The sequence below is a fragment of the Spea bombifrons genome, chromosome 6 (assembly GCF_027358695.1).
Source record: "Spea bombifrons isolate aSpeBom1 chromosome 6, aSpeBom1.2.pri, whole genome shotgun sequence".
Lineage (NCBI taxonomy): Eukaryota > Metazoa > Chordata > Amphibia > Anura > Pelobatidae > Spea > Spea bombifrons.
This window is the reverse complement of record NC_071092.1, coordinates 13,804,805-13,948,983: the sequence shown is the minus strand read 5'-3', so window position 1 is coordinate 13,948,983 and position 144,179 is coordinate 13,804,805. Positions and strand designations below refer to the sequence as shown.

At 38.9% G+C, this 144,179-nt stretch overlaps 4 protein-coding genes across 4 annotated transcripts; 2 read left to right on the top strand and 2 right to left on the bottom strand.

Moving 5' to 3' along the window:
- Positions 1-24,089: 24,089 nt before the first annotated feature.
- On the top strand, positions 24,090-34,046 carry PDC (phosducin). The gene is made up of 4 exons (XM_053469739.1): positions 24,090-24,213; positions 30,739-30,819; positions 31,246-31,406; positions 33,396-34,046. Exons 2-4 carry the CDS (start codon positions 30,753-30,755, stop codon positions 33,915-33,917), a joined length of 750 nt encoding a protein of 249 aa, XP_053325714.1. The 5' UTR covers positions 24,090-24,213; positions 30,739-30,752; the 3' UTR covers positions 33,918-34,046.
- An 8,406-nt stretch (positions 34,047-42,452) lies between these two features.
- Positions 42,453-60,346, bottom strand: ODR4 (odr-4 GPCR localization factor homolog). The gene is made up of 14 exons (XM_053469738.1): positions 60,220-60,346; positions 59,580-59,703; positions 57,781-57,918; positions 56,617-56,712; positions 55,695-55,801; positions 54,158-54,194; positions 53,906-54,046; positions 50,041-50,136; positions 49,066-49,122; positions 48,035-48,163; positions 47,122-47,206; positions 46,227-46,424; positions 43,458-43,559; positions 42,453-42,917 (listed from the first exon to the last, which is right to left on the bottom strand). Exons 2-14 carry the CDS (start codon positions 59,676-59,678, stop codon positions 42,850-42,852), a joined length of 1,353 nt encoding a protein of 450 aa, XP_053325713.1. The 5' UTR covers positions 59,679-59,703; positions 60,220-60,346; the 3' UTR covers positions 42,453-42,849.
- A 252-nt stretch (positions 60,347-60,598) lies between these two features.
- TPR (translocated promoter region, nuclear basket protein) lies at positions 60,599-91,469 on the top strand. The gene is made up of 51 exons (XM_053469737.1): positions 60,599-60,878; positions 65,856-65,960; positions 66,095-66,168; positions 66,293-66,389; positions 66,498-66,601; positions 67,249-67,413; positions 68,795-68,887; positions 69,903-69,983; positions 70,284-70,371; positions 70,461-70,601; positions 70,703-70,794; positions 71,305-71,502; positions 71,579-71,686; positions 71,964-72,187; positions 72,317-72,477; positions 72,976-73,103; positions 73,210-73,358; positions 73,511-73,673; positions 73,870-74,004; positions 74,285-74,425; positions 74,611-74,779; positions 74,883-75,046; positions 75,372-75,524; positions 76,334-76,450; positions 76,530-76,733; positions 78,128-78,303; positions 79,025-79,172; positions 79,411-79,548; positions 79,765-79,896; positions 80,486-80,616; positions 80,848-81,058; positions 81,716-81,859; positions 82,197-82,395; positions 82,543-82,745; positions 83,158-83,213; positions 83,324-83,532; positions 83,666-83,923; positions 84,420-84,556; positions 84,883-84,954; positions 85,213-85,404; positions 85,495-85,617; positions 86,645-86,735; positions 86,917-87,095; positions 87,319-87,387; positions 87,499-87,590; positions 87,668-87,774; positions 87,887-87,982; positions 89,509-89,665; positions 90,102-90,217; positions 90,696-90,794; positions 91,298-91,469. The coding sequence occupies exons 1-51, from the start codon at positions 60,728-60,730 to the stop codon at positions 91,351-91,353; spliced, it is 6,996 nt and encodes a 2,331-aa protein (XP_053325712.1). The 5' UTR covers positions 60,599-60,727; the 3' UTR covers positions 91,354-91,469.
- Positions 91,465-138,118, bottom strand: PRG4 (proteoglycan 4). Its single transcript, XM_053469689.1, has 31 exons — positions 138,047-138,118; positions 137,688-137,779; positions 136,111-136,193; positions 129,545-129,667; positions 127,157-127,273; positions 126,583-126,708; positions 124,898-125,008; positions 123,624-123,716; positions 120,199-120,342; positions 119,765-119,917; positions 119,311-119,427; positions 118,008-118,112; positions 116,659-116,766; positions 115,930-116,031; positions 112,068-112,166; positions 111,817-111,933; positions 111,197-111,304; positions 110,530-110,634; positions 110,182-110,268; positions 109,402-109,491; positions 108,933-109,049; positions 108,176-108,274; positions 107,297-107,428; positions 106,220-106,798; positions 98,200-99,381; positions 97,508-97,588; positions 96,318-96,454; positions 95,804-95,960; positions 94,539-94,730; positions 92,794-92,919; positions 91,465-91,594 (listed from the first exon to the last, which is right to left on the bottom strand). Exons 1-31 carry the CDS (start codon positions 138,116-138,118, stop codon positions 91,494-91,496), a joined length of 5,055 nt encoding a protein of 1,684 aa, XP_053325664.1. The 3' UTR covers positions 91,465-91,493.
- Between the last annotated feature and the right edge of the window lie 6,061 nt (positions 138,119-144,179).

Here is a 144,179-nt window from a genome sequence, read left to right as displayed (position 1 = left end):
GAAACAGGTTCACTATAAGCGCATGAGTCACTGTTTTGTTTTTTGGTATATCTTTGAAGGTGTTACAAGGGGTTACATAGGTTCACATTGCAGCTGGCGAATGGGTTTAGCGCTGTGTTGTTTTCTTTCTCTTTGTTTATATATATATATATATATATATATATATATACTATGAATTTTATTTTTCGTCATCCTGTTGAAGTAGAAAGTCAGTCAAGGTCCAAGGTGAAATGTGTGCAATAATGTTTAATCGGTGCCACGAAAAATCCAATCATCAATATCCTTAGTCAAACATACTATAGTAATTATCAACATTTAGGAATGTATAAAAAAGTACATTTTAGATGACTCAGACTTTGTGTCACAGTTGCTTTTCAAATATTGCTAAAGAAAATGAAAAAGTATCTAGTTTTCCATTTCCCCTTCCCCACCTTATACCAACAAATATATGTATCACATGCAAAGGTATTTCTAACCGCCCTTCCCAGGGAGTTTATATAGCAATCTTGTTGTGACATTACATTTACTTCACAGTTAAAGTAAATTTGACTATGCTCATATTGGTAGAATCCTTTTATAATACAAAAAGTATTTGAGAGTAATTAAAATTACCCAACATTTGAATTCCAGACAGCTGATTGTATCCAAGTGCCAGGGGCGATTGTGAACACTATATGAGATAATTTATGATTGCAGGAAGCTAGCCTTTTACTTTTGGCTTGATAGATATATAAAATGCATACAAAATATAAAGTCTTATGCTTTGACTGAAATTAATTTCCATTGTTCAGAAGAGATTGGCACTATGTTAGCCAATAGAAATACAGGAAATAAGTAAAGGTCTTCATATGGACCAGTTTAATTTTTGTGAATCTGGGAATATCGTTTTACATCTTTTTAGCTGGTTTTGCAAATCTTTTTATCCCTGCTGTGACTATGATATTGGCAGTCCTCAATTGTTGTGGGAGACCCTCCCACAACTGTATTCAGAAGTGAAGGCGACCCTGATCTGGAGGGCATTTGGGAATACAGAGAGGCTACATTCACTCTCGCTATCCAGCTGGCACTTCTCCCACTGGCAGGAATGTTCATCGGGAGAGGCAGAAGTTTACGGCTGAACGCTGCCCTTGTATGGGAAATTGGTCTAGGGGACCAATTAGGACTGGATGTAATGACAACCTGTCTAGGGTCCCCTCCTGTGTTAGTCTCCTTGCGAAGGGGGATAAATGTCATGGTAACCCCCTGAGGCTGAGGGCGCAAGGGGGTAGGTTTCAGTTTGGCAGGGGGGGGGCATGATGGATGGGGAGACTTCTTGTCTGCCTGCCCTTTACCCTCTTATGTCTAAGTGATCCTGTGCTCAGTGGGGAGGCGGGCAGGGTGACCAGTAAACCGAGTCTGGCCTGCCCTGACCAGACTTCCATGGACTAGCCGGCTATGGGGGCCCTATATGGCTGGAAACGCTCCATGCACCTGATTGGGAACTGCGGCGATGCCCACCGACATTTCGAACCTAATTTCTATGGATGTCAGTTGTCCCACCACGTCGTTTTTTTGGGGTTATACTGTGCTTGTCGTGGGCCACAGTCAGAGGAAACCTGGTTTTAATACCCATCTTTAGAACCAGGGTTTACCCAACCAGCGGCTCTGGAACTCTGGTCTGGCTTTCGTGCAGACTATTCCCGGGGAAATTTCCAGCGTGGTCACCCAGGGTCCCGGCGAAGGATCAAGTTGCCTTTTGGAACATAACATCCTCAGACCCTGAGCTCTCCATCCGTACCCTGGGATGGATGCCACTCCATCAGGATCACCCAGAAATAGTGACTCTTTGTCAGGTGGGCTTTGCTAGCCATAGAAATGTATGGAGGTGCCGGGCTGTCTGGTAGTTGATGGGATTATACTCATATTGTAATTATGTTTGTGTGTATAAATATCTGTGCTGTTCCCAATAAACCTAGTTATGTTCTCACCTCACCATTGGTCGTGTCTGATGTTTCGGGTGAGCTGCTATAGTACCTCAATGTTCTTTTTCAGAAAACTACATGTGCTGAATGCGCTAACCTAAGGCTAGCTACAGTGCAAATGCAGCTCCAGTGTAGTATCATCATCCTTCTCTCTACAATGCTGGTTCTGTCTGGCGCTGAAGGGGTTAATCATCGGTGTCTCGGCAGACGAAAACACAGCTTGGCAGGTGTACCCAATAAAGGTACAGATCTTCCCGTCAGACACATCCAATCACAAGTCTGAGATCCCTCCCTATATTAGAAAAAAAGAACATTAAGGCGCGGGGCAGTCTACAGGGCAGGCACTGGCAGACAGATACATAGTCTAGCCTGGACTATGCAATAACTATTTAAACTCTTGTCTACCTAGTGGCCACCATTCCCTCTCAGGAGCACCCCTATCCAATTACTTGGGATAGCTGAGCCTCGTTACCTAAGGTTAGCACTGCCTTTTATATGGGCCTTTGCATTTGTTTGGCTTGGGTCCCTGTTAGTCTGCTAGCAGCGACAGATCCCTTGCTTTGCCCTGCAGTGTGTTTGGGCCCTGATTGTGTTAAAATAGTCGTTTAAAACAGCAGGCTGTCTACCTAAAGCCTGACTAATTTTATTGCTCTGGTGAAAGGAAAATCCCTGTAACCATTAATGTTGCGTCTGTTAAGGACAGAAGACTCAGAAATTCGATTAAGATTGAAGTTCCTGAGATAGAGAAGGAAGAAAAAGGAGCAAAGTATATTGTCGAGGCGGTGCTAATTAAAACATTAAACTGAATCTTAAAGACATCTACTGCAAGACCAAGTGAAATGTACATATGTGGTAACACTACTGAACATCGGTGCATGTCATAACATATACAAGAGCCTCAGAGTTAAGAAAGATGACCCGACTCGATTGGATGGACTACGCTTCACGTTGCTGTATGGCGGTGAGAAAATCCCTTACTGTTCACATGTATAACCCATACATGTCTGATGAAGCTATCATAGCCTGATTATATCGCTATTGTAATAAAGTATCTAGCCCACAGAAGGTACAGAATGAGATGGGGATTTGGAACGGTAAGAGGAGGGGTCGGTGGAATAGTGCATCCCCCCCAGAGTTTCCCCATCAGTAGCAACAGGGGATACTGTTTCTACCCAGGGATGCCATTCCTGTACAGGAGGTGCGGGGGCTATGGGCACACTCAGATGACCTGCACAGCCGACCCTAGGCCCCTATGCAGGAACTGTGGAGAATGATATACATGGTCTAATGGCCAGGTCAGCGCCCACATAGATTTTATGTTGTCCTCTGCTGGTTTTTATCTCCAGGACATGTTTTTAGAAGATAATATAGTCTCAGACCATAAGCTTTTAAAAACTAGACTTTTTACTTCCTAATGAATCTAAAACTAGGAATGGTCTGTGGAAACTCAATTTGTTGTTGCTAGAGGACGAACAAATCCGGAATAACTTTAAGGTCTCATATGGGCGATGGCGGCGCCAGAGAGACCCAAGTCAGAATTTTTTGGACTGGTGGGAAACCACCAAGTCCAAGATTAAGAATTTTTTTATTTTTTATTGTTGCTGGCAAGAGGAAGAAAAAAGAGAGCAAACAGAGTTTTTAAAGATCTTAATGTACGTCTGCAAACTCTTTTTAAGTTGAAAGAGGCTGGTGTAATCAATACTGATGAACTGATTTTTAATTTAAAGAAGGAGATTAAAAAGATTTTAGATTTTAAAGGTAAAGGTAAAAATTATTTTGAATGCCCAGGTAAAGGAATTGGAAGAAGGGGAGAAGTGCACTCGAATCTTTTTTAAATAAATATTTCAAAAGAGAGACCTAATTTTAGAGATGGAAGGCCAGTCCTCCATTGCAGGCATTTCAAAAGTGTCACTAGAATTTTACCAAAACCTTTTTAATGAGAAAGTTATTGATCGGTCCTTTTTAAAAGATACTCTGGGGGCCATAACTAATGTTTTAGGAGCTGATGATCAAGCAGGTTTAGGCAGAAAGCTGTCATTAACCAAATTGCATGTTGCAATTAATAGATTTTTTGCTGGTCAGTCTTCAGGAGCAGATGGAACAATTCTGCCATTTAGAATACCATTTCACAACATAATATCGAGAGATGAAAGTGATTGTGAAACTAAACAGAAGGTCAGTTCTTGTTATCTGAAATACTACTAAAGAAAAAAAAATCAGCGGAAAAGTTTAATAAAAATAAATAAAATAATTATTTATTTTATTTTTTACAAGTATTTTTAACTCATTTTGCCCAATGGTGGAAGCATACATAATTTAAAAGACATGATTAACACTAGACTTGGGCACCAGGGGGCCCTTCGTGTTCGTGTTCGTGCTCGTCTTCGGCAAAAAAAAAATCTTCGTAGCAACTCTATTGGTCGCCAGCAGGGCACCCCCTGCTGTCAACCAATAGAGTCGCTCGTACAGACTCCTGGTGCCGTAACTTGGCCGGGAGAGACCGCTAGTCTCTCTGCTCTATCAGTTTGTGTCTTCGTCTACATTTTACCGCCGCTGTCTTCTCTTCTTCATGTCTTCGGAACGAACACGAAAACGAACTCTTCGTGTTTGTTTTCATGTTTGCCCGAAGATGAACGCATAAGTCTAATTAACACAAATACCGTATTGGCTCGAATATAGGCCGCACTTTTTTCCCCCACTTTAAGTTTTTAAAGTGGGGGTGCGGCCTATATTCGGGCTCTAGCGCCCGACGCCCGGGACATGCAGTCCCGGGCGCCGGGCAGGCAGCGGGGTTAAGATACAGATCCCCCGCAGCGGTGCAGGGGACCTGCATCCTTCTCCCCGATACGCTCAGACAGCCTCCCCTGCCAGCACTTCCCACGGGGGGGGGTGCCGGTACGGGAGGTTATCTAAGCGTTTTACCTCTGCCCACCCCCGACTTACCGGAGCAGACTCCCGGGTGTCTTGCGGGGCCGGCGGGAGACATTTACGCAATACGCGCATGCAACTTCCGGTACCGGTACCGGAAGTTGCATACGCGTATTGCGTAGATGTCCCTCGCCGGCCCCGCAAGACACCCGGGAGTCTGCTCCGGTAAGTCGAGGAGGGGAGGGCAGAGGAGGACAGCGGCAGCGTATCTCGGGGAGGGAGGACAGCGGCAGCGTATCTCGGGGAGGGAGGACAGCGGCAGCGTATCGCGGGGAGGGAGGACAGCGGCAGCGTATCGCGGGGAGGGAGGACAGCGGCAGCGTATCGCGGGGAGGGAGGACAGCGGCAGCGTATCGCGGGGAGGGAGGACAGCGGCAGCGTATCGTGGGGAGGGAGGACAGCGGCAGAGGATCTCGGGGAGGGAGGACAGCGGCGGCGGATCTCGGGGAGGGAGGACAGCGGCAGCTTATCTCGGGGAGGGAGGACAGCGGCAGCGTATCGCGGGGAGGGAGGACAGTGGCAGCATATCTCGGGGCGGGGACAGAGTGGCAGCATGTTTTTTTTGGTGCTTTTTTAAAGAAAAAAAACTTTTTCTTTAAAAAAGCACCAAACTTTTAGGGTGCGGCCTATATACGGGGGCGGCCTATATCCGAGCCAATACGGTAAATTCTCATTTAAATAGCATATCATATTGTGGTATTTCTTTAGTGGCATTGCGAGTCAGTATATTATAATATGGCATGAGGAGGGGGGTAGTGACTTAAAAAGTTGCACTTCATCCTAGGAGTGCCCTTTTCCATTCAATTTAGTTTATAGATGTTTTTTTTACAATAATATATAGAAAACAACATATTTGCATACATTTGAACTTAACTGATTTAGCTATTGATGTTGTATTGCATTCAAGTCAGAAGTAAACAAAATTAAGGACAGGTGGGGTGATTCCACAAAGGATTAGTTTTTGTATGCATGAATTCACGTTTAATGATACTAAACGCTGCATATGTAATTGCAGAGAGCTGTATCTAAATGTATGGTTGTTATATATTTGCAAAACACATTCTACACCACAGCACAAACCACAGAAGAAAAATACATATGAATCCACTGCACCATGAATGAAACTTACTCAGACTTCCTAAAGGAATATCGTGATTAATAATGTTGACGCATTTTATAAGACGCTCAATGAAAAATGTTGGTGTCCCTCACTAGGTACAACTCATTGCTTTTTACCACAAATGTCATACTTTGCACAGCTAAGATTAGCCAATGTGTCTAGTGTCCTCAGAAGCTGTTAAATTAAAGAACAAACTTCAGAAATAGGACAGATAAAAAAAACAATCACTGTTACTGGCAGTGGGACTTTGTGCATGTTAAGACAAGGGGTTCTACGTCAGTCTGGAGTCTCTGCACAGGGTCAATTAGACTCACAGGACCCTACAAATCTGCTGTCTGAAGCTATCTTTGCCATGTCTTCTACATGGGTCTGAGGGTATAGCAGGTCACAGTGCAGTAACCTGGGGCACCAAAGTATTGTGCAGATTATAAATCAGACTGCAGGTGTCAAACCCAGCCAAGCTGGGATCAGAGACCAGATGCCAAATAATGACAGGTGCCAATGTTTGAGATGGGTGTATCCAAAGGTTTGTCAGTAGGTTTGCCAAGAATTAATCCAGGATAGGTCACCCCTAGTACAAATTTGCATCCAGACTCCTGGTGGCCACATGGACAACAGCAAACTGAAAGGTCCAGGGTTTAACTTCTGCCAGTTCATGACATTCATGATTTTGTTAAGTTTGTGCCAGTTCAACAACCTATTAATTATCATTATTATTATAGGAGAAGGATAACAGAGGCAACAGATGAGGGATATCACTGTCTTTAGCCACACACTCTAATGCAACATACCTAAGCACATACAGGATATCAGGGACTTCCCACATATCTTTTAAATGACAGCTAACCATCATTGTGTCAAGCACATTTCACAGTCATGACGGGACAACAGTCCTAGATTTAAAATCAGTGCAATCATCAAGTAAAACACAGGCATGATTAACCAAAGGGCACATGGAGCAATGGCGGCCCCTGAGTACCCATCCTGTGATAGCTGCTCCACTGTTGTCATGCACCATGCTGCATGTGACCTCGGGATTAAGCCAGAGCTGGCTCTACAGTAGGTATGGTCAACATTATTGCCACCCTTAAATTAAAGGGAGAAGTCTATGTTACATTTTGTTATTAAAATGTATTATTTGCGTTAACGAAAGATGTCATAAACTTTCACTTAAACCAGAACATAATTCATGGGCAACCATACCTTTTAGCATAATAATGATTGATAATTTATTTAAACCACAATTACAGTGTTGTTCTTTGTCAAGCAGTGTTATTGCTTGAAGCTAGTGTAGATGTTTATTTAGAAGTGAGACCTGCCACTTCAACCAGCAATTTGACAATAGGGAAGATATGTAAGAAGAAATGGTATTATGTTTCTTTTTAGGATATAATGTTAATCTATACGCATATTCCATAGATGTATCCATTGTATAGAACTGCAACACATACAATTTTGAAGAAACAAAAAAGTATCTGATTTTAAGCTTTCCATTTTTATTCTGAAGATCTCATATACATACTGTCGTTTCTGATGTTATGGATTTTTATGTACACATTTAGGTGAAATTAACAGCATATCTTGCATAAGCTACTGCACAAAAGAAGTTCTTACATCCGTAATAAAAAATCTTTATTTTCAGATGGGAAATGAAGGTAAGGATAGATTTTACTTGATTAGTGGTCATTACATGATGCAATAACTGTTTAAAAGTTGTGAAAGAAGAAATGATGTCACATTTTGAAATATCTGTGGCATGTAATTTTTTACCTCATTTAGGAAGTGGTAGAAATTTTGAAATATGTTTCAAGTAAAATAACATCAAAATCTGAAATAGATGCCCATTTTATCAATTTGTATTTAATTCTTCAGATTCAGGGTTAGTTTAGACTACAGGACCAGAACAATTTTCATGTTTTTACTATGTTTTTATAACACTATGAAGTGTTATAGAGAGGTGGGAAAGTGTTTAAAGAAATCTTGAGGGGATAGATATTACTTTTTATATATATATTTTTTACATTTTTTAAATGACCCCATGGTTTCTATATGCACAGGAGAACCCCTGGTGACTTCAGTGGTGACATCACTGCAGGAAATTCCTGACTTTTAGTTCAAGCATTTAAATCTCCTTTGTAACAATCCCCAGTAAGAGTGCCGTCACTTTCAATATGACAGATTGTGGCCAGAAATTTGGCCCCAAGGCAAACCAGGATTTAGTAAAAAAAAAACATGAGGTAGAGGATATGTCATTGGTCCTCAAGTACTAGTTTTTTTAGACAAATCCCATGCGTCCATAGTCTTCAATTTTTTTCTTATGGTTCTGTGTTATTTGTTGAGCATACTGTCTTTAATAACCTGCAATATTTGTCTTAAAATGCACTCTGGGCTGGTATGTCCATAAAGCCAAACATTGTAGTTCCACAGGACACCAGATGTTTTAATGAAGGGGATTTTCAAGAACCAGAATTACTATCAAGAGCCAATGCCTGTTATTAAGTGCCCATGTTTGGCGCAAAACATATTAGACAGTCTTTGTTCTTGGAGCCCTGTCCCATTGTTGTACCTTGTATAATGGATCAAAAGTTGAGCATTTTTATACATCTGTCACTATATAGAGGTTGGAAGACTGATGCTATTTACCTCAGCATGCCCCGATAAACCCTAGAGTTGCCCTTTAAGCCACTTTAATATCAGAAGTCCAAAGGTTTTCCTTGGCAACTTTATATTAAGTTAGTGACACAGAGCTGCCTTTTCAGGCTATGACTTAGCTCTTGTAAAGAAAGTCGTTTCCAAAACAAATATGTGTTGTGTGGGGCAGAAAGAATAAAGATTTGTCATGCTGAGCTTACTAACCAAAACCTGTAATTTTGATTAAAAAACTCCCCTTCTATATAACTAAATACAATACTTTGCAACTAATGCACTGGAAACATTGATTGTTCACCCTCAAGAAAAGATGTTTAATATTTTTAAACACTGTTTATCATTAGGAAGTGATTTCTATATTATAACTTAAAAATGTTCAAGATATTAGAAAACTGTATTTATCTGTTATATGTATAATGCATACAATGCTGCCATCTTGTGGTGATGTTAACACAACGTAGTTTCTTCCTTTGGTAACACACAGAAGATCGGGGGCATCGTCCGCTATCAAGTGAGGTTTGAGCAGATTATGTTTGGGTTGTGAATTTTTGTTTTGGCAGACTATGGATCCTAAGTTAAAATAAAAAAAATCACAAATTGCAATAAAACATATGACATTTATAGCACATAATTTCATTAAACATTTGTGCTTCCTTATTGAAAACTACAATATATATGTATTGCACATGCACAGACGACGTGGCAGTACTTCCTGAAAGCAGCAGCAGTCACTGGGAAAGTAGACAAAAGGGATTTCTAAGCCTTAATGGTCACATGATACGTGATATGATTTCTAAAATCTCCAAAATTAAGCCCTATTTATGTAGCAACAACACTGCTCATTTCTGTTCTGATATATTAATACTTAACATTAACTATGAATAGTTAAATATCAAGCATTTTAACTTACTGTGCCAACATTTTTAATGTTCATTTGATAAAGGAATCAAATTTATTAAGAAAATGATTGTATCATGTAAGAAAAAAATCCTATTTGACTTCCAAAGGGAAAGGCAAAGAAATAAACTGCACAATCTAAGCACACAGACTTCCCTTTTTTTAATTTCCCTTTCCTTCTTCTTTTGCAAGTACTAATATGCTGCTGCCAATCTAAACACCTAGTATTACACTTCCAAACCGAATTTTTCCTTAAAATACACATTATTAAACATGTTTTTTTTCCATTAGAATGACGTATACACCCAACAATACTTTCTTGAGCATTCATGAGAATTACAGTTAATGACGCAGTACTATTATATATGGAGATACAGATTATGAATCAACAAGAGAATTAATCTGGGAAGGGTTCCCAATTGCTCAGACATGGAAAAATAATATAAAACCATTCAGTCTTAGGTTACAGACCAAAGTTTCAGAGACTATGCAACTGAAAAATATTTCCGCTTTTTTATTTCAATTTTAGCAAAGAAACTATTTTTCCTACGAACGCAAATATTTGAAATGCTGCAGCTCCCACATAGCTGCATGATAAGTACCGTATACAATGATAAAATAAATTGGCAAAAAATGGTAAAATATTACCTACAACTAGGTTTTTTATTAATATTATTATTTATTTAAATACTGATAATGTGTGTTCATTGGTCTAAAATAATAATTTGCTGGACTTAAATGAAAATACACAACACAGCACAAAATCCAACATGGAGCCTCCACTTCCTACTTCCATTTGAGCAAGATTGAGCATCTGCTGATTGAATTAGTGATCAGTATATAGTTTTTAAATCTAGGAATTCATCATATACCTAAATATTTGGTCAATGATTTTAATTTTTTATGTCACATTAGTGGTAGGACCTTGCCAAAAAAATTGTGAAGATCAGTTGTAGTAAGGAGACTTTTTATACAGATGGAATAATTGAGAGAAATGCTACCATAGCCCAGTGCAAGAAGACTGCATGTATTGATGTCCTGCCATTTTGGACAGGGATGGGCACTTGTAGAGACTGTGAGAACTCAGGCTTATGGTTTGGAGTTCTCACCCCTCTCCTTTCATGGGTGGAGGCAGTCGTAATTGTCAATGGTGTTTGTGAGGGCAGTGATACACTTTTGGAGTAGGGGTCAACAACTCTACAAGGCATACATGGGGTGTTGGGACAAGTTGGGAGCTTCTGATAACGAATGGACTGTATCACGCACTTGCACACCTGGGTCTAGAAAAAGTGAGAGCCAGCCATGTAAAGGAACACTGCAGGCATACAGTAGGAGTATGGCAGGAATTCTGACACCCTTGATAGAGACACTTTGGGTGGGCAACAGAATTAGAGCGGTCCAGAAAGTTAGAAATTTAAGGATCTTCTTGGAAATCAAATGAAAAACCAGCAGCAGAAAGATAGGACTGGCAAATCACAGGTATAACAAGACAAGAAGCAGTAGACAGAGAAGTATAGTCAGGTCAAAATAATGAGGTCAAAGAGGGGTCCGTTAGCTAGCATAGACAAAGTACCAGAATGCAGAGTCAGATAATCAAGCCTGAGTTCAGCTAAAGTTCAGACAATGTCTTAATAATCCTGTCAAAAGAAAGAAGACACTAAACGTAAGCACTCTTGAGAGCTGTCAAGCCATGTTCCAGAATGGGTACTTCATTTTAATGATTCAACTCACTATTTCAATTCACCAAAACAACATCAATTACTAATAAATTATACAGGTAAACCCCATCACCTCAGAGACCTGTGAAAGGATAAACCTGTCTAACTAGAACTTTGGCCACCACAAGAAAACAGACCCAGAGATATTGAACTTTACTCATCTATTATTTCCTATTGGAGGAAGGAAATCTTCTATAGCTTAGGCTTTGACCTGAGTTTTATAAAGTACAAAAAATAGAAGAACAAGCACACTATGTCATCTTGATAGCGTGCCCCTCTGTGGGCTGTGCTTGACCTGTCAAATATGTTATCAGTCAAATTATAACTAACCTATAAATCCACTTGACAACCCTGGACTGATTATAACTGAACTTTGACCAGTCCAACTGAGTATCAAGTATTGCCTTAAAAATAAATTAAATTCCTTTCAAAACATGTTTTACACATATAAGTATCAGCTATCCAAAATTAAACTTTCCAGACATAGTTGGTATTCCATATAGTTTTAATAAATCAGGTCCTGGTTCTGAATCCTAATACAGATCTGCAACAGGTGTACTATAATTCACTTTCTCATAGAAAGTGTTAGCAGTCTGTTTGGGTCTAGACATGTAATAATGTGTATTGCAGCAATCACAATGAGTCAACTGTAAAATCCATTCTGCTATGCTGTGAGCTGCACATAGCAGCTCATTCATTCTACACGCAGTGATGTCATCATATTTTGCACTGGTTCACGTAGGAGATTTTTTTCCCTTCTGCTTCCAGTAACTCCTGATGTTTTTAGCTCTATGAATAACACTGTGGGTGGGCTGTGATAATTCCTAGGGCAAAGGTTTTCAGGTCTATCCTCTGCTCTTACCACAGTGCGTGCTTTGGGATATCCTCATAAAAAAATAAAACAGTCACTGTTTCAGGCACTCTGACAGACTGAATATCAATGTTACATCAGCCACCTTTGCTCACATGTGGCTAATAGTTGTGAGGGAACCAGGTGATGATTAATCGTTGCTGTTAACTGTTATAATATAGACAACCAAGTGTATTGTGTCATTTCATGAAAAATACTCATGTACTATGGGTTCCCATTGTTTTGAAAACACTAGTACTTAATACTAAATATTATTTTTAAATGTGTTAACCCCATGCCTGGTGCTACCATAGAAATAGCTGCTTTGCATTCTCAAAAAGGCACTACTCCTAAATCCAGTGTCCCTACTAAGGTCAGTGTGGTTGGGTATGCTGCCGAGAGCCCTATTATGTGCTACATGTTTCTGGGGCTCATGTACTTATCATTCAATCTCCTGTTTACCATTATTAAAGTTAGCCTAAGTCTCTGGTAGTCAAGCAGTGGTGCTAGATGATGTGTGTCCTTATTAACATAAGGTCCAAGAACATGTAGATGCAAGCAATCTCATGTAACAATGGAGTAGAGGAACACATGCAGTTCAGTTGTCACTGAATTATCAGCATGTGATAGCTGAGTGTACCCCTTTTCATCAGTTTCATACCCATTGTCACTGGTGGGGCGGTATTGGACACTGGAGTTCTATAACTGTAAAATAAGTGTAAGATCATCTAACAAGAGTAAGAACATTTCATTCCTCCCCTCTCCCCACCCACAATAGCTCTCATTTTGAAGACAAAAATGCACAACATGGACCGTTAACTCGCAAGGAGCTAAAGGTCAGTGTGAGCGACTCTATTGGTCGCCTGCAGGGGCCTCCTCTGGCATCAACCAATTGGACCTTTAACTCCTGTTCCCTCCCCAGGTCGAGTGTCGGCTTCAGGAGTTAAAGGTCTGTACGAGCGACTCTATTGGTCACTGGCAGGGAGCTCCTTCATTGGTTGATGCCAGAGGATCTCCCTGCCGATGACCAATAGAGTCGCTCGCACGGACCTTTAACTCCTGAAACCTCAGAAGGCCGAGTTTCGCCTTCAAGAGCAATAGGTCTGTTTGAGCGACTCTATTGGCCGCCGGCAGGGAGCTCCTTCAATGGTTGATGCCAGTGGAGCTCCCTGCCGGCAACCAATAGAGTTGCTCGCACGGACCTTTAACTCCTGGAGCGGGAGAGGCAGAGTTTCTCCGTCAGGAGTTAAAGGTCTGTATGAGCGGCTCTATTGGTCGCATGCAGAGAGCTCCTTCATTGGTTTATACCAGAGGAGCTCCCTGCCGATGACCAATAGAGTCGCTCGCATGGACCTTCAACTCCTGGAACCTCCCCAGGCCGAGTTTCGCCATCAGGAGTTAAAGGTCCATAAAAGCGACTCTATTGGTAATTCGTATGGAGCTTTAACTCCCGGAGCAGGAGAAGTGGAGTTTCACCATCAGGAGTTAAAGGTCTGTACGAGTGACTCTGTTGGTCATCTGCAGGGAGCTCCTTCATTGGTTGATGCCAGAGGAGCTCCCTGCCGGCGACCAATAGAGTTGCTCGTACGGACCATTAACTCCTGGAACCTCCAAAGGACAAGTTAGGAGTTAAAGTTCTGTACGAGCGACTCTATTGGTCGCTCATACGGACCTTTAATTCCTGGAGCGGAGAGACCAGTGGTCTCCCCAGGCCGAGTTTCGGCGCCAGGATTGAAAAAGTCCGTACGAGTGACTCTATTGGTCACCGGCAGCAGGCTTGTCTGTCATCAACCAGTGAAATGAAGCTGCATTTCAATGGTTGATGCCAGAAGAGCTCCCTGCTGGCGACCAATAGAGTTGCTTGTATGGACCTTTAACTCCTAGAGCAGGAGAGGCGGAGTGTTGCCTTAAGGAGTTAAAGGTCTGTACGAGTGACTCTATTGGTTGCCGGCAGGGAGCTCCTTCATTGGTTGATACCAGAGGAGCTCCCTGCCGGCGACCAATAGAGTTGCTCATACGGACCTTTAAAATCCTGGCGCCAAAGCTGCTGCTTACCTTGTTGACCGCGTATTAATCCCCTCAAAATAAAAAAGAAGAAAAAAAAACGAACACAAAGAATGTACACGAATATTCGCACGAACCGAACACAGGAACTAGCAAATATTCGTGGAATGCGATAATTTTTTTCCCCACAAAGACGAATAGGAAGACGAACATGAAGAGTTGGCTATCACCCAAGTCTATTAATATGTAATAGTTGTGTGGAGCTATGTTTTTCCTTCGTACAGCAAATAAACATTTTTGGGGAAGATGTTGTGTGCACATTTTGTGCACAGATGATGTGCACATCTTGTGTTTGTGTTCCTGGTGGAGTATTTGGAGAGCAGGGAGGACCGATGCTCCAACTTTTGTATTGTACAGACTGGATGCCCAAGTTAGGTTTGCAGGATCCAGTCCGGGACTTTGATGAAGCCTGAATCAGGCACAGGTATTGGGTATTAAAACTCCCTGCAGCCAGACAATCAGATAGACTGTTGTGGGTAGAGGAAGTTTACCTGTGCTCTCAGTTCAAGGAAAAGCCCTGAACAAGATCCCCAAGCCAAGTGTGGCTAACCAGCCAGGACCTGTGTGTACTGTCTGGGGGGAGGTTTCAAGAGCATGGCAAAGCTGGGTCTGGCCCTAGAGGATCATGATTAAGTTCCCAAAAAGTGACATTTATGGCCCTCGACAAACAGCATTTGTCACAGTATGTATGTGTTAGTCACCAGAATCAGGAATCTGCACTCACTCCCCACAGGAACTCAGGTGCTTAGCTGTGCCGGGAAGGGCCAACTCCCCAGTAAATCAAAATAGCAAAAGGCTCCAGGCACTCAAGGGTTCCATCAGACAGATTTATTTGAAGGAAACGGACAACAACGTTTCGACCTCACAATGAGGTCTTTATCAAGTTGGTAAAGACCTCATTGTGAGGTTGAAACGTTGTTGTCCGTTTCCTTCAAATAAATCTGTCTGATGGAACCCTTGAGTGCCTGGAGCCTTTTTCTAGTATGTATGTGTTAGCATGAGTATGTATATATGTGTGTGTTAGCATAAGGTTATGTGCAGATCTGTTAAAGGATATGTTTTAGCATAAGTATGTATGTGTAAGTGTGTGTTAGAGGGAGCATGTGTTAACATGAGTATGTATGCGTTGATGTTTGTTAGCATGTGTGTATGTGTAAGTGTATATGTGTTAGCATGAGTGTGTGTGTGAGTATCTCTGTAAGTCAAATTGTTATGTTACATACTACTTGTTTTGTCCTGTCCACCCATTGTACAGCGCTACGGAATTTGATGGCGCTATATAAAACAATAAATAATAATAATAAACGGACTATGATTTGTTTATGATGTGATGGACAGAGGAGTCAGAGTTTTCAGGCATGTCTGCAATGAAGTTCAAGCAGAAAACATCTGGGTTTGCTCTAATGTGCCAAGGCAGTGTGGGTGGGAGCAGGCTGAGCCATCATTAAATGCGCTGTTTCGCCTACTCATCTGAATTTAACACTTTTGTAACTAAATTCAGCATTAGAAACATTCCTAATTTCCTAGTACTGTTAAATGTGCAAATTGTATGTAAGTAAACCTTCACAGGACAGACAAAAAGTATTTGTTAGATTTATTTGCGTTACACACTAAAGCTTGCACTTTAAGTTATAGCATTTTGGGTCCTACAACACCGTTAAATAAAAGTGAAATAGATCACTGACCAGAAATTTTGTTTCGTAGCATCCTCAAAAAGACAAGGTAACCTGATAAAGGTGAAGTGGTCACAGAGCTCAAATGAATCAGGGAAACATTTTTTTCTATTGATAAACGATTATAAAATCCCAGAGGGTATCAGTTTGGGTGTCAATTAAAATATGTATTATTAAAAGTAATTTAAATATTCCTGAGAATCAAACTAGATGTTGTCTTGTGTGGCAGATAGATGAACCAAGAAATTGTGCGGACATTCAAAATGTTATTCACGTATGGCTGATTTTTCTTACGTGCCAGTATTTGTATTTTAGGATGGTAGCCTCACCTTTTTTTAAGTGATGGAGAACGTTTTGCAATTGCATTTCCCGAATGCTGTTTAAGTAGCATGGCTTATTATCTTCCTCCATTCATCTTGTTCAGTACATGTCAACTATTGCTTAAAATAATTAATTACACACATTCAATGATAATTAAAAATCTGGCTCGCTTCCGTTATTCTTGAGCAATGTTTCATAAATTAAAGATCAGATTAGTTTTTTGTTTTCTATTGTGGGAAATGATTGCATGGCACATGATTAATTCCTTCTGTACAGCACTTCGTGACAGGAAGCCCTGTGGTCTGACTGTATGTCTATAATTTTATTTTTGTGTTGCATATATGTTGATGTTTTCATGCAAATTTCACTCACAATTATGAGAAATCCTACAAAAAGGATTTTCCCTTAAAAGATAGAATTGTTAGATCGTATTTCCAGCTCACATTTTACATCACCTTTAAACTAAAGCACGTTGAACACGTTCCTGACCGGTAGCGTAATGTTAAAAAAATATTTTCTTTAACTAGCTACAGATGTGAAGAAATTCACTTTCCTGTCTGATGCAAACTAAGTCCTACAGGAAACGAATAATACTACAGCGAATCTGTGGAGTAAAGTGGCTCAAATAAAGTTGGATATCACACAGAAATTAATATGGTATGGCTCATAAATTGGTCAAGATGCAATGAATGCTAGGAGGTAAATACAAATGTTATCTGATGTAAACAAACTGAAACATGGATTTTGTTTATCTCAGTTTTATATGGAGTATTAAGTACACTCTCTCCTTTGTGCCCTGAACACACACTTAAACACCCACTTTACCACACTCAGGCTAACACACACATACACATACTCACTCACACACTAACAAACACCCACTCATGCTGATAAGCCCTGCGTAAATTGTTGGCGCTATATATAAAAAAAGATAATAATAGTAATAATAGTAATATACACACTACCTCGCACACTTAAACATACACTCTCATTCTAACATGCATACATATACTTACTCACTCACTCCCTTACTTACTCACTCATTTTCCTCACACCGCTGTAGCTTTCTTTTAGTGGCCCCTCTGTGTTCTCACCTCCATGGGTGGCCCCATCCAGATCACACTAGTCCTATGTGAAGAGGTTAAGACCGTCCTGGGTGGCAAATGCACCTCAGGTCAACTATGCGGGAACTGGGAAGAAGGTAAATGCACCCCACTGTACAAAAGTAGAAAAGTGGGGAAGTTTGCATTAGGCTCCATGGCAGACCTAACAACACCAGTAATCTATATACATGTTGCCTACTATATACATGTTGCCTACACCATTTTGACTGGGGATGTATAGGATACTAGACTGCCCCTTTAAATTACAGTAGAACTTGTCATATACATATTCAAGGGTGATTTTATATATATATATATATATATATATATATATATATATATATATATATATATATATATATATATATATATGTGTGTGTGTGTGTGTGTGTTTATTACTTGCATAATTGCTGTTAGAAACATGTTGCTGGGTATTGTAGATGATTGTAGCACAGTGATTCTGCATAATTTTGCTTTTGTGGAAAAGTTTCAAAAAAGTTAAGTCATGTGCGTGTGGTTAACGTTCAAATTGTGTAACAGGAAACTTTGGATTCCCAATTGCTGAGGGCATTGCAAGGTTAAGGTTTTTTTTTTATTTACATGTGATAGGTTGCTTGAAATCACATAGTCAACACTGGAAATTTTGATTTGGTGCAAAAAACATAACAGATTTATTATATATGATATATAAATGTATTTGACTATGTTTATAGCAAGAAGTGGTGATACAATGGTTGCCAACAATTGTGAAAAAAAGTGTGTAAAAACTGTATAGCAAAGGATAGACTAGTGCACTGTTTTAAATGGTACCTTTGGAATCCATAAAGTAATACCGGATTCTCTTTGTAATTATGCTGAAAGAAATGTTGGGGGACAGGTATAGTAAGTTGTGCTTTGCTAAACTGCTTTCTTTTAGTGGTTGGGAATTGACACAGCTATTGTATGACAAAAGGCCTGGTTGAATCAATCAATCAGCTTTTGCAGGCCCTTTAAAGTAGACGGGGCTTAGACGTTGTCGAGCTCTTGTGCCCACACCCCACACCCATTTTACATACCTATCTGAGTCACACTATTTGCCTTCCAAATAGCTATAATTATTTTTATAATGACATTAAATTGTTCCTTAATGATAAAAGAATATCATATTTTTATTAAAATCACAGAAACCAAAAGTCACTTGTCCCACAGTGCCACCTTTGCCCCAAAAAGTTGTGAGTGTCACTTTGACCCACAAACAGCTTGTTTGTGCCCCAAGTCTGCCTGCTCTATTTTTGCCCCAAATAGTCATTTTTACCCCACCCAAATCCGGCCTGTGCCATTTTTATCCCACTGCATTCCTGCTTACCTTGGGTGGTAAAAGAGAGGCTGCTTGGACAGCGTGCTAGTACCATAGCAATAGGTCAGCGGGCCAGCTGGACCACTGAGAAATCTCTTGGTTGGCCAGTCCGGCAGATGCTTAAAGGGAGGGGTCCGCAGCGATGGTCAAATGCCCCAAATGTAAAGCACTAAGGGTGGAAGGGAATTGGGCTATAAAACCCCATCCACGTGTAGCATGGTGTAGTTAATTAATTAACACGGGAGCTGTTCCCCACCTGCCCTCCCCTTTTCATTTTGTGTTTCCCCATTGGCCTTGCCTCCTTTCCGTCTCTTTGTGTTTTTCCCTGCAGGGTATGTTTTCTTTAGTGATGGTGTCCCCTGGAGGAGTTTGAAGTCTCTGGCGGAAGGGGTAGTGTTGCCACTATCTTTGTTTAAAATGGGAACCCTCAGTTGGTTGTTTGTACACAGATGTACAGAAGATTGGATAGCATTTTATACAGTGGTTTATTCAAGAGTCTTAAAGAAATCATTGTATTTGAATAAAGTTATGATGTGACATTTGCTAAATAAATGCCTTTGCCTTTACTAAATCCAATCCTGCTTGTGTCTTGAGTATTATTTCAGGTATGGACAGTGCAAGGGTCAAGTTAAGAACAGTTAAGGTCAGCTGCCAGGTCCCTTTTTTCTAATTATTTGGCCTTGACAATGATTATTAGGTTAAACATTTAAAGCAAAACAAGTGGCACCATCTTGTGGTAGTGGACAGCAACTGCCTTCCCACTGCAATGTACTCTTTTCGCACCACTCTCCTACACACTGCAGGCATGTTGCTGCCGCATCCCCTCTGCCTTCTCCTATTATGCTCCATGGACCTGTCCCAGTCCCTCTGGTATATATTCCTGATTGTTAATATAGCAATGAGAGTAAGGCGTTCAGCCAGTACATTGTGTGGATCCCCATGGATCAGCTCTCCTGTCTCTTTGCATTTTTTTGCTTTTTTTGTTTTGTGTTTGTCTTGTTTTTGAATTGTGCTTTATTTTTGTGTATATTTTTTGTGCCAGTATGATTACATAAACTTTAATTTTATATTAATTAATATTTAATATTTATATTAATTTTATATTAATTTTTGCTTATTTTGCTGTCTTATTGGAGTCAACTTGAGAGTGTTGCACTTAATATAATTAGTTGATTTTTTGCTTTAGCTGAGTACTGCTCAAATAGATGAGCTAGATAGCCTGAGAAGGGGGGGAGAGGGGGTAGATAGTGTGAGAAGGGGGTTAGAGGGGGTAGATTGTTGTGTAAAAATAATGTTTTTGGGTGGTGGGGGGCCTTAACAGATTCTCGCACCGGGGCCCTGAGGCTTCTAGTTACGCCCCTGGAGAGAATTAATGAATTAGTGTGTGGATGAATTGTGTGAGATAATAAATCAATTAATGTATGTATGAATTTTGTGAATGAGTGAGATAATTAATGAATTAATATGTGGATGAATTGCGTGAATGAATGTGAGTATGAATTAATGTGTGGTTAAATTGTCTGAATGAGTGAAAGGACTAATGAATTAATGTGTGGATGAATTGTGTGAATGAATGAGAGAATGAATGAATTACTGTGTGGATGAATTGCTTGAATGAATTGTGATGATACATTAATGAATATGTGTAAATGATTTGTGTGAATGAAAGAGTGAATTAGGGAGTGACTGAATAAGTGTTTTGTGTGTATCATAGGTGTATAAGTGATTTGGGGAAAGGCAAAGATGGCACAAACAGGGTGTTTGAGCTCTGGGGATCAAGATAGCACAGGTAGGGTGTTTATGGGACAAAGTTGTCTTACACTGGGCTGTTTGGGGACAAAGTTGTCTTACACTGGGCTGTTTGGGGACAAAGATGGCTCAGGCGGGGCTGTAATTTGTGTGTGTAATCTGAGTGCTGGTCAAGTTCTATGTGGATATCAGGACTGGCCTTTGGGGTGTGCAACCTGTGATCTATACCTGTAATTAACTTTTTTTTATCTATACCTGAGTTTATATGTGATTTCCAGTTGAGCTATACCTGCAAAGACGGGTTTGTGTGTTATTCTGTTGATCTATATACATTACTTACGTATACCTACAAATATAGGGTTTGTTTGTCTTATTCAGGTGATCTATACACAAGTTCTGTTTACATGTGTTGAGCTATACCTGAACTACAGGTAGGAAGAAAAAGAGAGGTGTGGCTTAGTGAATGAGGGGACAAAAGGACTCTGGGGATGATTATGGGGGAGAGGACCTCTCAAAGTCACGGTAGAGTCAGAAGGAATGAAGACTACACTGACTTTCATAGCCTTACCCTAATCTGCAGTCAGTGTGGCAAACATTTTTTTTATGTGGGAGCAGAGGGAGTGATTGCATGCTAGGGAGTGGACGGGGTGCCAAGGAAATAATTGCCTAGGGTCAAATTATTTCAATATTTAAAGAAAAAATGTTTGTTATAAAGCTGTTTTTTCCTAAATTTTTTATGTATTTAACGTACATTATTGTTACCAGTGTTTCCAGTTATATATTATTGCACTTGCACATAAATAATCTCTAATTAAAACTTGCTGTTTGTAACAAGATTTTTTCCTTCTTTTTGTCAAGGGGAAACACCAGAGAAGTAGTTCGCACAGGGCACCTGAACGCCTAAAGCCAGCCCTGATCAATTTAAGCAAGTGTGATTATTCATGCACCTGGGTTCCACTACTGTGATCATGAGTGCATTTCTACTTCTTCTGACAGTGACCATGGCTACACACACTCACAAACTTGATCACTGCACTGTCCTCTGTAAATAGGAACAGTTTTATGATATCATACTGGAGAGTATGTTTGCACATGTGTGTCCTCAAAATGACCAAATATTGCAACCTTGTCCGTAGACAAAAACAGTCTTGTAAAAAAGAAAGTACAACCTCTTTGAATTCTATGGTTTTTCATATCAGGATATAATGTCACAACTTATCTGTCCGCCAGGGAATCTGCTTCTCGCTGCTACCACTCCTGCTTGCTTGACTGGGAGACAAGACAGCGAGTCTGAGTCCTGCTATGGGGGCGTGGCTTGTAGTGGCGCAGGATTTAAAAGTCGGGACGGCCTGTTCTCAGATACCCTAGTGTGGTCCTTGTGTTTGGATGTTCCTGCTGAGCTCTTCTATTTTTTGGTTACCAGTGTACCGACTCTGGCTTGCTGTGAATTCCTTCCAAGTGGTTTGAACACAGTTAGTACGACAACCTTCTCCGTGTTCAGATCTGGCTTCTACAACTACCTCCTAGGTGTACTGAATTTGGCCTGCCTTTGACACAAAATAACAATCATCTGTTTCTTAGTAGGTCTAAAAATTAGCTAAATACAACCTCAAATGAACACATGATACATTTTATTACACTGTGTTATGATTTATTCAACAAAAAAGTCAAAATGGAGAAGCCATGTGTGAAAAACTAAGTACATCCTTACTGCTTCCATAGGAATTAAGATGCTAAGTTTTAGCAGTTTGCTGGTCTGGAGCATTAAGGTGTGCGTTAACACAATGCCAAGAAGGAAAGACATCAGCAATGATCTTAGATAACCAATTGTTGCTGCCCTTCATTCTGGGAAGGGTTATAAGGCCATTTCCAAAGTCCATCATTCTACAGTGAGAAAGATTATTCAAAAGTGGAAAACATGAGTGGACGTCCCAGCAAATTCACCCCAAGATCAGACCGTGCAATGCTCAGAGAAATTGCAAAAACCCCAATGGTTACATCTGAGACTTTACAGACCTCAGTTAGCATGTTAAATGTGAAAGATCATGACAGAAAAAGACTGAACAAGTATGGCTTGTTTGGAAGGGTTGCCAGGAGAAAGCCTGCTGCCATGGCAGCAGGACTTGGGTTTGCAAAGTTGCATCTACACAAACCACAAGACTTCTGGAACAATGTTCTTTGGACAGACGAGACGAAAGTTTGGCCATAATACACAGCGCTACGTTTGGCGAAAACCGCACACACCACATCAGCACAAAAAACACATAACAACTGTCAAGCCCGGTACTGGAGGGGTGATGATTTGGGGTTGTTTTGCAGCCACAAGACCTGGGAACCTTGCATTCATTTAGAGGACCATGAACTTCTCTGTATACCAAAGTATTCTAGAATCAGAATCAAATGTAAAGCCATCTGTCTGACAGCTAAAGCTTGGGTGAAATTGTGTCATGCAACAGGACAATGATCCCAAGCACTCCATCAAATCTACAACAAAATGGTTGAAAAGAAAAGAATCATGGTGTTGCATTAGCCCAGTCAAAGTCCAGACTGCAACTCAATTGAAATTATGTGACAAGACCTTAAACATAACCAAATGCCATTATTTGACTTATTATGTCCTGATATGTAAAACCATGGAATTCAAAGAGGATACACTTTCTTTTTCATACAGCTGTATACTACACCCAGCACTCACATCCACTTCCCCTTATTCAGACAAGTCCCTTTCTATTTTTTTTATTTTGTAAGTCCCTTTCCCTTTTTGATCATTGGACAGTAATACAGTATGTCCTTCTCTTCCTTCCTCATCAAGCAGAGATACAATTTGTAAACAAAATGACATAATATTTTCAATTGGGATTGTAATACAATAGCTACATTGCAGCCACTTTGTAAAAGTCCAAGCAAAATGCAATATCCTTAAAAGCAATTTTGTGCTAGGGATCAGATTTGGGAGCATGAGCGGATCTGCAGCTATGTCATATGTAAGCTTTCTGAATTTGAGATCACCTCATTCTATATTCTGTTCCTAAATTCATGACTTTAAAGGATTACTTATTAATGCTATTTGAGATCCTATAAATAGAATTCTTCTTTAAGTCTCTACATGCATCATAGTAAAAGGAAAGAAAACTCTTAATTGTTTTTATCTTTTCATGGACAGCAAAACATTGACTAATATAGACCAATATGATCTTTACTATTAAGATACCTGCTAACCAAACAATACTTCTACCCCATTACAGTGCACTTTATGTGGGAAGCATAAACTGCCTGCCACTTAATTCCCCTTGTGCATGCAGTTAATTGGAGACCGTCCCTGACTGATAAAACATAAGTCATGATGTCAAGATTGCCATGGCAACAATAGGTGGCTAGTACACAATTCTGGACTGGCGATAACCTTGCGGCTACAAACACTTGATGATGTAAGTGCAGCCGATGGCTGATGCGGCAGATGTATGGGGTACTGTCGACCAGGGCCCACTGGGCATTTGCTAATTTTGAAAAATATAATTCAAATATGTAGTTTTACCCAGAACAAATTTCAGATTTTTAGGTCTCATTTACCTTTTTACTTATGTTGTATTTTTGTGTTACAAACCTACTGAGTTTCTTTTTTCTACCACTACTAATGAACAACACTTTTCAATCCCTGATGGTAATCCTATTACATACACAGAGCTATTTCTGCAAGTGTCATCATTATCCAGAGAGCTAAACCCCTTTCTCAATCTGTCCACTTGCCCTCGAGTGCAGTTCTGTAACTGGTTAATCTTCCTTTGCCCAATACCCTCAAGGACATTGGTCATCATTGTGTACGGCTGTCGAACACCACAAAAAGGTAAAGAAATTTAAAACTTTTTTTTTTTATATAAGATACTGTTTAGGATATATATGATATGTATATGATATAGCTTTTTGTCCCTATGTTATAAAAAATAGTCATTCATTATTGATGGATATCTATTCCTGGTTCACTACAAAACAGAAGATGAATTCATGAAAACACAAATGTTTATTAATATACACTAAAAAATTAATATACAGTAATAACTGAAAATAAAAAGATGAACATTTTACAGTTACAATTTGGATGGATTAGTGCTGTAGAGATTTATGTTAGCACAACACCCTATAAAGCTGACATTGGCTGTTTTGTTTCTGTAATATAAGGATACATTAAATATATATATATATATATATAATATATATTTCACATACAGGTACATTAGGTTAGGATTTTGTTTTAATAATACAGTTCTGGAATCTGTCTTGATCTAGGATTTAGTGTTAGTTCATCCATAATGAGATAATAATCAATATTCTGTGACTTGCATTCTTCTTTGGCGTAGTGTGCAAAAATAAATAATAGGATATCCTTCCATTTCTGACATTATGAGCTGAATGTCTACATAGTACTTTGTAGGTGATTTTCAACTGATTTGTAGGTGAATAAGGATTGAATAATAAAAGAAGCTTTATGGCTGCAGCTTTTATTTATGTACAGTGAGCCATGAAGCGAAAAGTCCATAAATGGTTGAATTATTCTGTAGTACAAGCAATACAATCATAAAGAGCAAAAACTGTGAATTTCATGTAGAAGTGTCAAAAGAACAGAATGTAGATATAAAACTAATTCCAAAGCTTTAGAATATCCAACACAAAAAAAAAAATTGGGAGAAAATGAGATTAGTATAAATGACTTCATGGTGCATGGACCATGTAACACATTAAATCGTATTTATCTTATAATAAGCAATTATTAGTTAGATTAAAATGATATGATGGCCTGTACAAATCATTTTTCAATGTTCCAAAAGTTATTAATATCATTATTTCTATTATATCTTATTTATAAGAACTTAAGAACTGTTGAGTAGATTGTGGAATTCTGAAAACAGGGATGACCAGTTGCTACATTGGATTGTAAAATAGGTAGTAGGCAGTGGCATAGCAATCATGGTCGTAGTGGTATCACTTGGAAAAGAGAGACTTAATAAGGGAATTAGAGAGGGAGTGAGTATGTATGCATGCATGTATGTAACAGTGAATTTTCATTTGTTAGCATGAGTGTGTATACTGTATGTGTGTTAGATGGAGTCTATGTGAAAGTGTGTGTTATTATGAGTGTCTGTGTTAGCAGGAATATGTATGTGTGTTAGTATGAGTGTGTATATGTAAGTCTATGTTTGTTAGCATGAGTCTGTATGTGTACATTTTAGTGTATTAGAATGAATACAAAAGTGAGTACACCTCTCACATTTTTGTAAATATTTTATTATATATTTTCATGTGACAAAACTGAAGAAATGACACTCTGCTACAATGTAAAGTAGTGAGTGTACAGCCTGTATAACAGTGTAAATTTGCTGTCCTCTCAAAATAACTCAACACACAGCCATTGTCTAAACCTTGGCATCAAACATGAGTACACCCCAAAGTGGAAATGTCCAAATTGGGCCCAATTAGCCATTTTCTGTCCCCGGGGTCATGTGACTTGTTAGTATTACAAGGTCTCAGGTGTGAATGGGGAGCAGGTGTGTTAAATTTGGTGTTATTGCTCTCACACTCTTTCATACTGGTCACTGGAAGTTCAACATGGCACCTCATGGCAAAGAACTCTCTGAGGATCTGAAAAAAAGAATTGTTGCTCTACATAAAGATGGCCTAGGCTATAAGAAGATTACCAAGACCCTGAAACTGAGCTGCAGTACGGTGGGCAAGACCATACAGAGGTTTCACAGGACGTGTTCCACTCACAACAGGCCTCGCCATGGTCGACCAAAGAAGTTGAGTGCACGTGCTCAGCGTCATATCCAGAGGTTGTCTTTGGGAAATAGACGTATGAGTGCTGCTAGCATTGCTGCAGAGGTTGAAGGGGTGGGGGGTCAGCCTGTCAGTGCTCAGACCATACGTCACACACTGCATCAAATTGGTCTGCATGGCTGACCAGAAGGAAGCCTCTTCTAAAGATGATGCGCAAGAAAGCCCGCAGTTTACTGAAGACAAGTAGACTTGGATTACTGGAACCATGTCCTGTGGTCAGATGAGACCAAGATAAACTTATTTGGTTCAGATGGTGTCAAGCGTGTGTGGCGGCAGCCTGGTGAGGAGTACAAAGACAAGTGTGTCTTGCCTACAGTCAAGGTGGTAGGAGTGTGATGGTCTGGGCCTGCATGAGTGCTGCCGGCACTGGGGAGCTACAGGTCATTGAGGGAACCATGAATGCCAACATGAACTGTGACATACTGAAGCAGAGCATGATCCCCTCCCCTGCAATGCTATGTTTCCATACATTATTTATGTATACCTGAAAATACGGGGTTTTTATCTTTTATTCAGTTTCACGTGCTGTTTCCATGTGTTGTTTATTTGATCTATACCTGAACTACAGGGAGTAAGTAAAAGAGGGGTGTGGTTTAGTGAATGAGGGGCCAAGGCACTCTGGGGATGATTACGGGGGAGAGGACCTCTCAATGTCACGGTGCAGTCAGAAGGAGGGAAGACTACACTTACTCTCACAGTCTTCCCCTGATCTGCAGTCAGTGTGGCAATTTTTTTTTTTTTGGTGTGGTAGTGGAGGTAGTGATTGCATGCTAGGGAGTGTGGAGCGGGGCCCAAGAAAGTGCTTGGTTAGGGTACAATTTTTTTCAATATAAAATATATTGGAAGCAGGGTCTAATATTTATATACATATTGGCAGCAGGGGAAATATTTGTATATATATAGGCAGCAGGGGCTAATATTAATATATATCGGCAGCAGGGGCTAATATTTATATATATATATATATATATATATATATATATATGTTGGCAGCAGTGGCTAATATTTATATATATATTGGCAGCAGGGCCTAATATTAAAGAATGAAAAATAACTGCCAGTTCAGCTGTTATTTTTAAATCATATCTCAATTAAAGAGATAAGTAGCGCTTTATAATTGCCCCCCCCTACTTTGGTCCCTGTCCCCCCATGTGCCCCCCATAGTATGGAGATGCTGCAATGTACAGAATATAAATTAATTTTTTATTAATCTTTTTTGGTGTAATACAAGTGAATACCCTTGGGAGAATGCCAATACAGAGTATGGACAACTCCTTACAATTTGGAGTAAGGAACTACAGCTATGGGGCTGAAAAGTTAGATATATTAATAAACATTCACTTAAACCCAGCTATTATACCAGTGACAAAGGATACATCATTAAATAGCTACCAGCACAACTGGCAAGGCATATACCAAGGACTGATTCATGTCTGAGTCTTTACATCAGGAAAATTGTGCAGACTAGATGGGCTAGATGGTTATTATATGCTGTCAAATTCCATGTTTCTTTGCCACACATTTGGAAGGCACCTTTTATTTAGATATAAGTGGAAAATTACATAAAATGGTATTGTTCATCTAAAGTTACACAATACAACATTTTCTGCATTATTGCCATCTTTTCAATAGGAATCCATAGAACACATAACGGATCAACGGTCTTACTTTCATGACAGCTCCTTTAATTATCTTTTTTATTTAACAAAGCCAGTGCTTCCCATTTTTTTTCTATGAGATATTAGTTATATGTTTTTTTTTGTTGGTGGATCATACCTGTGTTTCATTTGGCTTTCAGTTTTGTCATCAAGCTCCTTTAATTATCTTTTTTATTTAACAAAGCCAGTGCTTCCGATTTTTTCTTCTATGAGATATTAGTTATATGTTTTTTTTGTTGGTGGATCATACTTGTGTTTCATTTGGCTTTCAGTTTTGTCATCAAGACTTTTACTACTATTTGTGTATTATAGATTACCAACACACTTCACACACAGCCATCAACTCATCTATCCTTTTGAGGGAGCAGAGCTAGCCATGCGAGGGGCTATAAGGATAGTTATATGCAAAGGTATGGCTAGCCCCAGATAGCATTAAATGCATTGAGAGAAAGAGAGGAGTGACCCAGAGACTCAAGGAAGCATCACTTCACACAGAGACTCCTGGTCAGTAGGAGACAAGAAATGAAAGGTTCTAATAAATACATTGAATGAACGTGAAAGGATAAATAAAAGGCTAAATGTAAGGTGACACTCATATCATATCATATGCCTTAAAGTGCCTATAAAGGCTAATGTGTCCCTTTTCAAAGTGGTAATGGTTTATAACTATAATGGAATTCTTTGACATTTTTGAACACCTGAAAAACGAATTACTAAAATAGTAACTAAAAATAAAGTTCTCAATTTCCTCTTTATAAATCACAAAGGGACTGGAGTATCCACTGGCAAAAACATGTATACATGAGCATTGATCTTCAAACAGACCTGAATTTGGTGGTGTGTGATCAAAAACAAGGGGTACTGATCCGCAGAATCTGCTATACTGATATATGGACAATTATTGGCAGATGACCTGCTTGTCCATAATTGTCCACTTGCTACAATCTAATTAAAATGCCTTTCCTTTGTCCTTGGCAGAGGAGAAACATTGGGTCCTGCTCAAGTAGTGCAGCAGGATAGCAGATCTGGCAACTTCTTGGGTCACAAGTAAGCCCACTGAAGTTGGCTTTAAAGACATTCAGGTCACATTAGATTTATAAGATGGGTGGTCCACATAGTTTTAGCACAGTTCATTTTATTACTGAACCTTTCTGTGAACTGTAACATGAACCATTTTAAAGCCTTGACTGTTTAAGACGATTCATAGTTTTCCTTGGGTGGTTATGGTAACTGTCGAAAATAAAGGCGTTCAGATAAATACCCATAAGTGAGTTCCCTCCAGCAATAGATTTTTAGAGTTAGATTTTTCATCTAACCTTTATAAGAGGATTCAAATATAACTCCAAAACTACGTACAGGGTGTTCTAGACAGTAAAGCATCACATAAAAATTATACATATATACATGTATATGAGCTCAAAGTATTTTAAAAGACATTTTTCTGTAATATAACCCATCTACTTTTCAACACTGTAGAAAACTAAATCAGAAAAGTTCCCCACAGAACTGAGATTCAGATTGAATTTTCTTTATTCTCCAATCCCCATACATTATTTCAAACTTTGTTTTCAGCCTTTGAGCCATACTTTTCCACTCATCATCATTCCCTTATTAGTAGGAATACAGTATATAATTTAAATAACCTTAAAAAGCATAGAATGTGTTTAGTATAATTAAATATAATATATATTTATTATATAATATATATAATTAAATGCACCCTTAATTGTCCCTTACATGCATTAAGGGACAGTCTACTACAAAACCCCATCTTCCACTTATGTGCAATTTCACCCCTTACAAATTGAGCTCCTGTTTCACAAGGCAGAACTGATTCACGTCTCCTGACTATGTAGTAATTCTCTCAAATCGGATATAACGAGTAATCCAATAACCTCTTTTCAACTGCAGTTATTTGTGGCAAACATGGCAGTCCTGTTCATCATCTCAGACTGACTTGTTTATCTTAATCCAATGATATTAACTTCTTACCTCTTGGCTATATATATATCACATGCATATCACCCGACCACTCATATATTTAACACTAATTAGAGATATAGCTATGTTGTCCAGCTACCTAATATATTATGAATTGGCTTTTAACCAAGATGCCAGGATAAAGCCCTACAAGGTCCTGACAGAAGATTACATGGAAACATCTGGCAAAGCATAATGGTTCCTTGGCCCACTTAGTACAAATTAAATGTATGTTTATGTATTTCTCACAAATAGATAACTGAGAATTTATTACCTTTAAAGTGATGCCAGAAAAACTTGTTAGCAAGCTTGTCCAAAAACTGGAATGTCAAAACATCTGTCAGCAGCATTAAAGTAGACATGTAATACTTTCCTTGGTATGCTTTTTATTTGAAGTTTTATGCAGAGTAGATTGACTAATTTATCTTTAACAATCATTTTGTGCTAAAAAAAAAAAAGTTTGCCTGTGTATAGGATTAGGGTCAGGTAACCCAACATGAAGGCCATGCACCACATTCCTACAGCACCATTTTGTCAGAAGCTGTGGAAATCCAGTGACTGAGTCTTAACCAATTGACATCCCTATGGATGGAGCCTATCAATACTATCAGCAGGAGCCTGCATCACTGACAGATCTGCTGTAACGGAGCTTGCCACAAGCTTGTTTTGTTTCAATTGTCTTTTCAAAAGATTTACTTATAAGAGTTACTTTTCTAGTAGTAGTAGTATAAGAAAGGAGTGTTTTTTCTCATCTTTGGTTTCTGCCTTTTTCATCTTGTGGTATCCGCCATACCTGTGTTTTTTCTGCTCGTTGCCAGTGGAGAGATGGCCCAGTGGACAAAGTGCTTTACTGCCATTAAAATATTGTTTTATTTTTATAAAGTTTATATTTTACTCAACAGACCCTGGTCAAACCATGGAAGACATTGACACTCATAGTGTCGAAGAAGAAACTGATTTTGAAGGATCTGCTATGAACACAGGTAACTAAAAAATTCTAATAAGGGGAAAAGAAACATCATAAAATCTTTATTCTCAAGATGTAATATTGTTAGCGTTCTGGTCCTCAATTTAGTACCAATAATTACATTCTGTCACAAATGGTATAAAATCTCTGTCTATGTCCTATTCCATGATGATGGCAACTAGCGAAGAGTTCCCTTCTATATAATTTGCAAAATTACCCATTAGTGGCCACTTATGTGCCCTTCCATTATAATAGTGCTGAATTTACTTGTGATCTCAGGTGGTTGTCAACAAACGTGGAAAGTTCCACACAGGCACCTATTTATTATGTTTTTATAAAAGCAAGCTGAATCTTGAAAAGATTGGATATACTGTATGTATATGAATTATTCTTCATTTGTTTTACATTATTTTATTTATTTATTTTGCTTTGGGAACTCCAGGACCAAAGGGAGTTATAAATGACTGGAGAAAGTTTAAACTAGTGAGCGAAGACCAAGAAGCAATCCCTCCAAATAAAAAAGAAATCCTCAGGCAAATGTCCTCTCCCTACAAATCACAGAGCAAAGAAGAAAAAGACGCAAGAGAAAGATTTACTCGCAAGGTAAGAAACCAAATGCAATAATGCACAAAATGTGAATTAAGTATCCACAACATTTGATTTCTTTCTGTGGTGGCTGCTCCACTTTGATCCTGAAATACTCTTTATAAAAATGCTTCAGTATGTGAGGGATAGCATTTGGGAATTTAGGCTAGTAATGGGCTATTAAAATAAAGTTTAAGGTTCGTCTGAAGGTCTTTATTGGGATTGCTGGGTGAGTACACAGAGGTGAAGATATAAGAAGAATAAAAGAAGAGGTGCAGATGTTTGTGTTGTGGGTGTAGAGTATGGGGTCAACTTGGGTAAAGCATTCAGAATAGTAAATATCCGATGATGCCATGAGTTTTATCTTTTGTTATTCAGATGAATGATTACATAGGCATTAATCACCATGCTCCATAACAGTTATGTAAATATTTGTCCTCCTTTACATGTGATTTTTGACAAAATATTACTGTCTCTAACTATATGATTATGGTTGACTTAAATGGACTTCAACATCAAAAAAGGAAATGCGATGTGTCTATTTTATTTGTTTTTTTATTTAGTTATTTTACTAAAATATTTTATTTTATTGACATGCCTGTGTATTGTACTGTGTAGTAAGGGAGTGTTATAACTCACCTTTGGGCAGCTCAGGCGGAGCTCAAAAGGTGATTTTCATACCCTCAAACTTATTGAGCTAGTAATCAACGGTGGGCACTGTTAGGGCCAAAACCGAGAAGAGAAAAGAGGCAATAGCCAGGACGCTAGATTAGTAAGAAGCAGAACAGAACCAACAACCCGCTCCCTCCATAATGAGAATCAGGAGATAACAAGATACCATTAAGGAAATGAAATTCCTACCACAGAGGAAATGTTATTTTAAACATATACTCATATACTTGACATCAAAAGGTGAACACATAAATTTTGTAATACACATTATTTTTTTATATTCAGTAAATTAAATCTTATTATTGTGGTAGTATGTCTTTGAGCTTTTCTTCTATTGAGACTACTTAGTATTGTCTAGCTTTTCTCTGCTTACCTTATAAATGCCATATTCATACCTGGGAACTTCCCATAGTAGACTACCAGGAACCAGAGCCGTACTACTACATCCTCCAACAGAGCACCAGGATATGATGTCTTAAAGGCATAGGCCAGAATACCTCGCTGAGGCTAGCCAGGTGTAGGGAAAAGGCTAGCTCCAGATAACCTTTAGTGGCTGGGGAGTAGGTGGGAAATGACCTGGGGAAGCAGGTCTTCACCTGGATATTCTCCATGAGTCCCTGGGTATGGCCATATTTTGGGGTATTATAAATCATGTGGCATTTAGTTATTCTCTTATTATCCCATGAAAGTACAACGTTAATTATTGTTTGATGATATCCTTGGCTACACAGGGTCTATACATCAACAACACTGTATTTATAGGTATTGCACCATTGTACAGTATTTTATTTATCGCTATCTGGGATAAAACTGGGTCCTTATCAAAGGCGTTTAGTATTGTGAGCTGGTTTGAGAAGTATTGTGGAGAACACAGAAACTATACAAATCACTACAATTGTAACCAAACATTTAGCTCAAGAGGAAAATGTTTTATAAGTGTACTTTTGCTGTTATGACATTACCCTAAAACATGATACGTACTGCCACAAGAATAATATTTTACCTCATGGTTATTTCATGAATAAAAGATGGGTCCAACGAAATTAAAGCCCTTTCTCTTCTCAATGCATGTGTTTGTTTTCAGTTTTCCTTATGCAATGCATAAAATAATCTACAGTATTTTGTTAATGCATAAATTTAATTGTGAACAGGAAGTATAAAAATAAACAATAACAGTATACATCACTTTAAGCTGTTTTTATCTCATGGGTTCCTCAAAAAGGACTGAGTAGATGGGTCAAATTAGTCTTATCTGCTGTGAAAAGTAGAACTGTGACTACAAGAGTAAATATACTTTTGCTACAATATTTAGAAGTCTTTGTGGTTCTTTTACAGATGAGCATGCAAGAATATGAATTAATTCACGACAAGGAGGATGAAAATTGTTTGCAAAAATATCGTAAACAGTGTATGCAGAACATGCACCAGAGGTTGAGCTTTGGTCCAAAGTATGGGTATCTTTGTGAACTTAAGAGTGGGGATGAGTTTCTGGAAGCTATAGAGAAGGAGCAGAAGAGTACTACGGTTATTGTTCATATCTATGCTGACGATATTAAGGGCTGCGAGGCACTAAATAATTGTCTAACCTGTCTGGCTTTAGAGTATCCAACCGTTAAGTTCTGTAAAATAAAATCAGCTGATACAGGGGCTGGGGAGAGATTTTCCAAAGATGTCCTCCCAACTGTGCTTGTGTACAAGGCAGGTGAACTCCTCAGCAATTTCATTAGTATTACTGAAAATTTAAATGATGAATTTTTTGCTGGGGATGTGGAATCTTATCTGAACGAATATGGGCTTTTACCCGAAAGGGATGCCCAGGGCTTAGCAAGCGGCAATGGAGAAGGCGATATTGAATAGTTTCAACAACCACTTACGCAACGTTCTAAAGGCCAGTCTGTATTAAAAGGCAACGCCACAGAAAAGAGACAATGGAAACTGTTGGGTACATTTTAATGGTTATGTTAACCAAAGAAAACCTATTTTTATTATTGTGTTTTAACGCAACTGCTTTCTGAGTAGTGTCAGGAATTAAAAGAATCAGTACATAGTTCTTATATCAAAGTGGTAATTGAAATATTTTGTAGACAGTGAGTTTAGTATTTGCTTTTACAATTTCTTTTTTATTATTAATATTTTGAAAATATATAATCTACAGAGTTTACTTGCTGATGAAAAAAACATGTTTTATGCGCTAGGAGATTACATTACTCAAAACTGCGGAAGTCATTGTGTCCCAGGGTATGAAATACAAGCTAAGAACCCTCTTTTTTGCATTAAAATCTATTCATGTCAAATAACGGCATTATAGTGAAAATCTAAAGAATTCCCATTAAAAGAATAATTCTATATTGGTGATCTTTAAAAACATTCTACATAAATCTCTCAGCAGAGAATGTACCATAGTACCAAAAACTTTTTAATTATACCATTTAACAAAATGTAATATTTAAATCATATAGTTTGTCTTTACTTCAAAATCTTTTATTTTTTAGCTACTGTAAAACCTTTTCATTTTTGTAATATGTGCTTAGGTTCTGATATACTATAACTGTATAATTTAATCATGTGTTATAGAAAGTTTAAACCAAACAAATGATTCGAGCAAAAAATAAACCTGTGTTCCAATGGGATCTTGTGCTAACTAATCCAAGTTTAAGGTTAAAAGGCTAATTGATCATTAGAAAACCCTTTTGCAGTTATGTTTCCAAAGCGAGAAATTAAAACAGATAAGTGACCCCAAACTTTAGGCATTACTGTTCATAATTTCCATTCCAGTGACTCCATGTAACAACATCCTACTTTAGAGATATTATTGGTGACATATACATTCACAATAACCAACTGTTTAGGGACCTCGTGAAGGAAATGGATTGAGGGAAAGGATCTTTGCATGCCATTGGGTAAGAAGGCCGTTTCTACAACATTGGTTACAGTGGGTGGTGTTGGTGTCAATCAACTGTCTGGGCAGGATTATATTGAGCCCCTGTCTGCTTTTTATTTGGTCTGGCTTGATCCTCTGTTAAGCACCTGCAAAATGGGAGATAGGACAACAGCCTCAAAATGTTATCAGTCATTTTCAACATCATGGGCTGTGTATATAGATCCCCACATCAACATTGGCCAGTTCTGTTCTGTAAGTCTCAGAGAATTCAACATCAGCTGCAAAGTTTCAAGTTGTCTCAAGGACTGCCTCTCCTTCCGGCAACCTTAGCAGCATGGTTTAAAAGTCATATAGCCTGTCACAGATACTTTTATTGCATATTATCAATCGTTTGTTCATCAAATAAAAGATACTTTATCCTTTTTGGCGTTCTCTTTTTATCATTTGTGATTTTCCATTTGCAGATTATATGTAAAATATAAAGGTCTTCATTTAATCATCACTCAAGTAGGGATTTAAATGTCTGTGTATATAGTTACTTCCTGAAAATCACTTTACTTTATTAAACATTTAGTGTTATTTTGTCTGGCCTTAGCTTTCTACCTTTCTATGATATAAAACATCAGGAGGAAAAACCTACTTGGCCGACCACAATGAACTATTTTGGATTTTAAAAAAATAATGCATTTTATTATAAAGAGCCAACTTGCCCTTTGGAGAAACTCAGACAATTTTTCATAATATATAATTAAAGCTGGAAAATCTATTTTCTCACACTCATCTACGGTGTTTACTGGATAACCCACAATTATAATCAAATGGCTTTCTATTTTCAGGTTACATGTACTTAAAAAGGTCTTTATTTACTCATCACTTTAGAATGGGGTAAGCTTTACATTTTTAAAGATTAAAAAAACTGCATTTATAGATATAGCTTCTGTCTGCGTGTCTTGTACCACTGAATCATACAATTTTTCATAATTAATAGCTAACTTGGCATTTCCTAATATATAGTTATGCTGTAGAGAATGTCTCATCTCATCACAACTGACCTACAATTGAGAAAAAAAACTTTGAGTGTGTTAAGTATAAATATTCCATTTACATCTAGCTTTCTCTTACTGCAGAGCATTCCATATCCCAGCACCAATTTAAAAACATCATGTTTATGTTAATAACATTCACACCAATGGACAATTGTTATAACATACTATAAATCAGACTTAAAATACAGGGAACATAAGGAAAAATACTCTCCCATTGTCCAATCCTATTCAAAATTAAGATGAAAAACAGGTGTGTTCATATTCTTCGTGTGAATGGGATCTTGTAACCTTTCTTTCCATGGGATTATTATCTACCTTGGCATTACATTATTTATTTTTGTACTGCTATCACAGTGCAAAGATTTGAAAAAAAACCCACTCTACTCCCTCTCTATTTTACCCTGTTCTTTTTTCACTGAATGTTTTTGGGATTTTGATATAAAATGCTAATAGTTTCTTCAGAAATTCATCTTGCATTTATATGTGCTAATGTTTAGGTTTTTCTTTAATAGCAAATGCTTGATAATTTTATTGTGTAAAGAAATTAATATTTCCATAATTAAAAATTATCCGTGATCAACATCTCTCTATTCAACATACCTACCGTATTTCCCCATGTATAAGATGCACCTTAATTTGGGGGCCCGAAATTTTAAGAAGTATATATTACATTAAGTTATTGTACTGACTGCCTGGGCATGATATGAGTGTGATTGATGTTAGCTGCTAGCAATTGTTAGCAATCACACTCCTATCATGCTCAGGCAGCCAGTACATGCACATCACTTTCAGCCTCCCTGTGCCCCATACACACGCATCCATGCTATCACACACACACATATATTCATTCATTTGAAACAGAAACAGGAACTGAGCAGAGTCATGTGATGCGATGTACATTCACGTGACTCCACTGGGTTTCTATGTCGCCTCGACGGATCAAGAGACGCTGCTGAGCAACACAGAGGCAAGCAGCAGGTCCCCTTTCCAGTAAAAAAAAAAAATTAAAAAAAGTCTACCACCACTGTATAAGACGCACCCAGTTTTTAGACCCTGGGGAAATACGTTACTTCTCTCATCACCTTATCTAATTCATCTTTATCAAAACATGTTTCTATACATTGTGTCAGGCCCCATTCAGGCGGCGGAGCTGCTTCTCTCTAGTTTCCCCTGTCTCACTACAGTTCCCCCTTTGCTGTAATCCATTCCTAGATTTCCTTGTGCTCTGCTGTTTACTTCTGATACTTTGTTTCAGTTCCGCTCTTAGCTTCAGCTTCTGTTTCCTGTTTAAGGTGTGCCCCACCCGTTTTTTTATGTTTGTCTCAGTCAGCAGTCTAAATGTATGTCCTTCTCTGTTCTGTGTTTAGATTAAATGTTTAGTTTCAGTTTTTTAGTGATTCAGTAGGCAGGGTTTAGCACCAGGACCCACTGAATATTGGTGTATTTTGGCGTAGTGGTGGGCTAAGCATACTATGGCCATATGATGTGATTAAATCTCCAATTGTTCCGTGGATTTCCGCAGAACAAGCAGATACTGTTAAAAGAAAATGTATAAAAAAGTGTTTTGATGAAGATGAATTGGATTAGGTGATAAGAGAAGTAGGTATGTTGAATATTGAGATGTTGATTGCAGATAATTGTGCAAAGTCAACCGTTAATTGCACAACATAATTCACAAGCATTTACTATTAATAATTATTAATAATGGCTATATAACATTGACATATATTATTGCAAGATGAATTTCTGAAGAAACTATTACCAAGTAGACCTCAAGTTCTACATACCCCAAGTAGACCCCAAGTTATACATACTGGCTCCAAGTTTGGTGAGGAAAGAGCAGGGGAAAAATCGTATATGGTGTTTTTTCCACTGTAATAGCTGTACAAAGAAAAAAATACCGTATTGGCCCAAATATAGGCCGCACTTCTTTTCCCCATTTTAAGTCTTTAAAGTGGTGGTGCCGCCTATATTCAGTGTTTAGCGCAGGGATGCACAATTCATATCGCGGGTGTTTTTTTTTTTTTTCATTTAGCCCTTCTGCGGGCAAGCAGCAAGTTTATGAGGCAGATCCCCTGCAGAGCTGCCGGGGACCTGCATTCTTCTCTCTGGCAGCTGGTGAAGATCTGCGCGATGCGCATAGACAACCTCCGCGGTCGGCTCTTCCGCCGATGCTTCTATGGTGGAGCACCGGTGTGACATAACCTTCCGGTGCTCCACCATAGAAGCCCCGGCGGAAATGCCGGCAGCAGAGGTTTGCACGCATCGCTGCAGCCAGTGATAAGTCTGCCCCGCTAGACACCAAGGAGTCTGAGGGTGCATTGGTAGGTCGGGGGGGGGCATATCTAGGGAGCAGAGTAGTATTTCTAGGGGGCATAAAGCATATCTGAGGGGGGGCAGATTGGCATTTCTAGGGGGCAGAGTGGCATATTAGGGGACAGAGGGTTTGTTTGTATATAACATATGCTGACTATGCTGCATAATAGATACCAAAAATGTTAAAATACATGTATTCCTGTGTATTAGATAAAATACTGTTTTACTATTCCACTAATGTGTATTTTTTCTTTAAAAATACATTTTTCTTTAAAATAGCACCAAACTTTTAAGGTGCGGCCTATAATCGGGTGCGGCCTATATTTGAGCCAATACAGTAATTTAATGTCAAGGTAGATAATATGTTTTGGCAGCAAAGTTACAGGTGAATCAAAATTAAATCTAGAAATACATGTGATTTGAAAAAATGTTACTTATGTTTTGCAGTGTGGGTGTCAAAAACAATATGTTGGACAAACCAGTCATAAATTGTCAAAATGTATTAGTGAACATATTTATAACATTAAAATAAAATCCATGAAACACCCCATTTCTTTACATTGTAACCCTTTGGAATAGAAAGTATTACCAATGACAATCGTGGTGGCAACATAAAAGAGAAACTCTCAAAGAGAAAGTTTTTGGATACATAAAACCAAAACATTGGTTCCCTTCCGTCTTAACCAAGAATTTCATATGGTCTGTTTTCTATGAGATGATTAAGTTACATTCAAAACAAAACAAAGCTTTGGTGAACAGTATCCTATAGTGAAGGAAAACATTATCTGATCCCCTACTGATTTTGTACGTTTGCTCACTGACAAAGACATGATCAGTCTATAATTTTAATGGTAGGTTTATTTGAACAGCGAGAGACGGAATAACAACCAAAAATCCAGAATAACGCATTTCAAATAATTTATAAATTGATTTGCATTTTACTCCGTGAAATCCGATTTCGGATCGGATTGGACAATGAGTGGGAGAGAGGTTTATAAAGTATTATAGCAGAGCCTGTGTTTGTATTACTTTGAGCCCCTGAGGAAGTCGGTAGTTGCCGCCGAAATCTAAAGGGCATTGATTTTATGATTGTTTGGGCACATAAAACTTTATGAAAGTATCTTGATAAATGTGCGTGGTGGATGTATGTGAGGTTCCTGCTTCAGATTCTGATGGACATCCTTTAATGGCTTATAAAACATCCACGTTTTTATTTAAAGTGACAGCGTACCAGTAACCTGCATATTTTCCAAAGTGAAATTTCATTTGTGAGTGCATTTGTAATACGTTTTTCCCTAAATTTTTGCTACTATACAGTATTGTGCTATTGTTTTCTTTCTTCCTTTCTTCCTATTTTTGATCTCTGGGGAGGTCCTAGGAGCAGATCTCTTTCTATGTATCATTATATACATATATACTTTATATTTTACTGCCAATCAGGCCTGGGTGTCCTGGATATAATTTCTCCATGGTAACTATAGCATTTAATTATCTACATCTCCATGGAAAAAAGTCACAAAAAGCAGAGACAGAATATCAGTTCCTGGCTTCCAAGTCTTATGTGCGCTTGTGATTTGAGTATTTAAGCTATGGAGGAAACGTTAAAGACTGAATTAAACAATGTGTTCTTGCAAGGGTTACAGATGTACTGCTGTCTGGTTTAGAAAGATTACCTAGCCTTAAATCCCGACTGCAAAAGCCTGATTATCAGCTAGGGTCATGTCTTGGAATTAAACTTCAAAACACGTGCAACTGTTTCAAGCAAGAATGAATCATCACAAAATACCGTATTTGCTCGATTATAAGACGAGGTTTTTTTCAGAGCAAATGCTCTGAAAAATACCCCTCGTCTTATAATCGGGGTCGTCTTCTAATCAGACCTCAAATAGAGGTCTGATTAGGAGACTAAGATCCAGATCCCCCGCACCGCTGCAGGGGACCTGGATCCTCCTGTCGTCGCCCCTCCCCCCACACACACTTACCGGTGCTTCCGGAGGTGAAGTTGGCAGCGGGGGTTTGTATGCGTCCGTCGCAAATACCTTCCCCGACTGTCAGAGATCAGAGTTCCAGAGTTCCTGATCTCTGACAGCCGGGGAAGGTATTTGCGACGGACGCATACAAACCCCCGCTGCCAACTCCACCTCCTTCCGGCTGCCGCGGAATGAGACGTCAACCCGCTGCCCCGGCAATACAGCAGGAAATTGGAAGCACCGGTAAGTAAGTAAGTAAGTGTGTGTGTGTGTGTGTGTGTGTGTGTGTGTGTGTGTGTAGGGCATTTCTGGAATGCCTTACACCCCTATATGCCACTCTGGCACTTAGGGAGTTAAAAGGCATATTATGGGGCAGAGTGGCATATAGGGAGGTATAAGGCATTTCAGGAGGCAGAGTGGCGTTAAGGGGGCATTTAATAGTGCACTCTGCCTCCTGAAATGCCTTATACCTCCCTATATGCCACTCTGCCCCATAATATGCCTTTTAACCCCCTAAATGCCAGAGTGGCATATAGGGGTATAAGGCATTTCTGGAGGCAGAGTGCTCTATATAATGCCTTTTAACTCCCTTAATGCCACTCTGCCTCCTGGAATGCCTTATACCTCCCTATATGCCACTCTGCCCCATAATATGCATTTTAACCCCCTAAATGCCAGAATGGGATATAGGGGTATAAGGCATTTCTGGAGGCAGAGTGGCACATAGGGGGTCAAAAGGCATACCATGGGGCACAGTGGCATATAGAGGGTTAAAAGGCATATCATGGGCCACAGTGCCATATTGGTGTGGCAAGCCTGGGGGCAGATGTGCGTAACTGGGGGACAGGTTGGAAAATACAAGAAATAAAAACAAAAAAAAAATATTTTTCTCAATCATAGCTTTTATTAAAAAAAATAGTTTACACGAATTAACATTTACTGGTAAAACTTTTTTCCTTTAGGGTCGTCTTATATTCAGGCTTTTTCTTTTTTTCCTAAGTTAATATTCAGATTTTGGGGGGTCGTCTTATAATCAGGGTCGTCTTATAATCGAGCAAATACGGTATTGAATCGCAAAAGGAAACCACGCAAGTGACAAGACGTCAGATACTACAAATACATGCTGATAATAAATACAATGTATGCTTGCCAGTCTCCAAAGTCCACTCACTCAACCGAGGCTGCTTCCACCAGGCCGCAACTGCACACACCGCGTTTGGCGATTCACTTACGAAATAGGCCGCATCCTCAGCCTCGAGTACTGCGCACACCATGTTTGGTGCCACAGTTAAGAAATAGGCCGCATCCAGCGGCGTGATTAAACTGCAGCTGGTTGTTAGCCTTACTTGAACTTGACCTCCCAGATTTTGACCTTTGCTGCCTGCACTCTCCTGTCTTGTACCTGTTCCACATTTGGCCTGGTGTGTTTGTCTACCCTTTATGATCCTGTGCTTGCCTCTCTAGGATAATTACTAACTGTTTAGTATTTGGACTGCCTGCTCCTGGGTATCTATACCTCCTGCCTTAAAGGTATAACAGAATCATCATGAAGGAAGTTGACCAATAAATGCACACAGGACACCGTTTAATTTGGTATATGTTTTATTGACCATATAAGCACAGTTCTTCCTTATATAATTTTTAGCAGGTGTGAAATGAGCACAAAAACTATAATTGTGTTGTCTGATGAAACGGTTTGATTTACAATTGTGTGGACATTGCATTTTTGGCCACATATATAAAAAAACATCAACAAATTGGGCAACAAAGCAAAATTTGTCATTATTCAAGGGAGCTTAAGCCATGAGCACATTTTAAGTTTCTGTGTATTTTTTTTTAAGTTTTCTGTGTATTACTGTTTTCAAAAGAACAACAGAGGAGGGAACAAATAGCACAGGCTAATAGTGACTTATTATAATACATCAGTTTCCTATGGACTGTAGTATATATACATTTGTATACATTTTGTATACAATTGATAAATAGAGTAAAAATACTACTTTTTATAACCATTATTAAGGTTTGCTGTTTCATCTTGTTAAAAGAGATAATATAATTTAGTAGTGTTTAGTTGCATTTGAGGAACAGTCTAGTTACCAATTGTATTTTTAATGGATGCTGGAGTACAGTTTGCATGCAGTCCAATGCATTGAATGCCTGCTAATTGGAGCATGCACTATTTTGTTATTCTCTTGTTGCCTGGCAACCTCTATTGAAACCAGGAAGTATATGCAGGAAGCATAATTCACACACATGCACAGTAGCACTTTCACTGACATTAAAATCAGCGGGAGCAGCAGAAGCCAGTGATGTGTATTCCAGCAAAACATTATTGCTCAGACTGCATACACATGACTGGGTGCAGCAATTACTGTTTATTAAACATGAAATATTAGAAACACGAAATATGCAAGAGTGTACTCTAGCTACTTTTAAGTTTTAGACAGAACAGAACCGTTTGTAAGTCAAACCTTCCCATCGCCAGCGTGTGTTCCATAATCACCTTGATCAGACAGCAAGGTCATTTGCACCAGCACAGAATAGCCTGAGAAACCAGTGTGTCCCTTTCGCCCCAGCTACTCAAGCAGATACTGAAATGATAATAGAATGGCTACAAGGGCAATGGTTGCTGCCATTACGACACCTAAAATGATAAGAATTTAGCATTTATTAGTATAAAAAATGTAGTTGACACACACTAGTTAACACCAAATAGCCAGGTTTTCTTTTCAACTATGAGTTGCATCTATATATCAGTAGCCTCAAGTACATTCACCCCCTCAAAAAAAAAGCGGATTTTTTTATTTTATGGTTTTTAATATTAAATGAATCAATTCACACTATTTTTTAAAGATCAGTATGCAGTTTAGTGTGAAAATGCTGCTTGGTCACATTGGTAGCTGTCTGCTGATGATAAAGATACAAAAGAACTTTTTCAGCCTAGAAGGGACTGAAAAGTTTTGAATGAGGCACATAATGTAAAATCTATCTGGGAATGGTTTGGACAATCAGCTGTTTCTATTTTTGTATTTATAAAACTGTTAAATTCAACAGCACCTTTAATATTATCCTTCCAATAAACTGCTAGCAGAATTTAGCAATATATATTCAACAATGTACTCATATAGAATAATAATAATAATACAAAACAAAATTATATTTCTCAAAAGGAAGGATACCATACCTATGTTCTGTTGAAGTTTTGAGGATTTTAAACTATTTGTAAGAGCCTTTGGTTGATCTTTTGTGTCACTATGACATGAGACATCTACTTCTTGTTCTTCATCTGTAATCACAGAAAGAGACATGGTCAAACCTTGTTATTGTTACCAAATAAGTCTACATGACTGGATGTATTGGCGATGCTGGAACACCTAATACTGTGGCAGCATATTGCACATGCCTGTATATGAAAAGGATGACGCTATTCTGAAATACGCATGTTGATATAGAAGTAGTAAGGGGATGTGATGGCATCCAGCGACTAAGAGACATCTGGACGTCAGAGACTGTGCTTCGGAGACCGATCCATACTAATATCCATGTGGGAGTTTTAAAAGGTCAAAGTTAAAACTGGAAAGGGGATAGCGGGAATACGTGAAGGATCAAGTGAAAAGTAGAACTACCTTACCATAACATTTCTTTGTCAGCGACACAGTCTTTAAAATGATTACACTTGTTCAATCGCCATACCCCACAGAACTACTAACATCGATCAATGGGACAAGCTATTCAACAGGAAGAAATAACCATGTACAACCTGAGTACACAAAGTTAAGATTACTGCTCCTATTGGTATACCTGTACGTCCTTAAAACATTCGGCAAGAAACCCATTAGGACGTTCAAATACACCTTCACTTTGTTGCAATGGAAGAGAGATATTGCTGCCGTTACACAGGAGATCAGGCTTTCTATCGATGTCAGCAGAAGCCAGCATTGCCGACTGATTGCGTGTAACGGCGCTCGCTGTAAGCACCAGTATACTATCATTGAAAGAGTGCCCCCTTATGTGTTCACTTGAGGAGAGGAGCACCTCAGCGGGGTCTTTCTAGCGGCTGATTGCAATTGTGGAGCCCTGCTTGGTGATCAAAATGTTATCAGCACGACAGGTCAGGAAGAATATATGTTTCTCTCCCTTCCAAAAACAAAAAAAATAAAGGTAGAAAAATAATTAAAAAAACTGTTGGGAGTCCACTGATCCAAAGGGATTTTGAGCCATACTGCACTAGGAACAATGCAAAAAAAAAAAAAGTGTACCTTAGCCCCTCCACAATAAGTAAAAAAACAAAAGCACTACTCCAAGCACCCCTTAAATAAAAAGTTACATGGGGTAATATGTAAAGCATGTATGTTGGGGTATGACTGTAATCAGGAGATAATCCTGAACATATATTGTTCAGCTAAGCCACTTACAGTATAGAAGAAAATGTAAGCAAGATTGCAAAAATGTTTTAAGTATTTCTATGATTTTAAAAGAAGGTCCTACTACTCCTGAACAAAATAATGTATGCTTTGTGCAGGTTCCCAAAACATGGAAAAAATATTTTGGTCTCGGTTATAAAAACCCTCAGGACTGAAGGCGTTAATCATATAATACCTACAACAGTAAACTCTATGGAACAGGGCCCTCCATTTCAGTCCCCATTTACCCTTTAATCTACTTTGTATGTATAACCACACTATGCAGTTCTGCTATACTATGTGATATTTACAATATTTCCATATATATCTATATAAATATATTTAAAATTATATTGTACATTATATTGTGAGCTATAAAATATAGACTTTTGGTAAGTGACAATTTCTTGGAAATCTCCTACCCATGCAATATGCAGAGCAAATTAGATGGAAGTATAAAATGGGAAGTGGCGTGCTAATACGATTACACAAAATCTAAAAAGAAGCTGCTAACTTCACAAAAAGAAAATTGCGCAACAATATAGTTTAAAAATGCTGTGTAACGCAGCAGTAACGTTTTCCACCCTAAATACAAAGTTTACTTTACAGTAAAGCTTGGAGGAAGAAAAACTAAATTTCCGGCAGCTGTGTTGTATAAAAGGACGATATTATACACAGACCGCAAAAACACTTATTCTTACGTCAACCAGCTTGACCTAATAAATTAGCGTGCACATAGTTGGAGTTCTGTTTGGTTTCTAATTGAATACTTGCGATATATGTCTTGTAAACAGGATGTGGTTGGCTTATTGAAGACATCACGCAAACAGGTTGGCTTCTTGCAACGAAATAGTCGTGATATTTTCCACGGCATTTGAAATAAACCATAGCATTAAAAAAAGGGAAATTAGCTTATTTCCTTAAAAGGCAGGGTTGCTTCAGCAAAAAAAGATATTAAAATTGATGTTTTGTAATAAAGCAACCTATACATAACACACATTAACTGAATATTGCGAGTATTTCTTAGCACATATCTGTCTCAATGAAGGCCTGTTGGCTGCTATCCAAAGAGACTGGATCTGTGTTATTATTGTACAGTATCCCATGAGTTCAACAACGCATCAATGGCACAAAAGGGGTGGAATTGTCATCCTTGACTTTAAGAAGTGATTTATATTTTTAGCCACGGTTCATTAACTGTACAAAAAAATATTTCTATGGTCTTGAAAACTCTAAGTTCTACGTTCTTCATTTTGCCTGATCACATACCACCTTCACACAATATATACATTAATATATGTAGAAACACAGACTCTGACAGCAGATAAGAACCATTCAGCCCATCTAGTCTGCATTTTCTGCCTCATGTAAAGACTCAGGCCATAATAAGGCCTTTTAAACTACTTCATTCATTCGCATTAGCCTCTACCACTTTTGTTAGGAGGCTGTTCCATTTACCTAATAAAATAACGTTCCCTCCTGTACTTTGTTAAAGCCCCTTAAGTATTTAAATGTTTCTATAATTCTTGTTCTGGCAGGGCATGACATACCAGGTTTGGTCCTGCTGCTCTTTTCTTCTGCAAAGTCTATACTCTCATATTGTACATTCTGGTCCAACATCTCAAGAAAGCGACTCTGCAAATCTTCCGCTGCTTCATCTCCAAACACATAGTCGCACAGCATTAAGTTGGAACCATGAATGGGGACAAACACTCTCTGCGGAAGTTGACAGGTCGTCTTTTCCGATTCTAGAACACAGCAACTACAGTTTATCAAGACGCAAATGGAGCAAACGCATAAATGATTAACCAAGTGAAAAAATATCCTGATGGGTTTGGTGTGTCAGAGAAGATCATAGCTGGCTCTAAAGCATGCCACTCAAAAGACACGAGAGGGATACTATGTTTTTGCTTTCTATGTTGTACTACTGGTAGATAAGGAAACGTTAACACAATGCGAAAGAACAAGTAATTTACATCCAAATTTACTTTACTTTTACTAATTTATTTACCCATAGGTCATACTTAATACATATTTTTAATTTTTAAACAGGTGTGACTATGTGTGCGAGGTCTCCCCTACATGTGATTTTCCAGTGTCATGCCATTTGATTAGTTTACATTAATTGTACACTCATTTACTCATTTCATTTATGAATGTACACTTTACATAAAACGTACAGGTCCTCTGCAATGCTTGCGTGTAAAAAACACATGCTACTCAGACACACTCCAAACAGGGACAGCGCACTTCATGTATGTAGGGTATGTGGAGGTGTACGTGACTACATTCATTTTTTAAAAAGGTAACATAAAGAATTATACTTTAAATGTATTGCATGCCCATGTTCGAAACTGCATTACATTCTTAGTATTTGCTATGGATAAAGGCGTAAATTTCAGAAAATAAAACTTAAGCCATGTTTTCATTTTAGGAGAAAATTACCATTCTGTGGTCCATTGAGGATGATGTCTTCAAATAGTATTTCGCAACGGTCTGACATCGTGTTAAGGATGTCTCTTTTCAAAGCCTTGAATATAACAAATATATATTTCTTATTCTTCTGGTATTAATCAAATGTATGATCCCTATTAATATATATTAAAAGAGGGATAGTGTTCAAATGTAGCTCTCTTTCCTATTCCTGCTACACTCTTACAGATGTTTGTTACAAACTTTGCTAAAACTCAGAACAATCCTCCAAGAAGATGCCAATACCTTTTCCCTAAACATAGTCACTTACAGAATGACTTCGTTCTTGACTGTTCCCAGACCATATACCCAAACAAGGCAGCAGCCGAGTGGACCAAGTTACAGTGGCCGTTAGCAAAATGGCATTCTTTCCTCCTCCTCCTCCTCCAGACCCATGCTAATACAGGTAGTAGATGATGCACGTATGACATGTAACGTATGTAACGTATGCAACCTGACCTGGCGCAGGCAGTGAACACTAAACAGTATGATTGACTAGCAGCTACAAGGCCTTTTGCCTTGATGAATAAAGTCAGGATCTCATTGTACTATTTTTCGGTATTAAAGTAACTTATGTTTTTGACATATCTGCTGCCATAAAATGAAGCCTCTGCAGCCTACCTGTGCTGAGCAGAGTTTTTATAGAGCTTTTATGTAAAAAATTCAAACTCTTGGTCCTAATAATTTCTAAAATTAGGGACAGTAAAGGTGCAGATGGCTTTTATTAAGGATCAGTCCTGGATCCCGACAACAGGGGAAGAATACAAACATTGTTTTTATCAGCGATTGGGAAGGCCTGCGGTTTTAATGTGTAAAGGGCTGGTTGTTGAGAAAATCATTTGTAAGTTGCAAAGTAGAAGCCACTGTAAGAATGAAAAAAACTTACCTGCAAAGCCTCATTAACTTTTGGTTTGTTGCTCTGGATATAAGCTCTGCATTTGACGATACCTTGTATGGTTAGAGAAGACTTGCAAACTTGTATGAGAGCTGTCGACCTAGTTTCTCTGCTTGCTAACTAAGAAAAATAAGAAAGATGCATAATTGTTAGACAAAGGAACTAAGGGGAAACATAATTCTACTGATACTGAAATGTAATATTGGGGTCATAACACGTGGCATTATAACGTATTAGAATATTCAATTTTGCATGAAAAGCTTCAAAAAAGATTTTTTTGCATTCTGCATTCCACCATGATGTCCAGTAGAACATACAAATAGAGGATTATCTATTATTGACTAGAAGTTGATAATTTAATATTTAACTGCGAGACCCATGGATGGAGTCTTGAGTTAAACTGAAACAGCTCCACCAAGTGGCAGAATCAAGGAATGACAGATCTGACAAACCATTGAATGTATGCCTGGAACCATACAAACAATAAAAAGATTTAGTTTAACCAACTGGCTTTTTTTAACTGTAGCAAGAAAAACAAAAAAGCAAGAAGACCTTGTTTCTACAACAGGCATATATGATATTCAATTTATCCAACTGCCAGAACCCAAGCAAAACAACACAAAAACAGCATAACTCAATGGACTACATTTTTATTTTCTTAATATAAGTTCTGTGTATCACAGTCATTATACCATGTACAAAAGATAACACTTATAGGGTTTTGTTTTTTTTTACAACTCTTGGTCTAAAATTATGCATGCATATTATACATTAATGCCTTATAAACTACAGGTATCCCCGTATGTTTAATTTGGGCAACATCAAATTTTAACAAATGCAATACATGTATGAAAAATACAGCAAATTATACATGTACATCTTTTTCCTTCTAGCAGAAACACTTTACAAAAATGTAATTTTGGGAAAAAAAATGACTAGGCTTCCCTGATCATTAAGGTGATCTATTTACAAGTACACATAACTTAAACTCCTGCATTAAATGTATCCATCAGACTACTTACTGACGGTGCAAGAATGCTCGCTTTAATGGTTTGAGAACTGGATCGTGAAGATTTTTTCTGTTAAAAAAAATAAATAGAAAAAAAAAATCAGAACTTTGTCAAAGATAATTATTAGTAAAAGATGTAGGGTCCTGCAAAGCTTCATTTTTCAGATCAAACAAACTTTCAGTGAAAATACATATTAATTTGAATATATTTCATATATAGGATGCAGCTATGTATGAAGCCAGTATGGTAGGGCCACAGGGCACCACATACCTGATACACCACCAGGTAACCAAAATAGTTAAACAAAGAAAGAGCGGTCTGATAGAGCTCCTGAACCACTGTCTGGCAACTATACCAATACTGTATATAAGAGCTTTACTCAATTTAGGAGATCTTGAGAATGTGTTTTTATATTAGCAGCTTTCTGTATGGGGTCCTGGGAAAAGCGTACTGGCTTGGGTAGTTTTAGGTATTGAGGGGCTTGATGGAGAGTAAAATTATATTCAAGAAGAGAAGACAAGGCCTGGTAGGTAAAGACATATTGTCTCCATTTATGGTAAGTATTTAAATAGCTAGACACTGCCTAGTGTTAGTACAAAACATTCATTCCACAACTAAATTCCCAATATTATGATCCATGGGTTTTATATAGCACTTAGAGCATTTACAGTGCATGTATTCCAATTACTTGAGGAAACTCTTTAAATTCTTAAGTTGATCTACTTAGACAAAACATTAATTGTACCGTCAAGCATATTAACACAAATATATGAGCAGACCAATGGTTTTATTCTTGATTTAAGAATCATTTCCTGTTTCAATAGCAACAGCCAATTAATGCCGGACGAGTACCTTGAACTACACAAAAGTTTGGCATTCAACAAACTATGTAGAATTATGTAGCCAGTGATTAAAAGTATTAAATTGAGTATTTGGAGCACTGCTTAAAACATATGTGTCTCAGGGAGTACTATTATTCACTCTTACTTGCTCTTCAATCAGATCACCATCTTTGTCTTTAACACGGCCATTGAAAAGGATAACAACATCATCCAGCTCCTTTGCCCAATTTGTTACTGCAGTCTACAAAAGAAAATGACACACATGAACCACGTGGGCACTATGATGATTCAGAACATTGTATTATAGGTCACAGATCGAACTTAATTTCTTTCTCACCACCGAATAACAGACACATGCAAACATTACAGCAACACACATAGCTCAAAATGTTTTACATTGTTATAAAACAATGCAGAAATTGAAAACGTCCAAACAAAAATGATCTGTATGTGGGAAACGGCAAATTATTACCTGAGAATTTATTTTCCTTCCCAGTAGCAGGTAGCAATTCTGCCTATCCAGGTAGGGCAGGAAATAAAAACTTCCATAATCAGAAACCGCAGCTTGCAGTAGCATCTGAGAAACTTGTAATCTTTAAAAAAAAAAAAAAGAGTTATCTAGCCGGTAATCCTTGACCTAAGGTATGCATCCTCTTCCAAACTGTCACTCTGCGGATTTGTTCTATAGAAAGATTCTAAGATGTCGAGCATCCTGAGCCTGAGCGGGCTGGTCCCTGGAGGGTTTGTGGGTTTCAGATATAGCCAGCACCAGCCACTGGGCTATAGAACTCCTAGAAACAGCCAAACCTTTCACAGCCAAGGACACAAAGAGATTAGAAGATCTTCTCCAAGAGGTCGTTCTTTGTAGGTAGGTCTGTACACATCTATTGAGATCAAGGGTGTGTAACTGCTGTTCTTTGGCTCTGGGCAAAAGACAGGTAAGACAATGTTCCGTTGAAGATAAAGTAGAAAAGAAACTTTCAGTATGAAATCCAGTGGAGTTCAAAGGACCACTCGAAATCTTCAAAAAACTGTAGGTAAGGTTTCAAAGTAGATAATACATCAATTTTATTCATCTGCCTGGTCAATGTTAGGGCCACCAGCAGGACTGTCTTCAATTTAAACAGTTTCAAGGAGGTCTCTTCCATATGTTCAAATGGAGCTCTGGTGAGACTGGACAGGACTGGGTTCAAATCCCAACCAGGAACCAGAGTTCTCTTGAAAAGCCATATCCTGGAGACTGCTTGGATAAAAGCAAAGGACACAAAGAGGTTAGAAGATCGTCATCAAGACACTGTACTTTCTAGGCAGACCTGAAGACATCTATGGAGATCAAGGGTGTGTAACTACTGTTCCTTGCGATTCTTCGGCTTGGGGCAAAAGACAAGCACTAAAGTTTGGAGAACAAACTTTTGGTACGAAATCGGGTGGAGTTTCTCTAAGAGAAAGCCTCCAGAGCCTGGGGCTGACCTTCGTCTGAATGGGAGAAGAAGAGCTCCATCAATTCTCCTGGCAACACAAACTATGGTGAGGAAATCTGTAGGGATGTTCCCCTTCCCTTGTAGACTGGCGAAAGAGAGAAAGCACTGGTTCATCTTCCTATCATATGAAGAAGGTCCTCCTAGCTGCAAACTTCTTGTACCTTTCTGTCTGTTGAGGTAGGCCACAACCATGTGATTGCCTGAGAGGACTTTGACTGCTTTCCCGTGAACTCTGTCCTGCCAGGAACACAGAGCTCTCCAGAAAGGGAGAAGCTCCAGGAGATTCATGTGAAGGTGACTTCCTGAAGGAATTCTTCCTCAAGGGAAGCTCCCCACCGCTCCAGACTGGTATCCATGGAAACAACTGACCAGACGGGTTTGGCCCAATGCAGGGCCTGTTCTAGTCTTCCCCTCTGAAGCCACCATCTGAGAGACTAGCAAACTGCTGCAGGACGCACCACTTTATTTTCCAAAGAGGAAAGTGATCCATCACAAACCCTCAGAACAGGGCACAATAGATGCCTCTTGTGCAGGAGGGCCTAAGGTGCCACCTGTCTGGAGGAGTCCATCAGACCTAGCAGCCTCATAAGCCTTACACTCCATCTGTGACTCCTGATAATGTCTAAGGAGAGTTTGGTCAACTTTTGAATTTTGTCTTCTACGGAAAAATTATCTGAGAGATCATATTTATGGGGAAGCCCAGGAAGTATGCTGTTCTGGATGGCTGAAGACAGCACTTCTGAAAGCTGATGATCCATCTTAGCTCCTGTAGTAAAGACACTGTTCTCTGGATCTAGAGAATAATATTTTCTGAAAAAGTTGCTTACTGAACTCCAGATCATAGCCTCTGGAGATGATCCCCAAAGGTCAACTGTCTGAAGTGACAAGGACTCATTCTTGTAGGAAATCCTTCAGTCTGCCTCCTACAGGGGAATTTCTGGCATCATGGTTTTCTGGCAGAGGAGCCCTCCTGGTTCTGAGAAGCAGATTTGTCTCTGGAGGAACGAAACCTTGGGAAACTTTGCAGACTAACTAGATAGGAAATATTTATCTCCTGTAGCCTTTTCCAGTACCACTTTCAATTCATTCCTGAAATACTCCAAGACAGGGATATTGCATAAGCAGTGGGTGAATGCATTATCCACTGGGCTCTTCTAGAGACAACGGATAGAGCAGAGGCTCTAGCTGCCATACAGACTCCATAGCTGCATCACAAAGGAAGTCATCCGCTCCCTTTATGTTTGCCACTTGAGAATATCTTCCTCTCTAGCAGCCCCAATCACATCTTCCTACAGCTGTTACAGTCATAGCCGCATAGATCCAGAAACAGAAGCCAATGTGATACCTGGTTTAAAGATGGCAGCGGAGGCCTCACATTGCTCTCTCCACTTTCCTATCCATAGGATTGTTAAAGTGTGAGGAATCTAAGGAAATGGCTGAGCTCTTGGTGGCCCTGGCTACCGGGATGTCAATCTTAAGAGCCAGACACAATTCTTAGAAATCCTCTGGAAAGGGAAAAAGTCTTGAGACCCTCTTAGAAACACACAACCTCTTCTCTGAAGCTTTCCACTGTTCATAAATGATAGCCTACATGGTTTCATATACTGGGAAGCTCTTCTGTTTTCTGAAGCACCCTCTTAGAAGAAGTGATCTGCCTTATCCTCTTCCCATTCTAAGGCAGCCCTGATAGCTTCTATTAGTTTCTTAATTTTGTTCCATGGGAAAGGAAAATGTTTCTTCTGAAATCTCACCCTCCTCAGAGGACCTCATGTTATTGCCAATCCCCCAGGAGCAAGGGTCCCTGAAAGCATTCCTTGTGTTGTAGGCCAAGTAGCTGTCAATACAGAAGCGACTGGCTCTACGTTCATAGGAACTGTGTCATCTGCAGTAAAAACTCAGAGCCGGCAGCCAACCAGACTGTACCCGGCAAGAAGACTGGAAGCAGGGACACGAGCTCTGCCGCAAGCTCAGAAAACAACAAATTGAGAGGACTACTCCTACCCAGGATAGGACCGAAAAAAATGGAAGGAGAGCTTCTGGGAGTTTTTATTTCCTGGCCTACCTGGATAGGTGAAGCCACCTCCTAATGCCTGCTGCTGGGAACTAGGAACGACATGGAAATGATGGAGTGTTATACACTTAAGCTATACACTTAACAAAATTACTTACAAGCACACACTAGCCATCATATGCATAACCCTCCCGGCAAATTTATGGAGTACTACAGAATCTCCCCTATGCATTGTAATCATGCAAGAGTTTATTATTGTGTGTGACTTTAAATTATTCCACTGACTATAACAGAATTTGCTGGAGCTATATAAATAAATGTAATGTAATATATGCATTTGTCTCTTTCCCTGCCCCCCCCAGCTCCTAAGCTTACAGGAGATGTGTTCAGTAGACATCTTACAGGGTACTTTAATATGCATTAATCATTAGTGGGGCTGCCCCTGCTAGAGACTAAACTGTCCCTTTAAAAAATATAAAAAATAAAGACAGACAAAAAAATGGTAAGTAGATTCCTACCCTTATAGATTTGTGTCGCTCTTGGTAAGATGACGATGAAGGGGAGAGTGGAATGGTGACATCTACACACATATTACATTCTATGGTGAGCCAAGATAAAGGACTGCTTTGATACTTCCAGTCTGCTGGTTTAGCTGCACTCTTGGAAAGAGAGAGAAAGTGGATATTTTATTAAATTAAGATTGATGCAATTTGAAAACAGTTTTCATACATTTGATCTGCTATAAACCGTATGATATTATTATAGCATACCTTATGATCTTTAACATCAAAGGTGCGACATACGATTCTGCAAAAGAAAACCACGGATACTTACACAAAGTATATTTTACAAAATATACACATTAAAAACCGAACTGCTGTTGGTGTTTTCTAAAGATAAAATTCAAAGTCTGAAACAGTTATTCCATAGGGACAGATAAATAGGTCACTGTGTAACGTGGATATTTCAATCCAGTGTAATTACTTACAGTGCCCTGTAAACATATTCACCCCCCTTGGCCATTTTTTCCTATTTTGTTGCATTAAAGTGGATTTTTATTTGGATTTCATGCAATGGACATACATAAAAAAGTTGAAATTGGTGAAGTGAAATGGAAAAAAAATAATTAAAAATAAATCTAAAAAATAAGAAAACGGAAAGTGGTGCATGCAGATGTATTCACTAATTTTGCTATGAAGCCGCTAAATAATATTTGGTGCAACCAATTACCTTCAGAAGTAATATAATTAGTTAAATAAAGTACACCTGTGTGCAACATGTCACATGATCTCAGAATATACCGTATATATATGTTCTGAAAGACCCCAGAGTCTGTAACACCACTGAGCAAGGGGCACCACCAAGCAAGGGGCATCACGGAGACCAAGGAGATCTCCAAACAGGCCAGGGACAAAGTTGAGGAGTGCAGATCAGGGTTGGGTTATAAAAATGTATACGAAACGTAGAACATCCCACGTAACACCATAAAATTCATTATTAAGAAATGGAAAGAATATGGCATTCCAACAAACCTCCCAAGAGAGGGCCACCCACAAAAACTCACGGACCATGCAAGGAGGCCATTAATCAGTGAAGCCACAAAGAGACCAAAGATGAAGGAGCTACAAAGTTCCACAGTGGGGATTGGAGTATCTGTCCATAGGACCACTTTTTGCCAAGCTGATAGCGATGTATCCCAAGAGACTTGCAGTTGTAATTGCTGCAAAAGGTGGGTCTACAAAGTATTGACTTATGGGGGGGGTGAATAGTTATGCACGCTCACATTTTCTGTTTTTTTTTTCCTTATTTCTTGTTTGTTTTGTATCTTCAAAGTGGTGGGCATGTTGTGTAAGTCAAATGATACCAAATGCCAACAAATCCATTTTAATTCCAGGTTGTAATGCAACAAAATAGGAAAAAGTTGGGTGAATTCTTTTGTAAGGCACTCTATGGATGCACACATATAGGACTACTTACTAAAGTACTTCCAACAAAAACTAGAATGCATCTTACCATTAAACGTAGGTAAAGATTCTGCAGAGTTCTACTATATGAGAAGCTACGACTTGAAGTTTAATTTTAGGAAAAACTAGACAGGTTTGTCCTAACAATAAAAAAATAGTTGTCTAAACAGATTGTTCTTCAACAATTTAGCAGATAAACTGCAAATATAGAGCATCAACACAATATTTTAATGCAGAATTTATCTCTAGTGGGTAGGTGAATATAGTTTTGTCCTACCTAACCCCTAAATCTGTTTAGACATATCTGCTACAATTTTTTTTTTTTAACAATAAAAGCACATACTTTCTGGTTGCAGAACAAATGTGAACAGCCACCCGCTCAGAGACGTCACTGTCATCAGAACGCCACAGTCTGTTTTTCACCGATGACTTTTCGACAGAAAAAATTAGCTGAGGAGAGAAAGAGATTATTTTGTAAGTCCAACAAACTATAATGTTCTTCCGTATATTCATTCCTGATCAAACTCACATGGATGGTCCATTTAGATAGAGAGAAACAACAGGACTTAAAATCAATGGTAGCCATCGATCTGTGGTGGAACTATATGTCCTGTTTGTGCACCTATGGCTAGCTGAACAAGTTTTCTTTTAGGAGGCATTGCATTTGCAATGAGGCATTGCAGAAGTTAAGCATTGTGAGAATAGTAGTTCCAAAACATTTTCAATGCTTCTTGTTAGCGATCTCCTTTTTTTCCCCCTTTGGTGGAGAAATGCATCACACATCAAACCAAAAGCTAGATGCTTCTGGTTAGGCCCATGACCACTTATAACGCAGGCTGCACATTGCACAGGAAAAGTACAAATAAACTAGACGACAATGTTTAACATTACTTATTTTTGGGGTTTGGACAACAATGGTCCTAAGGTTTGCAGTAAAACATAGACATAGACATAGAAACCATAAAAAGCAACAAAACCTCACCAACAAGACCCAGTGATGTATTTGGCGTACAACACCATCAACAACAATGTTCTTCCTCTGAGCTAGTAAGTCTAAGCACACTGCCTATGATATATTCTTACTGTGTGCACAGGATAAAGCCCAAAAACGATCATACAACATTTGTAGGAAAGATTTCCAGGCAGCAGGCTTAATTATTTAATATATATTATTGCACATTGAAATCAGTGCAGTAATAAAAACGAAAAAAAAAAAAAAAAAAGAAAAACATTTTCAGCGTGAACGAATCAAGTTTTCCACTCACCTTTCTTAATGCATTTTGAGACTCCTTGGAGAGATCTGGCGACGTTATAAGAAACACGCCAATCACCAGCAAACCACCAGGAAGCATGCGGCTTACCTAGAAGAAGACAACATGGGGAGTTGTCTTATTTAGCAAAAAAAAGCTATGGTTCCAACTATTCCAATATCATTATGCATTATAAAAGGACCGAAGTGACTCTGAATAATACAGATCGATGAGATGTTTTGGGGTCAGTGAGATGACTTTAGGACTCTTGCTGACTCAAGCCTTTTTGTGCTGGGGGTCAGGGCATATTTTTCCTTGTGGGAGATATAAAACCATATAAATTGTGCACATTTTATCCAGGAAAAACCTATATATTTTGTGTTAAGATCTACTTTACTGGGGTGTTCGTGCCCTTAGACCTTTTCAACATTTTTTACACTGTTTCTTCAACTATGAAGGATAGATAGAACTTTTTTTATACTATTTTTAGATGTAGAGTCCAACTTTGCATGAATAATACATTAAAAGTTTGGGGGGGGGGAAATCAAATATTTTTCTATGAAAATGGTCCCCAAACCAGTTGAGTTGACCAAAATGCCACAGCATCTGTTAATACAAGTGTCTTAAATTTAAAGAAATTAAAAAAAAAACAGCATTCAAAACCTAGGTTTTTAATGAGTTTTGGAAGTTATGGGCACAAAATGGAACATGCCTGTTCCCCTTAGCAGACTTTTTTTTCACTCTTTTATTATCTTTTTTTTTTTGTTTTAATATACTTTAATTTATTTATAACTTTTCTGAGGCTCCTGATCAGTCTCTGTATTGAGCACGTGCAATACATTTAACACTGATCTGATTACTTTTATTGTTTATTGCCTTCCAACCGAGTTTTAAACACCACTGTATTACTGGGTCATTGGCTGGGTTTGTTCTTAGCAGTTACCTGACCCTTCTCCTGTGTGTAGCACTTCCACTCGCCTATACACATATCTGATATGTTCTCCCAAATTCCTGCACATTGCTAAAATCATCATTGTTAAATAACTAATTTTTTTTTTAAAAGTGGTGAATGCTGGTTTATAATAAATACTATTAAAGTAATCACTTGCCAAATTGACTAGACAAGCGAATAATCAATTTCTTAAGTCCAAGTAACTTGGACTGTCTCATGATACATACCTGGCTAGCATGCATAGAAACCCATTCATCGTCAATTTCATCTAACTTTGTCAAGCCAGCCTTCTTTTCAGATTCTTCCCCATTATCTTTCTGGGGTGTCTGAGCCGCCAAAATAACATAATCTCTTTGTAAAGAGCACTGTAAAGAAAGACAATCATCTCAGATGAATTATATATTTCAATATTACCAGTCTATGCCATGTACCAACAAGTAAGACGTGTAGCATCATCTCCACCAGTAACACTACAGGTAAGCTGATGCATCACACCAAATATTCCATCAGAAAAATAATAAGTGAAACAGCTTTATAAAGGCCTGAAATGGGTTGAAATGTTACATTGAGTTGTGATAGAATACAAGTCTTTGTAGTCGGACTCTTTATATAGTGTAGCATGTAATATAATATATTGTGCTGCATTGTGATTGATTTAATATCAATAATTAATGAGGCTGTTCAGTCCATCATTTGACAGAGAGAGGGCAGAGAGAGGGTGAGCGAGAGGGGGTGAGAGGGGAAGACAGAGGGTGAGCGAGAGGGGGGTGAGCGAGAGGGGGGAGAGCAGGAGAGAGGGTGAGCGAGAAAGAGAGAGAGGGTGGGTGAGTGAGAGAGAGGGTGAGAGGGTTAGGAGAGGGGGAGGGGGAGAGAAAGGGTGGGGGAGAGAAAGGGTGAGCGAGAGAGAGGGTGAGAGAGAGAAAGGGTGAACGAGAGCGGGTGAACGAGAGCGGGTGAACGAGAACGAGAGCGGGTGAACGAGAACGAGAGCGGGTGAACGAGAACGAGAGCGAGAGAGGGTGAGCGAGAGGGTGAGCGAGAGGGTGGGCGAGAGGGTGGGCGAGAGGGTGGGCGAGAGGGTGGGCGAGAGGGTGGGCGAGAGAGGGCGAGAGAGGGCGAGAGAGAGAGAGGGTGAGCGAGAGAGAGAGAGGGTGAGCGAGAGAGAGGGTGAGAGAGAGGGTGAACGAGAGAGAGAGGGTAAGAGTGAGGGTGAGCGAGAGAGAGAGGGTGAGCGAGAGAGAGAGGGTAAGAGAGAGGGTGAGCGAGAGAGAGAGGGTGAGCGAGAGAGAGAGAGGGTGAGCGAGAGAGAGAGAGAGAGAGAGGGTGAGAGAGAGAGAGAGGGTGAGCGAGAGAGAGAGAGGGTGAGCGAAAGAGAGAGAGGGTGAGCGAGAGAGAGAGAGGGTGAGCGAGAGAGAGAGAGGGTGAGCGAGAGAGAGGGTGAGCGAGAGAGAGGGTGAGCGAGAGAGAGAGAGGGTGAGCGAGAGAGAGAGAGGGTGAGCGAGAGAGAGGGTTAGCGAGAGAGAGGGTGAGCGAGAGAGAGGGTGAACGAGAGAGAGGGTGAACGAGAGAGAGGGTGAACGAGAGAGAGGGTGGGTGAACGAGAGAGAGGGTGAACGAGAGAGAGGGTGAACGAGAGAGAGGGTGAACGAGAGCGTGAGAGAGGGTGAACGAGAGAGAGAGAGAGAGAGAGAGAGAGAGGGTGAACGAGAGAGAGAGAGGGTGAACGAGAGAGAGAGAGGGTGAACGAGAGAGAGAGAGGGTGAACGAGAGAGAGAGAGAGGGTGAACGAGAGAGGGTAAGCGAGAGAGAGGGAGGGTGAATGAGAGCGTGAGAGAGAGAGAGAGGGTGAGCGAGAGAGAGAGAGAGACAGTGAACAAGAGAGGGTGAGCGAGAGAGAGAGAGGGTGAGCGAGAGAGAGAGAGGGTGAGCAAGAGAGAGAGAGAGACAGTGAACAAGAGAGGGTGAGCGAGAGAGAGAGAGGGTGGGCGAGAGAGAGTGGAGTTTTAGGGATATAGCATTTATTTACCTGGCCTATTATGAGTCCAGTAACATACGGCTTCTGCAACTGAATTAGTTGAGTGAAATACTTCTCAACCGCATCTTCTACGTAATAACTTCTCCCCATTGTAAAGATCCGGACTTAATTATATCTGCAAGCAAACAAGACGTGTTCAATTAACCTTATACAGTCTATAGGTCGGCAGTCCTGACAGCGAAATATGCTGGCCAGCTGCCTGTCACTCTGGCTCTGTTGGCTGCACACAATTATTGTTTCATGGCAAAATAGGTCTTTATTATACACATTATGGACTTAACTTCAGGACTTGCCATGTAACAGCGCAATTCGCAATCAAATAATTACGACCGTATTCTGTTTAAATACTATAACAGGGGAATAATTTGATGTTCCCCGGTAATATGGTAGTTTATCTCTGGTGTCCTATGCATTTCTCATATGACAACACAAGAAATGTTTTCACTCATCTATTTTCATCCCATATGTTACAGGGCTAATATATCTCTATATATATATATATACATATATATACATATATATACATATATATACCTGCATTCGTTTATCATTGTAACCCTCGATCACACGTATTAAAATATATTCAACGTGCTGCTACAATATCGTATCCAAAGCACCATTTCCAACTCACTCTCTCCTGTCCTACTCCAGAAGCCCACCGCTGAATGGACTACCAGCTGACGGCGACCAATGAAAAGCCGTTGACGTTCCAATTTTCTGAGTTCCAAATGCCAAAGACAAAACTCGACCGTCCTAACTTATCTCTGTTATATGATTATTTCCCTTATAATACGCATATGGCTTTCATTTATTGTTTAACTCCCCGAACAGTGTCCAACAAATGGTTTACAAATGCGGAGGATCCTTCAAGACAAAGTTTATTAGATGTTTGTAAGGTATTCGGTGCCTAGAACGTCGGGCAACGTTACTTGCGCAGTTTTCACGGATGGGGACTACATTTCCCGAGATGCTCTGTGGCACATAGACGTCTTAAATACGTCATACCTATGCGGCCACTTTGCGCGATACTAGTGTGTTGTTTCCCATCAGCCCCCTTGGCTCGGGTCGGCGGCATTTCCGACCCGTGCTTTAATTATTGTCCTTAGACTTTATTCCTTTATTATTGAAGTCTTTGTAAGATGGCGGGCGTCCTGCAGCAAGTGCTGGAGAAGACCGAGCTCACTAAGTTACCCAAGGCCATTCAGAGCAAGCTAGAGCGGGCTTTCGCTGAGCAGCAAGGCGACATAGAGAGCTTGAAGGCGCAACATGAGAAGTTCCGAGTGGACTGCGGTATATATGCTAGTTCTCCATGCTGGGGGCGGGGAAAGACATAGCTTTTTATCTAAGATCTCCGTCCCGCTTATTTTATGCCTGCGACTTATAGTAAATGCGTCAGTCGGGGACCCATTAGTTTAAGTGCAGCCATGCAGTGCAAAGTCTGCCTGTGTCTTTATGGCTGTCTTGAGCACAAAGTTAAATACATGATGCAGGCCTTGGGATCTTTGACTGTTAGTTTAGCTTTATGTATTAGTATGCGAGCTTGTGTTGGGCCTGTGTCATTACTTGTTTGTACATAACGTACTACTTAATCTAGAATGTTTTAGCCTCTAACCCATTGCTGGTAAATCCTCGGGTAGTATGCATACTGTATAGAATTTCTCTGTGGGGAATGTTGGCCGTATTGGATGGTGCTTAAAGCAAGTGGATGTTTGCACCGTGTTCCAATTAATGTTCAAGTAAGAGGGGGTAGCGGCCCCCGAAAGGGCATTAACGTAGCTGTACAATTCCAAAATAATGCCCCAGTGGGGACAAGGGTAAGTTACAACTAAAACCAACCAATCCTGTTCCCGGGATCAAAAATACCCTTATTATTACCCCACCCTAAGACATCACTTTTTGAACGTGTTTGTTAAAAGGTATAACCAAAAAAGATGTTTAAAAACACCAGTGTCGCCAGTCCTACTGTAAAAGGTATACGTCACTGTGACATGAGGGCATTTGCCCACAGTTGTATAACACTAATAATATCAAATCATATATACTGTTGATGGCTGCAATCCTAACAACAAGAACAATTGAATTATAACCAGTGACACGGGCTTATTAAAAACTCAGACAAATAGCCCCCCCTGATATGTTTTGCTCCTCAGAGCTTCATCAGGTCTTCGCCATTAGCCCAGACCTCTGATGACCTTTTTTTTTTTATTCTCCTTTTGGTGCATAACTTAAATGATGGGCCAATGGGTTAGTCTCTCTGTATTCTTTGCAGCTGTTGCCTAGAAGTTAACTGGATCCACTGCGTATTAAGATGTGTTTTGTAAATGTCTGTTTCCTATATGGTCAGTAACAAGGCATAGCTTTGATGCTGGATGGGTGCTTACTCTTTGCACAAGTGCATTGATCCTTTTCCTTAGGTCCAGGCAAGTTAATATAGTGATATCACATGAGTAACATGATGTCGTCATGTTAGTCCATAATTTGTTGGGAAAGTAACGATTGGTACTGCTCTGATGAGGTCCATTGCCGCCTTGTGGATGTCAATACTATTTGCTAAATTTTCCTGCGCTTATCCCATCTGTGGCTCTCCAGGTTCAAATTATGGCCCCTGGTTCTGCTTGGCTTAATTTTATTGTGATGGTATTGTTGTGAACTTAAAAGAAATCTAGCTTTAGTCATGGTATGTGATGATCTTTGTATTTCTATCCTAATTAAAAGACAAAAACATGCGCACACAATTTTTTTTTTAGCTAACTTGTTTTCCAGCAAAATACCCCCTCTCGTTTAGTTTAACCACACATATTATACACGTGTGTGTATGTGTAGTAGAAGTATTATTAAACACTCATCTACAGACACCAGACAAGCCAGAAGGCTTGTTTTTCCCTCATTAATCTCATGGTGCTGCCACATCCACAAGGGATTCTGGGTAGGCACATGCAAATAAGGTCAACAATGATCACCTTTTGCCTCTATATCCACTTTATACATGGGTCCCTTGAAAGTAATTTGCCGCTGCACAAGACAGCCTTTAGACAAAACTCGGGTAAGAATTGCAATAGCCAGATCACCACTCATGGGCAGCTGTTTCGTCCTTAATGGGACTCGTCAGCATGAGTTTGGGATACTGGCTTAATAGTATTTCTTGGCTACCCCAAACCTCAACTATTAAGCCAGTATCACAACCTCATGCTGACGAGTCCCATTAAGGACAAACGGTTTTGTGCTTCTTTAAAAGAGCTTGGACAAAACATCTGGAAATCCCTGTTTTGCCTTAATTTCTAGAAAGTGAAAGATTGAAACCCGGTGTCAAATAAAATGAATAAATGTGAGAGAAAATACTTTCCTTTCTTTTGATCGGGTTTACAGCTGCAACCCTAAAAACACTCTCCACGGAATGTTGAAAATTGGTACAAACACTACTTCTGTCTAGGGGTGCTTGTAACTCGCGACGGTGTTGCTATAAGGCACTCGGTAACACCAAGATCGGTAGCAGGGGCCCCATTTGGCCCCTCCTCCAGGCATCAATGTCTGACGTATGTTGTATGACGACGGACGACTGATTTAAAAGCAGAGCAGTCGCCAATGCAGGTACTGCATTCAGCCATGCACGTCAATGGAGCCCAGCTTTCTAATCACAACATGATTAGTAAAATACTTGTAAATAATTCCCCACAGATGTCATATATATATTTTATCTTGCATACGAATATGCAGAAAAACAGAATGTTGCAGAATCTTGTAATACCTTTTTTATTGGACTAACAGTATTTAAAATAATAGACGAGCTTTCGGGAGTCCTCCCTTTGTCAAGTCAAAAGCATTTCTGACCAAGCAAGTGAAAAACACAGTTTAAAACAGTTTAAAACTGACCAGTACATGTTCTGATACAGGGTTAAAACAGGGGTTAAAATAACAAGATAGAGAATTTGCAGACAAAAAACTAAGAGGGTCGTAAATAGTAAATAGTGGCATATACTGCATAGATAAGGCTGGGGGGGAGCAGGGGTGAGCATGTAGGAGAGAGAGGGTGAAGGAAAAAAAAAAAAAAAAAAAAAAAAAAAAAAAGGCACAGGTTATAGGAAGTTTTGATAATGAGCTAAGAAGCTCAAATCCACATTAAGTCCTCTGTTTTTACAATCATAAAAATGTATCATTTTGGCTTCAAATGTCTTTCTTTCTTGGGTGTTTTTGAAATGACCTCTCAGTGTTCAAATCAAAACACTGAGAGGTCATTTCAAAAACACCCAAGAAAGAAAGACATTTGAAGCCAAAATGATACATTTTTATGATTGTAAAAACAGAGGACTTAATGTGGATTTGAGCTTCTTAGCTCATTATCAAAACTTCCTATAACCTGTGCCTTTTTTTTTTTTTTTTTTTTTTTTTTTTTTTCCTTCACCCTCTCTCTCCTACATGCTCACCCCTGCTCCCCCCCAGCCTTATCTATGCAGTATATGCCACTATTTACTATTTACGACCCTCTTAGTTTTTTGTCTGCAAATTCTCTATCTTGTTATTTTAACCCCTGTTTTAACCCTGTATCAGAACATGTACTGGTCAGTTTTAAACTGTTTTAAACTGTGTTTTTCACTTGCTTGGTCAGAAATGCTTTTGACTTGACAAAGGGAGGACTCCCGAAAGCTCGTCTATTATTTTAAATACTGTTAGTCCAATAAAAAAGGTATTACAAGATTCTGCAACATTCTGTTTTTCTGCATATTCGTATACACTGGACTAATACGGCTACCCCAAACTACAGTTTATCTTGCATAGAAAGCTTTAAAAAAGTATGATGTGGTGGGGTAAATTTGCCAAGTTCAGAGATGTACAGGCTGACTAGATATCCAAATTCCAAAAAAATGCATGCCTCTCAAAGGTGCCCTTTTGCATCCTAAATAACCCAACATTAGAGGGGGTTTCGCTGTACTCAAGAGGGGTGTTTCACATCTGCCTAAAATTATTCATGTAAGTCTTCTTTAAAACGTACACAAACTGGAAAATGTGGAAATCTGGATACATCAATTATTTTCCTTTAATTTTACCCTAAATTGATCCTTCTATTCAAAGTCCATCTAACTCTTCTCCTCTAACTTCAATGCAGCTGTGAATGTGAACCGCAACTTTAAATGTTTAGTTTCACACCTTGGAGATAAACAGCCTTGCTGTATGAACGGCTGTGGGGCTGTTCCTCATACCAGTACACTAAGGCTAGGTTTCCACTTGGGTTTTTGTCCTGCGTTTCTTTCTTGATGAAAAACGCCAAGAAACTGCCACTGCATTTACCTGCGTTTTTCTGGCGTTTTAGCCTTTCTGTGGAAATTGCTTTTTTTGACCTTAGGCAGTTTTTCCAGCCTTTACAAGTTAGAAGTTTCACCCAGCTAAAAGGGATTAGGATAAATGGCAAGTATCTGCCCTCTCCTGATGTCATTTACTTGGTAGACCCTTTTGTCTCTTTTCTGTGGTTTGTAAGGCATGCTTTATTTCGAATGTCTGCTCCTCTGGGAAGATTGGCCCCAAATGATGGTGCAAATTGTTTGCTGTTGCTTTTGGCACGCAGGATCCAGTTGATGCGTTGGGTATGTTTGTTTGTAATGGCATGTTTGTTCCAAATGGTGTAAAATTCAATATGAACCAGTCCAGGACTTTGTTTTGTGTGAAACTGTTTTTCAGCCTATTTCTCGTAGGACACACAGATACTGGGTCCATCCTCTGCATTGTAACTGTGGAAAAAAATGCCATAAAAAACGCCAAGGCAAAAAACCCACATGGCTTTTTCATGGCGTTTTTTCTCTCCCATAGACTTCTATTGGAGAAAAACGCCAAGATTTCTTGCAAAAAACGCCAGAGTGTCAACATGCTGCGATTTTGAAAAACTGCCACAGAGCCCAAAAAAGCAGAAAAACGCCAAAGAGGACTGAAAAAACGCCAAACAGAAAAACGCCAAGTGGATATGGCATTGTGCGATTTCCTATTGAAGAACAGCTAACATCTGGCTGCTGCCGTTTTTCACTAAAAAAACGCCAGGTGGCGCTATTGGCGTTTTTATGGGCGTTTTTAGCAAAAAAAAAAACAAGTGGAAATCTAGCCTAAACCATTTAGCACGCGCAGTTGGGATGATGCTGCGTTAATCTGCAGTGGTGTAATGATAGGTGGGTAGTCTAGCAGGATTTCCCTTTTACAGCAGAGACATCAGGACAGCCAAGCAAATTTGGGTTTACGCTGCATAAATATTTCATTCACTAACTTGGATTTACTTCTATTTCACAGATCAACAATATTTTGAAGTTGAGAAAAGGCTGGGTCAATGTCAGGAACGTCTTGTATCTGAATCACAGGAATGCCAGAATTTGAGAGAACAACTCAATAAAAAAAGTATGAATTGGATTTTTCTTTTTCCGTAGAACATAACTGCGTGTCAATTGTAGAATGGTATCGCATACGCTGAATAGTTCTTCTTTATCCGGTAATCTAAGACCTTATAACAATAGTAATATTTTGTCTTTCAGACGAAGAGCAAAAAGAATTAAATGAAAAAGTGAGAGATCTCGAGACAACCAATGATCGACACATAGCTTTGCAGGTAATTTTAAAAGATTACTGTATTTTAGTGTATAGTTTTTTGCCTGAATTGAGAATGTGTATATGTATATATAATTACACACGCGTTGAGTGTTAATGATCGCTTCCTCTGTTTCTGTTTGCAGTCTCAACTAACAAGAACTAAAGAATCAATTGAGGCAGAAAAAAGGGATTTGGTTCGCACAAATGAAAGAAGAGCCCAAGAGCTGGAACACTTAAACGGTACAGAACATTTGTTTTGGGCTCTACATACCATTAAATATCTGATCTTAATGTTAAAGAATATCTGCAATCTGGCAAACAAAACTTTAATTTGGTTTTCTTTTTTAGATGAGATTAAACGCCTTAATGATAAGCTCAAAGAAGCCAATGATGCAAAGTTAGAGCTGCAGTTAAAGCTGGATGAGTTACAGTCATCAGAGGTTTCTGTGAAGGTGAGGGTTTTTTTTGTGTGTGATACTGACACTATATGCCCTACTAGTTTCCCTAGTTAAGCCCTGTAACTGGTATGGTATTTAAAATGTTATGAGCAGTAGCGTATCGGTCAAAGAGACACTCCAGCCATCATATACACTTTAATGAATATAATGGGTGCATGGTCCCTTTAAATTTTCATGTCCGATTCTGCAGAATCCACCCCTCAAATGCTTTTGCCTCTTCTCTTGCCCTGCAGGAAATGCATTCAGCTGAATGCATCCCCCTGCTTACGATGCCTACGATCGATAAGATTGCATGTTACAGTACTCGCAAAGTATTTTGATATGCTTTGTTATAGAGGAAAGATGTCAGGGACTCTTTAATTCTCTGCAACAAGGTGTGGCATTAACAGCTTTAAAATCAGGGGGGGGGGGTCGGTGTCGTTTGCCACAAGATGAGTATTAATTGGGATAATCATGTCTCATTTAGACTGGAATAAGTAAATGCAGGTATATAAAATATATTTGATAGAGGGTACCTTTTTGTTTCCAAACCCATTTGTGTTGAAATATGTTGTTATAAAGATGAGTGAAGCATTTAAAATATGCAGATATAGTTTTATTGTATGTTTTTTCTGGGGGGAAAAAACCACTTTTCTTTTTAGTATCGAGAGAAACGTTTGGAACAAGAGAGAGAGCTCTTACAGAGTCAAAACACCTGGCTAAGTAAAGAACTGAGGTCGAAAACCGATGAGTTGTTGGCTGTTCAGAAAGAGAAAGGAAATGAGATTTTGGAACTTAAAGGAAACTTGGAAAACAAAAAAGATGAGGTAACGATCACAACATTACAATATAGAAGCTGTATATATATAGAACATGTAATATATGACAATTTGCCTTACAGAAACAGGTGGGGAGGCCCTGCACAGACGAGCTTACAACCTAGAGGAAATAAAGCTATATTAACCCCCTTCATATGTTCCATGACATATCTAGTACTTCATGCCTACAACATGCCCCCATGATTGTGGGGTGTCTGGGCAAACTGCACACCCACCCAGATCACCCTCACTTTGTCTTTGATCACTCCGGCAGGAGCAATTATACAGGCTCAATGAGCAGTTGCTGGCTTGCCGGCAGTCTCATTGACAGGCAGCTTCAGGGTGGGGGGGGTTGACTGTTATCATTTGCTGCCTGATTACAACATAAGAGCGAGTGTGCAGTATTAACTAATTCAATAACCAATTTTAGGGATTAATACCTGTTGCTGATCTGCCCTGAAGCTCAGGTAGATCTCCTACGGGAGCAACCAGAGGCTTCTCCCCGCAATCACCAGTCATGCAGCATTAACCCCTTGAATGCCAAAATTGTTAATATTTGTCCTCGAAGTCCACACAAGCTTGTGGGGACAAATCATTCCTATGAGTCATTAGCATTGAAAAAAAAGCTAAATAACCATGACCTGGAAGTCAAGTGTGCTTCCAGATCTGCTGCAGTTCAAACTAATGCAAGACCAATCAAGTGATCTGATCAGATCTCCTGGCCACAAGGAGTGATCTGAACATTGACAGCTAAAAGACCCTAAGGTCATGACATCAGTCTCACTGATCAGTGTCAGTGGCCTAAACTTGTCACTTAAAAGTTATCCTAATAAAAATGTGGCCAATGATTAATAATTTGGTCACTAATCATCACTCGCGATACTGTGACCTAATCTGATCCTGATACATATCACTAATACTATACGGTACTTTATCCTTACCCTAACATCTTACTGTAACGATAACTATCTACTAGCAGGACCCTGGTGTTACCCCTTATACTATCCGCTAACCTCTAGGTATTTTCACTAAACTAGTTATTTGTGTGCTAGTTGGTTCTGAAACACTAAAACAAATTTGAAAAAGTAGCCCCAAACCTAAGGCATGAAACACAAAAAAAATGTTTAAAATGCCCATAATTGACCATGATTGGCATAAGGCCCTTCTACACGCACTTTATAAAATATACCGCAAGAATTCACTCCCTGACATGTTCAGTGGTTCCTTCCAACGAGCAGTCTGTTCTCCTCCCTTAATTACAAGCGCGGTAGCCCATAATTTAATTATTCTACATAAGAAATCTGTTCCAACTATGTAAAGACATGTATTGATCCTACCCACATGAGAAGATTATAGCTTCAATATTTCATCTAACTTTTTTCTTTACCAGGTTACGAGACTGGAAGAGCAGACTAAGATCCTTAAATCTTCTAATGAAGATTTGCAAAAGCAAGCGGAAGAGCTCATGATTAAACTAAAGGAGGCAAGTATTTTAATCACTACTGTTATTGGAATGGGTGGTAGTACATGGCCATCGGTTGAGGAAAATTCTAGATTAACACGAGGTTCATTACCTTTGATTACAAACAATATTTGCTATGGGCAGGCATAAACACTGTAGGTACTCATTCCTGTCTATACTATCGGGTGCTTTAATGAACGATCAGCGGTTCTCAAACCTTTTCTCAGTACCATGTGTAGTTCTGGATTTTAGTGAATACCATGCTTTAGGGCCGTTGAGTAGAATATAAAAAGAAATCCATGACAGCAGTGTGGCACTGTATGCAGATTATTCAATGCAGTGGATCTATTTAATTATGGTAGGGTTGTAATACAAATGAGAAATTGTGCAATTCTTTATTTTCAAAAAGCAGGGAAAATGTCCTTGCTCAGTGTCTTTCTATGTACACCCATTTTTTTGTGTCCATTTAACACACTTTATTTATAAATTTGAGCCAAATGTCGGTTTAGTGTCACTTCCCCACCTGTTTTGGCTTTACTATACATGCTTCTTGTAATACTAAACATATTTAAAAGTAATATTTTGATTGTAGGCTGTTTTAGGCATGTTAGCTTTTCTAATAGTTATTTTTTCCCTCATTGGATATAAGCACCTGTGTAAGATATGCAGGTATATTTAATGTACACCACAAGATTGGGTCGCTGGCTGAACATGAGACTTAAGTCATTGATCGGATAACAATTTACTTTTTTTATTTATTTTTTTTTATGATCTGGAAGGACCTTTGACTTCCATGTCACTCCTGTTGAGGATTTTTAGAGTACATCTTTGACTGTGACTTGAGCCTGTAGGAACTGAAGACCATTTCAGTGTGCAATCAGATTTAATCAAATGTACTCTGGTATAATACATTCCCCCTCCCTTTCAGGATTCTTAAAAAAAAAAAGGGGGGGGGTAAACTGTATGCTTTATACCAGATTCTATGCTAAGTGGGGGGGGAAAGAAGAATCTTGACAATATCACGTTTCCTTTGCAGGTGAAAGAGCAGCAAACAAGTATGGAAGAAAAATTCCATAATGAATTGAATTCAAACATTAAGTTGTGTAACCTCTACAAGGTATGTTTGTACTACCTACAAGTTACATTAGTCAAAATCCTGTAAGTGCACCATGAAGATACTTTGAGAAACCTGCTACCCAAAAAAAAAGTGATTACTTTAAGGGCATTTTTAGAAACTCTGGGCCAGGCATCCTGCTACAACTAAAAGACAGCCGCTACTTATAGATATATGTTCAGAGCCAATAAAGTCTATGCTCTACCACCAATGGTCTCCGGTTATCAGTCCATGCGCTAAACAATAGTTTCGGGATAGTTTGTTAGTTGCTATGAGAAATATTTGTTTGCTTTTGGTTTTCAGAGTGCAGCTGAAGACTCGGAAGCTAAGAGTACAGAGCTCACCGGGGCGATGGAAGAACTTCAGAAGCTTCTGAAAGAAGCAGGTGATGGTAAGTAAAGTGTCATTACAAAGGTTATACTTGTCCCCACTGCATGTTATATGTTATAATCCACACGGCCGGTTCTCTTGTTCATTTAGCTAACAAAGCACTACAGGACCAGCTGGCGGAAAAAGAAGCGGGAAGCTTTCTGGTGGAAAAAGAGCTAGGTGAGAAAATCCACAATCTTGAGAGGGAACTTGAAAATGCCAATGACCTGCTTTCTGCCACCAAAAGAAAAGGTAAACCTGATTTGAAGGGATTTGTGATATAGTTCACAACTGTTGTGTTGTACAATTATTTTAAACAGTGTTGGTATTTTCACTTGCTTCTTTTTTCACAGGCACACTGCTTTCTGAAGAAGAACTAACCCTGATGTCTCCTACTGCTGCTGCAGTTGCTAAGGTTGTAAAGCCAGGAATGAAGTTAACAGAGGTAAAATATTACTATTGGTAGTCGTATACCCTCTGTTGAAAGTAATGATGTAACTTATTGAAGGGCTCTGCTTACCCTTCTTGGTTTAGTATTATTGTTTGATGATGGAAGATTATCCTACAATGCAAAGAACACCAGTAAATAAAAATATATTTAGCACAGTAAAGAACTTTTAAAGGCTTCATGGACCAATGAAGTAACTTGTTTACGTTCCTAATTATGAGCAGTTATATTTATTTTTTAACCAAATGCTGCTCTGGCACTTCTATCCATGTATGCATAACCTACTGGGTCCCATTTTTGGGAAAATGTGAAAAAAGCTAGACTAATTGCTGCAGAAACTGGTGGGGAAATATAATCTCAACTTAAGACTTTGGGGTGTGTGATGATACAGACTTCCAGTTAGTCTTTGCTACCCACTCCTGCTCTCGAACAACTTGTGCTAATTTACTTGATGCAGGGTGTGTTATCATTGATGTAAACTTAACTTTGTATGGCATCTGTCTGCAGCTCTACAATGCATACGTGGAAACTCAGGATCAGTTGCTGATGGAAAAACAAGAAAACAAAAGAATCAACAAGTACCTAGATGAAATAGTGAAGGAAGTAGAGGCCAAGGCGCCCATTTTCAAACGCCAACGTGAAGAGTATGAACGCATGCAGAAAACTGTAGCAAGTTTGTCTGCCAAGCTTGAACAAGCAATGAAGGTATTATATCTGTGTATTATGTAGACCTGTCCTAGCTCTGGTTACAAGGCCCTAAATTATTTCATTTTTTTCCCAGGAAATTGAGCGAATGCAAGAAAATACAGATAAGGCAAATAAGCATGCATCACTTCTCGAGAGAGAGAATCAGAGGCTAGAATTACAAGTCACAGATCTTTCTCAACAGGTATTTTGAAAATACTCAATATTCAAAGGGGATTGTGTATTTCATTTTAAACCCAAAGAGTAAACAAACTAATCTGATGACATTAGAAAAGCATGATTACTTTCGACCGAACAGACGTAACGATTTTCTGGATAAAATTATAGATACGGCTATTTTATAGAATACCATTTTAGAATACTGGTTTAGTCTGTTTTTATGATTACACTGGTAAGGCAACTACCAACTATTGGATGTTTTTTTTTACCAAACTTGAATTGGCAACTTCTATTCCGTTTAGATCAGAGTATTGTTAATTGAGCTGGAAGAGTCCAGAGGAAACCATATTCAACGAGATGATGTGAGCTCTGCTAACATTAGCAGCTCCTCTGAAGTGATATCGCAACACTTGGTAACTTACCGAAGCGTTGAAGAATTGCAGCAGCAGAACCAGAGACTCTTGGTAGCTCTGAGAGAACTAAGTGAAACCAAGGAGAGAGAAGAACAAGAAACAACATCTGCAAAGTAAGATATAGAATTCATGGTTTAGTTAAACTGAGATTTATTATCCCCTAAATTGAGTATAAATATTCCTTGTGCGGTTTTTGTGTTTTTTCTTTTCTTCCCCTAGTTAAGTTTATTTCTTTCCACTAGGATTTCTCAGCTTGAGAGAGAGTTGGAAAGTGCTGTCTCTGAACTGCAGCAGCACCGTGAATCTCGCAAACATCAAATGCAAATGGTGGAGTCTGTAGTTCGTCAGCGTGATATGTATCGTATACTTTTGGCTCAGACTGGGGTATCTCTGCCTGTGCAAGGTACGGATATTAGTCTACATGGTTTTGTTTTTCCTGTGCAAGGAACATATTTGCCAGGTGGTTGCATTTTCAAGAATGCCTGGTCTTTGTCGCTTTCTGCATTGCATCTGGGCTCATGTTGGCGGAGCTGGAAGTAGGAGCCTTTTCAGAAGGGCTGAACTACTTAAATATTCTGCTGTGTGAGCCGCTTTCTGTTTTAGGAACATATGTCCTAGCAATGAAATGTTTGCCCATGTCATAGGTTTTTTTTTTCCCCTCTTTCTTATTCCAACCATTTGACCTCCTTGCATTTATCAGGATTCAATATATGGGGCCTTTTCTTGGTTTTTGGTGGTTTGCATTTCATTCCTTTACTGAAAGCAAGTGGTATGCTTCTTGCGCATGCTCAGTAGAATAAAAGGTAGCTGTACTTCAATTGAAATGGAGGGAGCAGCAGCTGCATATTCCTTAAATCTTAAATAGAATCCGGTGCATTAACATTCCTTCCTCTGCCTGCAGGTGAGACATCCTTAACATCAACTCCAACAAAGGCTCCTGGGACACCTCAGATTATTTCAACTCCTACAGCTGCTCCTACAACTTCAGAATCCACTGATGCAGTTGAGGCCAAAGCTGCTTTAAAACAGGTAAGCCTCCAAATACTACTATTAGTATAGGGTTTTTTTTTTGCATTTACCATATCCTTTTTTTATACCGCTTTTCCTTTGGTTCTTTTTAATCTTTCTTCTGTAGCTGCAGGAAGTGTTTACAAACTACAGGAAGGAAAAGTCAGAAAACGACAAAATCCTAAACGAGCAGAATGAGAAGCTGCAGGAACAAGTTACTGACCTACGTTCTCAAAATGCCAAAATTTCAACCCAGCTGGAGTTTGCCTCTAAACGGTAACAATAATACTTCTTTTTTTTTTTCTTCAGTTTGTTGCCTCGTGTGTAACTATAACATAGGCATAGTATGACTTTTATATCCTGCCTTTTCATCACATTGTAAAGGAATTTTCGGAAACATAACTTCTACTTTGAATTTTATTTCCTAGGTATGAAATGCTACAAAATAATGTTGAAAGTTATCGCAGGGATATTACATCCTTGCAGGGACAAAATCAAAAACTTTCTGCCACAGTTCAAAAGCAGGAGCAGATCATTAATATAATTACACAAGATTTAAGGGCAGCTAATGAAAGACTGGCTGTAGCGGAAGTAAGTATTCACAACCAAAGCATGATCCTTCTCTGCACTTCACAAAATAGCTTTTCAAAGTCATAAGTCTTTGGGTGCATTACATTAAACTGTGTGTGTTTTGAACTGATTTGTTTTATGCAGGAACACAAGATACTGTCTTCATTTATTTTTATACCCTGTATCTTCATGAACCTTTAACTTTTTATTAATTTAGGTGAGAGCAGAAAACTTAAAGCGAGAAAAGGAGCTTTGTAAGATGTCTGAGGCCAGACTCACACAAGAACGAGACTCATTGATTGCTGAGCAAAGAGGGCAAAATCTGCTGCTAACAAACTTACAAGCTATACAAGTGAGGAGGAAAACTGCCTGCATGTGTAGCTCAATAAAGAGGCCACTTAAATGTACAAAATGTGTATTTGTGGAATTGTTTGGGGATCCAAAAACACGGTTTAAATATTGTATGAGAATAGCCTGCATAGATGGTTAAACCAATGACAGTGTGATACTGGGTTAAAGTGAGTGTGGGGGGAAAAATGTTAAGGTATATTAGGTAGACACAAACATACTTGATTTACTAAATGTCTTCATTTATCTTGAATTTCTTTTTTTTTCTCCAAAAAATATCCAAGGTTGCCTTGGAACGATCGGATACCGAGATCAGGCAAAGATATACCAACCAAATAGAGAAGCTGGAGCAAGAGTTGGCTCAGATTAAGAAGAAATTAGAACATGAAGTAGAACAAAAACACTTGCTGAGCAAGAACCAAGATGTAAGGATTTATGTGTATGTGTGTGTGTATATGTATGTATGTATGTATATATAATATCTCTGAGAATGTTTAATCGTTCAGCAATAGCTTGGTTTGAGGAATTATTTTTTTTGAACCGACTAACCGCTTTAGTTATATATAAGTTCTTGTATGCAGAAGACATTGCTAATTCTATTGTAAAATAGGTTCAGGTCTTGGATTTGAAGAGGCAGTATGAATCTGAAATAAACCTTCACAATAAAACAAAGGAACTTCTGAAAAACTCCAACAAGGAAATCTCTGTTTTGAAGCAACAGCTGAGTAATTTTGAAGCACAGCTTGCTTCTCGCTCAAGCCAGCAGACTACTGACAAAGGTAACCCAACGTGGACATCTGCATTTAGGATTGTGTAGTTTTAATGGAGCTTTTTCTCGTACCATTGTAGCTGGCTTTGTTTAAATGAGCTTTGTGTCCTTAGGCAAAGACAGTGGTGAAGATATTGAGGAGCTAAAGACTAAGCTGAGACAGTCAGAAGAGCAACTTAATGATCTTAAAGAGCGTCTGAAAACTGCAACTAGTAACGTGGAGCAATACAGAGCCATGGTGCTTGGTTTGGAAGAATCTCTTAATAAGGAAAAACAGGTGAGCCGCTCCATTTCAATGCAATATATAAAGCAAATCTGTCTGTGTGCTGTTTTCCAGTTAAGTGTATAGAAGTATGCAGGGATAATAGCCAATAGCAATGTAGGCGATATGATAGTTTAACACTGAATTATTGGTCCAAATGTAACCACTCGACAGACCATATATAAGCAGTTAACAGCATTGGTTATTTGAAGAGCGGCTAAAGAGAACATGGATTGTAAAGTAACCAACTTATGGCAAATTTAGTAGTGGTGGTATAGCAAGATACAGAGCCACTGCTTTTTTCCCTGTAAGTCTAAAGTTATTTCCTCTTGTACAAAAGATCACAGAAGAAGTCCGTAAAACTATTGAAACTCGCATGAAGGAGGCATCAGAGTACCAAGCACAGCTGGAAAAGAAAATGGTGGAGGCTGAGAAGGAGAAGCAAGAACTGGCAAATGAGAAGCACAAAGCTGTAGAAAATCTAGAGCAACAAGTGGGTGTCACATTAAATTTATTTATTTAATTCATTTGCTAAATGTGCTAAATACACTTTCTCATAAAGAGGGGAAATTGTCTTGCGTTTAAAAACAAAAAAAAAACAAAAAACCTTGTAGTATACAGTAATGTAGGCCAACATTGATCAAACTTCTGAAACTTTTTATCTGCAGTCTTGGAGGCTCCTTGTTCTTATTTTGGATGGCCTCTCCTACTCGAACATCACACTGAGCTAATTCTTGGTGGCAATGCTAATGAAGCCTATCGTCTTTCATTAGCGTCTTGCTGGTGATTAAGACCAATTTGTTTTTTTTTTTTTTTTTTTTTTTATTCTAGTTATGCCAAATGGCTAATCTCTCATTATGTTTTGAGAAGACTTGTGCATTTGTATTCAGGATAACATGAAAACATAAATGTGGCATTGTTCAAACCGAATAAACTAATATGGCGGCAGATAATTGTAGACTAAGACTCGCGCCTGCCATTTCTTAAAATAGGAGGAGGGACGTTGATTGAGTGAGCTGATCTTTGTCCAGACTGCTCACTCTTGTGACATCATGCGTTTAATAAGGCCAAATTTAAAATTGGATAATAGATCTTTAACAAAACCGGTGCACTACTACTATCTTTAACCTTACATGAATCGTATAAGTGTATACTTTTTGAGAGATCGCAATGTGTCTTGGAATCTGATATTCATTATGCATGTGTGAGTTCACCTTAAATTTTATGAGGTGGTCTTGTTAGGATGTGAACTTTATTACAGTTGTACCTGTTTGATAGAATATTTTTTTTTTCCTTCTCTAGTTGGTACAGCTCAGGCAGAGTCTCTCTAACCTCCAAGGAGAAGTCCAGCAAGCTCTTCAGAGGGCTGCCACAGCTTCTAACAATGAGCAGGAGGCCCGACAGGATTGCCAAGAACAAGTAAGCTACTTCAAGGTTCCTTTTTATTTTCCTCTTTCGCTTATTGGGTAAATATTATAATACTAATGTCTTTGTTTAGGCTAAAATTGCTGCAGAGGCACAGAATAAGTACGAACGGGAGCTCATGTTGCATGCAGCTGACGTTGAAGCGCTTCAAGCTGCGAAGGAACAACTGGCCAATACTTCTGAGACACGTCAGAAGCTGGAGGAAACGGCACAGAAAGCAGAATCCCAACTACTAGAGTCTAAAGCTTCCTGGGAAGAGAGGGAGAGAGTTCTTAAGGTAACAGAGAAACTTCCTTAGCTGCTGGTGGGAACTTGGTTGGGAAGGGTGTAAGACAGGGCTCGACAAATCCCAGGCGCCAGGTCGCCATGGCGACTCAGAATTTTGTCCTGGCGCCTAGGAGTTTGTCAGCCTCTTACATCCACACAAAAATGCCCCCGCGTCACCACACGGGGGCGCTGCTGCCGCTGTCTGCCTAGGAGTCTGGGCAGACAGCACAGCCACTCAGAGCCCGCCCCCGAGCCTGAGATCACTCCCACGGAGTGATCCTGTAGGCTGAAACCGCAATTGCAGGAAAACCTGCAATAGCGTTTTCAGGCAGCTTCAGGAAAGGGGGTTCAGCGTTGATTGGGTCCCCACACAAGTGTGGGGACCTGACACAACATCCCCTGCTGCCTGATCGCTCCATGAGAGCGACAGGGCAGCGGTAACCCCTTCAATGCCGCGATCGCGGCATTTAGGGGTTAATTCCCGTTTTTCCAGGGGCTCTGCTGCTGGTGGTCTGCCTGCAAGCCCAGGCAGACCAGCAACAGCAAAAACGAGCCCCCACAAGCAGTTTGACTCTTGTAGGCATGGAAGCCTACAGCAGTCATCAGAGACTCCCCCCTGCAATGGCTGGTCTATAGACCAGCAATTGCTTCCCAGCTGCCAGAGGCAGCTTCAGTGACAGGGGGAGAGGGTTCTTTGGTCTCCACATGAGTGTGGAGACCAGCCCCAACACCCCCCTGCTGCCTGATCGCTCCATGAGAGCAACAGTGCAGCGTTAACCCCTTCAATTCCACAATTGTCTATAACACATTCGTGGCATTGCAGGGGTTAACATTTGTCCCCACAAGCTTGTGGGGACTAAATATCAGTCAATGCTGTGCTCCAATGGAACATCAGCATTGAAAAAAAATAAAAAAATATATATATGTATCCAAAAAAATTTAAAAAAAAAAACAAACAAAAAAAAAAACAGCACTGACCTGAAAGTCCAGGGTACTTCCAGGTCAAATGCTGTGAGTTTAGTAAGTGGGCTGGTGATGATCAGATCACTCCTGACCAACTGTTAGTTTAAAAAAAAAAATTCTGGCTCCTAACTTTTTTAGCTGGCACCTAGAGTCACAACAAATTTGTCAAGCCCTGGTGTAAGATGATCTTGCTCTAGCTGCTGCAAAGGTTTTTGCACTTGTCAATGACTGTAAGGAAATATATACCATGTACTGTGTTATCACAGTTGCTGACCCAGATTTGCAGCAGTGAAATTAGATGTGAATAAATGGGTGGATAAAATAAGTAGTTTGTGCGTTACGAAATACAGACTTTGGTAACTTAGACTGTAGTTTGGTTTAGGTAGAACATTGAATTGTTAGTGATAGCCAAATTTTCTTATTTGTTTGTATGCCCTCTAGGATGAGGTGTCCATGCACCTGTCCCGCTGTGAAGATTTGGATAAGCAAAACCGGCTATTACTTGATCAGATAGAAAGCCTCAGCAAAAAGATGGTCACCTCTGTTCAGGAAGGATCTTTGAATATTTCCTTCAGCGAAGAGGGCAAATCCCAGGAGCAAGTTATGGAGATTCTCAGGTATATGATGTATAGCCAATTGGCATAAATTTTAAGAATTTATTATACTTTATAAAGCGCCGTACAAGATGAAATTGTTACAGATCACGACAAGTACAATACAGCAATTGACATACAGATACAAGAGGAATGAAGGGCCCTGTTCCCGCAGGAACTCGGATATTGTCACCCATTGCACAGCTGAATCTGATGGCGCCAAATCAATTGATACAAATATATCCTGAGCATGATTATAATTGTTTATCAAACTTGAGATGCTCCCAAGTGGGGATGCGCTGTACAATAGACAATTGAAGAGACTGTTCATATTGAGCATCTCAAACTTTTTTTATGGTATTTCACCCTTTTGGGATCTCTTGGACTACGCCAAATGAAAAGGAGAGTCCAGATGTCTTCCTCCTGTGCTTGGAGGGAGACCAACTGGAACCCCACTGATGAGGGACATGAAGGCTGAAATGTATGCCTACGGTGGTTGGGTCTCTCGTCTAGGGGGACATTTGTCTTGCATTTCAGCTTTGAACTGCCCTTGAGGCAGGATCAGACAGATCTTGTTTTTTGTATTCCCCTTGCAATGGCACAGGAGAGATAGAACTTATGCAGACTATAAGGGGCCTGTCCTTGGTGAGCGTCTCAAACTTGTTTTGCGCACAATTTTTCATCCGTTTTTAGTGTTTGTCGAAGTCTACCTCGGTTTTTGTTTAACCCTCCCTCAACTTTTCAGATTTGTACGACGGGAGAAGGAAATTGCAGAAGCAAGATTTGAGGTAGCCCAAGTGGAATGCTTACGTTACAAACAAAGGATAGAGCACATGGAAAGAGAGATGAATGAACTGCAGGACAGTCTGAATGCAGAACGGGAAAAGGTCCAGGTATGTTTACAACACTTGTATGTTGGCTTACTGTTCAGTTTCTTTTTGTTATGTTAATTGAAACTCGGACCGCTACAAGCATTTAGAGACCAGTACCGCTATTCATCATTTGCATTGGAGTAGCTTTTTCTATTTAAAAACAAAATAAGTGGGACTTAATGTCAGTGAGAACTTGTTTCAATCATGAACAGTTTATATAGTAAAACATGTGAAATACTTCATGTGCATAATTTTTCAGGTGACTGCTAAAACAATGGCCCAACACGAAGAACTGATGAAGAAAACTGAAACTATGAATGTTTTAATAGAAAGCAACAGGCAGCTGAGGGAGAACAAAGAAAAGCTGGATCAGGAACTACAGCAACTGCAAGCCAAGGTGAGTTATTTGTCTGCCATAGGACTTTCAGGAAAAATGAGTACTAACTTAAGGATTGGATCCCAGATTTTTTTTTTTTTTTTTTTTTTTCCAAGCTGCACATTCAAGAACAAGACTGACTTTTTTTCTTTTGGGAGTTGTATTTCACAAAGAAGCAAGGAACTGGTATCCATTGTAATGGGAATGCTTTAACACCTGTAACCTTCTGTTTCTTAGATCCGAAAACTTGAATCAAACATTTTGCCGCTTCAAGAATCCAATACAGAGCTGAGCGAGAAGAGTGGTATGCTACAGGCAGAAAAAAAACTTCTGGAGGAAGACGTGAGACGGTGGAGGTCTCGAACACAGGTATCTTTGCATATACTGTGTTGGGGGACAAAACACACTTCACAAACTCATGCTGACGAGTCCCATTAAGGACGAAACAGCTGTCCATGAGTGGTGATCTCCCTACTTGCACCTCTTACCTACGTTTTGTCTAAAGGCTGTCTTGTACAGCGGGCAATTACTTCCAAGGGCTCAATGTATAAAGTGGATATAGAGGCAAAAGGTGATTATTGTTGACCTTATATGCATGCGCCTACCCAGAATCCCTTGTGGTTGTGGCAGCACCATGAGATGAGGGAAAAACAAGCCTTCTGGCTTGTCTGGTGTTTGTAGATGAGTGTTTAATAATGCTTCTACTACCCCCTGTCATTGTGCTTATAATGTGAAATGCCATACAGTTTGAAGTTCCTGTACCTCGTACATCTGGGTGCTATGCTATGTAGTAATACTTTGCTTAACTACTTGCGTAACATTTATATTCTGTTAATTATTCAAAAGAAAATCTAGTTTGAAAGCGTAGATTGTTCATGTTACTAAATTCAGTCTTGTTTTGAGTTTTTGCAAGCTAACACACCTGTTTGATTAAATGGAAACTCTGATTTTCATTTAGCACTTACTGAATCAACAAAAGGATACCGATGTCGAGGAGTACAAGAAGCTAGTTTCTGAGAGAGATGTAAATATTAAACGGATTCAGCAACTGACTGAAGAGACTGGAAAGTTAAAAACTGAAGTTGCCAGGTAAGGATAGTTTTTGTTTTCCCTCAAAATATTTTTGGTTTTTATATTTTGGCGACGTTACAAGTATTTTTGGTTGTTCTCTTCGCCAATGATTTTCCTCCATAGACTTGATGTGTGACTCCATAGTTAAGAGTGAGCCAGTTGTGGTGATTGGGCTGCGGTATTGCTTTAGCGTTCTTCATCTCTTCTTGAAATGTTCATGCAGTATGCACCGGTTTTGTTCTCTTACAGAACAAATGCATCTTTAAGTACAAGCCAAAGCCAGCTGCAGAGTGTGAAAGAAGAGCTAACAAAAATCAAAGCAGACAAAGAAAATCTGCAGAAAGAGCTGGATGCAAAAGTCTTGGATATACAAGAGAAACTGAAAACTATAACACAAGTCAAAAAGATTGGCAGAAGATACAAAACACAGTATGAGGAGCTGAAGGTGCAGCATGACAAGGTGAGATTTCAAATAGCCGTGTCATGCTGTTATATCAAAATATTTTATTCACTAGAAAATAAAATGTGCAGATCACATTTTAAAGGTATTTGTGTAATGGGTTCCCCAAGAGAGCTGTAGCCACTCCCTGTCAGCATGCACACATTGGAACCCTGCCATGTGCATCCAATAAGTAGACACAACTACCTTGAATTGAGTACAGCAAGAATGAACATTTTATTGAACAGGATATAGCATATTTATGCACAGAAACATGAAGACAACAACCAGATTTTTGCAACGGAACAATAGGGTTCTATCACATCGGTACATAACTGAATTACAAGACTTAACTATAACGATTTAAAAACTAACTTAAGGTGCAGGGAAACAATGACTATGGAAGGGGCCTCCCATGGTGTGAGCAGGTAGTCTTTGTACATTTGAACCTGCATTTTTACAAGTGACCGCACACACACACACACGCACACACACACTTCCCCCACAGGAGGAACTATGACCCAAATGCCCAGGCTGAATGCGGGCAAGTGCCCACGAGAGTGCATAGTTCAAAGGGGTTCTGTCTGGTCCAGCAATGTTGTTCCATCACAACTGGCAATATGTATAATTTATGTATTGATGGATATAGATTATAACACTTTTTCTTACCTTTTATAGCTGGTTTCAGAAACATCTGCCACTGAGGCAGAGCAGTCAGAAGACAAAGCTTCTCAGAAAGAACTGCAGGAGTTAAAAGATTCCCTTAGTCAGTCGGAGACCAAGACTTCCAGTCTGCAAAGCCAAGTGGAAAGCATGCAGAAGGTGAAACTCGACAGTCTTTGTTCTTTGTTCTCCAGTAGTTGATTTAATGGTTTTCTTTACCATAGCACATCAGCCTCCTTACAAGCCGGTAAAGTGCAGAGAACTTATTTGGGTTTGTGCCATAAATTTCAAAAGTTAAATTGCTGTTTGCTCATCAGAGGTATAATGGACAGGAAAAAATCCCTTTATTTTATAGATCTGATAAAAAGTGCATTTTCTCATTTGATATTGTTAAGACTGCAACATGTTCCTGGGTTAGCCCACAGAAACATCTCATATTATGAATAGCTTATGTACCATGTTAACAATTGCATATACCAATCTTTCTAATTTTTAGACCATTGAGGATAAGGAAAATGAACTGAAAGGTTTGCAAGAACAGACCTCACACTTGCAGTCAGAGTTAACAAAGCTTCAAAAAGACCTTCAGGACAAGACAACCCAAGAAGAACAGATGCGTCGGCAATTAAATGAAAAGGAAGAGAAGACCAAGAAAACTTTGTTTGCAGCGAAACAGAAATTAACACAACTTAACAGTATGTTTGCCTTCATTTAGTGTGATTGGAATTCAACTAGTTGATGCTTTTCCCCATTTTAATTTTTGGAGGGAGATTGATATTCATAATCTTTGTTCCTAAATAACTATTGATCCACACCTGAACCAAACTGTCTTTCTTTCAAAGCTTCTAAAGACCAGTTAACAGCTGATAATGAGGAGTTGAAACAGAGAAATGCTGCTCTTGAGCAGCAAAGAGAAGAGCTCGAGGTTCGAATGAGTGCTCTGAAATCTCAGTACGAAGGCCGAATCTGCCGCCTTGAGAGAGAACTGAGGGAACAGCAAGAGCGCCATCATGAGCAGCGAGAAGAGGCACAAGAACCTACTAAGGTGAATAGGTTGCAGAAGGTGTCTAATGTAGCCAGGCATTCTACGCTGTCCCTTACACGACCAATACATATCTAAAGAAAAGTCTTATTCTAGTACTTTACTTCAGGGATCAGTTCTGGAATCCATACTTAAGTAGTTTTTTGCACATGATGCAAAGCTCTGAAAGGGTGGACATTCCTGGTGCAAATAGCAAATGATTTATGTGGGGAAGTTTTTTACTTTTACTGAGTGTTTAGCAAGTGCAACAGCCTCCCGGCAGACCTGGTAGAGGTAGATCCAAAACAAAATCAAGGACTAATCCAGGTCTACATCAGGAAAAATGGGCAGTCTAGACCGTTATCTACTGTTAAATTCTCTGCTGAAAATGACATTGGCTGGACGTTAAATCTGTATTCTTGTACTGTCCTTTCAGATCAGTGAGCAAAGGCTTACGTTGAAAACCACTCAGACGTCTGGTGATAGAGGAATGTGAGTATCTTGCATATCGTTTGCTTTGGTAAAGCTATGCCATTGATGCAATTTATTTTGATCAAGATCTGTACTTTGTTTTGTAATTGTGTTGGCCCTGTATTTTACAGTGCAAGCAGCTCAGACCCTCCTACAGCTAACATCAAGCCCACTCCGGTTGTGGCCACACCAAGCAAGGTAGCCACTGCTACAGTACCTGGTAACAAGTCCACACCAAGGGCTAGTATTCGACCAATGGTTACTCCTGCTACAGTGTCCACTCCAACAACCACCCCAACAGCAACAGTCATGCCCACCACTCAAGTTGAGACACAAGAAGGTAGGCAAATGAGAGAGGCATGTTTATGTGAATGATTGTGGGGTCTATCCTGTCTGTGTAGCTGCATGTTTAAAGAGATCTTTTTTTCGCTGGAAGTGATCACAAGCACTTTCTTGTTCTTTTTTTCTTTAAGCCATGCAACCTGAAGGTTTAATGGAACATGTTCCAGTATTTGGAAGTGCTAGTGGATCTGTTCGTTCCACCAGTCCAAATGTACAGTCATCTCTTCCACAAACGATGTTAACTGGCCAGCAGCAAACTCAAGCTACAGCCTTTGTTCAGCCCACTCAGCAGTCACACGCTGCTGTAGAGCCATCCACTCAAGAGCCAAGTCTGGTGGAAGTTCAGAGTTCTCCGATTGAGAGACCAACTACATCCCTGTTTGGCAATTGTGAGTGTTCTAGATTTGACATGCTGTTTTGTAGCTTATTTCATAAACTATAGGGCAGCCAGGCCTAGAATGTTATGACTGATTTCATAAAACTACGAGTAAAGAGGACGGGAGGAAAGGGACAATGGGAAAACTACTGAAAGTAGGAACGTATAAAGGGTACCTCAACCAAAAAAGGTCATGCTTAAAATTGGTAAATGGGTTAATTTCACTTATTCCATGCACCATGTCCTGGTAGATATTACTTATGGATTCCTTTCATGAATGGCTTCCAGGTAAAGTTTGTAGAGCTTTTTGATTGGCAAGATAAAGAGAATTTGACTTAAACTGTTTATAGGTCTGGTTGGTGTAAATAAGGATGGTGAGTAATTGCTGTGAGTGGAGGTATTTTATTTTAGCGTAAATTGGTGAATTAACTATTGGAACAGGGGCATAATTCAAAGTGTATATTGGAGTATTCCTGTCTTTTGTTGCTCAAGCATGGACTCTCTTTCAGCAACTGCAAGCTCTTCAGCACCCAAGCGAGCACGTGAAGAGGGAGAAGAAAGCACAACTGAAACTGAGCAACCACAAGAAGATCAGGAAACCCCTCATAATAAAAGATTGAGAACCCTTCAGAGAGGAGGAGTAGAGGTCTGTAAATTCATGAATTACGTTTCACTCTATAGTCTGGTATTTGCTGAATTTCAAATGTTTTGCTTATATTCATTACTGTTAACACAAAATATTGCACACGGTTATGAAGAAAAGTTACTGATATCAGAGTTGTAAAAGAGCACTTGAAGGATCCTTCACACTACGCCTTACAGGTCTGCCACGTAATGCAAATGCACCCTGCATGTACCTAAATAGACAGCTCAATGTTAAGTCTTAGATACCATGTTTCTTAGTAACCTGTGATGCTGTAAAAGCCTGGCGTTTGTCAGAAAAAACGTGAATAGTTTTGCTTTTATTTTTAGGAGGAAGTGGGGGCAGAAGAAACGGTAGAAGCAGAGTCTCGATCATATAACCAGGAATCACAAGACACACAAGTAATGGCATGGCTACTGATTATACTGCTATTTTACTTCTGTAATTTAAGGTTACTTTAGATCGGCTTTGAGCTTTTTTTCAGTGCCAGTTGTGATCTAAGCTCATTACTCACTACTCACGGACTCGTGAATACATTGCTAACTGCTGCTGCAAGGTGTTCATTACATGCATTGCAAAAGTCTAGTTTCTGTATTGAAAACCGTACAGTTATCTAGTATGCACACTGGTATTAAATGTCATTTGTTTTTTGTCTTCAGTGTAGCTCATTGGACTACCAACAAATTGAGGACACTGAGGACATGTCTCAGTCAATCCTGGACATAGCCACACAGTCATCTGATCAGTCCCAAAATGTTCAGTCTTCACTGGATACTCCCCCAAAGCGTGCAGATGTAATTGTTATAGACAGTGATGAGGAGGAGGAGGAAGAAAATGAGGGCGATCAGGAGGTATAACTGGTTTTGGACAGACATTGAATAAATGATACGTTGACGCATACTTTTGTGACGTCATCACTTGTTTTGCCTTTTTATTGACAGGATTATGAGGACGAGGAGGAAGATGATGATGATGACAATGGCATGGGTGACGAAGGGGATGACAGTAATGGAGAAACTGGAAGCGCGGATGGCAATGAAGCTTATGAAGGCGATGATGCTGAGGTAGCTAATTTTCCATTTGCTACAATCTCTTCAGATTGTCCTACTAGAGGAGGTAGCAAGGACCGCAGCCTTCACACCCACTAGCCCACAGGGGTCAATGCCATCATGTAAATGGTGTTTCTAAAGCAATGGTCATGCAACTAGATAGAGGTCTACCACACACCAAAGTAGTCCTTGGTGATCGGTGTGACGTTAAACCGATATACGTCTGCCACTTTCTTGTGGGAATAGTTTGGGGAAGCCCTTTCTCGATTCCATCATGGCTGTGTCCCAGTGCTCCAAGGTGCATAAAACCATGGTGGAATGTTTGGTGTGGAAGAACTTGACTAGCCGCACAGATCCCTGACCTCAACCCAATCTAACGCCTTTGGGATGAACTGGAATGGAGATTGCGAACCAGGCCTTCTTGTCTAACATCAGTGCCTGACCTCACAAATGCTCTACTGGATGAATGGGCAATAAAATTCCCACAAAAGCTCTCCAAAATCTTGTGGAAAGCCTTCCCAGAAGAGTGGAAGCTGTTATAGCTGCAAAGGCGCCTTGACTGACCCATGAAAGAAACTTTAAAGCATGACAAAGATGCAAGAAAAGAGTTTGTGTGCACAATAAATGTAGTTGGTCGTTAAACAATTTAATACCGTACCGGCAATTTACCGATTAAACCTATAGGTTTTGTCCTCAAAATGTCTTATAAGGTAGACAATACCACCCAGCTGTGAAACTACCTCCTGGCTACCCCTTGTGTGGGTATTTTTTTATCTTTGCAGAGAACCCCTTTTTTTGTCTATAGTATAGCTGTCATATTCAAATTTGCTTTCAGGTCAGAAATGTAATTTACGTGATATAATGCAGTCATCTGGCTTGGCGATACATTTACTCTGTTTTCACACCTCTGGATCATGCATCTACAAGCTTCACACTTCTGTCAGGACTGATATGCTATCCAACGGTGTCTGTTTTTAAATACCAAATCCTAGATGTTAGGGTCGCATAGCAAGCCTTGGTAACACTCTCCATCCTTCTGTAGGGAGCTGATGGGACTGACCCTGGTACAGAGACTGAGGAAAGCTTGGGTACAGGAGATGGAAACCAGAGAGCAGCTGACTCGCAGAACAGTGGTAATTTTTTTATTTTTTTATATATATATAGTAAAGTACTACTTCACCTAGGTTAATCTCATTTGGGAATGAAGTTACTCTTCAAGTAGACAGTCTCCAGCCTTTACTAATAGTTTCTCTCCAATGCACAAGTCAGTTTTCAGTGAAATATAGATGTTTTATAGGAATCTGTTATTTTCAGGGGACTCTGGTGCAGGAGCTGTTGAATCCACGATCACACAAGATGCAAGAGAGCAACCTTCATCTGCCTCTGATCGACAAGCCCCTCGTCCCCCTCAGTCTCCTCGTAGACCACCCCATTCCCTTCCTCCCCGTCTTACTATCCATGCACCACCTCAGGAATTGGGACCACCAGCACAGGTATGAGGGACCAGTTGTATGTACATCTAGAAAACACCTTTCTGTTTTCTTTTTGCTTTAAGGAAGCTTTTTTCAGTTGATATGACATGCTTCACCGGTGAAGGGATTTTGAATAAAGCAAACTTTATATTTAGAATTATTTTGGGGAAAAATGTTAGGTCTGGAAATGTCTTGTAAAAAGAAAAGGGTATTGAATGGTTGTATGAAATGTCCCCCATTTTAGAGAATACAGATGGCACGCAGGCAGTCCGTGGGACGTGGCCTTCAGCTCACACCTGGCATAGGTGGAATGGTAAGTTTAAAACTGCTGCTGTACTTGATTCTGTTAAAGTTTCTAGTCTGCACCTGTACCTGTGTAACAATCAATTTGATGCTAATTTGTGCCAACCAATATGTTCCGTAGCAACATTTCTTTGATGATGAAGACAGGACTGTGCCTAGCACTCCCACTCTTGTGGTGCCACATCGTACAGATGGCTTTGCAGAAGCTATACAGTAAGTGCCCTTCAGTTGCTCTTACTAGGCATCTTCTTTCATGCTAATGACTTAAATGTTTAATTGCTTGTATCCAGTTCCCCTCAGGTTGCTGGAGTGCCTCGTTTTAGGTTTGGTCCACCAGAAGACATGCCACAGGCTAGCTCTAGCCATTCCGATCTTGGACAGCTTGCATCTCAAGGAGGTTGGTCCTGATAATTGTTGGGGTGTAAATGTTTGCTTTTATTGTTTCATGTACTTTAATTCATGTTCCAATTTGGGTATTTGATTCTTTTAACTGTCCTGCTATTCAACAGGCTTAGGAATGTATGAGACACCCCTGTTCCTGGCTCATGAAGAGGAATCTGGTGGTCGCAGTGTTCCAACAACACCGCTGCAAGTTGCAGCTCCTGGTAAGAGGGAAAATATTGGCAGCCTTTATTTAAATTAACTCTTTATTCCCATGGATGCTTTTAAGATCTAATAGATGTGCTTTACTGTTTATAGTATAATAGAGACAACTATTGCAGGTGGTGTTGTGACATTACTTAACCCCTTAATGACCAGTGACGTTCCTGGCATTAAACAAGCTTAGAATGCGACTCAGTCTTTCTTCACTTAAACAATGTTGCTGTTATGATGTCGAGGCATTCAGCGAGATCGACATCAGGGGCCTTTTCTGGCCTCTCCTTGGGCCATCAACGCCCGCTACTGTATGGCAGCAGACACCAGTTTTTAAAAGAGCTTAACGTTTTAAGAGTTTAACAATCACCTCTTAAGCATCAGCGGTGTCGCTGAAATTCCTCGATAGCGAGGCGTCCAGCGACACAAAACACCCTCCTATGGATGCGAGAGATGGGGTTTTTTAGGTGGAAGCGGGAGGATCTGGCAAGGGACTGAATGTGAAGGATGGAGAGATTTGAGTCAAGGATGACCCCAGGGTATCGGGCCTGGTTACTAGGAGAGATAATCGTGGTGTGAATGGTGATAGAGAATTTGGGGGTGTGGCGATGACAGTTCTGTTTTAGAAAGATTAAGTTTCAGGTAGCGTTGTGACATCGATGAAGAAATAGCATGAGACAGAGAGCTCAGAGAAGATGGGTAGATTTGGGTTTCATCTGCATATAGATGACATTGGAGGCCAAATGAGTTGATATAATTTGGCAAGAGATGAAGTATAAAGGGAACAGCAGAGGGACAGGGACTGATCCTTGCGCAATGCCAACCAAAAGTGGAAGGGGTGATGTCTTGCCAAAGAAGCTGACAGAAGGAAGGGTTAGATAAGAGGAGATTCAGGAGAGAGCTGTATCTAAAATGCCCGTAGAAGCAAGTGAGTCAAGAAGAAGGTGGTGATCAACGGCATCAAAAGCAGGAGAGATCCAATAGTATTAGAATGGGGAAGTGGCCCTTTGCTTTGGCAGAGAGCAGGTCATTTGAGACTTTTGTTTCAGTAGAGAAGGGGTTTGAAACCAGACTGTAGCGGGTCAAGGAGGGAATTAGAGGAGAAGTTAGTAAGGCAATTGTACCCAATCCGTTTAAGCAACTTAGAGGTAAAAGGAAGCAGAGGGAGAGAGGGCGGTAGTCAGACAAGTGGGACCTAAGGAAGGATTTGTTTAGAATGGGTGTGATTAGCGCATGCTTAAAGGTTTAAATAGGCAGGTAAGGGATGGACATAGACTTTGCAGGGTGGGATGGGGTCAAGGGGACTTTTTGGGAGGGGGGTCCTTGTCCTGAAAATATATAACCTGTGTGGGTTCACTAAATGAGAGAGGAGAGAATTTCAAGAATTTCAGCTAAACATGAGCGCTGGAAAAGTGTTAAGATGGCCTTGGTCACAAAGGGTATGAAACATTTAAAAAAAAACAGCCTGGTCCTTAAGGGGTTAAGCAAAAAAACTCATTTAGTTGATTGAAAGTGAAATCTATTGGGGTTTTCCCAGTCTCTGTTTTTGCAGAAAACCCTGCTGCTGATACTTCTGACCATGCGTCTCAGTCTGTTCCAATGGTTACAACATCCACTGGGAATGTGCCTACAGCTGTAGACTCTGGAGCAGCAGACGAAGGAGATGAGGTTTTCGTGGAGGCAGAATCTGAAGGGTAAACTGCTGCTTTTGTAAAGGCCAATAAGTTAACTAAATTATGAATGGTTACATAGTCTAACTGCAACAAGCATTTCATTAATGTATATGGTCAGTCTCTTCTACCTTAACAGCTAGGCTTCAAAGTAATGACACTGTGAACACTTGATTTCCTCATTAGTCTGTTCTTTAGCAGTGTAATTTTACACTACTTGGCCACCTGACAAACTAATTTAAATTCCACTGCAGGAAATATGGTGTAATTTTAAATTATACAGGGCTGTTTAAAGTCCTGCTTAACAAGCCACTTCATACAGGTCCTATTTCCAAGCTGGCTTGGTCTCAACCGCTGAATAAAAGACTGGTGTGCCAAGCTACTCTAGCTTTCTGCAGTATTGCTTACCAGGCTTAGTTGTGAACCATACCACATGTCTCTATTTGTGATCTCCCCCTAGAATAAGCTCAGAATCTGCACTGGAGATGGACACACAGCAAGAAGAAGAAAGTGTGCAGCCTTCAGAGACTGATCTTCCTTCTACAAGCCAAGACCCTCCAACTAGCAGTTCTGCAGGTGTGTAATGTAATGTGTATATTGCACAAGTAATAAATGAAACTTTAAAGTTTTTCCCGGTATCTCTTGGTCCTATCAGTTATGTGGCCCATTCACTTGGGCTGCACATTTTTTTCTAAATGCATATTGGGATTTCACATTGAGCTTCATTAACAAAAAACAGAACTGAATTTATAGTGATAGTCAAATTGCAAGATTGGTTATGATCCATGTGTCATTTAATTAGTGATTTGTGTGAAAATATTTACACTTGTTACTCTACACATGTCTAGTTTATGTGAAGAGGTGGTTTTGTTTTGAGTCTTTGGTAAAGGAGAGGCCAAAGAATCCTCTGTTTAAACTGTATATCAATAAGTATATTTTTTATAAAGATTGTGCATAATTTTGAGTGCTTGTTGGTGTTAAACCTTTTAGAAATGTCCCATAATAAAATGCAGATTTGTATAAAGCTAATATATATTGTGTGGTTTTTCCTTAGACACGAGCAGCAGCCAACCAAAGCCCTTTAGACGAGTGAGACTTCAGCCGCAAACAACAAGGACAGGAGTTCGTGGACGTCAGTTTAACAGACAGAGAGGTATTGAAATGCACCTAAATTCGATATGTTAAGATGTATTGTGCGATCAGCGTGTCATTCTTGGCTGTGCAGCTGAAAATTGGGTTTGGATTTTGGAAATGCATGTAGATCATGATGAACATTCTAAACATTAACTCCATATGGTTTAGCAACAACCTGTTCAACTTTATAGTAATCTGTCCACATGGTATATGCCATTTGTTTTTAAATTAGGCCCTTTAACGTAACAATTTCACAATAAACGGAGAACTCTGGTAATTTTTAATATGTATTTGAAGCAGACAATAGTGCAGAATATGCTATAAAAAAAATTTGTCTGGTAAATTTAAAAACAAAATGACAATTTGACAAAATAAAGTCTTTAGCATGTGTGACTTGCAGTCAAATGTAATAAAGCTGTTGTACGTCACACATCCTGCACAAAACATAGTATTACTATAAACAATTGTCTTTTTTTTATATTTTAATATTTTGTTTAAAGTCTTTATCAATGTCTTTCACAGGTGTCACTCATGCTATGGGAGGCAGAGGAGGCATCAACAGGGGCAACGTCCTTTAAGAGTATTGCATGTCTTCTGTATCTGTTTAACAACTTTGACATTATTGGTTTTTAGTGATAGTAAAGTTTAAAGCATTGTTTTGTAAAAGCGAAATTAAAGTCTTTATTAATAAACAGTTTGATTATGTCTTCATTAATGTTCATTCTTTGCATTTGTACCAGTCCTTTGATGTCCTCTGTTCAGACTGAGGTGATGGCTTCACTGCTACCATGCTGGACATGTTAATATTGTAGTATTTCTCTGAAAGAGGAAAGATTGCTTTATATTTTAATTCGGCTGAAGATGCTGTGGGAGTGCTACAGATACGCAATCCCACACACTAATAGCAAGGAACTAGGTGGACTTGACAACAACATGATTGTTTCACTTCTGGTATAAGGTGGTTAACACAAAAAAATCTGAAATTTGACTGTGTAAAGTAGCTCTCTTTGAAATCGCCAAGACCAAAGGAATTGTCTTTATACATAGGCTTAAGGTTTGTCCTCTGTGTAAATACTTGATGTGGATTTTGGCAAGAAAAATGGAAGATTTTGTAAAGCAATCTCTTGTGAGTAATCTTCCTTTTTACTTGGAGGGTACTTTAATATTTCGGTGTTTATTGGTGGCACTGTATGGGCATTAGGCTTCCCTCTTAAACATTTGGTCAGTGTTTGCCACCATAATGTTTTCTTTTTCCTGACATCTCTACTACTGTTGACAACTCCACTATCCAATTAAGTGCACTGCCTTGGTGTGTCCCACTTGGATCTGCTCTCCATCCATCACATCCAGTCCCTTACCAAATTCTGCTCTCACTTTTAAAAGATTTTCCATATCAGTCCATTCCTCACACACCAAAAAACAAAATATTAATCCACTCCTTTGTGATATCTTGTCTAGATTATTGCAACTCCCTACTAACTGGATTTCACCGGTCCAATCCATCCTCAACATTGCAATGCCAGTGACTCCATTGGCTCCCCATGCCCCTCCAGAATTAAATTTAACTTCTGACCCTGACTTAGAGGATTTAACGCTGAACCTCTGCCTGTCCTACAGCTGGCTCTTTCCGCTCCTGTATTTAGTATTTCACACATGCTGTAAGTCTTCTCTGGAATTGCCTCACAATTTTAGTCAGACTTTCTCCCTGTTCAAAATTTTCAAAAGCGCTCTAAAAGCCCACTACTATTTGAGAAGCATAGAATCTCTCCTAACGCTCAGCCAATGTCATGCTCGGGTCATGTGACTAATCAACAAACTCCACCGATCATCCTGATTCAATCAACTTATCACAATCGAGCAGTTTTTTTTTTTTTTGTTTTTTTTATATTATTCACTTCCCCCCTCAAACACCAACTAGATCATATTTTTTTATTATTATTGTAACAGGGCTACAGAATCTGCTGGTTCTGTATAAATCTAATAACCTAGGGTGTAAGCGTATCTCCTGCAATAATTACCTTTATTGAAGACAAAATAATCATATCCATCTTGTTTTTGGGGATTTGGCAAAGACATGGCAGAGACAATATTGTTAGGGATCCCTCTAAATGTGGAACGAACTGAAACTTCTTCATGCAGAACACCTGTAAAAATAAATGAATGGTTGCCAGCAGGTTGAATGTGTCATCCAGTTCTGTTTTTCATATTTTCAACTTAGAGGCGATCTGGTCAATAATTTAGTCTAATTGCAAATATTTATAATGCAATATCTTGAAAAACAATCATGAAAACAAGCTAATGTTCCAAAATATCAACCCTGTACCCTACAAAATTATTTAGTTCTTGGAAGTATAAATGCACTGGGGAGCCCTGTATTTTAAGGTATTGAGAGCCATCTAGGTTCCATGGAGGACAATGCATCTAATAAGTAATGGCTCATAAGCTGTACTTTTGTATAATGAACACGCTTTAGCTCATAAATACCCCACGTGACTCTTGACAGAGCAACAAAGACATTGGAGCTTTTCCTCCTCCCCTCCAGACCCACAAGATGGGTAGACATGATAGGCCCCTGGCTTGGTCAATGGTCAGTCATCTGCTTGCCACAAAGCACAATCTGAACCATATCTTAGTGGTGTTTTTATGTCTCACTTTTACTCAAAATATACCTGGTAGTGTGGTTTGCAAATACACCGATCAGAACATTGACCACCTGCTCAATAGTGTGTAGGTCCCACTTTTGCCACCAAAACAGCCCTGACCTGTGGGGCATGGGCTCCACTAGACCTCTGAAGGTGTGCTGTGGTATCTGGCACCAAGACGTTGGCAGCAGATCCTTTAGGTCCTGTAAGTTGCAAGGTGGGGCCTTCACGGATGCCTCCTGGTGCCATGTGTTCTCCAGGTAAGTAATATACATACAAACACCCCTCCATGCGATGTAAAAGAAAACGTGATTCATCAGAGCAGGCTACCTTCTGTTACTCTGGGTTCTGGTTCTTCTGCTCACGTGCCCATTGTATGTGCTTTTGACAGGGGTCAGCATTGGCACCCCAACTGGTCTGCCGCTATACAACAATCTGATGCGCTGTGTGTTCTGACACCTTTCTATTAGAACCGGCGTTAACTTTTTCAGGTATTTGAGCTACAGTAGCTTGTTTGTTGAATTTAACAGTACGGGCTAGCCTCCCTGTCGCTGGTTCACTGCTTTTCCCATCCTTGGACCGCTTTTGATACTGACCACTGATACTGACCAGGAACACCCCACAAGAGCTGCAGTTTTGGAGATGCTCTGACCCTAGTCTAACATCACAATTTTCCTACTTCTAACACATCAACTTTGAGGAGGAAATGTTCACTTACTGCATTTTAGATCCCACCCACTGATAGATGCCACGATAACAAGATTAACAGTTATTCCCTTCACTTGTGCGAGGTCATAATATAGCTGATCGGTGTATATAGATACTTTTTTTCTCAACACTAGTATAAAGTAATTTTCATATGCCAACAAACTGAATTTGGCTAATGGTGGTGCTTAACAAATGAAATGATTTAGCAATGTTAAAAAGCATAACATTTTCCCTTTCAGTTTCTTCAGCCACATTGCATGGTACTCATATCTTAAAAAATGTCCATTGTGGAGATGCAGCTGTTTAATTAAAATATAATTCACACACATGAGCATATATATATATATATATATATATATATATATATATATATATATATATATATATATATAGTATAATATATAGTAGAATACCTAAAGATGGCTGCTGGACATTTGTGAACGTTCTCTGTATTTTTATCCGATGTCTCACGATATCCCGGGGAAAACGATACTTCACGGTTTGTATGTTGTGAGAATAAATTGGGTATTGCACAGCTGGACGCTTTTTCTTAGTGCACCGTTTTGACTGTTCTTGGCGAAATGTGTATTTCTGAACATTTCCACCTAAAATGTTATCACACACAGGCAGCAGAGATAAAATAATAATAAAAAAATACACTATAGTTATGGTACTCAAAAGCATTGTCACTGTATTTAACAAATATTCAGCTCCCATTATTGTTACTATTTGGTTTGTTGTGGTTATTTTATTTTTTATTTTTTTTTTAACCATTATATCGTTGTCATATGGAAGATTTGCCCTAAATCATGAAGAATAATACCTGAATAGAACTATAGCAAGACAACAACTCTTCTTACTGTTCCTGGTGGCACGAGGAGAGATGGCTTCGCCTATCAGGTAGGGCAGGAACAAATACATTAAAACCCTCTCCTTTCCTCCCCAGCGTAACTTCATGACTTTGTCTCAAAATTAACATAATTCTGGGACGCCATCATGTCACTTCCAGTTGTTTGGGAGATGTTTTGGTACGGGGGCAGTTCCGGGACATCCAGGAGGCTGCAGCTGAATTTGCGACTAACGTCTGGTTTGTTAATTTCTTTGTTCCTGCCCTATCTGATAAGCGGAACCGTCTCTCCTAGTGTCACCAAGGAACTGGACAAGGAAAAGGAATTCCCAGGACAGAATTCTGTTTCCTGTTTAGAGAATCCATTTATTTATTCATTTATTAGCATTTGAATGCTTGTTTTACTAAAGATTCACTAAGTAACTGTAGCCTCCTTGATCTTAAAAACACTAATGGGCTATAAACTCTAAGGAGAATTGGAGTGTTAAATTACTAGTACTGGAGTGTATCACCTTTAGTATTTCCACATTTTGTGCAAATTTAGTAGTTAACAGAGACATTAGTTAGAAAATTTTGTAAAAAATAGCTCTTAGCAGTAACAAACAACATAAATCTAACTGTCTCTAACTAATTTGATTAGGATAATTAGGCTTTTTTTCAATAGTAACATGAATAATTAATTTTCACTTATAATCAATATATCATCAAAGTGTTGCTTATAATTTGGCGGAGACATGGAAACATAACATCTTCTAGAAATCATAATTCTACCTCTTTTTGACCACATTTTTATGTACATTCATCATTATATCGCCAAAGAGAAGAACATACCATTTTTGAAGAAGTACACAGACTCTGGTCTTGTTTTAAATCCGCTTACTGAAAGAACCGCGGTGATTTTACCTTGAAGTCCCCCAAATCCTTTAACAATTTGTTTTGGGTAACCTGAGTCCATAACATCGTTGGTGAAACGCCAGTATCGGGGACCCTGATTCAAAATAAAGTGTAAATTAGGCAATGCTCAATTAGATTTTAATACTTCGTGGCTGTGTATGGACACTACTAGCCAGTCGCTGGTATCTGGAACAGCTGAGAAAACGGAATTACAGATTTAAGTAGGGACATTTGGTCTGCGTTGGTAATGGCTGTTATAGAAGTTCTCTACATGACTCCTATTAAGCTACGCTAGCCTATTATTAATTCAAGCACTATACATGCTAATGCTGCCAGTAGTCCCCAAAAAACTGACATCTGATAGTATTGTGCTAAATACGGAACTGTTGTCAGCTATGATAAGACCTTGGACACGCTGTACCTTGAAGTGGCCACCTTAAAATTGCCTTACCTTGAAAAAGAACGTCTTGCCACCACAGTTGCATCGAGTAAATACTGTGTCAATAGGAGAAGGGATTCCCCACACCTCACTGATTTTGCGAGGTTTTTCTGTTGCTCCACCCTGGTTTAGCATCCAAAAATAATGGCCTAAAACATACAGTATTTAAAACTTACATAGTGAATACAAATAGTGTTTTATGGATGCAAGTGCATCATTGGTGTGTGTCAACAATCCAGAGACACAAAGAGGTGATATTTTAGCACCCCAATAATTATTTTAATACATTTTATTTAATCATTCATGATATAAAATGTATGTAAAACTCACACCCAGCCCATTGCATCTGTAAGTTACTGTGGTGTTTTAGAAATAGAGTGAAATAGAAGACACCAAGACTGTACTTCCAAGATGACCAAAACGGATGAAATCTTAGATCACTCCTTTAATGGATTCATAATAATTATTACCGCAATAGATGCTGGAACGCATCTTAGTAAAGTTAACTTGATGACTGTGAGCTTCTACCTACTGAGTTCAGATGCAGTTCTAAATCCTGTGAAAGTTTACATGACTGCAAGTTAAACCACCTAACTATGAATGTCCACTTTAAGATGTAAATCTGGTCCTGTATTCCAATTTGGGTCTGCATTGTCCATCTGCAAAGTAATACTTATTTGAGATTAGGACCAAATGAAGCCAGGGGTGGTGTGTTTGTTACAGTCGAGAGTCACCAAGAGCTCCAGAGCTCTGAACACAGTTGGACACTTTCTAATCTAATGTTGAGGACCAGCGAGGTCTCTGTTTATTAAGGCCAATATTTCTATATTATTTCTCACTTGGTAGTCTGTGTTATCAGTAGGTAGGGACACTGAGAAGATTATATCTCTGCAGGAGAAAAGAAACAACTGGAAACAGGAAGTGAACATTGATGTGATGGCCCAAGTTCTAGACGTTGACTTTCATGGCTTATCATTTATGGAACGAAACAAAGCTGGTTTAATGAAAGACTTTAAAATGAATGGGCAGTATAGTCAACCACATGTAATACTTTCACAAAATTACATATATAACTTGATCCACGTTTTTGTTTGTTTTAAGTTAACTTTCTTCCCATCCTACATTTGCAGATGTATCACACAACTGTGTGATCTTCCTTGAAGTTACCTGTATATAAACCATACTAGTACTAGAAACATTACCTCGAAATATCACCAGTGAGCCATTCTGTAGGGTGGTCATTCCATCTGCTGGTTGTCCATTGCATAAATTCACCTGAGGATCTAGGACAATATATATATATGTGTATATGGGTTAAGTTAACATGATTACATTTCACAATTTTAACTGACTATTCATATCCCACAATGCATGTTAGACATCTAAAGATAAAATTTGACGTTCTCAAATATATATCTCAAGACATGTAACTGCTATTATTTCACAGTAGAATGAACACAACCCTATCTGTTCTCATTCATTTTATGAGTTAGTTTAAACATCCGTGATTTAACAGTTTACAATGCTATTTTTTATGTAAGGATTAGAAGGAAGTGATTAGAAGAATAGTGTGGCTCCTTACAGTATCCATAATTTGATAAATTCAGCTTGAATGTATTATATCAGCTCCATATATATTATTATTATTATACTTTATTTATAAAGCGCCGACAGATTCCGCAATATATTAAATAGTTTAGATCTCATCTTACAGCAACATATCTGTTCTCCAGCTTTAAGGCCACAACTGACTGCAGACTAGCAAAAGGTTATTTGGTACGTAGTACAAATTCTAATTGGTGTGATTCGTACTGTCACCATTCTTACAACACTGACTTTTAAAATCCCATTATACATTACCATTTGTACATTTCATTTCTCATAAGATACTTACCACCTGGATTCCTGAATTTATTAAGTAGCAACAGCCATGCTGCAGACTGGTTAGTGTTTTGCCCAGGGGCTGCTGGTAAATTTGGTAAGTGTGGAATATTTGCCCTTCTTTTTATTTCTTCCACAATTTGTATAATTCTTGATCCTGGTGGCTGGTTATAATAACGCTGAATAACAGGGACTGTTGTATGACCGGGAGGTACCTTTTTGTCATCTGGTATGGGTTTCCTCATCTCTGATGATGGTGTACTTACAAATGGTAGATATTTCATCTCATGACATATTTCAGTTAAACGCTGCAGATCACCATCTGATATTTTCATCTTGTTTTCGTTATCCTTCAATAAATCACAAATATGAAACGGGTTATGTGGAAGAGGAAAGCCAGTTTTGTTGTTTTCCATCTCTTCAATGCCAATGGGTCCGTCTATACCAGAATCCGGAGTAACTTTTGGAGTCGTGGTAGTAGTATACTTTGTATCTGGTTTTTCTGTTAGAGTAGGCCTTCGCTCAGAATCACTTTTCGGTCTGATTGTGCTCTTTGAAAGCTCAAAATGTCTTGGAGGTTGCTTGGTGGTAAATATTTTAGATTGATCCATTGCTGTAGTTTTTTCCTGTTTGATTATTGATGGTTTTTTGGTGGTTTCTGATGAAGCAATGTCGTTTAAGCTAACAGAAGTGGTCAAGCCTCTCACATTGTAATCATCTGTGGTCACTGTTTCCCTTGTAGGCACGTCTGTTCTTATACTTAGAGGATCCACCGTTTGGGTGGTTGTAGCATCTGCTGAAGAAGAGATGTTACTTGTAGCTTTTGTTGTTGAATAGGTTTTATATCCAGTGCTTTCTGTGCTTAACCTGTCCTTGTTATTTTCCACAAGAGGACTAGCTGTTTCCACCTTCTTTGTCTCTGTTCTAGATGTAGTGCCCCCGGCCTGTACAAATGGAGCATCTGTCTGCTCAGGTGCCTTTAGTGTAGTAGTCTCTACAACAGCTGTTGGTGTAGTGGTAATACGTTTATCTGTACTAGTGCTAGTAGATATGTCCATTGTTTGACTAGTGGAAATGCTATGATTTAAACTTGGACTTGTAGTTTCTTGTAGTCCTTGAGAATTTGTTGCATATGTTTTATCATTTGTTTTACCAACAGTAGTGCTTTGTTCCTGAAGAGTGGTCAAAGTGCTGGCTGAAAAATCAAAAGAAGGTGTATGTAAATTATTTGGTGTGTTTTCCATCACATGTTTTACACTTTTACTTTCTATATAATTGTTACTAATTGGTTGTGTTACATATTTTGTTAAGTTTACATCATCTTGATGTTGAGTACTCATCTTAGTTAAACTTGGGGCTTGCGTAAATGAACTATTTAAAAAAGGTACAGGCACATTAGCCATAGTACTATTTATTGGGAAATGCTTTTGAAAAGTTCTAAATAAAGTAGCTAGTATTTTGGTTACATTTTCTGTCTCACTCTTGCCTGTAGGATATATGCTATTTATTTCATCACTGTCATGTTTACTGAAAGAGTGGTCTTTATTAGTCTGCATACTAAGTGAAGATAAACTAACATTAGCAAGTGAAGGCTCTTTACTATTTATAGTTATTAAATCTGGATCCTCAGTTGATGGGGTTGTTGTTTCTAAATAGTTTAATGCTAAATCATCGGCACCGTTGGTACTTGTAGCAGGCAAAGTTTGACCTTTAACAATGTCAACAGTTCCAAATGTGGCAGCTACAGATGATTTTTCTACATCTATTTCTGCAGTAAATGACCTCGCAAAAGAGTCTTTGTTCGTCCCCAGGATGACATTTGGTGAACTTTCTCCCTTGCTACTTGGAATCAGGGTAGTATGAAAACTTAGATGATCTGCAACTGTTCTGCTAATGTCTTCTGCATCCCTTATCACTGATGAAGTTTGCTCAGAATCATCATTTTCTGTCGATACTGTGGATTCTTTTGCAACAATTGTAGTGGAAGTGCCAAAGCTCAACTTTTCTGCATTGGTATCCTCTGCAACAAATGTTGACTGTTTTGTTGTTCTTCCTGCTGTTACTGATGCCTCTGGTGAATATGTTATACTTGACATCCAGGTTATTGATTCCCTACTTATTCCTGATTCTGGTGTCCTTAAATCAGAATATGTGCTTGTTTCTCCTGTAACTGCAGGTGTCTTTTCTTCAGCCTCAGAGGAATTATTGATTAACGTGCCAGGATTTGTTATGCTAGATGTAGATCTCTCAACAATTGTTGATGCCTCTAGGTCACTTAGGCTTCTTTGTTGGTCTTGGGTAACCTCCATGGCTTTTTTTGGATTAGTACTGTCTAACCTAGGTAAATCCCCCGCTGAATGGTCTGAACCATATAACTGCGTGGTTACTATTAATGACTGGCTTTCATTCTGTGTAAAATTTAACAAGCTAGTTTGCTCTGTACCTGCACCTGCTGTGGGCTTTGCATTATTATCAGGGGTTAGTGGTTTCTTACTTAAACCCGTGGACAAATGACCTGTATATGTCTGATCTATATGTTGTTGAAGTGTAGTCATTATATCTTGGTTTATAGCGGACGCTAACTTAGTGGAGTGTTCTGACACTAAATGAGTTGATGGAAGCTGCGTTGTTTCATGGCTTGTGTATAGGTTGTCTCTGTCTTTAGAAGAGCTTGTTCTAGATTCAACAGTGGTAGGCAAATATTCATTATACTTTTTGGATGAAGACTGGTCAGTATTTGGCTTTTGAGTTGAATTTGTGAATTTCATATCCATAAAAGTTGTAGATCCAAGAAAATACCCATCAGTGCTCTCTACAACCCTATTGTCATTTTCAGTATGGGATGCAGTACTAAGATAACTAGTAGCAGGTGACACTCTGCTATATTCACCACTTTCAATGACAGTTGTTAGCTGTTCTTCATTGAGAAGCTTGGTCAATGAAGAAGACATATAATGATCTGTTCTTTGCTGTTGTGTTGAATGTTCTGAATCAGTCTTTGTAGTTGCATGTGTTGAACCATCTGTAGGCCATTGTGATGTCTGACTTGCTGCCTCATTTACTGGGCTAGATTGGTCTGGCCTTAGTGTATTTGTTTGTACCTTAACCATATCTGGATTTGTTGCAGTCTCGTATACTGAATCAGATACAGTTTGGTTACTGCTAATATCTACAGTCTCACTGTCCAAGGTTGCACTTGGCTTCTCATATGAAGTTTGCTTTTGTGTGATTTCTATGGATTTGTCGAGTGTCTGGGAGGTTTCAGGTGTACTGTTTGCTGAATGAATATCTACAGTTATGGTTGGCTCATGACTACTGTGCACTTCAGACAGAGGTGTCTGCTGGGAGTGGGCTGCACTTTGCTTTTCTGTAGGTTCTAAGGACACTGTATCCAGTGGTGGAACAGTAGACAATTGTTCAGTGATTGTATTTTTAGTGGCAGATGTAGAATGATCTACAGATGTCTGCCTGGTTTCAGGTATAATCACTGTTTGACTCTCATCACTTGACATCACTTTAGTAATTTCTGTTAATAGTGTTGTTGCTGGTCTTGACCTTAATGCACTTTGTGTCCCTGCCATATCAGTCACTGATTGGTCGATTGGTGTCCGGGATGTTTTAGGTATATGCATTGTCAGGGCTGCTGCTGTTATTGCCTCAGGTAGGGGGCTCGATCTATCTGGACTAAGCACAGTTGTAAGAGTAGCATCTACAATATCACTTGAAGGTGTTTCACCTGTAAATGTGTCTGTACTTGTCGCAGACACAGTGGGGGATGAAGGACTAATATTATCACTAAATGCTATTGGTTTATCTTGGCCACTATCAACAGTCTTAATGGTTATAGTTGGCATATTTACATTTGGTTTTTCAGTTCCTGATATCACTAGCGACTGATCTGGATTGAGTTTACCTGATGTCTCATTTTCTGAGCTAGCGTCACTTTGGCTTGTTGCAGTTGTAAATGTCCTGCCTGTTATGTCATTTGCTTGACTCCTTGCGTTATCTTGATTTGTTGTATGTTGTATAGCGGGTGTAGATCTAAAATGACTAGATGACTGTGTTTTCTCTGTACTTGTATGTATAGTCTTGGTGCTTAGCTTTTCAGACAACATTGTCACTGGGGACTGATCAGAGCTTTGTTTATCTGTAGCTTCTATGGATGTTTTATCCACTGTTTCTGAAGCTTCAGGTGTGTTACCTGTCAGTCTCATTGGTGTCTCACTTGTTGGAACAGCTTGATCTAGGTTTAGTGTTTCTCCAGTAATGATTTCAGCATTTGTTGTAGACTCTTTAGGCAATTCTGAATCATTAGATGATACCGTTTTTTCGCTAGCAGTAACTACAGTCTCACTGGCTACGGTTGACTCATTGTTATTTAGTACTTCAGGCACTAGTGTCGTTAGCGACTCTTCCATACTTTGTTTGTCTGTAGATGCAATGAGTGTGGTATACAGTGTTTGTGAGATTTCAGGTGTATTTTGTATTGATCTTGTGCTTGGTGTTTTAGTGATTGAACCTTCATGATCTGGGCTTATTGAAGTTACAAGTATAACGTCTATTACATTATTTGTTATTGCTCCTCCTGTAACAGTATGTGGGTTTGTTGAGGACTCTATGAACGATGCCAAGGTATTATTTTCATTAGCTGATACTGGTTCTTTGCTAGGAGTATCACTGGCTTGGCTTGGCACATGGCTCTCTAGCACTTCAGGTTGCAATGTCACTAGGGCTTGATCCTCACTTTGTTTTTTTGTGACCTCTACGGACATTTCATTCAGTGTGGTGGACGTATACAGTGGTTCATTAATTGTCTCCACTGTTACAGGTGATGAGTGGTCTACAGGTGTTTCTTGACTTTCAGGTATAGTCACTGTCTGCTTTTCACCCGGTAACTCGTTTGTTTGACTGGATTGATCTGCGATTACATTATTTGTAACGGTATTTAAAGTATCTGTATTGGCGTCCACTGTAATCTTACTAGTAATTTTAACAGTGGGGATATCAGTACTTAAACTTCCATCTTCATCAACAGCTTTTGATGACAAGTGGACTGTACTTATTCCTTGTGTAATCATCTCTGTCAACTGCTCTGCATCTACTGTTGTTTTGGGGGTAGACCTTAATGGATCTCCTGTGTCTGAGATCACAGTCACTGAGTGGCCATTTGTCATCTGCTTGGCTTCGAGTGTAGTCATTGTTTGCATAGCAGTTATCTCATTCAACAGGCTAGATTCATCTGTGCTGAGCACAGCTGTATGTGCTGCCCCTATTTCATTATTTGCATCAGTTTGCTCTGTAACAGTAATTGGATTTATAGAGTGAAGTATAGGGATTGAAGAGCTGAATGATACACTTGTGTCACCGCCTGTATTTACAGCCCCAGTTGTCTCTGTAGTTGGCCCACCACTGTTTACAATTTCATTTAGTGTAACCTGATTTTTGTCTGTGGCCTCTACGATAGCTTTGTTTGCCTGTTATTGCCTGTGTATTCAATGTCAGCCTCACACTTGGCGTCTCGTTTATTGGATCTGACTGATCTGTGCTTATGGAAGCTGTAGGTGTTACATCTGATATAATATTCACAACAGTTTCTACTTTAATGAAATCTTGATTTGTTATGGATTCTATGAGGGATGGAGAACTATTAGCATCATTAGGTGATTCTGTTTGCACAACATTAGTAGCTACATCGTCACTGGTAACATTTGGTATATAACTGTTTGACTTTTCAGATAATGGTGTAATGGGGGACTGATCTACACTTTTTTCTGTAGTTGCTACAGATGCTTCATTTAATGGTGGGAAGCTGGACAGCGGTTCATCTACTGCCTCCATTGTGGCAGCTGTCACGGGGTCTGTAGGACTGATTTCAGGTAAGAGTGCTGACTGCCTTTCACTTGGTGTCTCTTTTGTTAAGCTAGATTGATAAGGGCTGACATTGCTCGTTGGAATTAAAATATTAAAAGCATTTGTTTCATCAGTATTGTTAATTCTATTTGACCCGGTAGGATCTTCAGTACTAACTTTTGACACTGTAGCACTACCTCCACTGTCTGATAATAACTGATCTGTACTATTTACCAATCCTCCGTCCCCTGTTAATTGCTTTATCCCTACTGTTGTTGACTGTACTGCATTTTGAGTAATTATGGTTGAATGGTCTGCCGGTGTCTGTGAGTCGTCAGGTATATTTATTGTCTGTATTTCATTTAGTCTCTTATTTGCTGAACTGAACCCATCTGTGCTGGGTTTAGCTGTAAATGTCAAACCTAACACATTTTCCATATTTGTTTCTCCTGTAACTGGATACGGATTTGTTTTAGTGGGGGGGATAGAACTAATATGACCATTAGATGATATTATTTTTCCATTACTGTCACGTGCTGTGCTACTGGCTGTGGTAGGCATATCACTATTCATTTTTGGTAGTGATGTAATTGGGGCTGTTATTACACTTTGCTTTACAGTAGTTTCAGTAGCATTACTGTATGCATTATCCAATTTATGAGGGGCTTCAGGTGTAAGAGTTGTCTGTTCTAGGCTTGCTATCCTAGTAACATGGCTAGGTTGATCGGGGTTCAGTGTAGCTGTAGTTGTTACATGGATTGCATTATCTGTTTCGCTAGTAGACTTATATGGGTTTATTGTGGACTCTAAAGCAGATGCAGAACTAATATTATCATTAACAGATACTATTTTGTCATCTCCAGCAACTGTAGATTTCCCAGTTGTGGTTGGGGCATGTGTTTTTAGCGTTTCAGACAAATATGTCCAAAGTGATTGATCTGTACTTTGCTTTTCTGTAGTATCTGGGGATGTTTTATCTAAACTTTTTGTGACCTTGGATGTAAGCACTGCTTGTATTTCACTTGCTATTTCACTAATGGGATTAGACTGGCTTGGGTTCAGTGTAAGTGTTACACCTTTTATAGTGGTATCTGTTTCATCAGATGACTTATCTGGATTTGCTGTGGGCTGTACATAGGATCTAGAGCTAATATCAGTGGCTGATATTGGTTTATCACTACCAGTACCTGCATTTTCATTGGGTGATAATGTCAGTGCGGTATAGCTAGACAATAGTTCTTTAGATGTGTCCATAGAGATGGGTGTTGAATGGCCTGAAGTTGTCTTTTTGGTGTTAGGTATCGGTGTAGTCTCCCTTTCATTTGATGTCATGGGCACTGAACTAGAATCATCTAGGCCTTCCGAAACTATATCTGTCTTATTTTTTTGATCAATTATAGATGTGTTCGCCTCAGTGGGAATGGCAGTACTGATTGTATTTATTTCACTATTTGCACCTATCTCCACATCTGGTTCATAAGCTGTTAGCATAGTTGGAGACCCAGTGACTCTTAGTGACTGATCTAAATTGTGTTCTGTACCCTGAATTGATTGTTTTGCATCTACTGCTGTTGCAGAGTTTGTCTTCAATACATACTCTGCCTCTGCCGTTACAAGGGCTGAAGGGTCATCTGGTGTCTCTGGGGTCTCTTTTAAGGTATCAGCTGTTGGACTGAATTGTCCTTGGCTTACTGCTGTGGATATTATGCTTATGGCATTGGTTGATTCTGTTTTTACAGCATCCCAATTAGGACTTGACCCTGATTGCAGTGTTGATGATAGTGTGCTTTGGCTATCTATCGTTGAAACATATTCACTAGTAGTTGATATCTGATCTGTTCTTGGATCTTTCTCCTTGGAGCTATATGCTGATTTGTCTTTATGATGTTCTGATATAATTGGCTGTACTGTGCTAATGCCTAAACCTGCTGTAATGCCTACATCATCTCCTGCCATTGGTTCGTCATTTAAAGGGTTATTGTTATACATTGATAGCTTTTTATGAATATCATTATAGGCTGAACGTGTCACTGAATCGTGTTTAGTTGTGACAATGGTGTCCGTCTGTAGCTGTTCTACAATGGAGCCAAACTTTTGTGAATGCTCTGAGCTTGTTTCAATAGAATTATCACGCTGAGTACTACTTCTCATGTTAACAATATTTTCCAAATTATTGCCTTTACTTGCATTTTCCTTACTTATTTCAAGTGGCTTGTCCGTTCCCACGGAAAATTCTTTAAGCTTGTCCTCTGGAACTGTTGAATGTTGTGTGATTAAACTGATGGTAGTTGGATTTGCTGAAGTATGTTCTTTGGTAGGTGAATTTGGTGTGTCTGTTGTATTAGCAGAAGTCACAGCACTGTCTGATGTTTTTGTTGTGGTCACGATACTTGCTGTGGTCCCGGTTGCTGCTGTGGTCCCGGTTGCTGCTGTGGTCACGGTTGCTGCTGTGGTCACGGTTGCTGCTGTGGTCACGGTTGCTGCTGTGGTCACGGTTGCTGCTGTGGTCACGGTTGCTGCTGTGGTCACGGTTGATGCTGTTGTCACGGTTCCAGCTGTTTCTTCTGGTCTATATGTTCTGACTGTAGTTTGGACATCTTTGGTTGATAAGTAGGTAACTGGTGTTGTTGGTGGAGTAGTTGTTGTAAAAATGTCCATTCCACTTCCATCATCTCCAGAACCTTCATCTTTTAAGGTAGGTTCAGGTGTAGGAGGAAAGTTTTTTTCTTTTCTTCTTTTTGGTGGCATTAATGGTTCTTCATCTATAAAAGGGACAGTTTTAAAAATTTGTATGGATGGTGTGATAAAAATAATAATCACAGTCATGTCACTGATTCAATTACATTATGTGAAGCCAACCCCAGTGAGTTTCTGGGATAGCTTGGATGGCTCTATTTAAAGAGTAATAGAGAAAGTTAACCTACTGATTGAACTATGCATCATGCAAGGCTAGCTAAGTACTCTTGTAAAAAAATGGCAGTAATGGTCCTTTATACCCACACAATGATTTCAGGGAACTGAAAGCACAACTTTCAACACCCTGGCCAATGCTTGCTAGTAAATAAACCCCTAGTAAGAAGTAGCTATATTAAATATTTTTGAAACAATATAATTTCCCTTACATTCTTGAACATAATATGGTTTTATGTTATAATGGTTTATGTTAACCCTTTAACAACTACATGACGTTTTTTGTTCACTTTTAGTCAGACAGTAATAAACATAAATTTGTCACAACTAATATGGTGGTTGTCTCTTACCTGGAATCTTTGTTTTGTTTTTTTCTTTAATATTTTTCGTATTTTTTCCTGACAGTCTCCTAGATGAAGATTTACTTCTGCGATGTGATGATGATGATTGCGACGAACTTGAAAACTCACTCTCTACAGTTTCTGATGTAAGAGACAAATAATAAATACTAATGTACTCTTTATGTTTAATTCTAACAGAACTAAAAGCTCGCAGACATATATGTGTAAGAAGTGCAATGCACTAAATTATAACAGTACGATGGGTAATATTGTTTGTGGGTAGGTACATTTGCATAACTGGATCCCCTGTGTTTTCCTTTCATGATTTTTCAATGCTTTCCCCTTCTATAAGTGTGTTTAGACAGGACTAGGTAGTGCATATTGAGCATGTAACTAAACAAAACATATAGGCATACCTGGGAACTTCTCGGCTCCGGCTACCCGGAACTTCCCTTGCGGGACGCGGCCAGGACTGCACACTGACGTCATTTCAAGGAAAAAATGGGCAGGCAGCGACCCGGATGATTCGGGTCTTGACCCGGAGAACCGGAGGAGCAGCGCTCACCCGGCAATCTCCGGGTCAAACCTGGAGAGTTCCCAGGTATGCATATAGGGCTGCTTTATTCCTGGACCACTTGGATGGATCTGCCCTTCAGCTAAATGATCTCCCCTGGTGAATGCCATATATTGCATCCTTTTTATCTAATAAAATCTTATCCATAATAAATGATGCTTTGATTTCTATCCAAAACCAGTAAATATGTCAAAAATAGACCTTTGGGGCAAAAAGACTTGGATCTTTGAGGGTAAGATGTAAAGTTTACAGTGTGTAATGTGTACTAAAGCAAATGAGGCTATGATGCAATTTAATTGTTTTAATTCAGTTACCTTGTCTTTCTTCCTCAGAGTCAACCTTTTTCTTCTTTTTTACTACATCTTTAGATGAAGGCTTTTTAGGTTTTTTTCCTTTGCCAGGAAGGGGTGGATCTGAAAAAAGAAATCATTTTTATTTCTATAAAGTTCCAAAATCATAACCATGTAGTTGAAGAAACATTACAAATACAGTGTTGATAAATTGTCCATTCTTAGACATTGTATGCATTAGACATTAGACATTACAACAGCGGCACAGGGTAGAAACATACAATTATAGAATCTGACGTCAGTTAAGAATCATTTGGCACAGCTCTTCTGCCCCTTTTTCCTGAAGTAAAGACTCAAAGTTGAATCAATTATTGGTCTCCTCTTAGATTATGTTTACATCCCCTCACTGTATAAACCTCTACCACGTCTGGGCATAACATCATAAAGGTGATGTTTAACAACAGATGTGTAAAGTGACATAACCAACTCCCTATTTCTGCTATGAATGCCTGTAGGTATACAAACCAGCACCATGCTTGCTTTTCCCAACACTGGCTAGGCTGGACACGCTTGATGTGATCTCTAGACCTCTGCAAGTGGGAGATTTGACACACAGCTTACGAGATTTCAGGCAAGAAAACCACTACTAACCAGTCTACCTTGGATAGATTCCTTAAAACATGTAAACTCCCAAAGAAATCACTGCTTGTGTCTCTTATGTCATAATATGTGATATATATGAACAAGGGCGTTCACAGTTTTATATCACATATTGGTTTACCTTCTGTGTCTTCCTCGGAATCTAAAATCTTTTTCCGTTTCTTGTTTGGGATTTTAGAGACAGGTTTCTTTGCTCCCTTTTTCCCCTTTCCAGGTATTTTTGGATCCTGGGAAGGTTCTGTTAAAGATAGATAATTATGCATGGAAGCCTCCGACTGGCTGGAAGCAAAAACAAGCCCTCAAGTATGTTGCCTTATATCCCATTTGGCATCATCACCCTCAGCTCTTCTTTCCACTAGGTATGGTTTGGCCACACATCTCTTATTAATAATAAAAGAGTGGACTGTTGTATAATGTTTGGTAAACATAATGCTACTAATGGCACTTACTGAAATGGTTACTCCTATAAAATATATTTTTATCTAACTTCTGTTCTGTTTTGTACTAAGGTGTTCTCACGCACCCGGTGAAACTGCTGTACCACAATCAAAAGTTGTCAATAAAAGGTTAGAAGAATTCAAATTGTTTACCGTCTTCATTAACAGGATTCTTAGGTCCTTTCCCAGGAGAACGCTTCTTTGTATTTTTGTTGGTTGATGACAAATGATTATTATTGTTTTCTAAACAAAGAATATTTGGTATTATTATAAAATATAATAAAATATTTTAGGAGTTAGATCAATGCTTGCAAGCAACGAAGAGAATCGGAAACTGCAAGCACATTCACAAATAAATTATTTACCTGGATATCTGTAATACAGCTTAATTCTAGCATAATACATATTTATGTGACATGGAACATACCTGACTAAAGTAACTGTGAGATCAACATCCCACACTTAACCATAGATCCAGTACAAGTAGGATTTTTATTGTTAAATGTTAAACTAATGTTAGACTAATTCAAAACAAGTAACACAGCAACAGACTAAATTGCACAAAAACAATTTATTGAGGAACGTCGTGTTCATAGCGGTACATAATTATATGAGTCCTTCCCAACATGACCCCGCTTTAAGAAATATGTCTAGGATCTTTTGGTAGAAGCAAGGAACTAAGAGGTGTCGGAAAATGCAAATGAATGCAACCGGGCGCATGTAACATCTTCATGTCATTCATCAAACCTACCCTGCAAAACATGGTGAACTACAGGGTGAAGGAAGAAAATAGGAGTAAATTTCCACCTAAATCTGAAGACCAGTAGGCAATACACAATCTTAAATGGTTAGATTTACCCTACTAGGGGAGTTGAAAAGAACGTTCTTATAACATTTTTAAGCGTTCAAATTGCAAAAGGTATTTTCTCCTACCAGATTGTTCGGTATCTTCTTCTTCTTCTTCCTTTACTTCCAGAGTCCTGGACCTTTCGTCTTTGTCTCCAGGAGATGGAGGGGGCTCTATTAATAATACAAGTTACAGTATAATGATCTATAAAATGGTCAATGTGCAAGCAATCTGATGCCCTGTGCAGACCTTTGCATATACTACATGATGTCTTTTTAACAATAAAAAAAACAATTCATGTTATATAGTTGAGATTAACAAATACACCCACCGAACTGAATTGGTAAACTAAGCAAACTAAGTATTTTGCGCAGTATTTAAGAAGTATATTACCCCTGGTGAATGGTAACTATATTAAAACATTATAATCCTACCTTTTGGATTTCTTTTATCAACATCGTCATTTTCTTTTGGATCTTTGGGGTTCTTGGGTTTTCCATCTTTGTCATCGGACGTCAGTGGTTTTGACTGATTTGGTTCTTCATTAAGAAAGATAGACATTGATTTAGCCATCTCACTTTTTTAGGAATGCAAGATTTTTTTTCAGAATAGCCTTGATTACTTGAATAATGAATAAATTCCTATTTTTTTTTCTTCAAAATATTTAGTCCATTCTAAATAAAGTAATAATACATTGTAATGCCTTAGTTAGTGCCAATTCTAGAATATATTAAAATTGAGAATTATGGCTAACCTTCTGTGTCATCTTTTTCCATTGGTGGGCGCCTTTTATTTGGTTCTGTAATATTTAGAACATTATAAGTGATGTCCATCTTACCTAAAATGTTGCCAATTCCTTACAAATAGTTCTTGGAATTTAAATTTTCATACAATGTAGCAGAACAACATACAGAAAATAAATTGAAGAATATTTGCAAAATGCAATGTGGAAAGTGGAGCATTGATTCCCTAGTTCTCCCAAAACATACTTGCTTTAACCCGCTTATAAAATATAAATTATTTCTTGAGGCAGTACATAAACAGTTTTAACCTACCAGACTTTTAGCTCAAGAATACATGACAGTTATTACTAGAGTTAACCTTTTGGTGTTGCTTCAGGATCTTCTGTGTCTTTTTTTTCTCCTGGGGTTCTAGGATTTTTAGGTTTTTCCCCATTGCCATCAGGAGGAGGGCGCCTCTTATTTGGGTCTGTAATGTTAAAACATGACTTTTGAAATAATTTCTCTACTTTGCAAATAACTAATAGTATGTGAAAAAAATAGTACTCTAACAGGTTGGTTAAATATGCTATATAATCCTTTATATATATATATATATATTTTGTCTTACTAGCTGGAGCAACGTTGTAAAAAAAGATGGATCATTAATGTTTAGCAGCCTCATATACTGATCATTACATGCAAGGTAATGTTATTGTCATTTATTTTCTATTAGAAGCTTAGTGGACCATATTTATAAGGAACAATTCTGGGGAATATAGTTAAAATCTGAATCAACAAAAACTTAACTTACTGGAGACTTAACTTACTGGAGATAGTATATTTAAATCAAAGCTTTTTTAAAATTTACTTAATTTCCCTCATTTGGAAATACCAGATGCTACAGATGAGTCATCCTTGGGCTAATTAGATTAAATTGCTTTAATCATGCCTATGTTTTATCACTTTCCATGTCAATATTAATTACAGACAGGGCTTAACCTTTTGGCGTGCCATCTGGATCATTTCTGCTGTCATCTCCATCTTCGTCATTTGGGGTTTCTGGCCTTTTGGGTTTATCATCCTCACCAGATGCTGGAGGCTGTCTTTGATTTGGTTCTGCAAATGAATGAATGAATAGTTCTGCAATTGGACATTGATTACAGAATGGAATATTTAGATGGGCTTTTCAAACTCTGAGCTAAAATGCAATTAACAATAGTTCCTCTAGAATTATTAGATAATTTTCCAACCTTTCAGTGTTCCATCTGGATTTTTTGGGTCCTCTCCCTCCTTTTCCTTGGGATTTTTAGGTTTATCATTTCTGTCATCTGGGAGTCTCTGTTTGGGGTCTAGGGGTAAAAATAGATGATTATAATACAAACAAATGAAATGAAGACACTTTTATTTTCACACAGTGATAACCACCAACCTCTCCCAATTGAATGCAAACAAATAGTAAAGCTGTTAGATTAAGTTGGAAAATGGAAAGCTTAACCTTTATTTCTCCCTCAGACTGATTCTTTAGGCTATCAGTGCTCTGAACATGGCTGCATTGAATGGAAGGCAAAAGGTGCTGCAACTGTGGGCCCAGCGTTACCTCAGGAGCCCATCACAGCTGGCCCCCAACAGATACCACAATATGTAGGTGAATGTCTGTGCAACCACCAACATTGACCTCTCTATTAACCCCGTGTATTATTAGCTAATGTTATATCTCTGTACTCAAAAGCTGACAGGGTGCAAAGTAGGATGTAGGAAACATTAGTGGAATGGCCTATGCTACACTGATCTCCACCTTACACCCAGATGGAATTGGGGAGGCCTCTCATAATAATACCTATGTGCGAATTGGAGGTCCGTGTACCTGTGGGTCGTGCAAACTATTAGGTTTAACCCCTTAACGACAATCCCCATACATGTACGGGGTTGCCGTGCAACGGGTTAACGACAATGCCCGTACATGTACGGGCTGCCGTTAAATAGCTGCAACGTTCTCGCTGTGATCGGCGGCTTTGCAGCATCCACGGAAGCCTCCCCTTGGCAGCCCTCCCCGGAAGAAAAATGGCCGCCGCCGCACCGATCATGAAAGATCGCGGCGGTGCCCGGCTAAAACAGCTTAGGAAGCGATCTGAATCGCTTCCTAAGCATAAATGGAGTTACTGACATGCCTCGATATCGAGGCATGTCAGTAACACTACCCCCCTACCCCGATCACCTTGTGATTGCTCCGAAGAGCAACCACAAGTGCCATCCTGTAAATGACGTTGCCGTCATTCACAGGATGGCATTAACAATAGAAATGAGTTCATAGAGGGTCTATCCAGACCCTCTTGTGAACTCTCGAGCTCCTCCTGCAGGTTGAATGCAGGTACTACCAACCATGCAAGGTCAATGGAGCCCAGCTCACTAATGAGTGATTAGTAAAAAAAAAAAAAAAAAAAAAAAAAAAATTAAAAAAAATTTTAAAAATTTTTTTTTAAATTTTTTTTTAAAAAAAATAAAAATAATATGGTAACATATAAAAATCCCCACTGTCACCAAAAAAAAAAAAAAAATTAATAAGCAAGTCCTAAAATTCTTTATCTTTATAAAAATTCCAGCATGGAAAGAGTTAAAATATTGGCATTACAAATGCCCATAGGGTGTCTCGTATTAAAAAATGCATGAGTGGATGGGATAAATTGAATTGGCCGGGGGGTTCAAAGGTGTCCCAAATATGGGACATGGGGGCAGTAGGATCAGATGTCTAAATGGCCAAAAAATACACACCTCACAAAGGCGGCCTTTTACCTCCCAAATAACCCAACAAACCCATGCATGTGGGGTATCACTGCGCTCAGGAGATGTTACTGAACACATATTGGGGTGTTGTTTGACAGGGACATATACCAGGAGCGATAAATTTATACCTGAAGTACAACATGTGTGAAAAAAATACAAAAAAATTTACTACCATAAAGTTTCACAAAGGCTGGTGGTAAAATTAGTGCATGGAAAGGGTTAAATTACCAGCATGTGAAATACCTTGGGGTGTCTAGTTTTGTAAAAATATATGACTTGATGGGGTAAATTGCATTGGCCGGCTTCAAAGATACCCGAAATGGCACATGGGGGGAAGAATTACCAGATTTGGAAAAAAAGGTTTTGAAATAGCAAAACGCTACCTGTACTTATTGCCCCATAACGTGCAGAAAAAAGCAAAAAAACATAAAAACATTGTGTATTTCTAAACTCAGGACAAATAGTAGAATCTATTTAGCAGGTTTTTTCATTCGTTTTTGCAGATGAGTAAAAGTTTTTTGTTTAAAAAGTGAGAAAAAGTAATTTTTTAACAAAAAATCCCCATATTTTATCATTTTTTTTATAGTAAATTAGATGATATGATAAAATTAATGGTATCTAAAGAAAGCCCTGTTTGTCCTGAAAAAAACAATATATAATATGTGTGGGAGCACGAAATGAGAAAGAAGAAAATCACAGCTAAACAGGAACACCGAAAAATGTTAAAATAGCCATTGTCCCACAATATACTACGAGTAATAACCCCTATTGTCCTTAAGGGGTTAAAGAAAGCTCTGGCCCAAAACTATTTAAACAAAACTACTTTACAATTAAGACTAATTATCTACTAGTCAATCATCCAGTAGATCAACTCTCTAACAGTCCCTACATTATTTGTCAATAAGGTCAAACCTAAAGTACTTAAAATAACTCACAAAGCCCCTTCCAGTGTTACAGTGGCCTACATTATATTTTTTAATGAAATATGTTCTGAATCATTTCCTAAGCCTTACTAATTCCCACTTAGAACTTGTGCTGCCCAAACATTTAAACATACTAGCCCTTGAAGGTTTACACTTCCCTTCAGATTTTACTGACAGCACTCATAGACATTTATGTACAACATTTAAAGTTTGTTACAACAGCTTTTAGTCAACAGCTTACTTTTCTACCTATTAAATTACAATAATACAATACAGTATACTTATGTTTATACAATAAACTATTTCTTATATCACAAATGCATGTTGAAACTAAATAGGAAATAAAATCTGCGGAGGTTAAAAAAAAATAATTCCTGGAGCATAATTCAAAGGCAAATACGTAGAATTGAGACAGAACGTGACAGTTTTTAGTTTAGGATTTAAAAAAGTAAGTAAAAAAGTGTTAGTGATGGTAATTCCTAGCCTCAGAAAGACATCCCCTGCTTCCTAACTCTTTTTTTTTGGTAGTGAATGAGGGATAACAACAAATGAGAAGGATTTGGGAATTGTTATAGACAACAAACTAGGAAACAATGTGCAATGTCAGCCAGCAGTTGCTAAGGCCAGTAAGGTATTGTCATGTATAAAAAATATATTTTTTCCTCTTTATAAATCAATGGTAAGGCCGCACCTTGAATATGTGGTGCAATTTTGGGCACCTTTTCTAAAGAAGGATATTATAGCACTGGAAAAGGTGCAGAGGCGGGCTACAAAATTAATAAAAGGAATGGAGCACTATAGTTATGAAGAAAGGTTAATTAATATAAATCTGTTTAGTTTAGAAAAACGGTGCCTCAGAGGGGATATGGTAGCATTATATAAATATATTCAGGGCCAATACAAACCATTGTGTGGAAATCTATTCATAAACGGGACTATGCATCCGATGCGTGGTCACGCATTTAGACTGGAAGAAAGGAGATTTAGACTAAGGCAGAGGAAAGGGTTTTTTACAGTAAGGACAAAAAGCATGTGGAATTCTCTGCCTGCAGAGGTAGTTTTATCAGAGTCTGTACAGACGTTTAAACTGCAACTGGATGGATACCTGGAAAAACATAATATTCAGGGATATAATTTTTAAGTTATGGGGAAACAGCTTCTTGATTCAAGGAGAGATCTGACTGCCATTTTGGGGGCAAGAAGGATTATTTCCCCTAGTTTGTGCAAAATTGGAAAGAGCCACAACTGGTTTTTTTTGCCTTCTTTTGGATCAACAGCAAGAAATAAACAGATATGGGAAAGGCTAAACTTTATGGACACATGTCTTTTTTTCAGCCTATCTAACTACGTAACTATGTAAGATGAGATGTGAGCACCCCTACAGCTAGAGTGTCAATCAATTCCTAACCTTTAGGGGTTCCATCTGGATCTTCTTGGTTACCTCTTTCCTTTTCCTTTGGGTTTTTAAGTTTCTTGGGTTTATCGTCTTCAGGACGTCTTATATTTGGTTCTGTAATATTATGAGCAATGTAACAATAACTGATCAGGAAATTAAAGAATGGTCTTAAAAGATGAAGATTTCATAAAATTAGCAACAGTCACATATATATATATATATAAAATATTGTTTTATTTATCTTTATTGTCTTCACTTCCATGTGTAGGAAGAATTGATCGATAGAAGCAAAATCCTTAAAAACACTGAGCACAATTTTGTTCATAGATGCAAAATATATGTAATGTGTATGTCATTTAAAACAAATCATGCTTAGTATTTTAAAGCTATTCTAGAGGATTAATACCTCAATACATATAAATCAATGTATCAACAGTGTAATTGAGTAACCCAATTATACCAGGGTAATTTTGAAAGGCTTTTTAAATGAAACATGATATTGGCTGTATATAGATGGTTTAGCTATGATACTGTCTGTATACAGTCAGTTTACTCACCTTAACAAAAAAGGTTAATAAAAACAGGTTCTTCGTCATCTGTTATAAACAAACCCATTACAAGATATATTACACTGCATTTACACTGCATTTGATTTTCAGTTCTTTTTAATGTGTTTTAAGTAATTTTTGATGTCTTATAGACGGCACTTGTTTGGTATTAAAGGTAATATAATGGGTTAACCTTTGGGTGTTTCATCTGGATCTTCTAGTTCAGCTCCTTCTTTGTCTTTGGGGTTTTTAGGTTTCTTGGGTTTACCATCTTTGTCACCAGGTTGTTTCTTATTTGGTTCTGTAATATCAAAGATATTACGTTCATCAACACTGCATACATTGACACAGACTTATTGAAATGTCACAGAAGGCTGTGTTTCTAGTTTAAAGTAGACTTGTGCATTCGTATTCAGGCGAACATGAAAACGAACACGAAGGGTGAGTTTTCATTGTTCAGCCTGAATACCGAACAAACGAACAATGTGGAAGCAAAACATATACCAAGACCAAGACACACAACACGAAGACTGTTAATTTCCTTGGTCCCTTCTCCATCTAGCCTACCTTATCTACGCAGCATAAACAAGGGTTAACAGGAGCGGAAATCCGTAGGTTAGCTTCAGGAGTTAAAGGGCCGTGCGAGCGACTCTATTGGTCGCCAGTAGGGGCACTTCACTGGTTGATGGCAGAGGAGGCCCCTGCCAGCTACCAATAGAGTTGCTCGTATGGATCTTTAAAATCCTGGTGCCAAAGCTGCTGCGTAGTGCGTACCGCGTTAACCCCATATTAACCCCTTCTAAAAAAAAAACGGAAAAAAATGGAAAAAAATGAACACGAAGAATGTACATGAATATTCGCCCGAACCAAAAACAAGAAAGAAAGTTCGTGAAATACGAAGATTTTTTTTCTCCACGAAGACGAACACGAAGAGTTGGCCAGCGCCCAAGTCTAGTTTAAAGTTGTTTATATGGGACTATTTTTTAATTGAAGGTTCTGACCAAAGCTTAGGGTTGAGCAGCCCCTCCTGCTACACAGGTGACTCATTATGTCAATGAGGGTCTCGTTGAATTAAAATGCAGTGCTGTCCTACTGATTCAGCTCCTTAGTAAGTTTATATAGCCAAAATTAGATAGGATTCATCAAACATCGGGTACTTTGGCATAGTGGCAGACTAAGCAATATATAACCCTATAGTGTGATGAAACTATAGTGTGATCACCCATAGTTATGCCTTAGAGAGGTGTTTTCCGAATGGTATTCGTTGGGTATGCGCTCTAGCAGCAACCCAGGAATCTGCAGGTTCAGACCAAACCTTAATCGTGTTCATTAAATTGCATAAGAGTCTCATTGGGTTAAAAATGCAATGCAGTCCCACTTATTCAGCTCCATGGTAAGCAAGATAGCATTAAAATATCAATTACTGGCTCTAAATCTTGTCTATATTGGTACATAGACCATAGATCTCAATGTCGTTCTTGTTCAAATGATCATTTATGTTACATTTAGCAATTGGAATTAAAGAGAGTAGAAATGCTAAACCTTTGGGTCTTTGGTCTGGATCCTTTGGGGAATCTTGTTCGTTTTCTTTTGGAGCCTTAGGTTTCTTGGGTTTACCATCTCTGTCATCAGGACTTTGATTTGGATCTGGGGAATTGACACAATTTTGAAATTATGTTGAAATAAAAATAAATGAATAATTGCAGCCCTGTATAATAGCACTGAGTTTAACTTAGTTGCTTGGAGGGGGTTGCGTGTAAAAGGGTAAAATGTTGTCAACCCCCTGAGGCCCGTGCATGCACGGCACAGAGTTCCCCTACCTCGAGTGCCTTCATCCAGGTTCACTTACAGTCCTAATGTGGCTGAGCGGAAAAGGCTGCATCCCTGGCCTAAAGTACCGTAGTCCCCACGTTTAGTGGAGTAATTTACCTGCAGCTAGCAGGGGGCGTGTCCTACTGTTCTAGGAGTATCCTCATTTGTTACCATAAGGAACATACCTGGCCAAATCCTGCTTTGGAGGGGCCACTGGGAGGAGCCTGTTACCTGCAGTCCTTTATAAACTCTGCTGACCCTTCACTCATTACTTGAGTATTGACAAGCTGTGGTACCTGTCTGTGTGCAGTTACCAACCCCTTGTTCTTGCTACGCTCATTACGGTAATTGAATCTGCTTGACCTCCCTGCTTTTGACCTTGAGCTTGTTACCTGATTATCCTGATATCTCCTGCTTCACAACCTCGGCTTGTTAAGCCTTTTTGATCCAGTGGTGCCTGCCCTTGACCCTTTGGACTGATTATTGACATTTGTTTTTTGGACTGCCTGCTACTGGGTGCCTACACCTTCTGCCTTAAAGGTCCCAGCCCAGTCCTTGGTAATAACTCGAGAAAAAACTAGAATTGTGTCCACAACATTGCCCAAGTAAAATATCAACACCTAATTGTTCCGAATCTGTATGCAAGAGCTTACTCTGGCTCAAACAATGATTCAAGAGTTGATAAACATTTCCTGGTTCTCCCCTTGAATAGCATGCTTCGTTTTATCTATACAAAATATCTTGGTTGCACCTGGGATGATAGGAACTTTTTGTGTAAAAGTATATTTTTAGTAAATCACCTTGCCAAAATGCTACTCCTTGTCCATTACCTCACAATTGTTGAAACTCTTTTTTGAGGGTCCATATCCTGAGCCCAACTGACATAAAATGTTATGCTCCTATATGGCATAGCATAGGAATCATATACGGTATATAATTTACACAATCATCACAACATGACCAAAGTCACTGGGAATAATTATGTGAATTATGGTATATCCCCCCACAGAGAACAACAGTGTTTAAGCCAAACCTTTTGCTGGAGCATCAGGATCTTCCTTGTCCTCATCCTGTGGCTTTTCTTTTGGAGTTTTCGGCTTCTTGGGTTTACCTTCATCATCTGTAGGATTAGGGCGTTTCTTCTTTGGTCCTGCAAGTTTTTTGAGGTTAACTGATTTAATTCATACAGAAAACTTTGCTTACACAAAACTGTTTTGTTGAATCCCATTTGACCAAGCCAACATTCCTAGCATCCTGACCAAATTAATTCTATCCATCATAACCTGTCCAAGAAGATTTTTTCCACTCAGTACTATTTTCTCACCAAAATCTCTAGTCTTCTGTTATATTTGAACATCACATTCTCCACACATTTACATTGTTTGTCGTCTTTCCCCTCAAAATTGTTTCTGTCTTCCGCATTATAAATAAGGATTCAGGTGTATACGTTTTATATTATTATGCCTGAACACATTTTAGCTCTAAACCTTTTGGTTTGTCGTCTGGCGTGTCATCATCTTCTCCTGGCTTGTTTTTCTTTTGATTTTTCCTTAACAGTTTTTTGGTGGTTTTGCTTCCCTTCACATGGGATGAGGAAGAAGATGAAGAAAAAGACGAGGACGACACATTTTCTTCTGATTCTAGCAAACAGAAATATCAATATTTTTAACTATTCTTCTACTAGAGTATTTATCTTATCATCTTATCTGTCGGGCAACAGTGTAGATTGTCTACCTGGCTATTTCCAATATTTTTTTTAATTATTAGCATCCTTACATAACTATATGCATTTCTATTCTTAATTGTATTTCCCTGCCAATTGATGGATATTGACGACTTATGTGTGACTCTTTATAGAGCGTTTTACTGTTCTTTAGAAATACTATACTTCATAATTATTACCACGTAAACATCATCCTACCTTCTATCTCTTCCTCCGATTCCACAAGTGTGCTGGTCTTCTTTTTGGGTTTTTTCGGAGACTTGTTTGGTGAATTCTTTTTGACCTTTGAAGGAGTCCTTGGTTTAGAAGATGATGGTGATGTTTCTGCGTCCTGATCAGGGTCTGGAACATAATGCATGAAATCATGATCAACCCATTTCATTCTTAAATGTGAAATTACAAACAGTGGGATTCATCAGTTTTTGTATTCCCCGTCAAGTGGATGCTATTTTATAAACTCTGTAATTGCTCTTTAACTAGAATTTTATGGAACACATGAATATGTTTTATAAATGTATACTAGTCTGAACACCTACTAATAAAGGGGTCTATTGCCTAAACCTCTAGTGATAATAAGTTAAAATAATGTCCTTTATAATATATTATAAAGGGCCAGCCCAAGTGAGTTTCTACTTCAAGAAGGGCTGAATTGTTGACCTTTCGTAACACATAATGAACTTTTTTAGTTGAAAGGTGTCATCTCACCTTAACTAACAGTTTTGTATATATACTCCAGAGGAGCTATCTTCTGTAGTGGTGTGTTGCCTAGAGCAGTTGTTAGAGTTGGTATCCATTGTTGTTTACAGTGGCCTTCTAGCACGCTTTTGTTGGTTACTATAATTTACCTGCAATGTCCTGTTACAAATAATACGTACTGATGTCCAGTTGTTTCGGTTTCCTTTCTAAGACACCACTTTGACCAGTTTTCATCTCAGGTCATAAACATTGTGTTGCATGATATGTTTTGTGTGTCACATTTTATTTTTGTTATTTAATATTTTTTTAGCAATACAGTTTTTTCTTGTTACATAGGTTTTTGTACATTAAAAAATGCATGCAAGGAGACAATGGTTAACCTGTGGATATAAATTCGAACTACAAGGAGATGTGAGAGTTATATTAGTAAAGAATGTGACATAGGAAGGAAGATTAAGGATCGTTTGGAGAAATGTTTTTTTATAACATAAGTGCATGTAATTTAGTAGAGCCTACAGGGATGAATGGAAAGTTACTTTACCAAATAAATGGTAGATTGGTGGAGGCTAAAACTGTGAGGGGATTTAAACACACATAGGATAGGCTGAAAGCTATCTTTAAATTGACCGTTCTGACCAAGGGCTGAGCCTTTACATCAGGTACAATGGGCAGACTTGATGGGCCAAATGTTTTTTTAAAAAAAAAACACTGAAAATATGAACTTTTTCTGACACTTCTCCCCATGTCATTTTCTTTTCCAAACAAAACAAAGATATACGTCAGTTAACATTAACACTTTAGAGACAACATAATGTTTTCTTTGGGTACAGAGATCTGAGATGCACTTGGCTGGACTCAAATCTATGTCTTTTGGGTCAGGGAGTCCTGTTCCCAAACTTGGCCATTTATACTAAATACCTTCTGGTTCATCATCATATTCTACTTCAATCCTCCTCTTCTTCTTTCTCGGTTTGTTAGGGGGAGAGTTATTTCTCTTTTTGTTCTTATATTTGGGGTATTTTTTAAGACGTGGAGATGTTTCCCCATTGGAATCTAAATTAAAGTGAATATACTGCATCTTATTCATTTTAATTCAAAAGGCTGAAAACAATATAGATACTGGGCTACATCAAAAATATGTTGACCTAAAAGAAAGTATTACATATTTTATGGTCCTAAAAGAAAGACACATATATTCCATTATTAAAGAGTACTATTCCATGCATCAGGTGTCTGGTGGCAGAAGGCACTACTTTAAACATGTGCAGAATGGGCCTGCATATTGCATTTGATGAACATTTCAAGCTACGCGGCTCTGCTTATTTTCTCTTTATTGGATGTTAGCCTATAAAACAGGCAAGCATACCATTGTGATGGACATGGCCAGCATGGTTCAACCATGAAATCTGCGGCTATTAAATAATGTTCTTCCAGTACCTCTGAGATTGCATTTCAGCATGTAACACACATGTATAGTAGATCTGGTGGTACTGCAGAAGGTGGTACTGCACTTCCCCACCCTCTGTATAAACTCATACTAAGGATAAAATTAGTTTATTTTCCCCAATAAGGTGCCCATTGTTTCCTTCACTCGGTACTGGCAGTTGTTTGCTTTACTAGGTGGGAATAGCCGGAAATGTGTCCACAAACAGAATTATAATGCTGGTGTGGAAAAGCTTTTGTAAAAACAGGATAGCCGGCCTACTCAGAGCTAATATGCCCAGTGAAGCTTACAGAAGGTCCAACAAGGACCTGAGAAGGGCATCAACAACAACAGCCACGGCATCTCCATAACCTACCTCTAGATCCTTTTACAGTATATAACATATAATATAATATGCATGGTCAATATAGAACTGTAGTTTAAGGAGTAAAGGTCATGGTATATTGTACTTGTGTATAACAGGCACCTATAGATATGTCCCTAAAAAGGGCAATGTGTATATTTTATGTCAGATTTTACACTCAGCTAAGCAGGTTTTTGCACCAACCAATGTATCTGATGGACATCCCCTATTAGGAAAAAAATAATTGGTTTGGGCAATATATTTCCTGTGGAAACCAGTAATCAGATAATGACTTCAAAATACTATCCATTGCCACAGCGATTTCTTTCTTACATTAAACTCTTGGTACAAGACTCCACTAGTATCCTATTAGTCCATCTGCACCTCAGAGCTACATATCATTCCTACATATTTTCTGCCCAATTTCTTTACAGATGCTATAGCCACAAGCACTGATGCATGTTCGGGAATATTAACAGAGAGGACCTGTGATCCGGTCATACTGTTATATATTTCCCATTGTCGTACAAAGTACCTTCCGGTTCTTCTTCTTCTGGACTTTGCAATTTCCTATTTTTCTTCTTTATTGGTTTTTTAAGGTTTCTTTTGGTAGTTTTTTTGGGTGACGTTTGAGAAGATGGTATGGCACGCTTTGAGGGGTCTATAAACAAATACGGATGCTTATAAGAAGGATATATGTGTTTTAAAGATTAAGAACCTTCCATATAGGCACTTCTGAAGATCTAAATTATTGCTTTTAAACATCACTAGAAGTTGGAAAGCTTTGGCTATTAACATGTTGATGGTCTACTACAAGCATTATCAGCTGCAGTGTGTTCATAAAATTCATCTGAGCATACAAAGGGTCCCTAGATATAATTCTCCCGCTATAATAATTGTTCACGTTAGTCTAATCAGCACACACCAGACTTTTGGGGTAGCAGAACAAAAGGAGATTAATCCCTGGTGTCCTGTTTATCTGCGCTGTAGCCAAGGCCAGATTCCACTAAGGTGTCCAAAACACTTGCTTACAGCTCCACATTAGTGAATACCGGTACTCATTTTACCCTAATAAGAAGTTATGTAGTGAACTTTGTTTAATGTTAAAAAGGTGAGCCATAACACAAAACTAAACTTTACCTTTTTCATCATCTTCGTCTTCCATGTCAGTTTCTTTCCTCTTCTTTGGAGTTTTACTTGGCAACTTATTCAGCTTTTTGTTCTTTGGGACCTCTGTATTCAGATTTTTAGGCAGATTTTAATGGTTTTTTTTTTGTTTTTATTAAATATTTGCCTTCTTTACCCACAATACATATAATAAAGCTAATGAGCTCATATAGTAGTAAATTCTCTAAATACAAACCCTATAAATGGGTTATAGTTAATTTACGGGGAGATTAATTATTTCACCTCCCTGACATAATCATGGATTATAATGGGCTTGTTCTTACCAGTTACCCCAAAATTGACCAGGCATAATGGGTAGTAAAATTAGTGTGTTAAAATAGTTTATGTCATAGCTGCAACACACCTGCAACAAACTGCTTCGTGACTACAATGTTTTAAAAAAAATCACATCATTAAAAAAAAAAAATAGGTCAAATGAGTTCACCCTAATCCTTAAACCAGACTATTCCACAAATTGATAAATAGAAATATCACTTATGATGATCCTAAGCAGTTTGTAAAGATTTAATCTTAATGAATCCAATTCAGTTAAAGTCAGTTAAACAACATTAGTGGCTTTTAGACTAGTTTGTGCATTCATAATCCTTGCAATTTTAGAAAAAAATGTTTTCAACTGAGACCACCAATCTTTTATGTAGCAAAACAAATTAATTAAATCAATTAATATTTGTTGAGAACGCCCCTGTTTGACTATATTTAACTACAGTTTAGCTACAGATCTCAATGATGCCACTGATTTTCCATGACATAACTAAACTATTACCCACTCAATAATCTTACATATAATCTCTAATTTTGGCTCCCCTTAATTCTACAATAATTAATATTGTAGAATTAAGGGGAGTTCTCAGAGGTTGGGCAGACTGGATGGGCCTTCTGGCTCTTATCTGCCGTCACTTTCTATGTTTCTATGTTTCTATGGTTATACAGTCAATCCAACTGATATAAATTCTAAAACCCTAATTTGAACTGCTTACACTTGGATTCACATGCAAAGACATTCTAATGAATATTATTAGCAATAATTAGCATTGCTTCAGGAACACCACTGCTTTGTTCCAGTATCATTTAAACATATTTTAAAGTCATCTATTAAAATTAAAATATTTAACACAATGTGCCAACATTTGAAAAATTGTAAAAAAGAAATAAATATTATATATATATAAAGGTAGCAATGCTAGCAGTATTCTGTAAAGTTAGTCAATAATATTCATTAGCGCTACCTTCTAGATCCTGTTTTGGATCCTTTACTCTGTTGACCTTCTTATTTTTAGGTAGCTTTGTAGGTTTTTTAACATTTTTCTTTGGCACTGCCTCATCTCTCTGTTCAGGACCTGGATTACACAATTAACATCTTGTATTTAGTCCATATTTTGTTTAAATTAATTTAAACAAACAAAAAAAAAGATAAGACAGCTTCTGCATCATTCTACAAATTTAAAATGTCACGTTTGTTTTTCTATGCAATTAAGAAAAGTTTCATTTGAGGAAAAACAAAAATTGTTTCACAAATTATTTAAAAACATAACTGGCGCTCAAAGGAGTTCGGGATTTCTAGTCGTCAGTCTGGAGTCTCCTATCCCACCCCTAAGTAGTATATGAATATGAGTCTCTTTGCTCCACCATAATTAAAGCACAGTGTTGGGAATGCCTCGTCCAAAACACTGACCATCTCTTGTTAACAACTAAGAAATGTGGTTTACTATAAAATCTATCCCTTAGTGACATATATTAATGTACCGTAATTAGTCTATTTATTTAGTAAAAATATATTCTGAAGTACAGGTTTACAGGCCAGTATTATTTAATGGACTTGGATGCAAAGCCTCATTTGCTTTGATAGGTCTCATATAATATCATACTGTAGGTGCTGATACTGAAGCAAAAGACTAATTCCAACAGTTGTTCTAGAATGAAACAATAAATCACATATTTTATAGACTTGTGAATTCGTATTCGGGCGAACATGAAAGCGAACACGGAGGGTGCGTTTTTGTTGTTCAGCCCGAACATACGAACATGGTGGCGGCAAGACGTAGATGAAGACACACAACACGAAGAATCTTCGTGTTCATCTTCGTCTACTAATCTCACTGGTCCCTTCCCCATCTAGCCTACCTTATCTACACAGCTTTGCAGGGGTTGACGGAAGCAAAAATGCGTAGGTTCGCCGTCGGGGGTTAAAGGGCCGTGTAAGCGACCAATAGGCTCACTTGCATGACCCTTTAATTCCTTACGGTGCAGCTTGGCCGGCAGAGACCACTGGTCTCCCTGCTCCAACAGTTAAAAGTCCGTATGAACAACCAATAAAGTCGCTTGTACGGACCTTTAACCGTTAGAGCAGGGAGACCAGTGGTCTCTGCCGGCCAAGTTGCGGCACCAGGATTTTAAAAGTCTGTACAAGCGACTCTATTGGTTGCCAGCAGGGGGCTCGTCTGCCATCAACCAATGAAGTACAGAAGTACCAATAGAGTTGCTCGTACGGACATTTACAATCCTGGCACCAAAGCTGCTGCGTAGTCTGTACCGCGTTAACCCCGTATTAACCCCTTCTACAAAAAACAGAAAAAACCAAACACGAAGAATGTACACGAATATTCGCCCGAACCGAACGCAGGAACGGCGAATATTAGCGGAATATGAAGATTTTTTCCCCTACGAAGACGAACATGAAGAGTTGGCTGGTGCCCAAGTCTAATATTTTATAAAGAATTACAGGGCTTAAACAGTGTTTATAGTAAGAGCAAACACTAGAGAAGAACAAATGAGTTATAATTGAATGTAGAAATCAAAATAAAGATTCAATGATTTCTTCTTCTTTGTGATGGTATATTGCATATAAAAGACATATATATATTGCACTGACTGAATGGCAGCTATATGATTGTTAAGGGGTATCTTGTCTTACTTTCTGGTGATTCCTCCTTTCTTTCCCTTTCTTCGTTTGGTTTCCTTGTAGGTTCTGGAGTTTCAGCTCTTTCATCAGATACTGACATTGGAGGTGGTGGTGGTGGGGATCGCCTTTGGATTGGTTCTGATAATAATAATAATCATAATAATAATATTTATTAAATATGTTTATATGTTTAGATTAATACTATGTTGATATGATCAGAAATAAAAAAAATGTCACAATAAGAAACACATATAAAGCAATGTTACTTGTAATGTAACTTGTAATGTCATAGACCCACATCTCCAGCTTAAAGCTGTGAGACCTAAAGTAGTCATATTTAAAAATCCTTTTAAGACTTGGTAATACTTCTAATACACATGCATTATATAGCATATGGCTACACTGAATCTTAGATGAGACCAAGGACTGATTAAGGGAGACTAGATGGACCAAATGGCTCTTATCTGCTGTCAACTTCTACGTTTCTATATCATATACTCTCGCTTATACATATTAAGCTATTATCAATATAAACAGGTGTAAGCAACAAAAATATAATAGAGGGTTAATGAAAAACAGTACTTACTTGCGCAAGTGGTGTCGTAGTCTGAACAGCACCTGCCATAACTCACACAGCCAGGATCACAATCACACATCTGTCCCCTTATGAAACCTTCATGGCATCTTCCTTGACATGAGGCCTCTGTGTTAAATATATACATCTGTTTACATAACTGAATTGAAAAGCAGTATAAATAATTTAAGTGTCTTGCACACAAATTATTCTCCAGAAATAATGCCCACGGTGGCCAGAATGCCAAATAGGGCTAGGCCTGGGGGATTTTTGAGTTTTGGGGGGTAGAGCTAAAGAGAGATTATTTAAGGATGTGTGTTACTAGGTTAGGGGCCATTTTGTCTGTCTCCATACACTTGTGTATTTTGTACCACCCTCCCTCCCTGTTTGTGGTCCTTAGGTCGATGGTTTATAGTTGGGGGCAGAAGCTTATGAGGCATCTACGGGTGAATGCTTTGAGGAGAGCATTTGGCAGTATTTTGGTGGAAGGTTCCTGGCTGGTGGTGCTTGGAACCTTGGGTCTGGGGTTGGGCATCCAGGTATGTCCTTCCCTGTGTTGGTGGTACCTGAATAGCTTGGCAAGCTTTAATTGTGTTCTTTATTGGCGTTCAGGTTTTGGTGGTTTAAGGTTGTGTGGCAATGACTAGGTTAAATAAATCAACGGTGGCCTTTTCAACTCCACTCATGGTGTCGTTATTGGGTTAGTTAATTTGGGTTGGGGCCCGGCCTGGGTATCGAGGGTACATCAGACATGTGTCTCCTTCAGATACAATAACTTGCTCACAATCACATTTGCTTTTTCTTCTTTGTTTTAGTAAATGCTGTTGTTGCCAGTTATTAAATTATAAACTCATTCACCGAAGAAACTATTATGCAACGCAATCAAAGAAAAAAGAAAAATAAGCGCTGTATAGTTCAAAAATGACACAAATTAAAAAACCAACAAAACAATATAGGGTGTGCAATAATAAATACCACATACTGCCAACCAGTGATTGTGCACAAAATAATATATGATGCTTATATCAAGACATCTTCAGTGAAAAAACAAAGGAGATCTTCTATAATCTTCCGATAAAGGTCAGCAAAAAACAAAATACAAAATCAAGACACAGTGCGATCCATGCCTTTATAATGTCATCCTGTTAACCCTTGCTTGTACCTATTATATGAGAATTTGTTGCTCTATTTTATGTAAGTGTTTTTTGGGGGAATATCCATGTACTATTATATATACAAAGATTGTGGTAGGTTATGCTGCGTATCTTTCTTGTTTTTTCCTTTTTTTCTGACCATCATCAGAAGATTATAGAAGATCACCCTTGGTTTTTCATTGAAGGTTTCTTATTTTGATTAATATCTATAATAACTATAATATATTTTTTTGCCCACAATCACTGCTTGGTGGTATGTGGTATTCTATTATTACTCGCCCTATATTGGTTTTTGGCTTATATTATTTATAGTGCCAGTATTTTTGCTTTGTGTACAATTTATTTTAATGCCCATAAAAAAGTATAATAATATAAAAAAAAGGATCTACAAAGCCTCATTGGATCATGAAGTTCTTAGTATATTGTACTTACTTGCACCTTGGGGTTTTATGGTGGTCAACATGGTTTATCCAGCATCAGATATAATATGCAGCACCAGGCGGACAGGGTATGGTTTGTACTCGAGTCTTAATGGGTATTATTTGTGGCCATAGGCATATTTCTGGGTATTTCTTATTTCAAACACTTATCTATTGTTGTAAAATCCCCCACAAAGTATAACTAAATGGCTTCTAAAATCTTCAAATAACATTTGCCCCTTTATAAGTGCAAAGATTATTTGAAGAACATGTTGGAAACTGTATTAAAGAGTCTATATGGCAAACATTTCTTATTCCTATAAACCTCTTGTAGTGAGATCTCTGCTAACAAAGCTACTATTATAAATAAACACATTGGGAGCTTTTTTTCTACTGAATACTCTTACATCTTCCTATGTGGCAGTTTTTTGTGTGACCCATGCATAGTATATAATAGTTTGCTTTTTTTTTTTACTTTTATATAAATATTTTTTCCAATTAATTTTGTTTGCACAGCCATTCCATTCTCTATATATTTTTTTGAGGTTAAATGGTTAAATGAGAGGGTCTAAAAAATTACAGTAGATTGTAGAATTAAAAGAGATGCTAATATATTAAGCTTAACTGCAGCCAATTAATAAAATAATGGCTTTGGATATCTCTGATCTGGTGCATTGGAACAGAGATCCATACTGCCAGGGAAATATTTATATACTTGGCTGTACATTCGGTTGTGGGGATTTTTGGTTTTGGAGGTAATGGTTTCCACCTGCCTCTATTTGAAGCTTGGGGTGATCTTAATGATGTGTTTAAACATCTTAAGTTACCTGTTGTGCAAACTGTCTTGAAGTCAGGACAACATTCCATATAAGACATACAGTTATAATCACAATGGCAGGAACGCCCTCGAGAATACCCTTCACCACATCTCCCAACACAGCTTGAGTCACCTATAATTGAACAAAGAACACAACCTATTATTTAAAAAAAAATCTATATGACAAATAAAAAATAACCAATGGAACCTAATGAACCAGTCTTTATTATAGCTGTGTAACTGACTGTATTCTATTTCAATGAAATACATTATATCTGTTTTAGGAGTGGGTGAGGTTTCGGTGAAATGTATTGGGTTTCCAGTGAAAAGCAATGAAGAATTGTCCTCCTTCCCTATGATTACTAACAAGGCTACTTGGAACTTTGCAAACCCATATAATACACCCAGAAGATATGCAATAATGAATTATGAAAATACAGCAAACAGAAACATCATCTAGCCATTTAATAGAAGATGGTATCAGTATTATGAATATTATTTAAATCAACTTTTCCTTGGACAGCTTCCAATTGGCTATACGATGTTTCATGCTACTTATTCCTCTTTAATTCATTATTTAAAATGCAATGCATGGCCGGGCATCACTGTTGGTAAATTTGTTCTTACATAGTGCTATCAGAAACAGAGTTTAAGGATGACATATCACATACAATATTTACAAAAATACACACAGAACAATACACACAATCATATATTTCAATTAGTTTGATTCGTATGTAGACATCTTCCATAATCCAAGTATGTAGCAAAAATGTAAACATTTTAATGAAGACTAAAGCGTACGCTTTCCTGAATGAAATCAAGCAATTAAGCAGATGTACCTGGAAGCACATCAAGTTAATGAATAGATGTTCTATTTAGATTCAATGCAACAAGGATTGATAGATAGATAGATAGATAGATAGATAGATAGATAGATAGATAGATAGATAGATAGATAGATAGATAGATAGATAGATAGATAGATAGATAATGAATGGAGCAAAACATTAATTAAAAATGCACTTTAGTTAAGATAAGATAAAAAGGCATTTATGCTAAAGCAGGAGAAAACCTGAATTAAATCTATGAACATGTTAACTAAAGATGTTAACATCTTTAAAGGTGTATTAGTATTGTGATGTTTTTCTTTTAAAACGGTTCCAGTTTTTGTATAATATGATGTTTTAAGCAGCTACATAGTAGTCATTTTATCTACCTGTGTTATCTTAGTCCAAGCTACTAGACAAGCACATTGACTCCTTATCATCCTGCCTTGTGGTAACCCATAGAATGGCTAAGACTCAATAACTCAGCCTGACTATAGAGGAAAGGATTATATTGGACAAGCTGGACTTCATTAGCTGGACTTCATTAGCATTGTCATGAGGAATACACTTGGTGTGGTGTTTGAGAATTGAATGTCACTGAAAACATCAAAGAATGTCACTAAAAAACGGACCACAATGTCAACACCTAGATCTCCAGGAAAAGAGGTTTACTGGGGCAAAAGTAAATAAAGCCATTTTTTGTTAAGGCTAATTTGGTATATCTGTCTCCTCTTCCCATGTTTATGAAAGCGCCATATGCTTAAGAACTACTGAAAAGAAGAAACGGTTAAATTTGCATATGTTGGAAAAAGGGACAGACTAATCCAAGATGATTCTGTACTATTTCTTCTTGCTTTATGAGTTCCTATATATTTGCTTGTAATTCTGCTAAAACAATGCCAAAGATGATTTATGTGTTGCACATGGTTCTTCTCCATCTATTTCTGGGTACACACTAGAGTAGGGTAGGCAGAGCTCAAGCTAGGGTATTCACAATTTCATCTTTACATCACAATTCCATCATTGTGAACCAGAATATCAATTTGTACCACAGCCACCAGTATTATATAAGTGAAGAATTCACTCATACTCCCAACAAGACGATCTCCCAGTCTCCCTAGCATTCTGGCTGCAGCCTTTTGTTAATCCAAATAAAGTATAAGGCTCCAAGTAAACAACATGTTAAAGAGAAAAAAGATTAAGAAAAGGGGCTGATGGTTGGGTCCCCAAATTGGCCACATCAAACCACCATGACTAGCAGAAGCACTAGCAAATGCAGCATGTCATCAAAGCCTCATTGTTGTACTGCATGTCATCATTATCATGTTAGTGACATCATTATCACACAAATAACCGAGAATAAGGAGGGGAAGAGAAAATAGCCAAAACTGCAGTATTATCTGATGCTAATAAAAGATGTAGTGAAATATGTCCCACCAATAAAAAAAACACAGGTGGGTCTGAGAATATGAGCAATGATAAACGGTGAATTAATGGAGACCGAGAAATCTGGAACATCACATGTATTCTTACAAACAAAAGCAACCCTCCAGAGCGATTCATCCAAGTGAAACACCCCACCATAATCCACTTTAGCCTTAGTAAAGTAGGGCTTATAAAAATCATTCAGCATGTTGTGAGACAGAAATCTAAAGAGACTAGAAAAAGCACTTGTTGCTGTAGTGTCCACCACCATGTCATCATAATCGCTTTTACTGCCTTCATCAGTTAAAACACTTGGAGTGTCTACTTCTTTAAACACATCTAACACGTTTCTTGTGCTTGGACCCAACAACTAAAAAAACTGGCACAAAATTACTAATATGAAAGTATTTCACTGTGGACACACAAGCTAGTAAATATGGTATGTGCTCTTTTTGTAAGAAAATGACAAGCACAGGAAACTTGAGATCTGCCTACCCTACTCTAGTGTGTACCCAGAAATAGATGGAGAAGAACCATGTGCAACACAAAAGTCATCTTTGGCATTGTTTTAGCAGAATTACAAGCAAATGTATAGGAACTAACAAAGCAAGAAGAAATAGTACGGAATCATCTTGGCTCATACATAATTTAAACATGCCTCCAATAGTGTCCATATATTGTAAGGCACACAAAGCAGGAGAGGCCTGAGAAAAAAACAGAAAAAAACTCTTTACTACTTTGGGCAAAAGTTTATTTTAACAATGTAATAGGTGGATGAGCAGCCAGAGAGCAGACTATGTAACTATCACTGCTCGCTGGTTATCTCTAACTACGCTGTCATGTATGAATATCTTCCCCACCCTCACTGGTGTTTGGAAACAGCCCATGTATTTCTGTATATTTGAATTTTCCATTAATGTTTTATTAGGAAAGGTTTAACGAGATGAAAGGAGGAACAACAAGGAAGAGAAATGCTAAGACAAGCAATCATAGTCTTAAAGTACAGGGTAACACACTTAGGTAATCAGGAGTGTACATGATACAACATTTGAAATAATGTAACTTTTTACATTCATAATAAAGTTTTTAGTGCTATATTAAACTTCATTTTTTCTTTAGTGATTATTAATTTATACATTTTCATTTTAATTAGTTTCCATGGCTGCATTTGTTGAAGTATCATTCAGGAACTCTGTTCATTCTTCAGTTAAAAACATGTCTTAAAAGACAGGAAAACGTGTGTTACACATGCAACGGCATACAGCTGACTGTTAATTGGTGTGACATGGTATATGAGATGAAATCATGTAGATATCATGTACAGAAACACTATTTGGGTGGAGATTTTTCAATCAGCAGATGAATGAAGCATTACCGAGGAAGAATAATCACGCGTAAACTAAGAACAGGAGATGGGTGCTCACATGCTATAGACCCAATTTGGAATTCTAATAAAAATACACAGTGTATATACATATATATATATATATATATATATATATATATATATATACTCATCTTAATGTAGCAAAATTTTATATATATATATAAAAAAGTACCAATGAACCATTCTGAATGCTTTCCTATCAACATTGTTCGTAGCTACAAGAAGACTAGTAAGTCAAGGGTGTCATATCATATTTCCATTTTTTTTATTAATTTAGTGGGGGCTAAAAAAATATATTTTGGTTTAAAAGCATTTCTAAGCACATGAATGATTTAGGTAAATTCAAGACAGAGTGGTGTGAAAAGCAAATTGTCGCATCAATGAAAAAATAATGACACACCTGATTTTAATATGAAAGAATGTACGTACACAACAACTATGAAAATATATGTGCACAAATATTTCATTTTATGATAAATTCTGTTAAAACCCTGTATATGCAAAACGTGCACATTCAAAGAAAGGTATAAAATTAAAAGCAATAAATGAACAAGCAAACTGATGACATAAAACCAAACATTTTAAGACATACAATATAACATGTAATATTTGGCATATAAACAGTAAAACGGAAGTAATAGTTCATGTCCTGTTCCACAGCAGGCATTGTGTGTGAAATATTCTGCTACAGAGTTTGAAATGGGATCTTATCACCATAGCAACCAATAGATTATCCAATCATCATTAATTTAGTAATATAGTATAGTAGGTTGAAAAAAGACTTCAGTCAATCAAGTTCAACCTTTCATACATACCTACTTCTAAAGTTCTAAAGTTGATCCAAAAGAAGGCAAAAAAACCCTACAATTACCAATTATACCCAAGTCCTTCTCATTTTTCTGCTTTTCCCAATGCAATGCCCTTTAGAGTGTAAATTGCATGGTTTTTATTGGTACCAAAGTGCATTACCTTACACTTATCTATATTGAATCTCATCTGCCACTTATTTGACCAGTCCCCAAGTTTATCCAAATCATTCTGAAGAGAAGCTACATCCTGGTCAGACTTTATAACCTTGCCTAACTTTGCATCATCAACAAATGCAGACAAGTGACTTCTAATATATATTGCAAGACCATTATTAAATAAGTTAAAGAGAACTGGACCCAAGACAGAATCCTGAGGCATGCCACTTACCACAGTTGGCCAGCTTGCAAATTTACCATTAACAACAACTCTTTGCAACATGTCACTTAGCCAATTTCTAATCCAAACACAGGCAATGATTTATACAATAACCATGGGTGTGGAACAGTGTCAAAAGCTTTTGCTAAATCTAAATAGACAACATCTGCAACAACACCCTGACCTACACATTTACTCACAACATCATAAAACACAACTAAATTGGTCTGACATGATCTGTCCTTCACAAAACTGTGATATACTACTGATGATATCATTGTTCACAGTATATTCCTGTATGCCATCTCTTAATAAACTCTCAAACAATTTCCCCGCCACAGATGTTAAGCTTGTAGTTCCCAGGCTCAGATTTAAAAATGGGAGTCCTTTGGTATAATTCCCAGCTGGAAAGGATCTTTGAAAATCCAAAACATTGGTCAGGCTGTTTCTTGACTAACTTCCCGTAGTATCCTTGGGTTATCCCATCTGGCCCTGGAGCTTTGTCTACTTTAAGTTTACTAAATTGCTTAAAAACTTTATCTTTCAGCCATTCCCATGATTTATTTAAGGTTTCTGTAGTGCTGAATTGCCAATCAGCAGGTAGTGGCTCTTCTTTGTTATATGTGGCATTTAGTATTGCTGCCTTTTCCTGATCCGCACTAAATAACTTACCATCTCCAGATTTCAAAACACCTACATTGTCACTTTTGTGGCATCAATGTACTTAAAAAATCATTTTGGATTTATTTTGCTCTCCTTGGCTACCATCTTTTCATTGTTAAATTTAGCCAGTCTAATAGCCCGTTTGCAAGCTCTGTTATCATCTTTATACTTGACATATGATGCCACTGAGCCCTCTGACCTATACAGTTTAACACTTTCATTCATCCACATTGGTTTTAGTTTCTTTCGTGTGGATTTACTTCCTAATGGTACATGTTTAGAAATATATTGCTATGAGGATAACACTACGTATCAAACTGCGCACTAGAATTGCTTTATACACATTGAAATGTTGAGGATTATGTATAAAATATAATTCAGCTGCACAATTGTAAAAGGCAATCAACATAGGAACCAATGAAATATAACTGCTGATTTCTCCACTTGTACCTATTTAAAACTGAACTCTTGATTATATTTATATAATTCCCCAGTTTGAGTCCATCCATTAAAATACTCATATGAATACCGAAAGACTTTCAAGGTTACCCGGTAAACAATTATTATATTCATTATTTAACAGCATTATTATTTCATACATTTTGGTTTGATAAGGATAAAAAATGCTGGCCCATTAACCCTATAGATACATTTGAAGTTGTACTAAAACATTACTGTTTTCCTATGTCGGTTAAGCCTATTCATCAGTTGTTTAAAATAAGGTACTCAATAAAGTAAAATTTCTCCAAAGTTAATGTTTACTGAATCATGGAAACGTATCTACATTACAGCCTTTACAGATGCATGGCGGAAAAAAACAGGTTCTAATAAGAGCTGGGAGGGTTTATGTCTAAATTTTGTTAATTTACAAAAACAATTACAAGTCATAAGTACTGTTATTAAATAATATAAACATATATTTTTAGAACTATATTATAACAGATATTTTATAATTGTAGTGTCTTATGCTTCATGTTCAATAACATAGCATTTATGATTTAAGAGATCAGGTAAATTCCCGGAATTAGAAATCAGGGTAATCATGCAATGATAACAGCGGATATGAACTGGGAATCAGAAGCTTACTTTGGGCAGACACTGCAGATGCAAAGACTAAGAAGCAAATGGCCAGTTGTATTTGGAGTGTCTTCAGTTCCATGTTCCCGTACCTACAGAATAAGTATCAAACATAGTCATTATTTATGATCATTAATATTGCTAAGCATAAAACCACAGACAATCCACCAATCTTTTCTGGCTATTGTGAATCGTAGCCTTATTTTCGCTGAAGTAATATTCCAAGTATTGATTACCTTTCCAAAGTAACACTTTCACAATTCCTCTACCATCTAAGTTCCACAAGTCTCATTGTAGTAATACTCAATGGTATATTAATATCAATGGGATAATAGGTTGTAGCATTTGTATTGCTATAAAGTATGATAGGGAATGGGCCACCCATAGAAGACTCCAAAAAGTCAGTTTCCTGTTTGCATTTAGTTGACTCGTCTAATACCTAACAGAGCAAATGCGGGGTCCACTGTATTCCTGATCTTCAGCTAAGCAAAAAATGACGGGTATCATATATATATATATATTTTTATCATACTCATACTATATTCTTCATAATATATTTCTTCATTAAATACTCAAGACTTTTAGATATATGAATGGACAATATTATCCTATCCACTAACTCTAGTTTAAAACAAGTTTGATTCTGTCCAGCATTACATTGGGAAAAAAGTAAACAATTATTAACCGTATTTTACACTGTTAAACATCCCAAGGCAATTTGACATTGTTTTTCCCACTTACCTTGCCTGAGAGATGTACTTCAGAAATTATTGCAGACTGTATTTCTAGTCTTATATAGTCCTGGAAATACTGTATAGTCAGAACCCGTCACAGACAGAATAAATGGAAAGTGGGTGTTGACCACTCATTTAGTGGAAGTTAACTTTCCACAACTGCTGGAAAATGCAAAAAAAAAGTGATGAGAATTGTGCAATATGCTGAATCACATTAAACAAGGTTACAAGTGAGCTAACTATGTAAACCATACTCATCAATAATATATTCATAGAAAAAGATCAGTTGTTAAGGTATAAAAGTAATTCATAGACTGTTAAGTAATAAATGTAATTGTAAACCTACTTCATTTTATAGAATGTCTTTTCTGAATTATTCTTGTTCTTTGCTGTCAATAATACCGCTAGCATGATATGGACAAAGGTCAGTAAGAGAGAGAAAAAGGGGACCCATTTGCATAGGTTTGTGACCAAAATGAAACATACTTTGCCGTTACCTATATTGGTAAATTATTAGTGGTAGAACATAAACTCAGCATATACAACTTATGTCATGTCAACACTAATGATCAGCCATAACATTATGCCCATTGACAGGTGAAGTGAATAACACTGATAATCTTATCATGTCACCTGTCAGTAGGTGGGATATATTAGGCAACAAGTGAACATTTTGTCTTCAAAGTTAATGTGTTAGAAGCAGGAAAAAATGGGCAAGCATAAGGATCTGAGCAACTTTGACAAGGGCCAAATTGTGATGGCTAGACGACTGGGTCAGAGCATCTCCAAAACTATAGCTCTTGTGGGGTGTTTTCAGTCTGCAGTGGTCCAATGAAGGAAAAGTGAACCCACAACAGGGTCATGTGTGGCCAAGGGTCATTGATGCACATGGGGAGGCGTAGGCTGGCCAGTAGGGTCAAATCCAACAGACGAGCTACAAATTGCTGAAAACAGTTAATGCTGATTCTGACAGAAAGGTATCAGAACACACTGTGTAGCCACAGACCAGTCAGGGTACCCATGCTGACCCCTGTCCACTGCTGAAAGCACCTACAATGGGCATATGAGTATAAGAACTGGACCACGGAGAAATGGTGGCCTGGTCTGATATCACATTTTCTTTCATATCACATGGATGGCCGGGTGCGTGTGCTTGCATACCTGGAGAACACATGGCACAAGGATGCATCCATGGAGGACCCACCTCACACCTGGAGGATCTGCTGCGTAATGTCCTGGTGCCAGTTACCACAGTACACCTGTAGAGGTCTAGTGGAGTCCATGCCTAGACAGGTCAAGGCTGTTTTGGCGGCAAAAGGGGGACCTACACAATATTAGTCAGGTGGTCATAATGTTATAACTGATCGTTGTATTTTAGGCTTAGAAATGCTTTTCCTAAACTGTTCAATTTTTACTCTTCTATTATATGACCACAAAAGTAATGTTTTTAGCTTGATGTTATTTGCAGGTTAGAGCTCCCATCAACAACAATATATCCTAATGGTGAAGCCAATGATAAACACCATCACCTGTTTAGCAAACCTTAGTGGCTTGTGAACTATGCAGTCATGTAATTCATCAATGGCCTCTCAAGATACACTATATGGACAAACGTATTGGGACACACCTCTTAATTATTGAATTCAGGTGTTTCAATCAGACTCATTACCACAGGTGTATAGAACCAAGCACCTAGCCATGCAGTCTGCACTTTTTTTCACAAACATTTCTTTCTGAAGAGCTCAGTGAATTCAAGCAAATTACCGTGATAGAATGCCACCTTTGCAATAAGTCAATTTGTAAAACCTTATGCCTGCTAGATATTCCACAGTCAACCGTAAGCGTTTAGTAACAGCAGCAACTCAGCCATGAGAAAGCGAGAAACCATGTATGGCGCATGCTGAGTAAAAGTCGCCAACACTCTGCTGATTCCATAGATGAAGAGTTCCAACTTCTACTGTCATTAATATCAGCACAAAAACTGTGGAATGGGTTTTGAAGGCGGGGCAGCTGCATGGAAGCCTCCCGTTGCCAAGTACAATGCCAAGAGTCACATCGAGTGGTGTAAAGCACATCACCCCTATACCTTGGAGTAGTGGAAACGCATTCTGTGGAGTGACAAATCACACTTATCTGTTTGGCAGTCTGATGGGTGAGCCTAAGTTTAGCAGATGCCAGGAGAACCTTTCCTGCCTGACTGCATTGTGCCAACTGTAAAGGGATAATAGTGTGGGCTTTTTTCAGGAGTTGGGCTAGGCCCTTTACTTCCAGTGAAGGGAAGTCTTAACACTTCAGGATACCAAGACATTTTAAGCAATGCTATGCTTTCAGGGCCGGCTGAAGACTTAACGCCGCCTGGGGCGAAGTTTAAAACGCCGCCCCACCCCCGCTGACGCCGGGGGGGGGGGGCGGCGTTATTTTAAACTTCGCCGACGCCATAATCTACGATCCACCCCGGTACTTACCTTTAAACAGTCCTGCGGCGAGTCTCCCTGCTCTGCCACGGTGCCGGCTTGTAATGCTGAGCGCCGGAAATTGACGTCACTTCCGGCGCTCTGCATTACAAGCCGGCACCGGGACCAAACAGGGAGACTCGCCGCAGAGGAGAGAGAGAGAGAGGGGCGCCGAGCGGGTAAGCGAAAACCACTCGGTGCCCCTCTCTCTCCTCCGCTTCAAAAAAAACAAACAAAAAAAAAGCGCTTGGGGCGGCAAAGTGCCGCCCCTTCTAAAGTGCCGCCTGGGGCAACTGCCCCAGTCTGCCCCATTATAGGGCCGGCCCTGTATGCTTTCAACTTTGTGGGAACAGTTTGGGGAAGACCCTTTTCTATTCCAGCATGACTGTGAGTTTGGTGTAGAAGAACTTGACATTGCCGCACAGAGCCCTGACCTCAACCCCATCGATCACCTCTGGGATTAAATGGAATGGAGATTATGAGCTAGGCCTTCACATCCAACATCAGTGCCTGACCTCACAAATGCTCTACTGGATGAATGGGCACAAATTCCCACAGAAACACTCCAAAATATTATGGAAAGACAAGGGGGCTGTTATAGCTGCAAAGGTGGGATCAAGTATATATTAATGTCTATGTATTTAGAATGCAATGTCATAAAAGTCCATGTAGGTGTAGTAGTCAGGTGTCCTAGTACTTTTGTTCTTATAGTGTATGTGAAGAATGAGCAAGAGATTTGTGCCGGTGATAGGCTTGTATGTATTCAGGGAGGGCTGACAAGGAGGATAAGTGTTCCCCTAGGCTGTTCTGATATAATGTTTTTGAGCCACTACCTTTTTTGTGTTTGGTGTAATAGGATTTTTACATATAGACAGCAGACTTTCGGCAGCATTGAGATGATGACTAGATCCTTTGTATGCCCCTTTCCTAGGTGTTCTATGTTGTCTCTTTCAAATGTTATTAGATGAGAACAGAGCCGACCTTAAGTGTTCTGGCACCCTGTGCGGACTACTCCTCTGGCACCCCCATCCCCAAAAAAATGAAAGGAAAAAAATCTCCCCCCTCAGCCCCTTCTCACTATCTACCCCCCCGCCCCTTCTCACTGCCCCCCCGCCCCTTCTCACTATCTACCCCCTCTGGCTATCCTTGCTTACCTTGTTGCCGGAGTCCTGCGGTGGGAGCTGGAGGCGTCCGTCTTCCCGCTCTGCCGCTGTGCACGCTTCACAGCTGAGCGCCAGAATAATTCAGGCGCTCAGCATGAAACGCCAGCACCGTGACGGAGTCACAGAGAGTGAGGGGCGCCGAGCGGTTGCTGAAAACTTCACGAGCGACCCTGCCCGGGACTTAAATTAAAACACCGTTTTTTTTGTTGTAACTTTATTTAACATCCTCTGTGTTAAATAAAGTAAAAAAAAAAACTTTATTTAACATGGAGGATGTGAGGAAAAAAAACCCCAATGTTTTAATTTAAGTCCCAGGCAGGCGCCCCTGTTGCCAGGTCGCACACCCCTAAGGCCGGCCCTGGGTCTTTTCTGTGTTTTGTTCTTTTTATTACTAAAACATGTAAATGTGTGTGTGTATATATATATATATATATATATATATATATATATAAAATTGTCACTGTAGAAATGTGTTCTTGTATCATCCATGTGTATACATCAGGCGCATATTATATATCTGTGTATGTCAGTGTGCCTGTTTGTAGAAATCCGCCAGTTTGGTAGGTAGACCATGATACTAGTGTTAACTAAGTAGATCACATGCACTTTTTGTATATGGACATACACATATGCATTAGTATATATAGTATTATATATAATATACAATATATATATATATATATATATATATATATATATATATATATATATATATATATATATATAAATATATTGGCCCTAAGATCACATAAGGCCTGTTAATGGATGGCCCAGCATGACTCAATTTGCATCTGTGCACACCCAGGAATGTACTTTCATGCTGCCTTGAAGTAACAGATACATTATGTTATAATCCAGGCGTGTGGGCGAAAAGGTACTGGCACTAAAATGTTCACAGATCCACTTGAGGTTTTGAAGTCAGCCCTGGCCAGTCTGTGTTAAAACAGACACTGGCACAAGTAAATGGATAAAAATGGGTAAGGAAGTACAGCTTTGGCAATATAGCTTTCCACAGCTTGAAATTCTTAGAATCTGTACAAATGATTGTACGATGTATTATTGAATACAGCAATAATAATTAAATGTCAATGGCCAAAGGGAAATTAGCCACTTGTTCTGTAGAACATTTCATTGGGTTAATCTGTATATTTATTCAACACCCAGACTTGGCTCTAGATAAAAAGAGACCATTTATTTAACGTATTATCCATTTATCCAATGTATGTTTTCTTCTAATGAAATAAAAGGGGAATTCATGTTGGAAATTGTATGTGCTCAAATTGTTGGAGATCAGATGTTTGAAGTGATGCATGGTAGAGGACTGCACTGGGAGGCGGGTCCAAAAAACTTGCGGGCGCGGGCGGTCTTGCTGGGGCTGCGGGCGGGAGCGGGCGGTCAGGCACTGTACCTGCGGGTCCCATTAATCCCGCGTAGTCCCGCAAGGCTGCCTTCTTGCTGCTCCCTTACAGCGTCTCCTAGCTTGCTCCGCCCAGGAACAAAACGGAGTCACGTGATGTGACGTCACTTCCTGTGACTCCGCCTTGTTCCTGGGCGGAGCAAGAGAAGAGACGCCGTGAGGGAACAACTCGAGGGCAGCCGCGCGGGACTGCGCGGGAAATCAGGTAAGGAGGCGGGCATGATTGTGGCGGCAAATGTGGCGGGAGCGGGCAGGATTGGCCACAAAAGTGGCGGGAGCGGGCGGGAGCGGGCGGGAGCGGAACACCCACATTGCGGGAGCGGGCGGGAGCGGGATTAAAAACCGCGGGAGCGGGCGGGAGCGGGATTAAAAAAATAGTCCCGCGCAGGGCTCTAATGCATGGTATATATTATATTATATGATTACATGGATTGCGACAAACCCTGTAGCACGAGGGCCATAAATTCCACAGTTAGGGGTCTTAGGCACAGTTCTCTAGGGCAATCAGAGTCAGGAACACCAGCTTTTAGCAAAAACAGTGCTTTATGTTTAACTGCTCAAGCCCCAAAACCAAATCATAAAAAGAAAAACCTAGCTCCAAATTGGAGCCCTCTCTAACTAAACTATGCTGGCCCAGACTATCCAGCTTAATCACCCACTAACTCGACCTCCCAGCCAGACGCAGCTAAGCCACGCTCTGGAAAACCTCCCCCAGACAGCACACAAAAGGTCCAGGCAGGTATTGCCTCACTTGGCTCAGGGATGGTCTTCTTCAGGGCCTCTCCTTGCACTGGGAGCGCAGAGAAACCTCCTCTCCCCCAACAGTCTCTCTGATTGTCAGGCCCCAGGGGTTTTTTAATGTTCAGCACCTGTGCCTGATGCCGGCCCCATAGGAATCCCGGACCGGATCCTGCAGACCACTAGCCTCCTGGAAAAGCCTGCATGGATTTTCCACAGAATGGGGGGACGCAGTATTGGCTCACCCTGCTCTCCAGTCGCTCCACCACAGGGCCCCATATAGCACCTGAACCAAAATGCCAAACTAAGCATCTCCCTGGGGTTTACAGTGTCACACTATACAGTAGTGTGAAAAAGAAAGTACGCCCTCTTTGAATTCTATGGTTTTACATATCAGGACATTATACTAATCATCTGTTCCTTAGCAGGTCTTAAAATAAGCTAAATACAACCTCAGATAAACAACAACACAATGACATATTACACTGTGCCATGATTTATTTAACAAAATAAAACCAAAAATGGGGAAGACGTGTGAAAACTAAGTACATCCTTACAGCTTCCATAGGAATTAAGATGCTAAGTAGCAGACAGGTGCTCCAGATCAAACACCCTTGATTAATTGATCATCAGCAAGTGTTACCACCTCTACGAAAGCCGAAGTTTAAGCAGTTTGCTGGTCTGGCGCATTCAGGTGTGTGTTAACACAATGCCAATGAGAAAGACATCAGCAATTGCTGCTGCCCATTAATCTGGGAATGATTATAAGGCCATTTCCAAACAATATAAAGTTATATTAAGTTATACAGTGAGAAAGATTATTTAAAAGTGAAAACATTCAAGACAGCTGCCACTTTTTCCAGGAGATGTCCCAGCAAATACGCCCCAGGGTCAGGCTTAGAGAAATAGCATTTTGACATCCAAGAGTCACATCTCAGACTCTACAGGCCTCAGTTAGCATGTTAAATGTTAAAGTTCATGACAGCACAATTAAAAAAAAGACTTAACAAGTATAGTTTGTTTGGAAGGGTTGCCAGGAAAAAGAGGACTTTGGAACAATGTCCTTTGGACAGATAATGCACAGCGCCACGTTTGGCGAAAACCAAACACAGCAAATCAGCACAAACAACTCATACCAACTGTCAAGCAAGGTGTGAAGGGGTGTTGATTTGGGCTTGATTTGCAGCCACAGGACCTCCAAACCTTGCAGTCATAGAGTCGACCACGAACTCCTCTGTAATTTAAAGTATTCTAGAATCAAATGTGAAGCCATCTGTCTGACAGCTAAAGCTTGGACGAAATTGAGTCATGCGACAGGACAATGATTCCAACCACACCAGCAAATCTACGACAAAATGTCTGAAAAAGAAAAGAATCAAGGGCAACGGCCCAGTCAAATTCCAAACATGATTGAAATGCTTTGATGGGATCTTAGGAGAGCTGTGCATATACAAATGCTGACAGGCCACAATGAACTGAGTTGAATAAATCATGACACAGTATAATATGTCATGTGTTGTTGTTCATCTGAGGTTGTAGTTGGCTAATTCTTATACCTGCTAAGGAAGAGATG

Excerpts from the sequence above, each read along its gene's own strand:
- PDC (XM_053469739.1), top strand. The coding sequence starts at position 30,753 with ATGGAAGACATTGACACTCATAGTGTCGAAGAAGAAACTGATTTTGAA. Across the intron at positions 30,820-31,245 it reads AGGATCTGCTATGAACACAG|GACCAAAGGGAGTTATAAAT; the intron begins GTAACTAAAAAA and ends TGGGAACTCCAG. Across the intron at positions 31,407-33,395 it reads GAGAAAGATTTACTCGCAAG|ATGAGCATGCAAGAATATGA; the intron begins GTAAGAAACCAA and ends GTTCTTTTACAG.
- ODR4 (XM_053469738.1), bottom strand. The coding sequence starts at position 59,678 with ATGGGGAGAAGTTATTACGTAGAAGATGCGGTTGAGAAGTATTTCACT. Across the intron at positions 49,123-50,040 it reads GTGATCTGATTGAAGAGCAA|AAAAAATCTTCACGATCCAG; the intron begins GTAAGAGTGAAT and ends TTTTTTTAACAG. Across the intron at positions 43,560-46,226 it reads GAGCAGCAGGACCAAACCTG|ATGAAGAACAAGAAGTAGAT; the intron begins GTATGTCATGCC and ends CTGTGATTACAG.
- TPR (XM_053469737.1), top strand. The coding sequence starts at position 60,728 with ATGGCGGGCGTCCTGCAGCAAGTGCTGGAGAAGACCGAGCTCACTAAG. Across the intron at positions 74,426-74,610 it reads TGCTGAGCAAGAACCAAGAT|GTTCAGGTCTTGGATTTGAA; the intron begins GTAAGGATTTAT and ends ATTGTAAAATAG. Across the intron at positions 85,405-85,494 it reads AAAATGAGGGCGATCAGGAG|GATTATGAGGACGAGGAGGA; the intron begins GTATAACTGGTT and ends TTTTATTGACAG.
- PRG4 (XM_053469689.1), bottom strand. The coding sequence starts at position 138,118 with ATGGACTCCACTAGACCTCTACAGGTGTACTGTGGTAACTGGCACCAG. Across the intron at positions 112,167-115,929 it reads TCCAGATGGAACCCCTAAAG|ACCCCAAACAGAGACTCCCA; the intron begins GTTAGGAATTGA and ends TTTTACCCCTAG. Across the intron at positions 111,305-111,816 it reads TCCAGATGGCACGCCAAAAG|ACCCAAATAAGAGGCGCCCT; the intron begins GTTAAGCCCTGT and ends TTAACATTACAG.